The 144,179-nt window shown below is 37.1% G+C and overlaps 3 protein-coding genes across 6 annotated transcripts; all 3 read right to left on the bottom strand.

The window, feature by feature from the left end:
• Window positions 1-26,544: 26,544 nt before the first annotated feature.
• On the bottom strand, window positions 26,545-59,108 carry ZNF566 (zinc finger protein 566). 2 transcript variants are annotated; one of them, XM_079908028.1, is made up of 5 exons: window positions 58,308-59,108; window positions 48,886-48,958; window positions 45,544-45,670; window positions 45,145-45,243; window positions 26,545-28,619 (listed from the first exon to the last, which is right to left on the bottom strand). In XM_079908028.1, the coding sequence occupies exons 2-5, from the start codon at window positions 48,892-48,894 to the stop codon at window positions 27,595-27,597; spliced, it is 1,260 nt and encodes a 419-aa protein (XP_079764154.1). In that variant the 5' UTR covers window positions 48,895-48,958; window positions 58,308-59,108; the 3' UTR covers window positions 26,545-27,594. The 2 variants fall into 2 exon arrangements, with proteins under 2 accessions (XP_079764154.1, XP_079764155.1); XM_079908029.1 differs by having other exon boundaries at window positions 45,145-45,240.
• Window positions 59,109-79,273: 20,165 nt separating this feature from the next.
• ZNF260 (zinc finger protein 260) lies at window positions 79,274-97,242 on the bottom strand. 3 transcript variants are annotated; one of them, XR_013825352.1, is made up of 3 exons: window positions 94,526-94,709; window positions 85,273-87,291; window positions 79,274-82,343 (listed from the first exon to the last, which is right to left on the bottom strand). XR_013825352.1 is itself a non-coding variant. In XM_079908170.1 (2 exons), exon 2 carries the CDS (start codon window positions 86,820-86,822, stop codon window positions 85,584-85,586), a length of 1,239 nt encoding a protein of 412 aa, XP_079764296.1. In that variant the 5' UTR covers window positions 86,823-87,291; window positions 97,210-97,242; the 3' UTR covers window positions 83,949-85,583. The 3 variants fall into 3 exon arrangements, 2 of the variants coding, with proteins under 2 accessions (XP_079764296.1, XP_079764295.1); XM_079908170.1 differs by lacking the exons at window positions 79,274-82,343; window positions 94,526-94,709 and adding an exon at window positions 97,210-97,242 and having other exon boundaries at window positions 83,949-87,291; XM_079908169.1 differs by lacking the exon at window positions 79,274-82,343 and having other exon boundaries at window positions 83,949-87,291.
• Window positions 97,243-110,845: 13,603 nt separating this feature from the next.
• Window positions 110,846-140,264, bottom strand: ZNF529 (zinc finger protein 529). The gene is made up of 4 exons (XM_079907624.1): window positions 140,223-140,264; window positions 129,477-129,570; window positions 128,114-128,240; window positions 110,846-114,212 (listed from the first exon to the last, which is right to left on the bottom strand). The coding sequence occupies exons 1-4, from the start codon at window positions 140,234-140,236 to the stop codon at window positions 112,810-112,812; spliced, it is 1,638 nt and encodes a 545-aa protein (XP_079763750.1). The 5' UTR covers window positions 140,237-140,264; the 3' UTR covers window positions 110,846-112,809.
• Window positions 140,265-144,179: the final 3,915 nt, after the last annotated feature.

Genomic DNA, 144,179 nt, shown 5'->3' with positions numbered 1-144,179 from the left:
TTTCAGCACAGGATATTCCAAGGGTTTTAGGAGCTCTGGTGCCAGAAACAGGAAAAAGACCAAATATTTGTTTCTTATTATAAATCACAATATCACACTTACTCTCCAACATCATTGTTGCCATGAGCAGGTATGTTTCTGAGTGTGAAGTGCTACTCAGAACTGGCAGGACAAGGCATTCTCTTAGTGACTTCAAAGCCTATGAGAAATTCAGGGAATTCCCATTGCGGTCCAGTGGTTAGGACTCTGCACTTTCATGCCGAGGGCGCAGGTGGATCCCTGGTTGGGGAACTAAGATCCCTCAAGCCACAATGCGCAGCCAAAAAAAAAAAAGAGAGAGAAATTGCAAATGTATTCATATCTTTACTGCAAATTTTCACATATTATTTAATGCAATGAAAGAAAGCAATAACAAACAGTTGAACATAGCAATGGAAAACGGATATGAATAGGCAACTAATAAAAGAAAAAATGCTGCTAATAAACACACAAATTTAATCAAGTTAGTGAGAAGAAATATCTCAAAAGAAATAGTTAAAATGAATTTTTTTTAATTAGGAAGAGAAAATTTTAAAAGATGTAGAATACCAAGGTAGGCATAGAAGTGGAAAACAGCCATACTCATGAGCACTGTTTAGTAACATGTCTCAAAGGCCAGTGATTCAACTTTTAAGAAGTTATCCTAAGGAAAATTGGGACAAATGAACAAAAATATGTGTGAATGCTTGTTCACCACAGCATTGTTTATAATACTGGAAGTAATACCTGATCAGGGAAGTAGTTAACTTTGGGGGTCCCAATATAAACTATTAATCTAGACAAAAGATACTATATATAGATTTGTCTGGAGATGAATGATGTATAAGTATATATTATTTCCAGATTAAATTAGATTGTGCAAATCACCTAGACGAGAATGACCTTTATTTTGTTCTCAGGGAAAAATTTACTTCCTAGATATCCACAATAAAAGAAAAGAGTAATGAATCTATTTGGTATGTTATAAAATCTATTCATGTAATCAGTGTTTAAATGTCACTTGAAATTTTCTTATATATTATGAATAACACACTTAAAATAACATAATGAACATTTAATTTATTGGATACCCTTAATAAATACACAATTTAATGGATAAATAATTTTTTTGTACTGGATGTGGCTCTTTATTTTATACCTACATATTGATACATTTTCCCTTGATAGGGAAGTGGTGTCATTCTTTCTAATGTAAGGAAAAGTTAGATATTTGACATTGTTCATAGTCCCTGGAAAAGAAAATGTGACTCCATCTTCTGCTTGGTTTTTTTAGGTTTTGAATTATATCCTGGCCTGAAATTCATTTCATACAGAAAATGACTGCAAAGGTTCATTTTCCAAATAGATGATGCCTTCAGTGCATTCTTTCTCTAGCCTATGTGCTGGAAAAGGGACCAAGGAGGAGGTTACCAAAGCATAATTAAGGTATCGGGAAGATGAGCTTCCTAGCATTTTAGAATAAACCTGGGCTACAGGCAGAATTTTTGGCTTCTTGCAAGTAGAAAATACACTTGTGTTCTCTTGTGAGCTAGAAGATGAGTCCAACTTACCTTATTAGAGATTTTTCCCATTTCTCTGTTCAGGAAACCACCTGCTTTCTTGTCTGTATTTCTCCTCTAATGGAGATATACCAATATAAAGAAAAATTAAAGTGATTTGACTTGATGCCTCTGCTGCAATTTGGACATTATTTTTCCTCTGATACAACAGTTTTCTCAGCCTAAATACCATTTCAGGCCAAGTGATTCATAAACAAAAACATAATCTCAAACTACGTAGGAATATGAGTGCAGAGTAAAGTTGTACATACGCTGTTTAGGCCAAGGCAGTGAGATACAACAGAGAGAGAGAGAGAGAAAGCTCTTTGGTTTGAGACTGTGGATTTCAGGTTGGTGGTCCTGGTGGGAGATTTCAGCAATTGGTTTCTGAGCTAACATAGCATATTGTTCATCTATAGCTATTTGAGAATCCTTGGAGATTTGCTGGAGAGGGATGACAAGTGGCCATTCATTGTGTTCAAGTACAAATAATTGTTACCACTCTGCTTCCTTTAGATTTTAGTACTTAGAAAAGCAAACTGCATCTTTTATCTCGTAGACAAATGTATGACCAAAATTCCAGTGTCCCTCCTATGCATTGCGGAGCACTGGCTCTAGGCACTTGGGCTTCAGTAGTTGCAGCATGCAGGCTCAGTAGTTGCAGCACATGGGCTTAGTTGCTCCGCGGCATGTGGGATCTTCCCAGACCAGAGATCATACCCGTGTCCCCTCCATTGGCAGGTGGATTCTTAACCACTGTGTCACCAGGAAAGTCCCTTTTTTATTTTATTATTATATTTTATTTTGGCTGCACTGCACAGCTTGTGGGATCTTAGCTCCCTGACCATGAACTGAACCCCGGGCCTCAACAGTGAAAGAGCCACATCCTAACCACTGGACCGCCAGGGAAATCCCCGTTTTAACTATTTTTAAAGTGTACCATTAAGTGGCATTCACAATGTTGTGCTTCCATCACCAACATCTAGCTCCAGGACATTTCATCATCACCCCCACCCCACCCCCAAACAAAAAAGTCCCATATACCCATTACATAGTCACTTCCCATTCACTACTTCCCTCCAACCACTGGCAACCACTAATGTATATTCTGTGTCTATGGATTTCTTTTGATGGTGTTCCATTAAGTTCCAGACTGGATAATTTCAAATGAGGTGTCTTCTACAATAGTTCACTGATTCTTTCTTTTTATTGGTCTACTCTGCTATTGAAGATCTCTATTAAATTCTTAAGTTCAGACACTGTATGCTTTAGCTCTAGGATTTTTTTTTTTATGATTTCTGTTTCTTTGTTGAACTTCTCATTTTGTTCATACATTGTTTTCCTAATTTAGTTTAGTTGTCTGTCTGTTCTTGTAGTTTGCTGAACTTCTTTAAGACGATTATTTTGAATTCATTGTCAGAGTTCATAGATCTCCATTTCTTTAGGGTCAGTTATTGGAGCTTTATTAGTTTCCTTTAGTAGTGTTATGTTTACCTGATTTTTTGTGATCCTTGTATCCTTGAGTTGGTAACTGCACATTTGATTAAATGGTCTTCTCTTCCAGACTTTACATCTTTGCTTCAGCAAGGAAAGAACTTCACTAGTTTACTCAGCTTGGGGTACTGGATTGGTGAGCTGGTAGCACCCATGAGCAGCTGGGGCTTGCAATCAGGGTCTCTAGATGGGTGAGGCCACTGCCCATGCTCTGAGGTCAGGAGTTGCCACTGCCTAGGCTCTGCTGTTGGGTGGAGTCACTAGCTGGGCTCTGCAATCACTTCTGGTCACATGGGGGTATCAGGCTGTGTTCCCTGACAGGGCAGTGCCACTGGTTGGCTTCTGTGATTGGGCAGGGTGGCAGGCTGTGCTCTGTACTGATCTTGGTTGGCTGGGCCTCAGGCTGTGCTTCCTGACTAGATGCTGCCACTGGCTGGAGTCTAAGTTCAGGTAGGGCCATAGGCTGGGCTTCATGGTAGGTTGGGGCCTCAGGCTGTACTCTGCAATCAGCAGGAGCTGCAGGTTGTGCCCCAAAGTTGGGTGGGGCTTCAGGATGGGCTTTGTGACTAGGTACACCATTGGCTGTGCTCCACTATTGGGCATGGTCACTGGACAGGCTCTCTTGTCAGGCAGGGACTCCTGTTGTACCCCACAGTTGGGTGGGTCTGGAAACTGTGCTCCATGGTTAGGCTGGGTCATTGTTCAGGCTCTGTGACTGGGTGGGGCCACAGCCTATGCTGTACAATTGGGTGGCATCACTGGCTGAGCTCCCTGCCTAGGCAAGGACCCAGGCTGTTTTCAGTAATTGGGCAGGGTTGTGGTCCGGGATCTGCTACTGGGTGGAGATGTAGGCTGGGCTCTGTGGTTGGGCCATAGGATGTGCTCTGCAGCTGCTGAGCATCTGTGGCTATACTCCCCAGAGGAATGGAACTAGATGCTATGCTCAGCTGTTTGGTGGTACTGTTAGTTTGCAACCCTGCCTAGGTAGGCCAAAGAATATGCTCTGTGGGTCCTAGGTGTCTGCAGTCAGGCTTCCTGGTGGGGTGAGACTGGTAACTATGCTTAGCAGTTCCTCTCCTGCCTGAGTGGAGCCACAGAATGGGCTCCATGGCCAATACAGCTTATTGGCTGGGGATCCAAATCAGGTAGAACTGCCGACTGAGCTCCCTGGCCATGGGACCACTAGCTCAGTTTTACAGGTGGGCAAAGCTACTAGCTAGGATCTTTGCTTAGGCACTGCTGTAAGCAGGAATACAGTCTGTGAAGATCTACATGCTGGTTGCTTCTTTGTCCACCTCCCTTCTTCATCTCTATCTGATCACTTATGGTAGAACTCTATAGGCTTCCCCAGTGAATCCCATGAGGTAAGACCTGAGTGGGTTTCCTGGAAAGTGTCCCACAATGCTGGGGAAGCTACATGTCCACCTTGGGTCCTCTTTTTCCCAATGGAATAACTGTAGGCCTGGGGGGCCCTTCTTGGTACAGTGTTGTGCTGGCCTGGGGGAGGGGCAATGTGGTCAAAAGGAAGCCACTCTTCTTACCCTTCTATTGTGGTTCTTCTCATTCTTTGTGATCAAGCAGGGGTGCTTCAGCTCAACCCTGGGTTCTGGGATTTTCAAAATAGTGTCTTGTCTATGGATAGTTTCTCGTTGGTCTTCTTGTGAGGGGGATTGAAGTTGGGAATGATCGATGATGCCATCTTATGTGCCCAGTCTCTAAAATGTTCAGTTTCCAAGAAAAAATTGTGACACATGCAGAGAAACAAGAAAGTGTGACCCATACACAGGAAAAAAGCAAAAAACAGAAAATTTCACTAATAAGGTTCAGACAAAAACTTCAAAGTAGCCATTAGAAATATCTCAAAAGAACTAAGTTAAACCATACTTAAAGAAGTAAAGGAAGTTATGACGAAAATGTCTTACAAAAATAGACAACCCTCAGAACGCAGAAAATATTTGCAAATGAAGCAACTGACAAAGGATTAATCTCCAAAATTTACAAGCAGCACATGCAGCTCAATATCAAAAAAACAAACAACCCAATCCAAAAATGAGCAAAAGACCTAAATAGACATTTTCCCAAAGAAGATATACAGATTGCCAACAAACACATGAAAAGAATGCTCAACATCACTAATCATTAGAGAAATGCAAATCAAAACTACAATGAGGTATCACCTCACACCAGTCAGAATGGTCATCATCAAAAAATCTACAAACAATAAATGCTAGAGAGAGTGTGGAGAAAAGGGAACCCTCTTGCACTGTTGGTGGGAATGTAAATTGATACAGCCATTATGGAGAACAGTATGGAGGTTCCTTAAAATACCAAAAATAGAACTACAATACGACCCAGCAATCCCACTGCTGGGCATATACCCTGAGAAAACAATAATTCAAAAAGAGTCATATACCAGAATGTTCACTGCAGCTCTATTTACAATAGCCCGGAGATGGAAGCAACCTAAGTGTCCATTGACAGATGAATGGATAAAGAAGATGTGGCACATATACACAATGGAATATTACTCAGCCATAAAAAGAAATGAAATTGAGCTATTTGTAATGAGGTGGATGGACCTAGAGCCTGTCATACAGAATGAAGTAAGTCAGAAAGAGAAAGACAAATACCGTATGCTAACACATATATATGGAATTTAAGAAGGAAAAAAAATGTCATGAAGAACCTAGGGGTAAGACAGGAATAAAGACAGAGACCTACTAGAGAATGGACTTGAGGATATGGGGAGGGGGAAGGGTAAGCTGTGACAAAGTGAGAGAGTGGCATGGACATATATACACTACCTAATGTAAAATAGATAGCTAGTGGGAAGCAGCTGCATAGCACAGGGAGATCAGCTCGGTGCTTTGTGACCACCTAGAGGGGTGGGATAGGGAGGGTGGGAGGGAGGGAGATGCAAGAGGGAAGAGATATGGGAACATATGTATATGTATGTATAACTGACTGACCTTGTTATAAAGCAGAAACTAACACACCATTGTAAAGCAATTATACTCCAATAAAGATGTAAAAAAAAAAAGATGTGGCACATATATACAATGGAATATTACTCAGCCATAAAAAGGAACGAAGTTGAGTTATTTGTAGTGAGGTGGATGGACCTAGAGTCTGTCATACAGAGTGAAGTAAGTCAGAAAGAGAAAAATAAACACCATATGCTAACACACATATATGGAATCTAAAAAAAAACAGGTTCTGAAGAACCTAGGGGTAGAACAGGAATAAAGATGCAGATGTAGAGAATGGACTTGAGGACACAGGGAGGGTGAAGGGTAAGCTGGGACAAAGTGAGAGAGTGGCATGGACTTATATATACTGCCAAATGTGAAATAGATAGCTACTGGGAAGCAGCCGCATAGTACAGGGAGATCAGCTCGGTGCGCTGTGACCACCTAGAGGGGTGGGATAGGGAGGGTGGGAGGGAGATGCAAGAGGGAGGAGATATGGGGATATATGTATATGTATAGCTGATTCACTTTGTTATAAAGCAGAAACTACCACACCATTGTAAAGCAATTATACTCCAATAAAGTTGTTAAAAAATAGATAATATAAATAAAGAGAAAGAAATAAGAAAGCCAAATGGAAATTCTGGAGTTGAAAATAACAATAATCAAAATTAAAAATTTACTAGAGTGGCTCAGTAATAGATTTGAATTGGTGAAGAAGGAATTAGCAAACTTGTAGATTGAGAGAGATCTAACAATCCAAAGAACAGAGAGAGAAATGAAGAAAAGTAGACAGCACCTCAGAGAAATATGGGACACCAGTAAGAGCACCAAAATATGCATAATGTGAGTAACAGAAGGAAAGGAGAGAAGGAAAAGAGCAGAAAAATATTCAAAGAAATCACAGAAGAAAAATTCCTAAATTTGATGAAAAACATGAATTTACACAGCCAAGAAACTTAATGAACTGCAAGATGGTCAATCACAAAGATATCGACACATAGAAACATCATAATAGAAACACTGAAAGCTAAACACAAAGAAATCTATTGAAAGCAACAGAGCAAACCAATTTGTAATGTATAAGAGAACACCAGTAAGATGAATAGCTGACTTTTCAATAGAACAAATGGAGAAGAGCTAAAAACTGAGAGATTTATTTACTAGCATATACACCTTATAAGAAATACTACAGGGGGACTTCCCTTGTGATCCAGTGGTTAGGACTCCGTGCTCCCAATGCAAGGGGCCCGGGTTCGATCCCTTGTCAGGGAACTAGATCTCGCATGCTGCAACTAAGAGCCCACATGCCGCAACTAAAAGATCCTGTCCGCGTGCCACAACTAAAAAGATCCCACATGCTGCAACGAATATCCCACATGCACCAACTAAGACTCGGCACAGCCACATAAATAAATAAATATTTTTTAAAAGATAAGAAATACTACAGGAAGCTTTTCAGGTTAAAAGCAAGTGACCTCATACAGTAATTCAAATCCACATGAAAAAAACAAAGAGTACCAGTAAAGATAATTACATAATTATAAAAGTATATAAATGCATATTTCTTTTCTATTCTTCTCTTTACTCATTTAAAAAATAATTGAATAAAACAATATGTATATAATAGTATTTAGGACCTATAACATATAGAAATATATTTGCCAGTAACAGCACAAAGAAGGTGAATGGGAGCAAAGATGTACAAGGCTAAGGAAACAACACCCAATAAAGGGTGGAAACTCAAATCCACAGGAACAAATGAGACCCATAAATGGTCAACAAGGTTACTATAGCAAACTCTATAAATATATACTTCTCCTTTCTTACCTCAGCTTCTTTAATAACCATAAAATCATGTAAAGCAATAGTTAAAATAATGTATTGTGGGTTATGTAGCATATATAAGTATAATATGTATAACAATATAGCAAAAAAAGCGGGAGAGGGAGGGACTTCCCTGATGGCGCAGGGGTTAAGAATCCACCTGCCAGTGCAGGGGACACGGGTTCGATCCCTTGTCTGGGAAGATCCCACATGCTGTGGAGCAACTAAGCCTGTGTGCCACAACTGCTGAGCCTGTGCTCTAGAGCCCGTGAGCCACAACTTCTGAAGCCTGCACACCCTAGAGCCCATGCTCTGCAACAAGAGAGGCCACCACAATGAAAAGTCCATACACCAAACGAAGAGAAGTCCCCACTCGCCGCAACTAGAGAAAGCCCACTCGCAGCAACAAAGATCCAATGCAGCCAAAAATAAATAAAATAAAGTAAATAAATTTACACAAAAAAAGAGGGAGAGGGAATAGAGCTATATAGGAGTAACATAACTATATCTCTAAATATGAAATAGATTCTGATAATGTAAGATATGTATGGTAAGCCCTAGAGCGACCACCAAGAAAATAACTTTTAAAATACTGTAAAAAAAAAAAAAAAGATCATTAAAAGAGGGCTTCCCTGGTGGCGCAGTGGTTGAGAGTCCGCCTGCCGATGCAGGGAACATGGGCTTGTGCCCCGGTACAGGAAGATCCCACATGCCACGGAGCGGCTGGGCCTGTGAGCCACGGCCGCTGAGCCTGCGCGTCCAGAGCCTGTGCTCTGCAAAGGGAGAGGCCACAACAGTGAGAGGCCCACATACCGCAAAAAAAAAAAAAAAAAAGTCATTAAAAGAATTTAAATGTTATGTTAGAAAATATTCACTTAATGCAAAAGAAAGAATAATAATAGAGGAACAAAAAGGGCATAAGACATAGAAAACAAGGCAGCAGTAAATGCAACAATATCAATAACATTAGATGTGAATGAATTAAACAATCCAATCAAAAAGCTGAGATTGTCAGATGGTATTTATTTTTTAAAGATCCAACTATATGTTGTCTACCTGAGCTACACTTTTTATTTAAAGATACAAAAAAGTTAGTTGTAAACCAACCATAACAAAGCTAGATTGGCTATACTAATACCAGTCAAAGATAGAGTAAAACATGGGAATTCCCTGTTGGTCCAGTGGTTAAGACTCTGCGCTTTCACTGCCATGGGCCCAGGGTTTGATCCCTGGTCGGAGAACTAAGATCCCACAGGCCCCACGCATGGAAAAAAAAAAAAAAGTAAAACAAAAATGTTACTAGAGATAAAGAGGGACCATTTATTATGATGAAAGGGGGCTTCCCTGATGGCACAGTGGTTAAGAATCTGCCTGCCAATGCAGGGGACACAGGTTTGAGCCCTGGTCTGGGAAAATCCCACGTGCCGCAGAGCAACTAAGCCCGTGCACCACAACTACTGAGCCTGCGCTCTAGAGCCTGCGAGCCACAACTACTGAGCCTGCAAGCCACAACTACTGAAGCCTGTGGTGCTCTGCAACAAGAGAAGCCACCACAATGAGAAGCCCACGCACCGCAACGAACAGTAGCCCCCACTCACCGCAACTAGAGAAAGTCCGCGTGCAGCAACAAAGACCCAACGCAGCCAAAAATAAATAAAATAAATATTTAAAATTTTTTTATCTATGTTAAAAGGGTCAATCCATCAGGAAGATATAACAATTTGAAACGCATAAGCACCTAATAATAGAGTCCCTAAATACATGACTTAAAAATTAGAAAAAATGAAAAGAGAAATACACAATTCAACAATAACAGTTGGAGAATGCAATACCCCATTTTCAATAATGGATAGAAAAACTAAGTAGAAGATCAGCAAGGAAATGGAGAACTTGCACAACACTGTACACTGACTAGACCTAACAGACATCTATAGAATACACCATCCAACAATTCTGGAATACATATTCTCCCCAAGTACACATGGAATTTTCTACAGGGTAGACCACATGCTGGGTTATAAAATAAACCTCAATAAATTTAAAAGGATTGAAATTATTTGCATCATGTTCTCTGATTACAATGGAATGAAATTAAAAACGAATAACAGAAGAAAATTTGGGAAATTCACAAATATGTGGAAATTAAAGAACACACTCCTAAAGGATCAATGGACCAAAGAAAAAAACTCACAAGGGAAATAAGCAAGTACTTTGAAATAAATGAAAATGAAGACACAGCCTACCAAACTTACAGGAAGCAGCTAAAGCCAATAGCATTAAAATGCATATATTAAAAAAAAAGATCTGAAATCAGCAATCTAAAGTTCTGGACTTCCCTGGTGGTTAAGAATCCACCTGCCAATGCAGGGGAAACGGGTTCGAGTCCTGGTCCATGAAGATCCCACATGCCATGGAGCAACTAAGCCCATGCACCACAACTACTAGAGCCTGCTCTCTAGAACCTGTAAGCCACAACTCCTTAGCCCGTGTGCCACAACTACTGAAGCCCACGCACCTAGAGCCCCTGCTCCACAACAAGAGAAGCCATTGCAATGAGAAGCCTGAGCACCACAACGAAGAGAAGCCCCCGCTCGCCGCAACTAGAGAAAGCCCGTGCACAGAAACGAAGACCCAACACAGCCTAAATTAAAAAAAAAAAAAAACCTAAAGTTCTACCTTATGACACTGGAAAAAGAAGAGCAAACTAAATGTACAAGAAACAAAAGAAAGGAAATAAAGATTAGAGTGGAAATTAATGAAATAGAGAATAGAAAAACAAAAGTGAAAATCAACAAAAATAAAATGTTGGTGGGCTTCCCTGGTGGCACAGTGGTTGAGAGTCCGCCTGCCTATGCAGGGGACGCGGGTTCGTGCCCCGGTCCGAGAAGATCCCACATGCCGCGGAGCAGTTAGGCCCGTGAGCCATGGCCGCTGAGTCTGCGTGTCCGGAGCCTGTGCTCCGCAACGGGAGAGGCCACAACAGTGAGAGGCCTGTGTACCACAAAAATAAATAAATAATAAAAAATAAAATGTTGTTTCTTTGAAAAGATCAACCAAATTAATGAACTTTTACCTACATTGACTAAGAAAAAGGAAAGACTCAAATTACCAAAATCAGGAATGAAAAAGAGGACATCATTATTGACCATACAAAATTTTTTTTAAATTATAAAGGAATACTATGAACAATTATATACCAATATATTAAATAACTGAGGTGAAATGGGAACATACTTAGAAAGACATAAAGTACTGACTGAAGAAGAAACAGAAAGTCTGAATAGATTCATAAAAAATAAAGAGATTGAATTAGTAATTTAACCACTACCCAAAGAGAAAAGACTGGGCTGAGATGCCTTCACTGGTGAATTCTACCAAACTTGTAGAAAATTACAACCAATTCTTCACAAACTCTTCCAAAAAATAGAAGGGGAGGTTATACTTCCCAACTTTGCTTTAAGTCCAATATTAGCCTAATTTCAAACCAGAAAAAGACATCACAATGAACAAATTCTACAAATCAATATCTGTTATGAATATGATGCAAAACTCCTCAACAAAGTATTACCAAACCAAATCCAGCTATACATATACACCATGACCAAGTGGGATTTATCCTGGGAATGCAAGATTGGTTTAACATTCAAAAACCCATTAATGTAGTACACCATATCAATGAAATAAAGGACAAAAAAGTCCCAATCATCTCAATAGATGCACAAAAAGCATTTGACAAAATCCAGTTCCCCTTCATGACAAAACTACTAAACAAACCAGGAATAGAAGGGATTTTTTTTTCAACCTGATAATGTTCTTCTACAAAAAATTCACAGATAACATCATATTTAATGCCAAAATACTGGATGCTTTCCTCCTAAAATTAAGAACAAGATAAGGATGTCTATTCTCACCACTTCTGTTTGACATTGTACTGGAGGTTATAGGTACAGCAATTAGGCAAGAGAAAATAAAATAAAAAGCTTCAAGAATAAAAAGGAAGAAGTAAAACTATCTGTTTGAAGATGGCATGGTCTTGTGTGTAGAAAATCCTAAGGAATCCACTAAAAAACTGTTAGAACTAATAAATGAGTATAAAGAAGTTGCAGGGTACATGATCAATATACAAAGATTAATTGTATTTCCATAGACTTGCAATGAGTATCAGAATTGAAAATAAGAAAAAATTCCATTTGTAATAGCATCAAAAATTAAATATTTAGGAATAACTTCAACAAAATAAGTGTAAAACTTATACTGTTTAAACTATAAAGCATTGATGAAAGAAATTAAAGAAAATCTAAATAAATGGAAAGGCATTTCATGTTCATGGTCAGAACACTTAATATTGTTAAAGTGGCAATATTTCCTAAATTGATCTATAGGTTCAGTGCAATCCTTATAAAAATCCCACCTGGCTTCCTTGATAAGTTGACAAGCTGATCTGAACATTCATATTTGAATACAAGGGACCTAGAATAGTCAAAACAATCTTGAAAAAGAACAAAGATGGAGGACTCACATTTCCTAAATACAAAACAGTACACTACAGTAGTCAAGATAGTATGATAGTGGTATAAGGATCAATGGATCAATGGAATAGAACTGAGAATTCAGAAATAAACCCTCAGATTACAATCAATTGATTTTTTAAAAATACATTTATTTATTTTTGGCTGCACCGGGTCTTTGTAGCTGCACGTTCTTTCTCTAGCTACGGCAAGCGGGGGCTGCTCTTCGTTGCAGTGTGCGGTGTTCTCATTGTGGTGGCTTCTCTTGTTGCAGAGCATGTGCTCTAGGCATGCGGGGTTCAGTAGTTGTGGATGCAGGCTCAGTAGTTGTGGCTCACAGGTTCTAGAACGCAGGCTCAGTTGTGGCGCATGGGCTTAGTTGTTCCACGACATGTGGAATCTTCCCGGACCAGGGCTCAAACCCATGTGCCCTGCAGTGGCAGGTGGATTCTTAACCACTGCTCCACCAGGGAAGCCCTACAGTCAACTGATTTTTGAGAAGGGTGTCAAAACGATTCCATAGGGGAAGTAATAGTCTTTCAACAAATCATCTTGAGACCACATTTTCACATGGAAACGAATGAAGTTGGACCCCTACATCACACCATAAACATAAACTCAAAATTGATCAAATACTTAAATATAAGAGCTAAAAAGTATAGAACATCTAAAAGAAAACATGGCTGTAAATCTGTGAAACTTTGGATTAGGCAATGATTTAGATATGAAACTAAAAGCACAAGTAATAAAAGAAAAAATATATGAATTGTTCTTTATCAAATTTAAAAAACAATTTTGTGCTTCAAAAGACACTGGTGAAAGAAAGTGAAAAGAGGACTTCCCTGGTGGCGCAGTGGTTAAGAATCTGCCTGTCAATGCAGGGGACACGGGTTCGATCCCTGGTTTGGGAAGATCCCACATGCCGCAGAGTAACTAAGTCCATGTGCCACAACTACTGAGCCTGTGCTCTAGAGCCTGCAAGCCATAACTACTAAGCCTGTGCACCACAACTACTGAAGCCCACGTGCCCTAGAGCCCACGTGCCACAACTACTGAGCCCACATACCTAGAGCCCATGCTCTGCAATGAGAGAAGCCACCACAATGAGAAGCCCACGCACCACAACGAAGAGTAGCCCCCACTCACCACAACTAGAGAAAGCCCATGTGCAGCAACAAAGACCCAATGCAGCCAAAAAGTTTTTTAATTAAAAAAATAAAAATAAATAAACAAAAAATAGAAAGTGAAAAGACATCTCATGGAATGGGAAAAAATTTTGCAAGTCATATATCTGATAGGGAACTTTCATCTAGAATTATATAAAGACCTCTTACAACTTAACAGTAAAAAGACAACCCAACTTAAAAATGGACAATATATCTGAATAGACGTTTCTGCAAAGAAGATATATACAGGCCAATAAGCACATGAAAATATGCTCAACATCACTAGTCACCAGGGAAATGCAAGTCAAAACTATGAGATACCACTTCATGTATTAGGATAGTTGTAATAAAAAAGACAGATAATAACAATTGCTGACAAGGCTGTGAAGAAATCAGTACACTCATACACTCCTGGTGGAAATATAAAATGGTGCAGCCTCTTTGGAAAACAGTCTGGAAGTTCCTCGAACTGTTAAAGCCGTATAACCATACAACCCAGCAATTCCACTCTTAGATATATATACCCAAGAGAAATGAAACTATATGTCCACAGAAAAATTTCATGAATGTTCATAGCATTATTAATCATAACCAAAAAGTGAAAACAACCTAGATGTCCAGCAACTAATGAATGAAGGAATGAAATGTAGTATACATACAACAGGATACTATTCAGCCATAAAAAGAATGAAGTACTGACACAGCTACAACATGGATGAACCTTGAAAACATGCTCTGTGAAAGAATGCAGACAAAAAAGACAGCATATTATATGATTGCATTTACATTAAACATATTGAATAGGCAAATCTATAAAGACAGAAAATAGATTAGTGGTTGCCTAGTGTTGGAAGGTATGGGGGAAAAAACCCCAAGTAATTAAAGAATTGTGTTTGAAGTCTCAAAAAATGTGGGCAAATGAATTTTGATATGCTCATACCATAGACTATTATTATAGAGTAGTCTTCCCTGACTCCCATATTTTTATTATAATTGATATATTAATTAAACTTATGACTTGAGCTTCTTTTTTATTCACTGCCCAAACCTGAATTCTTTCAATCCATTTAAAAATAAAAGTGATAAATCTTAGTTACCCTGGTTTAGGAAATATTTCTTAGATAGGATGTAAAAAGCATGAACCATGAAAGAAAAAAAAATGATAAATTGATTTCATCAAAACTAAAAACTTTTTCTCTTCAAAATCCACTGTTAAGTAAATGAAAAAGCAAGCTACAGATTGACAGAAAATAGTTGCTGACCATATGTCTAATAAAGGACTTGTATCTTGAATATACAAATAATTCATGACACAATAAGAAGGCAAATAACCCAATAAGGACTGGTAAAAGATTTAACAGATACTACACCAAAAATTATATGTGAATGGCATAACAAAACAAAATAGAACAAAAACCCACATGAAGAGATGCTCAACATCACTAGTAGATTAAAACAGTGAGATGTAAATTAAAATATAAATAAAATGTAAATTAAAACAAGATGATACTACACACTTATTAAAATGGTTAAAATTTTTAACTGAAAATATTAAGTGTTGGCAAGTTTATGGAACAACTGGAACTCTCAAACATTGATGGTACATATCAATGTTCTTATAAAGTTAAAGATATACTCAGCATATGACCCAGATATGACTTTATTTACCCGAGAGAAATGAATACCTGCTTATACAAAGAGCTGCACTTGAATGTTCATAGTAGCTTTATTCATACTGCCAAAAAATGGAAACCACCCAATGTGCATCAATTGATGAAGGGATAAACAAATCAGAGTATTTCCATACAATGCTGTATTACTCAGAAAGAAAAAAAGAATTAGATAATCTACTGCTACACAGAACATCATGAATGAATCTCTAAAGAATTATGTTAAATACAAGAAGTCTTACATAATACATTATGTACTGTATGATTCCATTTATATTAAATTCTAGAAAAGTTGAAATTTTTGTGGACAGAAAGTAGATTAGTGGCTACCAGAGGCCAGGGCCAGGGATTGGGGAAGGGGTTGATGACAAAAAGGCATGAAGGAACTTTTTTTTTTTTGGCTGTGCCACACGGCATGTGGGATCTTAGTTCCCCAACCAGTGATCGAACCTGCATCCCCTACATTGGAAGCATGGAGTCTTAACAACTAGACCACCAGGGAAGTCCCTGAAGGAACTTTTTGAAGTGAAGGAAACATTCTAAATCAGCTTGTGGTAACAATCACATGATTGTATACATTTTCAAAAGTCATCAAATTGTACACTTAAAATTGGTGAATTTTACTGCATGTAAATTGTACCTCAATAAAGCTGATTAAACAATGCCAATAAAAATTTTACAAGATTCTAGAAAAATAGGAGTTACATTAGCAAAGTTTTTAAATCGTCCCAAATCCCCACATAAATATAGAGCAAGCAGCCAGTAAAACCAAAAACCTATTGGCAACATTTAAGTAAAACTGGATGAAACAATTTTATGGGCTCAATTGCACCTCCCCTCGAATTCATATGTTGAAACCCTAACTCCCAGTACCTCAGAATGTGACCATATTTGAAGACAGGGGCTTTAAAGAGATGATTAAATTAAGATGATTAGTGTGGGGCCTAATCCAGTCTCTTCTTATAAGAAGAGGAAATTTGGATACTCTGAGAAACACTAGGGAAGTACTGGCCCAGTGGAAAGGCTATGTGGGGACACAGTGAGAAGAGGTGGCCATCTGCAAGCCAAGGAGAGAGGCAGGAAAAGACTTCCTGACATCTTGATCTTGGACTAATAGTAACCAGAACTGTGAGAAAATAATTTTCTGTTGCTTAAGCCACCCAGCTTGTGGTAATTTGTTATGACAGCCCCAGCAAACTAATACAGATAACATACCCATTAATCCCCAAATAAAAGCAGATAGGGAAAAATCATAATGCAATACCTGCATGGTAAATCTGTGCATCTATGAAGAAGGAAGCCAAGCAAAGTAATTGGACATCTGAAGTAACCTGAAAGCAAGAGAACACCAAAACATACTCACTGGAAAGCAGAGTGGGCCAAGTTGAGAACAACAGCTGAAATGGGATGCAGCTTTGCACACACCAATGGGAGAGGAGTGCAAGTTGTCCACGACGGAAGATCTGAAGGGGCTTGTGAAGCTTTGTCTGTGAGAACTTTCAAAGTAGACAGCCCAAATTTCTTTCCAGGAGAAAGTTCCTCCCTGAGGAGAAAATGCAAAGAATGGGGAATCATAATTGAGCTGGACAGGGAAAACAGAATCGAAGTCAAGGTCCAGATAAAAGTGGGAGGGAAGAAGAGAGCAATTAAGTGTCAGAAAGGCCATATATGTGTGTGTGTGTGTGTGTGTGTGTGTATTTCTTTTTCAACACTGTGTGAAGCCTACAGAAACAGCTCTGTAGGTATAAATAATTATCCTGAATCAAGCCTCCTTCTAAAGTGGTTCAGGGAAACTACTATATAAAAATAAGTAACAGAAAGGTATCAGACCAACTCCATAAAAGTTACTATTTTAAAAGAGAGAGAGAGAATAAGGAATACAATAACATCCTTACAGACAATGAAAGCATATCAGAAAGATCAAAATTGGAACCGACTATTTCAAAATGAGCTAATACTGCATTTAGAAAATGATACAAAATATGAAAGAACAATATAAATTAGAATGAAAAAAATTCAGAAATGGGGTACTAACTCAGAAAAGAATTAGAAATAAAAGTCATTTCAGAAATAAAGACTCTCCTTAAAAAGCTAAAAATAGAACTACCATATGACCCAGCAATCCCACCCCTAGGCATATACCCAGAGAAAACCATAATTTGAAAAGATACATGCACCCCAATGTTCATTGCAGCACTATTTACTATTTACAATAGCCAGGACATGGAAGCAAACTAAATGTCCATCAATAGAAGAATGAGTAAAGAAGATGTGGTACATATATACAATGGAATATTACTCAGCTATAAAAAGAACAAAATAGTGCCATTTGCAGCAACATGTGGATGGACCTAGAGATTGCCATACTGAGTGAAGTAAGTCAGACAGAGAAAGACAAATATCATATAATATCACATATGTAGAATCTAAAAAAAAGGGTACAAATGAACTTATTTACAAAACAGAAGTAGAGTCACAGATGTATAAAGCAAAACTTATGGTTACCAGGGGATGGGGGGCGAGGGATAAACTGGGAAATTGGGATTGATATATCACACTACTATATATAAAATAGATAACTAATATGGACCTAGTGTATAGCACAGGGAGCTCAATACTCTGTAATGGCCTATATGGAAAAAGAATCTAAAAAAGAGTGGATTTATGCATATGTATAACTAATTCACTTTGCTCTACATCTGAAACTAACACAACATTGTAAATCAACTATACTCTAATAAAAATTTTTTTTTAAAAAGGAAAGAAAGACTCAACTAGAAGGAATACAACAATGACTAAACCAAGAAATGCCTAAGAGAAAAATAGAAGGTAAAAATTAGGAAAATTTCTAAAATTGGAAAGAAATGAAGAAAGAAATTTAAAACGACTTGAGAGACAGAGAAAAATATTGGAGACAGGCAAAGAAGATCAAATATATTAACAGAAGTTCCTGAAGAAGAAAACAAAAGCAAAGGAACAGAATACTAAAAACTTAGAATAATAATAATAATACTGATATAAAAAAGATTTGCAACTGCATATTGAAAAAGTAGATGGTGTACCTGAGAATATCAATTAAGAACAACAAACTACAAGTCATATTAGTAAAATTACTTTAAAGAAAAGAAAAAAATTATTTGGGCACCTAGGGAGAAATAAATATAAGTGACTTTTTTTTTGGCTGCACTGCTTGGCATGTGGAACTTCCCCAACCAGGGATCAAACCCATGCCCCCTGCATTGGAAGCATGGAGTCTTAACCACTGCACCATCAGGGAAGTCCATAAGTGACTTTTAAAGGGAAAAAAAAATGTCAGGTTATCATCAGACATTTTGACAGTAAATACAGTATATTTAGAAATATAAAATGAATTAGCATATTTTAAATACTCAATGAAAGAAAATATGAGCCAAATATTTTATACCCAGCAAAACTAAAAAACAGTTATTAACAGATGAGTATGGAGAAATATTGTAGGTTAAAAGAAACTTAAAAGACGTGTCACATTAAAAAAAGCAGTAAGGTAAAACATAGTGTTTAGAGATGTACAAATGGATAAATTATAAAGAAACACAAGGAAGAAATAACACAAGGAAGAAAAGTTAGGAGAGTGGTAGTGGTTACTTTTGGAGACAGGGCAAGGTAATGATTGGGACAGAACATGTGGAGGAATTTCTGACTTATCTGGTAAATTTCTATATTTTGACCTGAGTGATGGTTACAGGGGTATTTGTCTTATAACAATTCATTTGGGTATATTTTTGTGGTTTTTCTGTGTGTGTTTTATTTTTGCAATAAAAAAAGATTTAAAAAAACAACAACGATGAACAACAGAGTCTCAGGAATTATAACTTTTCTCCTCCTTCACAGCATGTAAACATGGAGGGGAAAAGTCAGTGCTGTTGAAAGCCACTCAAGCCTGAAAACATTTGTATTTGCTGGAAAACTGTTCCAGTTACACAGAGAATGAACAAACACTGGAATTCTAAAAGCATAAGATATCATGCCTACTAGCCCTCAAGCATATTTAGAGTCTGAGTAGACAAAGCCTGTATGGGACAGGAATTCAAGCCCTGAACATGGTTTAAGGTAATCTCCAACAGGTACCCCATCTTCCTGGCGGAAGTAATATTAATTGTTTCTTGATCTCAGGGAATCTTCACAAATAATTATTTTCAAGGTCAATGAGAAGCATGTGGTAAAAGAAACTAAGCCCTCAGTGAAACAAGGTATTATGAAAGAGAACCAGCAGAAACACAAGATAGTGACAATAGGCCTTCATTTGAATCATAGATACAAGTTACCAAAGAACTTTGCTTATGTTTAAACCTCGATTTTATTTCTTAAAATATGTGTAGGGATCTATAAAAATTACAGATTTGAAAAAGAACAAAGTAAAACTTTCATATGGGAAAAGTACAATAACCGAAATTAGATACTTATTGTACAGGTTGGGCACAAAATTGGACAAAACAGAAAAGAGAATTACTTAACTGGAAGAAAGATAAAAATACACAGAATCTATCACAGAGAGACAAAATGAGGCTATATATAAAAGAGAGTTTAAAGATATGCCAGATAGAGTTGGAGTTGCAACTAAACTTCAATATTAGAAGAAACAATAAATGAACAATTTCCAAAGATGATGACAGTCTCTAAACCATTGACTCAAATCCTTCAACCTAGACCCATTATGGAGAAACTGCATAAAATCAAAGACAATGAGAAAATCTTAAAACAGCAAACAAGAAAGGATAAATTACCTTCAAATTAACCATTAGACTGACAGCTGACTTTTCACAGTAGCAATGAAAGTTAGTAGAGTGGAATGTTAGCTGAAATAAAATACTATCCACTGAAATAAAATAATAATGAGACATAGGGAAAATGATCCCCAATGGAAGTGTTGAGAAACAAGAATAAATGAAAAGCAATATAGGAATTATGGGGGCAAATGTAAATGAACATTGACTATAAAAAATTATGTCTATGAGGTTAAAAAAAGATAATAAATATGCAAGAAAACAATAATCTACATTGGTATATGGGTGGATAAATGTAGCTAAAGTACTCTAAGTATGTTCTATTGTCATGGGAGTGAATAAAGATATGAACTGTTTTAGACCTTGATAGGTTTTAGTATTCATGATATTTTCTGAAGTAACCCTTAAAGCATAGAAATAGTATGTAGAATTTCCAATAATAGAGGTAAAAACAAAACGACAATTTTTAAAATCATGAAGAAAACAAAGAGGAAAAAAAGAATATAGAATTGGCAAAATAAACAAAAGATTAAAGGTGGTAGATTTAAAGCTAAATATATCAGTAATTACATTGAATAAATTAGATCTAATACTCTATTTAAAAGACAAAGAATGTCATATTGAATTTAAAAAATGCAACTATATTGTGTTTAGAAAACACATCTATAATTTAAGGATACAAAAAGTTGAAATTAAAAAAATTGAAATTTAATTAATTGAAATTAAATTATATCATACAAACAATAAGCAATTCATGTAACTATACTACTAGCAGACAACCTAAACTTTAAGCCAAGATGCATTAATAGAGATACCTGTTTGAAGATCTTGTCTGATGTAGTTATCTTGCAATAGTGTTACTTTTCTCATGCTCCCCTCCCCTTATATCGAGACCATAAATTATAATCAAATCTCAGCATATTCTGAAAGTCAAACCTAAGTATCAAAAACATTGTCTAAGGATAATGTAGAGAATATATGAAGAAATACTTTCACCAGTGGACTCAACAGTGATTCCAATACAATGTAAAGTGAGCCTATAACTTGGCTATTTAGAGTTCCTTGTGACCCTGGACAACAGACCAAAGGCTGGGGTGGAAGAAGAAGAAGGGTGTAAGCTGGTGTTTGCCAGGCTGATTGATCCTGGCTCTCAAGGGAAAGATAGATTTGAAATTTCCAAATGGAACATGGATAGAACACAAAGATTCCCCTGGGTCAACTCCTACTTCTAAATCATTTCCAGTAGTAAAAGTTAATAGAAAACTATAATAACCAACAAGGATTCAGATCCTTTTTTCATAAAGGCTTAGGTCACTTTACCTATAAAAACTCCCCAATCTACTAAATTAAAAGGGAGTGTGTCACAACTGTCATTTACAGAGAAGAAGACTGGAGCATCTATCTAATTTATATATACCTATATATTATGATTACATTTCTTTTTACTCGTTTTCTTCTATGTAGGTTGTTACCACTTAAGACAAAGTTTACGGAATGTCTACAAAGGATCCTGACAGAGAAGAGGTATAGACATTACCCAGCACATTTTCAGTTGAGTGGGGGAATGGCCATATTATTTTAAGTGAGGTTTTCATTTTCAGCTGTGGGAAGAATTATGTATGATTAATGGGATGCCATCTTATAAACGCTGGCCATTCATTTGGCTGCCCAGTTCATGCGTACACTTGCTATGATGGGAAACATCCGTCTTTAAGAAGCAGAGGCTGGGGGCTTTCCTGGTGGCGCAGTGGTTAAGAATCCACCTGCCAATGCAGGGGACACGGGTTCGAGCCCTGGTCCGGGAAGATCCCACATGCTGAGGAGCAACTAAGCCCGTGCACCACAACTACTGAGCCTGTGCTCTAGAGCCCGCGAACCACACGTACTGGAGCCCACCTGCCACAGCTACTGAAGCCCGCATACCTAGAGTCCGTGCTCTAGGACTCACAAGAGAAGCCACTGCAATGAGAAGCCCACGCACCGCAACAAAGAGTAGACGCCACTTGCCACAACTAGAGAAAGCCCACGCACAGCAACAAAGACCCAACGCAGCCAAAAAAAAAAAAAATTATATATATATATATATATATATATATATATATATATATATATATGTAAAAGCAGCAGAAGCTGATCCTCACTAATCTGAAAATGTATCTGTCTCCCCAGCAGCTAATGCACAGGGATGGAACCTAGGCTTCAGCACTCAAACACACTCCTCTCCAAACAGCAAGCTGATAGTACAAAGGAACAAGGACTGTGGAAATTCCATCTGGGTGATGGGTAACCCCAGGTACACAGGTGGCAGTAGCAGGAACATCCAGAGCCCAGCACCCATGGTGTCAGTAGTGTAAGTTGGGGATTCTGTGTACAGCAGCAGCAGTGGTGATCTCACCACACAAGCTCTATGTCATCATTTGGAGCATTGTTTCTGGTTCTGTATCTTTGTTCTTCAGCACATTAAGATTTTCCATGAGCAACTCAAAACCATTTGAATGAATTCTTTATCCACTCAAATTAATAAAATGTAAAACATATTGACTGTAACTAATGTGTTTTCATTAAAATTAGAAATAAAACAAAAATGGCTATAGAAAAATTTTTTGTGGGTGATAATTAGCTATAACTCTCTCATCCTGATTTCTGGACTGATTGACAAATAGGTCATTTTTTTGGTAATGCTTTATTGAAAGAGGCAGCTTGAACCTGGAGTTAAAATGCATAACCTAATACTTCACTCAAACTCTAGATATTGGGACATATACCAGCAGAGGAATGGGTCTGCAGAGTCAGCATAGAGAATCATAGCCTGCCCCAGGAAACATGAGAAATTCAGGGTCAAATAAAGGGAGGTAATTTATGTGTTTTAATACATTTCACCAAGGTAATAAATCATTTCTCTTATGACACACAAACAAGAGTAGGGATGAAAACAGGAAGCAGAAATTATCCTCAAAATCCAACTCTTCAGCCTGTAAAAATGGGGAAAATCTGTTAAAAAAGAAGTCCTGCTCAAAATCCACTGTCATCCGGTCTACAACATGAAATAAGACAAGAAAATAGGTGTAATACTGTGAGATGGGTATATCTTTTATCTGCACATTATAAAAGGTCAAAAGAATTTATCTCTTTATAATCAATACCCTAATAAAATATGTTAAACTTTCAATTATTACTAGCATATCTTAAGGACTATATATGTTATATTTTATGTACATTATAAAGATATTAGAGAGTAAGGAGGATGAAGAGCTCTCAAAGAAATTTCAAGACATACATATATATTAATGAATATCCAGTCAGTGTCAATGATGCATTCATTTGGGATACTCTATATTTAAACTTAATAATTCAAAATATAATCCCAATGAGGACTTTTACTGGAACTGGATTAAAAAACATTTTAATTCTAATGAAGACACATTTGTCTTTATTTTCAAATAAAAACTATGTAATTATATGTATTTTTATTTACAAGTAGTAAGTTACTGGAAAGTATAAATCAAAGATTGCTGGCAAATAGGTCTGAGGATATGAGCATTTAATATATGAAAGAGTATTTTAATTCAGTAGAAGATGAATAGTTTAATAGTTCAATACTTTAATAATTGTTTCTGGCATAATTGGCTTTATTTCTGGATGAGAACAAGCCAACATACTATATCACACCATATATAATAATCAATCCAGATGGATTAAGTGTTAAATCTGTGTGTGTACACACCCACATAAACACATATATGAAAACCTGCACTTTTTTCCTTTATCCTCTTGTCCTCTGAAATTTTCTATAAGCAATACTTTTCTAAGAAACATGGAAAACATTGGAAATGTTTTGGGAAACCTATTTTATAGAAATAAAGTAAATAGACAAGAATATAATATATGAATGTTTATTGCAGCACTAATTTTAAATGGCAAAGGAGATAATATGAAATATCACAACTGGGGAAATACTGTAGTTGAGTAGGTATTGGTATAAGCATACTGTGGAATATACTGTAAGCATTAAAACAACTAAGTTCAATCATCATTTACTGACTTGAAAGAAAATCCAAAATGTACTGTTGAATGTAAAAAAGCAAATTACAGAGAAATGTATAAAGTATCATCCATTTGGGGGGGTAAAAAATACTAAAATAATTTATTTGTGTTACTGTTTAAGCTTGAAGAAGTATATGGGGGAGATACACAAGGTTTAGACATTACTCAGAAGGAAATAGACAAAGGGGAAGGGAGTGAGGAATGGAGAGGAGCAGAGATAATGTTTTTTTCTTTTTACTGGCATTGTTTCATTGGTTCAAGTGCAAATGCATTACTTCTGTAATTTTAGATGAGGAACTCAATAAATGACTTTAAAATGACAAAAGAATATAAAATTTCACTTAGTTCTCATTTTAGTGTAATGCAGAATATTAGAATAAAACAGCCTCGTCTTTACTAATTCTACCATCTGCAGATATGTTGCTCACTCTACTTATCTCAAATTGATTATTAAATATTTTACTTCTTCATGCCTCGTAAAAAATAAAGTAGCTCAATGTTTTGTTTTGTTTTTTAAAGTCCTCTAATATGGGATCTAAGAAAAAAGAAAGTGGAGCATAGAAGGACAGATCTATAGTAACTTTGGATATATGGATTTTCCTTCCACAGAATGGTACCATTCAATGTAGGAAGCTGCTTGCTGAGCATGAAAATTGAGGCACAGTAAAGGCCCATCTCAAACACTAACCTAAACCTAAACAAAGCTAAGCTGTGGGACTTTTTTTTTAAACTTCAGGATTTCTTAAGAAATTTTAGTAGGCTTCCACACTATAATGGCAGAGGTGAGTAGTTGCAACAGAAATAGTATGACATACAGAGGGTAAAATATTTATTTTCTGGCCCTTTACAGAAAGTTTGCTGACCCTTGGTCTAAAACAGAATGCATAATTCCAGTGACATATATTCTGCTAGAGTGATGGTCTGGCTAACCTATTTTTCTCAATAGGTTAACTCTTTATTCTTATTTTCAGCTGCATGTGTATACAGTTATATAGCTCAAGAATGGGATTACAACATATAAAATATACCCTAGTTTTTAAATGACATGATGCTGAGAATAAAAAACTGCATGTAGAAAATATGGGACTGGATCAAGTCCTTAAAAAAAAACTGCATTTGGAGCTTAGCTACTTTATCTCTGAAAATACTTTTCACATCTAAGAAATTCCAGGTAAATTATCTTGTATTTCACTATTCCCCTGCCACCCTTAAGTCTCCTTGGGGCTAAGGGATTTGCACTATTAAAAACTCCTCCTGTGAGCCTTTTGCACACTCACTGCTCTAGTGTCCAGAACAAAAGTAAGCTATGGGTCACTTGCTACTTGCAGCGTCAATATATCTTTGGTCCATACCATGTTTAAAAAAGAACCAAACAAAACCCTAGCTGCCATTTAAAAAATCAAGGGCTATCACACACTGAAAAAAATGTAGATTTCTGGATTTTCCCAAAAGTCAGAAGAGCTGGCAAAAGAAGGCCTGCATTTTCTCATAGCACTCATTAGCTGGAACTGGGCACTGGGGATCCTCTTCAGTTACTGTCCCAATGCAGGTTCATTTCTGTTCATTTAATAGATACCTACAGTTTGCTATTTTCTTTAGTATGCTTGTATATATCTTCATGGATGACCCTGAAAAATAGCTTCCTGTTTGTGTTCTCCTAATCCTTATCTAACATCAGGATTATGTTAGAGTATGTTATGAGATGTCTACTTCTATATAACTAATAGTTCCTTGAATACTTGATAAAGTCTTTCCTGTTCTCATTACAAAAAAAAACATTCTGTAAGTATGCATGGTGGCGGATGTTAACTAGATTATTATGCTGGTCATTTTCCAATGTATACAAACATCAGATTATTATGTTGTGCACCTGAAACTAATATAATGTTGGTATCAATTATACCCCAATTTTTTAAAAAAAGAGTTCTGCCTGAAAAGAAATTGGGTTTGATGCTTCATTAGTAATAGCTACTATATCTCACGCTAAATTTCCCCTTTTACCTGTGTTTATGAGTCTCCCAAGAGTTTAATTCTCTTTGAGTCAATACTGTAATTTTTATTTTCCTACAAAATAATTTTGTTTAGGTTTTCAAATGTATTGGAAGTACTGTATTCAGTATAACATTTAAAATCAGTCACTATAAGGTTTCTCTTTATGTACATATGCATATTCATTTTCAAACATAATGCTGTTTGTCTTTTCATATTTTTTAATCAGTGTCACCAATGTCTTGTCTATATTATCATGTCTTTATATTAGGTATTATATGATGTAGTGAAAAGGATACCAATCTGAATACAGCCTTTCCTACTCATTACACACATTACTTTCCCCACCAACACCCAGGATTACTTCATGTTCCATAGGAGGTAAGTGATAATGGAAAATTTCTTAATTCATTACCTTCAATGGGTCTTTCTTCAATTATCTGTCCTGTCTGATGTTGAGTAAGGTCTGTAGAAACAGTTGCTTTTCAACAAATAATACTAATAATGACAACGATGAATACAATTAACATGACCAACATTCTGTGGGTATCTATTTATTATATGACAGGCACAATTCTAAGCACTTTGTGTCTCTTTATTTGATCCTCACACAAAATTATGAGGTAGGTATTATAATTATCCCCATTTTATAATTTCTACCAAAACATATATGTATAAAAACATAGAAAAATGCTCAGGAAGGATAAATACTAAACAAGGAGGGATATGGGTACAAGGATAGTTGTCAAAGACCTTACTTGTAATGTTTAAACCTATTATAAGGAAAATATATATTGAGGCATTATTTCTGCAATTAAAATAAAAGACATGACACAAAGATATACCTAGGGAGAATGCCCGTCAGGGCACTGTGTATAATGGCAAAAACACTGGAGGAAACTACAATGTCTATCAATAGGGATTTGATGAAATGATATTACAGCAACACAAGGAAAACACCATGAAGATAGTAAAGGATCTCTATTTACTGAGTGGTAAGTCATTACATGAACGTTTCTACAACAAGAAAGTCTAAATTTTGTAAAGAGCAAAAGGAATAAGCTATCTTCAAAAATAAAGAGGTCACTGCTCTTGGGTATTAAAGGTATCTTAAAAATAAAGATATTTTATAAACCATGATATACACAGATGGACTTTACAGTTATATAAATTTAAATGGATTAAAAGATTAAGAATATTACAACTATAGACAAATTGGGGGGAAAATAAAATGAAAATCACAGGATTACATTTCAGCATGTATTCTCTGATGTTTAAGATAAGGTTAGAAAGGTGCCAGAAGTGCTGTTGTCATTTTGAGTATTTACTAGACTGAATTACCTGATGGCAAGGGAAATAGGGGCTTTTATTAAATGGCTTCCAAAATGTATTCTACTCATAGGGTGTTTCTCCTACATGATTTTTCTTGGGCTGAACAAGCTGTAGTCAGCAAATAAGATGTTTCTACCTTATTCTATTTAGAGGGATTAATATAGAGATAAATTCTCTTTTGTTAAATAGTTGATGTTAATAGTTTTGAGCTGTAAATAAAAGCATTTGCACACATTTCATATATTCTATGTTTTATCACCAGTACAAATTTTGATGTTGAATCAGCTGTGAGTCATAATTAAAGGTCTTCCCACATTCCCTATATTCATAGGGTTTCTCACTAGTATGAATTCTATGATGACTAATAAGTTGTGAACTCTGAGAATAGGCTTTCCCACATATCTTACATTCATAGGGCTTCTCACCAGTATGAATTCTCTGATGTCGAGTAAGGTCTGAACCAGAACGAAAAGCCTTTTCACATTCCTTACATTCATAGGGTTTCTCACCTGTGTGGATTCTCTGATGTTTAATAAGTTGTGAGCTCTGACTAAAGGCATTGCCACATTCCTTACATTCATAGGGTTTCTCCCCTGTATGAATTCTCTGATGTTGAGTAAAGTTTGAGCCACTACTAAAGGCCTTCCCACATTCTTTACATTCATAGGGCTTTTCACCAGTGTGAATTCTCTGATGTCGAGTGAAGTTGGAGCCACTACTAAAGGCCTTTCCACATTCCTTACATTCATAGGGTTTCTCACCAGTGTGAATTCGGTGATGTCGAGTAAGGTCTGAGCCACAAATAAAGGTTTTTCCACATTCCTTACATTCAAAGGGTTTCTTGCCAGTATGAATTTTCTGATGATGACTGAGTCTTGAGGGATGTCTAAAGGCCTTTCCACATTCCTTACATTCATAGGGTTTCTCAACAGTATGAATTATCTGATGGGTGGTAAGCTGTGAGTCATGTCTAAAGGATTTCCTATATTCCTTAGTTGCACAGTATTTCTCTTTATTACTAATGATTTGCTGTAATGTAAAGGATGGATGTTGACTAAAAGTGGGCATGCCTTCATGGGTGAATATCAGTTGACTGAAATGTCCCTCCTGAGAGCCATGTTGTTTCTCAAACTGGCCATTACATTCCCAATCATCTCTGAAACTAGAGCACTGAAGGTCATGTCTTGTAAGTCTTTCCATTATCTCCCACTGGGCTGACTCTATTTCATAAATTTCCTTCTTCAGAAATAATTTCTTGGTCTCACATCTTGACTCCAGGACTGAAAGAAAATATGAAAGCAATCACTCACATTTTTCTTGTTTGGGAGAAGTAAAACTTCAATTAAAATGGGAGAATTAAACTGAAATTTTTAAAAATGGACAAGAAAAGAAGAGTGAAGAGAGATGACATAGTAAGGTGAGGACAGTAAGTAAGCCACTGGTTTCTAAACGTTGCTATAAATCAGAATTACTTATGGGAGCTTGCTAAATATACAGATGCCTTAGACTCCCTTGTTACAGGATGGCTCTAATCATACATACACACAACATCTCACATCATATGCAAACACACATATAAAAGCGGCGCACAGCATGAACTGTAAATAAGGGGAATGATCATACCACTTAATAGGGTGGTTGTCAGGATTAAATGAATATGTCTAAGGAAGAATGTTCAGGGGTTGGCAAACTATGTACTGCAGCCCTGCAGTCATTTTTATAAGTAAAGTTTTATTGGAACACAGCCACATTTATTCACTTATGTATTGTCTATGGCTGTTTTTGAGCTACAGTTGCAACAGAGACCACATTGACTGCAAGCCTAAAATATTTACTATCTGGCCTGTTGAAAAGTTTGCCAGGCCCTGGTTAGATCTGTATTGTCCATTACAGTAGCTACTAGCATATATGTCTATTTGAATTTAACATAATTAAGAGTAAATAAAAATTCAAATTCAGTTCCTCAGTGACAATATCCACATTTCTAGTGTTAGAAATAGCCAAATATGGCTAGTGTCTACCATACTGGAAATCACAAATATCAGACATTTCCATCATTGCTGAAAATTCTAGATTAAGTAACTAGAGGCTTAGGTTCTCTTCAACCAATGACAGAGAAATAGAAGGTGGTAATCCAGATGGGAGAGTACCTTAAGAAAAGTCAGGTGCTGAATGAACCTAGCATGAGTGTTATATAGGGAGGATTTTCTGTGGCTCGATATGGTATATGCTTGGGGTTTGATGAAAATACTATGCCTTGGAATTCTGTAATTCTGAACTTAGGAAAAAAGAGGAGAGGACTTAACAAGTGCACAAGCACTGTAGTAGTGATGACCAACTGACAGGAAGGGCATTTGTAGGTTCAAAGAGAAGTGAAAAGAATATAATGGGAGGCAGTGTATTGCTATTGAAAGATCAGAGGTACAAGATTCAGTTGTATGAGTTTTGAACTCAAACTCAGTTAATTACAAGCTTTGTTTCCTTGGGCAAATTAGTTCATCTTTCTGAGTCCCCAACTGTCTGTCTATATGACAGGAATGATAACTAACTCTTATAATCATTGTGAGGACTGGGAATACTATATGAAAAAATACTTGGTATTAAATAATTATTTAGTATTTGGGAGATAATATTATGGAAGAATTTCCATATAAAAATATGGATGTTAGGCAAGTGAAGTGTTTTGAAGACCACACTATGGACCCAGAGGAAAAACCTCAAGCCAAAAAAGTGAAGATCATTCTAGTACCATCTTATTCATCTTACTCTCATATAATTATTTAGCAAATACTGTTTAATATTGTTCCTAAATATATCCTGACACTCTTCCCTTTATGTTCAATATAATACCTAATATGAAATATCTCTCCCTTGGAATACTGGAATAGCCTCCAACCTAGTTTCTCCACTTGAGGTTTGTAGTCTTGAATCCATGTCACTAGAATGGCATTAGCCTGCCAATGCTCTGCTTAAAATCCATTGGTGGTTTCCTTTTATTGCTCTTACAATAAAAGCCAAACTCCTGAATGTGGTCTACAAAACTCTGAATGATCTTGTTCCTGCCTGCCTTTCAACCAAATCTCACACTATGCTCCATTTTGGTTTCTAAGCTCCATCCACGTTGGTCCTATTTTATAGTTCTTCAAATGCTCCTAATTATTAGTCCCTGTTTAGATCTTTCTAGGTACTTTTCCTTATGTATAGAAGGTATTTTCTTTTACTCTTTGCCTTGGTAACTATTACTCATTTTCCAAATCTCTACATAAAGATCATACTTTTTGAGGTCTTCTCTGATCCTATGACCAAATTACACCCTCCTTGTAATTATATTTTTAGCACTCTGTTCCCTTCCTTAACAGGATTTTCATAATTTGTAATTACATACTTATTTAGGTTCATTTACTATCTTTTCCTTCAATAGGTCTTAAGTTCTGTGAAGGCAAGGAAAATGTCTATTGTCTTCATCAATGTGTATCCAACTCTGAGCATGGTACATGGTACATATTGGAAGATCAAGTATTTACTGACTGACTCAATAAGAAAGTATTTAAATATATACTCCTTAATAAAAAATGTCTAAAAATTTCCTCTAGGGAAAAAGGACAGGGACTTCCCTGGTGGCGCAATGGTTAAGAATCCACCTGCCAATGCAGGGGACACAGGTTCAATCCCTGGTCCGGGAAGATCCCACATGCCACGGAGCAACTAAGCCCATGTGCAACAACTACTGAGCCTGTGCTCTAGAGCCCGTTGAGCCACAACTACTGAGCTCAGGTGCCACAACTATTGAAGCCCACACATCTAGACCCTGTGCTCTGCAACAACAGAAGCCACTGCAATGAGAAGCCCACACACCGCAACGAAGAGCAGCCCCCGCTCGCTGCAACTAGAGAAAGACTGCGCACACCAACAAAGACCCAACGCGGCCCAAAAATTAATTGATTAAAAATAAAAAGGACACACTTTTTGCAAATATGGCACATTGAATATATGCATTTATTACTGCTCTTTCATGAAGTGCCACTAAAGATAGTAATGAGATTCAACAAAAGAGGAAACTCCATGAGGACAATGAGAATGGGGAAAAAAGCATCAACAAAAATTTGGAAACTAGAGAATAGATGGAATAGTAATAAATGATGTATTAACCTTGAGCCTTGAAACCTAAGTCACAGATTAGTCTTACTGTAGAATACCAGATATTTTCAAGCATGCAAACACCAGGTACCCTTGAAACTAGGGTGCATAAGGGTTGCAAAAAGGATAATTACTTGAAAATCTGTAAGAAATAGACTTCATATTCTCAAACCTACTCCATATAGCAGGCTGATTCCACAGTCCACTATACCCAGTAAACTCTCAAGAATCAGGCAGCCACGCTTATTTTATTAATTCCAGAAAGAAAGTAGAGGATCCCATTCTGGAGAAAATCAGCCCAAGAGAAAAGACCTGATAGGTGGTGTCAGCCAATGAACTGTTCTAGGCAGATCACTCTGCAGTAACTACCACCAATAAATCTACAAATCTTGTCACAAACAAGCTCAAATCAGCTTTTTAATGCCACAGTTTTATATGAGCAAATAGCTTTGAGTCACTAGCTATTTCCGGAAAACATTAAATATAAGAGCTTAAGGGACTTCCCTGGTGGTGCAGTGGTTAAGAATCTGCCTGCCAATGCAGGGGACACAGGTTCGTGCCCTGGTCCAGAAAGATCCCACATGCCACGGAGCAACTAAGCCCATGTGTCACAACTACTGAGCCTGCACTCTAGAGCCCATGAGCCACACTACTGAGCCTGCATGCCACAACTACTGGAGCCCGTATGCCTAGAGCCTGTGCTCGGCAACAAGAGAAGCCACCGCAATGAGAAGCCTGTGCGCCACAACGAAGAGTAGCCCCCACTCGCCACAACTAGAAAAAGTCAGTGTGCAGCAACGAAGACCGAACACAGCCAAAAATAAATTAATTAATTAAAAACAAAAACAAAAAATAAGAGCTTAAAATACACAAACAGAAACAGGAGAGACAGTGGAGGGAAAAAAACAAAATTCAAAAGAATGCTTCTAAAAAAAAAAAAAGAAAATGCTTCTAAAAACAATGTTATATAGCAATTCCATAGAGAATGATGTCAGAAAAAGAAATACTGAGAATGTTTTTTTAAATAAAAATACGAAGATGAGAACTTAATAAAACCTCACAGAAAGTACAACATAAAAAGAGAGATGGAGGGCTTCCCTGATGGCGCAGTGGTTGAGAGTCTGCCTGACGATGCAGGGGACACAGGTTTGCGCCCCGGTCCGGCAAGATCCCACATGCTGCGGAGCGGCTGGACCCGTGAGCCATGGCCGCTGAGCCTGCGCGTCCGGAGCCTGTGCTCCGCAACGGGAGAGGCCACAACAGTGAGAGGCCGGCGAACTGCAAAAAAAAAAAAAAAGAGAGAGAGAGAGAGAGATGGAAACTAGAAAAAAGAAAAAAGAGCAGATACAAACTACTATATTTAAATAGATAAACAACAATAGATAAACAAGGTCCTACCGTATAACACAGAGAACTACATGAAAAAAAATATGTATATATACACGTATAACTGAATCACTTCACTATACACCAGAAACTAACACAACATTGTAAATCAACTATACTTCAATTTAAAAAAAAGAAAAAAATTCTAGAGGTAGCACAAAAAATTTAAGATCTGAATTACGAGTGTTCAATCATTCAAAAAATTTAATGAGCTCTTACTATGTGTCAGACATGGTGCCAAGCACTGGACATAAAAAATGATCAATAAACATTGAAACATAGAGAACAGAGAAAAAGAGAAAACAATGTGGAACAAATGATCAACAAAATTACAGAAGAAAATTTCAGAGATTTTTAGTTTCTGGAATAAGTGAGTGCCCTGGTACATGAAAGAATAAAATCAACATCATGATACCTCAACATGAAATATTAGAACATCATAAATAAATAACAAATGCTAAAAGCTTCCAAAGAGATTAAACAGGTCACTTAAAAGAATTAAGAACTGAATGGGTTTTGGACTTCTCTACAACACTAGATAACAGAAGATTTTAGAAATCCTCAGAGCAATGCCTTTAAAAAGTTGAACTAAGTTTTTCCACCTAAAATGATATCTCCAGTCAAATTATCAATCAAATTAGGAGAGTGAAATGGAAACATTTTTATTCATGAAAGGATTCACAAAATATACTTTCTATTTACTTCTTTTGCATCCTTCCCTTGGTTGCTTTTGAAAGATGTGCTTCAGAATAATAAGGAAACAAATCAAGAAAGAGGAAGGCAAGAGATCCAACAGTCTAGGTATACAAAAGTATCCAAGGCATGCAAATACAGAAGAGAATCAAAACAAATTCAAAGGGAAGGAGTTAAGGGAATCAAAGGGATGATCCTAAGGGAATCCACTGGATGATAATAAAGGAAAATTCTAAAATAAAGCTATGTTACAATCACACCTGGGGAGGAAGAACAGAGGGTTAGAGGAGGGATATCTCAGTTAAAAAACAAACCACAGAACAGGAGAAAATATTTGCAAATGAAGAAACTGACAAGGGATTAATCTCCAAAATATACAAACAGCTCATACAGCTCAATATCAAAAAAACAAACAACCCAATCAAAAACTGGGTACAAGATCTAAATAGACATTTCTCCAAAGAAGACATATAGATCGGCAAAAAACAAATGAAAAGACGCTCAATGTCACTAATTACTAGAGAAATGCAAATCAAAACTATAATGAGGTATCACCTCACACTGGTCAGAATGGCCATCATCAAAAAATCTACAAATGGTAAATGCTGGAGAGGGTGTGGAGAAAAAGGAACACCCCTACACTGTTGGTGGGGATGTAAATTGGTACAGCCACTATGGAGAACAGTATGGAGGTCCCTTAAAAAACTACAAATAGAGCTGCCATATGACCCAGCAATCCCACTCCTGGGCATATATCCGGAGAAAACCATAATTCAGAAGGATGCATGCACCCAATGTTCACTGCAGCACTATGTACAATAGCCAGGACATGGTAGCAACCTAAATATCCATCGACAGGAATGGATAAAGGAGATGTGGTACATATATACAATGGAATATTACTCAGCCATAAAAAGAAACCAAGTAATGCCATTTGCAGTGACATGGACGGACCTAGACATTGTCATATAAAGTAAGTCAGAAAGAGAAAGACAAATTTCATATAATATCACTTATATGTGGAGTCTAGAAAAATGGTACAGATGGACTTATTTGCAAAGCACAGTTATTTCTTGGCTCTCTTTTGTTCCATTGATCTATGTGTTTGTTTTTATGCCAATACCATACTATTTTTACTACAGCTTTGTAATCTAGTTTGAAATCAAGAGGCATGATGCCTCCAGCTTTATTCTTCTTTCTCAAGATTACTTTGACAATTTAGGGTCTTTTGTAGGTTTCATACAAATTTTAGAATTGTTTGTTCTATTTCTCTGAAAGATGCCTTGGAATTTTGATAGGGAGTGCATTGAATCTGTAGACTACTTTGGGTTGTATGAACATTTTAACAATATTAATTCTTCCAATCCATGAAAATGGAGTAGCCTTCCATTTATTTGTGAATTCTTCAATTTCTTTCATCAGTGTCTTATAGTTTTCAATGTACAGGTCTTTTCACCTCCTTAGTTAAATTTATTTCTAAGTATTTTATTCTTTTTTTTTTGATGCACTTGTAAATGAGATTTTTTTTTTTTAATTTCTCTGAGTGTTCATTACTAGTTATAGATATGCAACTGATTTTTGTATGTGGATTTTGTATCCTGCAACTTTACTGAATTCATTTATTAATTCTAACAGTTTTTCTAAAAACAGCATTACCATATGATCCAGCAATCCCACTCCTGGGCATTTGGATTAGACAAAACTCTAATCCAAAATGATACATGTACCCCTATGTTCACAGCAGCACTATTCACAACAGCCAAGACATGGAAACAATCTAAGTTTCCATTGACAGAGGAATGGATAAAGAAGATGTGGTAAATATATACAATGGGATACTACTCAGCCATAAAAAAGAATGAAATAATGCCATTTGCAGCAACATAGGTGAAACTAGAGATTATCATACTAAGTGAAATCAGAAAAGGAAAGACAAATACCACATGATATCACTTATATGTGGAATCTAAAATATGACACAAATGAACCTATCTATGAAACAGAAACACACTCACGGACATAGAGAACAGACTTGTGGTTGCCAAGGGGGAGGGGATTTGGGAAGGGATGGAGTGGGAGGTTGGGGTTAGCAGATGTAAGCTATTATATATGGAATGGATAAACAACAAGGTCCTGCTGTATAGCACAGAGAACTATATTCAGTATCCTATGATAAACCATAATGGAAAAGAATAGTAAAATAATGTATATATAGGACCTCCCTGGTTGCGCAGTGGTTAAGAATCTACCTGCCAATGCAGGGGACACAGGTTCAAGCCCTAGTCCAGGAAGATCCCATGTGCCGCGGAGCAACTAAGCCCATGTACCACAACTACTGAGCCTGTGCTCTAGAGCCCGTGAGCCGCAACAGCTGAGCCCGCGTGCCACAACTACTGAAGCCCACGTGCCTAGAGCCTGTGCTCCACAACGAGAAGCCACTGCAATGAGAAGCCTGCACACCACAACGAAGAGTAACCCCCACTTGGCGCAACTATAGAAAGCCCGCGCACAGCAATGAAGACCCAACGCAGCCAAACAAAATAAATAAGTGAAAGAAAATATTTAAAAAAAGAAAACATTAAGAAGAAATAGTGCTTTTAAAAATGTATATATGTATAACTGAACCACTTTGCTGTACAGCAGAAATTAACACCACATTGTAAATCAACTATACGTCAATAAAATTAAATAAATAATTCTAACTTTTTTTAGTGGAGTCTTTGGGATTTTCTATATATAATAATATCATGTTATCTGCAAATAGTGACAGTTTTACTTCTTCCTTTCTGATTTGGATGACTTATATTTCTTTTTCTTCCATAGTTGCTCTGGCTTAGACTTCCGGTACTATGTTGAATAAAAGTGGTGAGAGTGGGGATCCGTGTCTCATTCCTGATCTTAAAGGAAAAACTTTCAATTTTTTACCGCTGAGTATGATGCTAGCTGTGGGCTTGTCACAAATGGACTTTAGTATGTTGAGATATGTTCCCCCTTTGTTCAGAGTTTTTATCATGAATGGATGTTGACAAAAAAACAACATAAATGAAATTTTACTTAATGTAATTTTAAAATTTATATGGAAGACCAAAAAGACAAGTATAATCAAATACTTCTGAAGAAAAAGGTGGAGGGACCTGTCCCATCAGAGATCAGGACTTTTGATAAAAGCAAGAGTAATTAGGACAGGTACAGATAAAAAGGCCAATGGAATAAGAGTGACCTATGTATACATGGAATTTTAATATGTGACTGTGGATCAGTGGAAAACAAATGGACTCTTCATTCAGTGGGGCAAAAATAATTTGTTTTCTCTACGGGGAAAAAATTATAACTGATCTCATACCATTTGTGAAAATCAACTCCAGGTACCTTAACAGGGCTTTAATAAGAAAGTAAAAACATAAACATTCTTGGAAGAAAAAATAGGAGAAAATGGGGCTAGGAAAAGGTTTCTTATGACCCCAAAGGTGTGAAGCCTGGGAAGGAAAAAAGCAGAATTTTTAAATAAACTTATATAATTATAATTATGTATAATTATATAAAACTATATAATTATATATAATTTAACTATTAAATATATAATGTAACCATAATAACACAAAGGATTACTGTTCATCAAAAGATGTCATAAAGAAAATGAATAAATAAGCTACAACAGGAAAAGATGTCTATAAAACATGCTACTGACAAAAAATTAGTACCTAGAATATATAAAAGGAATTCCTATAAATTTTAGGAAAAAGACAAATAGTCTAATAAAAAAATGATCAAAATGGCATTATAGGGACTTCTGTAGTGGTCCAGTCATAGAGAATCCATCTTATAGTGCAGGGGACGTGGGTTCGACCCCTGGTTGGGGAACTGGGACCCCACATGCCACAGGGCAGCTGGGCCCGAACGCCACAACTGCTGAGCTCGCGTGCCACAACTGCAGAGCCCATGTGCCCTGGAGCCTGCATGCCACAACTAGAGAGGAGAAGGCCTGCACACCACAACTGGAGAAAAGCATGCATGCCACAGTGAGGAGACTGTGCACCACAGTGAAGGATGCTGCATGCCTCAACGAGGATCCGGTGTGCTGCACCTAAGACCCGACACAGCCAAAAATAAATAAAATAAATAATAAATAAATCTTAAAAAAAAGGAGTGCAGATTATCAAATCAGATGAAGTGGAGCATAGGGTCAGCTACTGCAATTAAGAGAAGGGAGAGATAGCAGTTTAAAAAAAAATGGTATTACACAGAAGAGACACTATTGGCCAAACATGTGGAAAAATAATCATCTTCAACAGTAACCAGGAAAACTCAATTTAAAACAATGAAATAAGATTTTTTTTTTTTGGCTGCGTTGGGTCTTCATTGCTGCACACGGCAAGCAGGGGCTACTCTTCGTTGCAGTGCACGGTCTTCTCATTGCGGTGGCTTTTCTTGCTGCGGAGCATGCACTCTAGGCGCGTGGGCCTTAGTAGTTGTGGCACATGGCCTTAGTTGCTCCGTGGCACGTGGGATGTTCCCGGACCAGGGCTCGAACCCATGTCCCCTGCATTGGCAGGCAGATTCTATTCTATTTATTTATTTATGGCTGCATTGTCTTTGTTGCTGTGCACGGGCTTCTCATTGCAGTGCCTTCTCTTGTTGTGGAGCATGGACTCTAGGCGTGCAGGCTTCAGCAGTTGTGGCACACAGGCTTAGTAGTTGTGGCACATGGGCTTAGTTGCTCCGCGGCGTGTGGGATCTTCCCAGACCAGGGATCGAACCCGTGTCCCCTGCATTGGCAGGCAGATTCTTAACCGCTGTGCTACCAGGGAAGTCCCAGCAGGCGGATGCTTTTTGTTTTACATCTTTATTGGAGTATAATTGCTTTACAATGGTGTGTTAGTTTCTGCTGTATAACAAAGTGAATCAGCTCTACATATACACATATCCCCATTCCCCTCCCTCTTGCGTCTCCCTTCCACCCTCCCTATCCCACCCCTCTAGGTGGTCACAGAGCACCGAGCTGATCTCCCTGTGCTATGCGGCTGCGGCAGGCAGATTCTTAACAACTGTGCCACCAGGGAAGCCCCAAAATGAGATTTTATACTCACCAATCAGATTGTTAAAAAATGAAAAAAATCTTACAATATCAGTTACAGGGAAAGATGGTGATACAGACACTTGGAAAACAGTTTGGTATTACCTGGTAAAGCTGAATAAGAAAGTATGCCTATTTAAAGTCAACTGGGTCACACAGCCTGTCTGGTGTGTTTTAATGTCCACTAAATTCCCTGACAAAGCCCCAGAAGACTTTACCCTCTTTTTTGGCTATATGTCTATACAAGCTAAGTGAAATAGAGACTTGAAGTGACTATCTAGAGATATCAGGATCCAACAGGTTAACTGATTTTTTAAAGCAAATTTAAGAAGTTTAATAAAAATCACTCTTTAAAGGTGGGGGGAAAAAAAAAAAAGAATGTATGCCAAGACCCAGCAATTATATTCCTAGGTGTATTTCCTAGCAAATCTCTTGTATATGCAAATCTAGAGATTTACATGTTATTATCTTATAATTTTATGTTAGTTAAATGTTATATATATCCTATTGTGCATGTACTATATTTTATAAATAACTATACTAATTTTAAAAAAATAGTGGATAAGCTGAAGAGCCAAAAGATCACACATAACTGAATATATTAGTGAATCAATACAAATCGAGGCAAGGAATTCTATGTAAAGGCAGTATAAATGGAAAAAGAGATGAAGAGTTTAAGCCATTGGAGGTGATCCAGATGTTCTAATGTCTGTTTAATAGGAGCTTAAGGGAGAAAAGAGGAAATGGTAGCAAGGTAATGTTTGAAGAGATGACTGCCAAGGATTTCCTATCACAAGAAACAGATATAACTCCTCAGATTTAAAAATACAACCAGAAGCAAAATATGGCAGAATAAAGGTAACCACACCTGAATATTACAGTAAAAATTTAGCCCCTTAGAAGAAAAGTTTATAAAGGAACAACAATCATACATCGAGAAGAAAACATTGGAGAAAATCTTTATGGTCTTATGGTAAGCAAAAGTTTCTTAAACAGGACTAAAAGTACAGATAGCATGATCTGTTTATATAAGATTCAAATATAGGCCAAGGAAGAATTTCTTACATAAGTCCTAATAAGTGTGAAGCACAAAAGGAAAGATTGATAAATTTGACCAAAATTAAGAACTTCTGTTCACAAAAAGAAACCATAAAGAGAGCTAAAAAACAATTCAGAGTAGAAGAAGATATTAGCAATTTTTAGAACATGGAATATACTCATAAGCAAAATATATAAAGAATTCTTACACATCACTAAGAAAAATACAGGCAATCTAACAGAAAAACAGGTAAAAAAGACGAACAGGCAATTGACTAAAGAAGAATTTCAAAAGACGAATAATGATATGAAAACGTGTTCAAACTCATCAGTAAAAAGGGAAATGCAAATTAAACCACACTGAAGTATCACTATATGCTCAGCAATTGGTAAAAATCTAAGTTTGACAATACCATACATTAGGAAGCATGTGCAACAATGGGAGCTCCTATATACTGCTGGTGGGATTGTAAACTAGTATACGCATTAAAGAAAAGTTGAAAAATGGACAGCTAAAGATATGATGTCTTATGATCCATTCATTTCTATCCTTTTCAAATAGCATAGAAAATGTTCATAGTAGTGATTTGTAACTGTCAAAAACTGGAAACAACATAACTGCCTATGAAAAGTAGAACTGAAAAATAAACTGTGGTATATTCATATAATCAAATGAATCAACTCTGACTATAAAAAATTGTGTGGCTCTCTTAGGTGGTAAAAGTATAAAGGGACACAAAGATACTATGGACAAAGAGAGATCTGTGCTGATAGTGTTGTAGTTCTTGACCTGGGTGATGGTTCCATGAGAATTCATTCTATAACTGTTTGAATATCTGCCTATAGTTTGTTACTTTTCTGTACTTGAGATAATTTCCAATAAAAAGAATTAAAATATATTAAACTGTCTCCTGGGCCTGTCTATCTCTGCAGGTACAAGTGGATAGATGGATAAAAGAAATAGAAAAAGAGGCCCTGAAATACAAACTAACATAAATCAGAACTTATAACTGAACAGGCAGATAAAACAATGATGATATAAGCAGCTGTTCAGTAAATGGTGCTAAAATAAGGTATGGGGACACGGGTGGGGGGATTGATTTGGACTCTCAATTTACAGCTTATTGTAAAAGAACTTTAAAATGGATTTAAATGCTATTGAAAATAGCAGAAAAATGTTTTAAAAAGAACAAAATATCTATGAAGTTTGTAGAAGTCAGTTAATTTTCTAAAATTAGAAACTGTAATAACCACAAAAGAGCTGACTACAGACACATTAAAGCATACACTTAAAGAAGCCAATCCAAATTAAAATTTAAGAAGTAAAAAGCACCCTGTGGAAATGGGTATATAATGTTTTTATTTCATAAAGTCCATAAAAATTGACTGAAAAAAATTAGGACAGTAATAGATAAAAAGTATAAAATACAGCACAAACAAGTTAAGAACAGTAGCACCATTATGGTGAAAATTTTCACTCTCACTAGTACTCAGTAGAATGACACTAAAACAATCCAGTGTACCAAGAAATCAGTGTAAAAGTTATTAGGGATGATAAAGCATTAAAGTTATATAAGGGAGAAAATTTCCATATTTTTTAGAATTACATATTGAGGTTATACAAGGGTGAAATGACATGAAGTCTTGGATTTGAAAATACTTTAATAATAACAACTGGGATAGATGAAGCACTGGCCCCCTGGCTGCTCCTCACACACAGCCAATGCATACCTGCCTCAGGCCCTTGAATGTTTGTTTGGCTTCCTCTCTCTGGAATGTTCTTCCTCCCAGTAATCACATACAATGATTTACAGCTATACTTCTTCAGGTCTGTGTCCCAATGTCATCTTATTGGAAAAAGTTTCTCGTACCATGTCACATAAAATAGCATCCCCAGAATAAAATATCTAGGAATAAACCTACCTAAGGAGACAAAAGACCTGTATGCAGAAAATTATAAGACACTGATGAAAGAAATTAAAGATGATATAAATCGATGGAGAGATATACCATGTTCTTGGATTGGAAGAATCAACATTGTGAAAATGACTCTACTACCCAAAGCAATCTATAGATTCAATGCAATCCCTATCAAACTACCACTGGCATTTTTCACAGAACTAGAACAAAAAATTTCACAATTTGTATGGAAACACAAAAGACCCCGAATAGCCAAAGCAATCTTGAGAACGAAAGAAGGAACTGGAGGAATCAGGCTCCCTGACTTCAGACTATACTACAAAGCTACAGTCATCAAGACGGTATGGTACTGGCACAAAAACAGAAAGATAGATCAATGGAACAGGATAGAAAGCCCAGAGATAAACCCATGCACATATGGACACCTTATCTTTGATAAAGGTGGCAGTAATGTACAATGGAGAAAGGACAGCCTCTTCAATAAGTGGTGCTGGGAAAACTGGACAGGTACATGTAAAAGTATGAGATTAGATCACTCCCTAACACCATACACAAAAATAAGCTCAAAATGGATTAAAGACCTAAATGTAAGGCCAGAAACTATCAAACTCTTAGAGGAAAACATAGGCAGAACACTCTATGACATAAATCAAAGCAAGATCCTTTCTGACCCACCTCCTAGAGTAATGGAAATAAAAACAAAAATAAACAAATGGGACCTAATGAAACTTCAAAGCTTTTGCACAGCAAAGGAAACCATAAACAAGACCAAAAGACAACCCTCAGAATGGGAGAAAATATTTGCAAATGAAGCAACCGACAAAGGATTAATCTCCAAAATTTACAAGCAGCTCATGCAGCTCAATAACAAGAAAACAAACAACCCAATCCAAAAATGGGCAGAAGACCTAAATAGACATTTCTCCAAAGAAGATATACAGACTGGCAACAAACACATGAAAGAATGCTCAACATCATTAATCATTAGAGAAATGCAAATCAAAACTACAATGAGATATCATCTCACACCGGTCAGAATGGCCATCATCAAAAAATCTAGAAACAATAAATGCTGGAAAGGGTGTGGAGAAAAGGGAACACTCTTGCACTGCTGGTGGGAATGTGAATTGGTTCAGCCACTATGGAGAACAGTATGGAGGTTCCTTAAAAAACTACAAATAGAACTACCATATGACCCAGCAATCCCACTACTGGGCATATACCCTGAGAAAACCAAAATTCAAAAAGAGTCATGTACCAAAATGTTCATTGCAGCTCTATTTACAATAGCCCGGAGATGGAAACAACCTAAGTGCCCGTCATCGGATGAATGGATAAAGAAGATGTGGCACATATATACAATGGAATATTACTCAGCCATAAAAAGAAACGAAATTGAGCTATTTGTAATGAGGTGGATAGACCTAGAGTCTGTCATACAGAGTGAAGTAAGTCAGAAAGAAAAAGACAAATACCGTATGCTAACACATATATATGGAATTTAAGAAAAAAAAGTCATGAAGAACCTAGGGGTAAAGCAGGAATAAAGACGCAGACCTCTTAGAGAACGGACTTGAGGTTATGGGGAGGGGGAAGGGTGAGCTGTGACAGGGCGAGAGAGAGTCATGGGCATATACACAGTAACAAACGCAGTAAGGTAGATAGCTAGTGGGAAGCAGCCGCATGGCACAGGGATATTGGCTCGGTGCTTTGTGACAGCCTGGAGGGGTGGGATGGGGAGGGTGGGAGGGAGGGAGACGCAACAGGGAAGACATATGGGAACATATGTTTATGTATGACTGATTCACTTTGTTATAAAGCAGAAACTAACACACCATTGTAAAGCAATTATACCCCAATAAAGATGTTAAAAAAAAAAAAAAGTAAAAAAAAAAAAAAAAAAAAAAAAAAAGTGAAAAAATAGCATCCCCCCCATCCCCTTTCTTCACCTTGTTTGACTTTTCAGCACTCACCATTATATATTATATATTCATTTATTTGTGTATCTCTCCCTGCACCAGAGGGTAAACTCGGAAATAGAGAGTCTGCACATTCTATTCACTGCTGTAACCTCAGGTTGACAGTAGTGCTGGGCATACAACAGGTAGTCAATAAACATATACTGATCTATCGACAGATGAATGGATAAAGAAGATGTGGTACATATATACAATGGAATATTACTCAGCCATTAAAAAGAATGAAATAATGCCATTTGCAGCAACATGGATGGACCTGAAGATTATCATACTAAGTGAAGTCAGACAAAGACAAATAACATATGCTATCGCTTATACGTGGAATTTAAAAAAATAATAATACAAATGAACTTATTTACAAAACAGAAACAGACTCACAGACTTAGAGAATGAACTTATGGTTACCAGGGGGAAGGGTGGGGGGAGGGATAAATTGGGAGTTTGGGAATGACACGTACACACTGCTATATTTAAAAGAGGTAACCAACAAGGACCTACTGTATAGCACAGGGAACTCTGCTCAATATTCTGTAATAACCTAAATGGGAAAAGAATTTGAAAAAGAATAGATACATGTATATGTATAAATGAATCAATTTGTTGTATACCTGAAACTAACACAACATTTTTAATCAACTGTTCTTCAATATAAAATAAAAATTAAAAAAAACATATACTGAATTAAGAAATGTGCTGTCCTGGTTTTTCCTTTTTTTAAAAAATTTATCTTTGCTAGCACTAAGCTCTCAATGGAGGCACAGAGCCTTTTTTCCTTTTTTCCATTAAAGTCAATGACATGCATGCTCAAATCTCCCTCTATGACATCTATGTGATCAACTCCTCTTCTACCTCTTTAGCCCTCACTTTCTGCTGGGCTCCCTATTTTAACCTCACTTATGGCGCTTCTACATTTTAGGAGTTATATATAATATCCCTATTAAGCTATAAATTCTGAAATTGCTTATTCATTTTTTGTTTTTCAGTTTTGGCTGCACCATGCGGCTTAAGGGATCTTAGTTCCCCGACCAGGGATCGAACCCGTGCCCCCTTCAGTGGAAGCATGGAGTCCTAACCACTGGACCACCAGGGAATTCCTGCTTATTTGTTTTTTAATCTCTTCAGTACCTAGTAGAGTACCTCACACACATTAGAAAAATCAGTAAATGAATGAATCAATGAGTGTATGAGCTACTGTATCTTAAAAATCCTAAAGGAAATAAGTCTTTGGTAATGTAGAAAAAAAAATATTTCAGGAGACAGTGATGCTTTTTAAAGACTAAATACGAAAGAGGATGAGAAGCTGATAAGGAAGTAGATCCAAATTTGGAAAGAAAGGAATATTATTGGAGAATGTGGAGGAGGGCACCAGCTGTTTAGAATTGGGACAGAAGTACACGAGGAGAAGAGCAGGTGGAGTGTGTTAAGGGAAAAAGGTAAGATCATTTGAAAGGTCATGCTGAAAAGGCTTACTTTTGCACAACAGGCCTAAAGTTTTTAAGGGGAGCTTCCCAGATTTCATCTCAAAGGTGCAGTCTCTCCACTGACCAATTGGGTCATTACCTGCCATGCCTCACTTACCTGGCCACTGGTCTCTTGTTAGTTCTCTGTCAACCAACCAGGGTTCCTTCCCTTGCTCCAAGAAGGAGATCACATCTGGTTTAGAAATAGAATGTCCTGCTTACAAAAGAAGTAATGAGATAAGTTTATGATGAGAATGTCCCAGAATTCAAATCCAGTCCCTTCATTATTAAGAAAGAGTCAAAGAAAGATACATAAGATTTATGAAACATAACAGAGGACTTGAAACTTCCCTCATAACTCAATGCAGCTTCCTCTTTCTAACTCTACAGTATTAAAATTATTCCTCCGGAAACAAGCTGTAGAAATCCAAATGGTTACTTGAAAGGTAGATGAGTATAACACCAGAAGAAGTAGACCTTCTCAAGGCAGAATTTGAATTATTATGGACATCCTTACCCATTGAAACCAGGTTGCTGTAATTCTCCAACATCACCTCTCTGTATAAATCTCTCTGATCATCATTCAGGTACTCCCACTCCTCCTGAGAGAAGTCTATGGACACATCACTGAACATCACTGACTCCTGGAACAACAACCATGTTAAATTGTTAAAAATTAGATTGGATTAATAAACATAAGTGTTTTTGTGATGGAAAGAGAGAAGAAAAAAATAAAGCTAGAAGAGGGAATTCCCTGGTGGCACAGTGGTTAAGAATCTGCCTGCCAATGCAGGGGACACAGGTTCGAGCCCTGGTCCGGGAAGATCACACATGCTGTGGAGCAACAAAGCCAGTGCACCACAACTACTGAGCCTGCGCCCTAGAGCCTGCGAGCCACAGTTACTGAGCCCACGTGCCACAACTACTGAAGCCCACGTGCCTAGAGCCTCTCCTCTGCAACAAGAGAAACCACCGCAGTGAGAAGCCCGGGCACTGCAAGGAAGAGTAGCCCCAGCTCACCGCAACTAAAGAAAGCCTGCGCGCAGAAACGAAGACCTAACACAGCCAAAAATAAATAAATTTATTTATTAAAATAAATTAATTAATTAAAATAAAGCTAGAAGAGGTGAAAACCAGCAAGCATACAGAGTGGGGCTGAATGTCTGGGATGCATCTGGAAGACTGTAAACAAATAAGCAGGACTGAATCACTGAGCTTCCATGTCATCTGTTTCCTCCAAGGAAATTGCCTGTGTATAATGGGACACTTCCATTATCCAAGTAAGTCTGGGAAGGTACAAAATCCAGCCAAGACGAGTTTCCTAATTAAATGAAATAGTATACACAAACAACTAGCAAATGCTTGTCGTGTAATATGTTATGAATATATGTGACTGTCTTTTCCAAAATAGCTATAAGTAAAATTTCAGAATAAGGGATAAAAAGAAGACATTAAAAGCAGGTTGGACAAAAGCCATCAAGAATCAGAGAGGTAGGGCTTCCCTGGTGGCGCAGTGGTTAAGAATCCTCCTGCCAAGGCAGGGGACACGGGTTTGAGCCCTGGGCCAGGAAGATCCCCCATGCCGCAGAGCAACTAAGCTTGTGAGCCACAACTACTGAGCCCATGTGCCACAACTACTGATGCCTGCACGCCTAGATCCCACGCTCTGCAACAGAGAAGCCACTGCAATAGAAGCCCCCGCACTGCAATGAAGAGTAGCCCCTGCTCGCCGCAACTACAGAAAGCCTGCGCACAGCAACGAAGACCCAACGCAGCCAAAAAAATAATTAAAAATAAATTAAAAAAAAAAAAAAGAACCAGAGAGGCAATGGGGTTCTTAAGAAAACCTCTAAAAACAAGAAATGGTAAGAACAATTCAATATGCTGATGAAGAAAAGAAATTCTGATCTAGAAATCTATAACCAAATTTTCATTCTGTTGTGACAATTGAAAAACGAAATTCCTAGATATGGAACGACTCAGCACAATTTCTTAGGAAATTACCAGAGGCTGTGCTCCACCAAAATCAGAGAGTAAACTAGAAAAGAGGAAGACATGGGATTCAAGAAATAAGTGAATTAACACGGGAGAACAGTGAAGGAAAATCCCGGGGAGGGGGGAAGGGAAATCTTTGGGAAACAGACCTAGAGAGCAACTAGATGGGAGTAGGGTGAAAAAGGGAATAGGGACGCATGTTCAAAAGGAATTGATGTGTTTGACCAGATGGAAAACATATTGATTGGCATGTGGCAGTGATTCTGGAGATTTTGGATATAAATACATGGACAACTAAGAAAATGGGGGGAAGAAAGCAGTTAACCCCAGGAAAAATGAAAGGTTGTAACAGAAAAAAGCCATGAGCTGGCTCAGCAGTGAGTGATATTTGCAGTCCTAAGAATATGTACACTATTGATTTAACCAAAAATTGTGATATAATAACAGAATCAGAGGAAATGAAGGGTGCAATATGTAAGTATAATGTCCTTTCCCCTCTGCAGTAAGTCAAGAGATAATGAGTAAAACTGATTATCAATATTCAAGAGTTGAGGGCAGCTACCTTCTGGGAGTGGAACTGGTAGTGGAGCCAAATTGAAATAGCACTACTTTACTTCTGAACATGTATAATATGACTTTAAAAAATATTTTAAATTTGCATATAATTCAAGACTGATCCATTCTAATGTCACACTACTGTATAATAAGTTATGCCTTGTTAAATTCTTTCCATAAGCATATTTTTTTTCACTGAATAATATTCTATAATATGGACATAAATGACAACTTCTCCTTTGCTTTCAGACGTTGAGGCTGAAGGTGATCTTTAAAGACCTTTCCCACATTGGCCCAATCTCACCTAAAACCGCCCATTGCTCAACTGTAAATTTCCTTTGTTCCTGAACTACAGGAGATTGGCAGAATGTGATCCAGTTTCACACAATGGCATTACTGATGTCTATCATGGATGATCTCGTGGGGTGTCAGAGCTTTGTACCAACCACCAGTCATACCTTCAAACCTGAAAGTCTCATACATAGGAGATATTTCTGTGTGTTAAGAATGAAATCAAACAAAACCATTCCACATACTTTCTTACTGGAAAACCTAGGTCTGTGGAGATGATCAGGGGTTTTCCGCATGAGGTGCCCCTAATTACCCATCTCCAGCCTATCAAATCACTGTCCAAAGCAAATTAGATTGACAAATGGAAAAAACATTTCTGTTCTACCAAGATTTCTGACACAACTCTGATAGAAGGTGCTGAAGGACTTACTAAATGGATTTGTAAACACTGTTTAAAAGAAGAAGGGGGGACTGTGGAGGGCACTGGGTTGTTTAGGAGGAAATAGGGGTCAGGTTCCTGAAGGGGGACCATGTTAACCAGTGAAAAAAACTTTCTTCCAAACCAGGTCTCAGTCAGACAGTTTTTACATTATGTAATTAACAATTTGTGGGAACAAATAAAGATACTTGATGAACTCCATAAGCAATTTTCTAATGGATTTTAATCTGATTAAGACCCCTTCAGAGAAACTTGTTAGCTACCCCTCAGCCCTCTAACAGTTATCTGTAATTTAAGAGTATAAAGATCTTTAACCAGACATTCCTTCTTTTTTTCCAACAATGATTATCTAACCACTTATTTTTTCTATAAATATTTCCACCAAGAGAGAAATTTTTGAATTGGCTTATTAGAGACTTTTCTGTAGAGCAAGAGGAAGAGAGCTTTGGCATTGCTTATAACTAAACTGTCTGAAAGTTGTTTTTTTAAAACACCTAAAAGCTCATGATGAGGAAAGCAAATATTTACACGTATTGGGTAAAAATGACTCTATTTGAGCAAAAAGAAACAGTATCTCACCTGAGCCATGGCTTTGATATTTGCAGAAAAGGACCAGTCTTCCTCTGGGTTCCTCTTCTGGAAAAAGGCAGAGCTGGAGGAGATGAAAAGAAGCTATATAAGATCCCACTTGCCTCATAGCTCCCAGAATGATCATTTCCCCTCTGTTCACTCCACACAAACAGTTGAGGGGTATCAGTGAGAAGAATGGGCAAATCTCTCATTATCCCCTACTCCAGAAACCTCAAGCTTTGACTAGAGCCAGATAGATCTGGACAACTTGACATGGCTTAGAGAACATAGCTTGTATATATACACATATGCACACAAAGATGTACTTTTTAAAAGTACAAATTATAGCATATTATACACACCGTTACTATTTTTACTTAATATATCTTGGACCAGATCCCAACTAGTACATTCAGAGGTACATAATTCTCTTAGCTACATTGGATTATACTAAATGGATACACGTTAATTTATTCAACCAATTTGCTGTCAATGATCATTTGGGTTGTTTCCAGTCTTTCACTATAACAAACAATGCTGTGATATATATTCTTGTACATATATCATTTTACCTGTATATAAATTCTGAATGATTAATTCCTAAAAGTTGATCATATGCATTTTAATTTGGATATACATTGGTCAAACCAATTTTCAATGATCTTGGATTGTACAATCAGGTCCCAAGTCCTGACCAAGAAACAGCTAGTTGATAAACCAGATCCTCTAATCTTGCCTAGTTGAGAAGACTTTTGGGGTTAATGAGCCTTGACTTAAGAAAACTGAAATCCAGAAAAGCAAACAAAGTAATTTTACAGAATTTACAGTAATTTGGGGAAGATATTAAAATTAGCATAACAATATAAAGGAGTTTAAAACTACAGAAATAACATAGAAATGGACTAAACCCACACCACTGATGCTTTAGAATAGCTTTTGACTATAAGCATAGTAATAAAATTCATAATAATTGTGTATATTCTGTGTGCTTCTATACTGATAGAAGTCTAAAACTGTTTAAGGGGAGTAACTGAATTTGTCATCGATGTTTAAATGTTCAAGAAAATCTGTGGTTTTTTGTTTATTGGATATAGGAATGTAATAAACTGAGCATTATAAAACTGTAAAGGGCAGTGAGCATCCTCTATATATACCAAGCTCCTTGATCATCAAACAATTTATCAATAATTTCATGTAAAACCACTCAGGAAGTAACACCATGGTACCATGTTATGAATTATTTAATGGCTACTTCTACCCCTAGTTACTCACTGCATTCCCCCACAGGTAAACACATTCCAGGAAATGAAAACCAAAGTAATCCACAAATGCCTCTTCCTTAAAACCTGAAAGCATTCCTTTAAATAACTATTATTACTACTTACTAAGTTCTTAGTATTTTTAAAAACCACATAGCCTCTTACATGCCAGGTATTGTGCTAAAACAAGAAAGGGGGACTGTGGAGGGCACTGTTGATACTAAAGAATCAACAGTAATCCTGAAAGACTTGAAAAGAGTTCCTTCTGCTATACGCCTCACTTTTTTTTTTTTTTTTTTTTTTTTTGCGTTACGCGGGCCTCTCACTGTTGTGGCCTCTCCCGTTGCGGAGCACAGGCTCCGGACGCTCAGGCCTAGCGGCCATGGCTCACGGGCCCAGCCGCTCCGCGGCATGTGGGATCTTCCCGGACCGGGGCACGAACCCGTGTCCCCTGCATCGGCAGGCGGACTCTCAACCACTGCGCCACCAGGGAAGCCCACGCCTCACTTTTAAGTCCCCCTTTCTGGTCTCTCTTCCTGGCCTTTCCCTGATTTTAAAGGGACTTCCTCAAGTGCTGTACCTTCCAAGCAGAATGGGCAGGAAACATCTCACTTCAATAACTCCATACTATGTTTGTCACATTCCCAACCCTCTTCATCTTTGCCCCAGATGGTATCCTCCCAGGCTGAATTCTTGCATCTGGAGGATCTGCTCCTCCCTTTTAAAGCCAACCATCTCTGTGGCCAAGACCATCGTATATTTGCAACGTGACCACACCTGGGGCATGGAGCACTGCCAAAAGATACCACTACACAGAAGAGAGTCTTACAATCTAATAAGTGATTTAAAATTTTTGAGAATTTTGCACTCTTCTAAATAACACACCTCTTTTAATTTAAAAAGAATGTAATGTATTAAATAATTCCAGTATTACCCTGAAAATTTCCTGTATGCTAGGAACTGTAGTTGTCTGTTAGTAATAGAGACCTGAAAAGCAGTTTAATTTTTCTTATATAATGAGAAGGCTATAAGTAGGTAGTGGCTGGCTTTGGTCCCCATGGTTGTTTTAGACACAATATCTATCATACAATTAAAGATTACTAGACATGCAAGGAGATAAAAACAGAAAACAGCAGCAGAACCAAAGACAATTTAGATACTGGAGTTGGCAAACAAATAATTTTAAATGGCTATAATTAAAATGTTAAAGGCAACCAAGGAAAAGATAGGTAAATGGATGATAAGACAAAGAAACTAAACAGAATTGAAATCCATAAAATTTTGGCAAATTAAGAAACAAAGAAGTCATTGCATGGTTTTGAGATCAGACAAGCAGAAGACAGGATCACTGAACTCAAAGACAAGCCAACAAAAAATATCCACATGAAGTGCAGGAGAAAAAAAAATAACAGGAGTATAAAAGACACACAAGACACAGTTAAAAGATCTACCATAAACGTTAAGTGGAGTCTCAGAAGGAGAAGAGATTGGAGAGGAATTAATATTTGAATAGAAGTATACACTGATGTATATAAAATTGATGACTAATAAGAACCTGCTGTATAAAAAAAAATAAAATTAAAATAAAAAATTAAACAACAACAAAAGAGCCTATGGGGGAGACTGATCTGAAAAAAATTTTTTTAATTTAAAAAACATTTTTTAAAAATTTGAATAGATTAATTGATTAAAAGTCTCAACAAGCGTTTCAAGAAGCTCAGCAAACCTGAAGAATAATAGATAAGAAGGTAAACAAAACAAACACACAAAACAAAAGCAAAACCACAACCAAGTATATCAGAGTCAAACTGCTGAAAACCAAAGAGAAAGGAAAAAATTATTGATAGTACCCAGAGGAATGAAAGATCTATTACCAACAGCACTGATAAAAAAGAAAGGGTTAACATGAACAAACTCAGGAATGAAAAAGGAAACATTATTAAAGATAGTATTGACGTTAAAAAGATAATAAGAGAATACTAATAACTTTATGTTCTTAAGTTTGAAAGCTTAGATGAAATGGACAAATTCCTGGAAAAAATGTCAAAACTGACAAAACAATCAGAAAAAACAGAATAGCTGAAAAGTTAAATTGATTCCATAATTTAAAATTTACCTATCAAGAAAATTTCAGGCCCAGATAGCTTCATCAGTGAATTGTTCCAAAGTTAAGGATTAACTGTAGTCTTACAATGTAGTGAAAAGAGAACATAAGGAATTCTTCCCAACTCATATGAGGCTAATGTAAGCCTGACACCAAAACTTAATGAAGACATTAGAAGAAAAGAAAATTATAGGCCAATATTTCTCATGAAATATTAGAAGAAAAGAAAATTATAGGCCAATATTTCTCATTTCTCTCTTTTGTAGAATTTCTTAGAAATTCTACAAAAAGTATTAGCAAATCTAACCCACTGGGGGAAAAATGTAATACATTATGGCTAAGTAGGGTTTATTTCAGGAATAAAAGGTTGGTTCAACTTTTGAAAATCAACATAATTTACCAGATTAATAATAAACAATACCACATTTGATCCTTTCATAGACACAGGAAACGCATTTAACTAAATTCAGCCCTCATTAATGTAAAAATGTCTTAGCAAATGAGAAAGAGAACTCCCTCAACCTGATAAATAGCATCTACAATAGGTGTTTTTGTAGATGCTAAATACAAGGACAAATACAAAAAGCAACTGTACTTTTAGCAGCAATTGGAAATTTTTCAAAATTTAAATGCTGTTTACAATTTCAACAATAAATGTCAAATACCCAGGTATAAATCTACAAAAGATGTGCACTGAAAACCATAGCTAACTGATGAGAGAAACTAAAGACCTTAACAAATGTAGATATAAGCCATATTTAATAGTTGGAAGATGCAATATTGATGTCAATTCTTCCCATATTAACAAATAGATACACAAACAAATCCCAGCAACGATTTTTCTTTTTTGGTGAGAATTAACAAGTTGATTCTAACATCTACAGGAAATTGATTTCTTGAAAAAGAAAAAAAGTCAGAGGATTAATACTACAGATTTCAAGACAGTGGTACTGCCAAAAGACAAAAAGTAAAAAAGAATACAGTTCAGAAAGAGAGCCACATATATAATACCACCTGATTTATGATAAAAGCTCCTTTCAATTCAGATGGGTAAGGATGGTATGTTCAACAAAATAGTGGTGGAACAACTGGGTACTTGAATGGAAAAAAAAATAACCTTTATCCTTACCTCTCACCATACAAAAATTAATTCAATATGAATCATAGTCTTAAATGTGAATGATAAATTTATAAAGCTTCTAAAAGAAAACATAGGAGTGTATCTTCAAGACCTTGGGAATAATAGAAGATTTCTTTTCAAGATATAAAAAAAACACTAACCCTAAAAGACAAAGCACTAAAAAACTGCTAGAAAAATGGGGAAAGATATAAATAGGCAATCACAAAAAAAGATTTTAAAATGTTCAAGCACATTCATAATTAAAGAAATTAGAAAACAACACTGAGATACTATGTTTCATGTATTAGATTGGTAAAAACAAAAGGCATGCATGAGGACACATTCTGCTCCTAGGCTGTGGGGAGAAAGAGGCACTCTTACACACTGCAAGTGGGAATGAAAACTGGTACAACAGCTCTAAAGGAGAATTTAGCAATACCTAACAAAACTGCATACACACCTACCTTTTGACCCAGCAATCCCACTTCTAGGACTCTACTCTGAAGATACACCTCCAGCAATACAAAAATACATATATACAAAGTATGCATTGCAGCACTATTTCTAGTAGTAAAATATTGACCTAAATGCCCATAATAGGAAAGTGGTTGAATAAACTATGATTAAATCCATATACTGGAATATTATGTAGCTGTAAAAAAGAATTATTAGTATCTCTTTGAATCGCAGTAGAATAATGTCCAGGATATGTCATTAAGTGAAAGAAGCAATGTTCAAAAGAGTGCCTAGAATATGTTATCTTTAATGCAAAAAAAAAAAAAGAGGTCATTCAAAAGAGTACCTGTATCTGCTCATTTGTGCAAAGGAAATACCAGAAGGATAAAAACAGAAACTAACGAGACTGATTATGTACAAGAAGTGGGCAGGAACCATGCTAATGTTTTCATACTCAAAATATTATGACATGTTACAATCAACCAGGATGTGAAGGAACCCAAAGTGTAACACACAAAGCTAAATGTAGGAAAAATGAGTAACAAAACTATGCTGAAGAGGGTAGTGAAGAAAACTAAATTGAGTAACTTTGGAAACAGTTTTGACTATATAAGTTTAAGTTAAAGAACAAAAAAGTTGCACACAAATACTTTACTGTACTTAGTACATTTATTTTTTACACAAGTATGGGTTAGCAATTCTGCAACTACTTTATATACATTCTAGGATATGTGTAAAAAAATTATTGATACTAAGAAGCAGATTTCTCACTGTTGGAGAAAAGAGTTACAAATAAGGAAATGGCCATACCTCAAGGAAGACAATTCTCCATGAGTCTTGCATGTTTCTGCACATGTTGCCAGATCAGAGACTAAGTGCTATCATTCTGGATAATTTCTGCAAGATGTTTACATAATGAACAGCCTTGGAGGACAGAGATAGTCTCTCTCTAGAGCAAAAGCCAGGCATGCTTATTACCCATTATAAAAGATTCAGGTTCCCTAAATTCAAGGGAACACATAAATACCTGTGTATTGTGCATCACCCTATGGGTGCAAGTGAACCAGTGCAAGGAAAATACTGATACTTTGGCTACTTCTACCACAATGAGCAGCAAACTTTCATCTCTGACTCAAAATCTCATGTCTTCTACCAGCATCCATGAAGCTGCCCAAGCTAACTTTTAACTTATAAGTAGGGTAAAATCTCAGATACATCACAGTTCTTGACAGAATCCCATGGTATTGAACTGGAATTGAAAGTATGAGTATGAACTGGTGGTTTTTAAATATATACAAATAAAGATAGATAGATAGAGATGTGTGTATATACGTTTGCTTATTTTCTAGCACTGTCTGTTGCCAGGAACTAGAGGAATTACACCCAGGTAGAAATGAGCACACCAAGTGCCCAGAGCTTGGTTTATAAATCCACTCTCCAATAAAAGAAACCAGGGCTCCTTGGAGAAATTGCTGATTCCAGGGCTAGAGGAGAGAAAAATACAAGCCTGGAACATATTGGTGCAAGAAAGTAAGACAGTGCTCAAGAAAATAATGGCATGTTGAAAGGACACAGAAGTCAAACTGAAGGAGCTCCTAGTGGCCAAATCTGGGACAATTTGAGCAACAAAATGTGTAACAATAATAGATTATGAACTCATAGAATAATATATATATATACATATATATGAGTTCATAAATAAATAACAAACATATGAGGAATAAGGGACAACTCTTCTTTACACTAGAATTTAAATTAATAAATGTAGAAGGAATGATGGAAAGGGAAAATCACCACTAGGCAAACATCACAGTAATAATTGTTACAGATAAGAATTATCAGTGGGGCTTCCCTGGTGGCGCAGTGGTTGAGAATCCGCCTGCCGATGCGGGGTACGCGGGTTCGTGCCCCGGTCCGGGAAGATCCCACATGCCGCGGAGCGAATGGGCCCGTGAGCCATGGCCGCTGAGCCTGCGCGTCCGGAGCCTGTGCTCCGCAACGGGAGAGGCCACAGCAGTGAGAGGCCCGCGTACCGCAAAAAAAAAAAAAGAATTCTTTTTTTTTTTTTCACTCATCAATTAAAATTGATGAGTGAAAGTATAATGAGAAACAGTAGTTTTGCATAGTCCCAAAGCACCTCCCCACAAGATACTTATTAATTAAAAAGAGGAATACAGTAATTTTACAAAGGAGGAACCAGGCAGACACCACCTTTAACAAAGTGATCAAAGTTAACATTACCAGTAATGAGATATACTGATATAACTCCTGATATGACACATTGAGAAGAACACAACATCATTTCTGTGATCTTTTTGCCAAAAATGCATAGTCTAAATTTAGTCACGAGGAAACAGCAGACAAATCCAAATGAAAGACATTCTACAAAATAACTGGCCGGTGCTCCTCAAAAGTGTCAAGGTCATAAAAGAGAAAAAGGACTAAAGAACTATGTCAGATGGGAGGAGACTAACAAAACAAGACAACTAAATCAATCTGGGAACTTAGATTGGATTCTGGAACAGAACAAGGCACTGATAAGACAATTAGCAAAATTTAAATAAGGTTTGTAAATTAGCAAACGTCTTGTATCAGGGTAAATTTCCTGGTTTTCATAATTGTACTGTGGACACCTGAATGAAGAGTATATTGGAATTCTTTGCACTATGTTTACAATATGAAAATAAAAAGTTTTTTTTAATGAAAAAAATTAAAAGGACAAGAGAACTCTTTTAAAAATTGGATATTCAAATGGCCAATAAAGATATGAAAAGGTGCTGAACATAATTACACACCAGGGAAATGCAAATTAAAACTGTGATGAAATTCCACTACACATCCACCAGAATAGTTAAAAGATTGATCATTTCAAATAATGGAGACGATGGGGAACACCTGAAACTCTCATACATTGGAATGTAAATTGGTACAACATGAGATATTGGTAGTATCCATTAAACATGCCTGCCCAATGATCTAGCAATTCCACTCCTAAATATTTACTCAAGAGAAGAGCATTTACGTGTTCACCAAAACCACAGTAGAATGTTCATAGCAGCAACACAATTCGTAATAGCCCCAAATTAGAAAATATCAAATGTCCCTGAACAGTGTAATCAATTAATAAATTGCAGTACACCCCGAAATGTAATGAGAACTAAGTACAATTACACTCAACAACATAGATGAATCTCATAGACATAATGTGGAACAAAAGAAGCCAGGCATAAAAGAACACATGCCATATAATTCCATTTATATATGAAATTCAGGAATGGGTAAAATTAATTAATGGTTATAGAATTCTGAATACTGATTCTGGGAGAGGAATAACTGGGAAGGGGCATGAGGGAAACTTCTGGGGTGCTGGCAAAGTTCTTTATGTTGATCTAGGAAACTGTTTTATTGCTGTATACTGAAGATGTGTGTACTTTACTGTATATGTGCTATATGTCATAAAAATGTTTTAAAAAACTATCAGAACCATGTTTTGGTAGGGACATGGAGCAATGAGATTTTTCAAACACTGCTGTGCAAATATAAATCTGGCACCCTCTTTTGTAAATATTTTGGCACTATTTGGTTAAGTGGAAGATATATGACCTAGCAACTCGATTGGTAGGTAAACTCATGCATGTGTACCCTATGTAAAGAATGCTCCTGGCAGCATAGCCTATAAAGCCAAAAACTAGAAATAACTCAAATGTCCATCGTTACTAGAAGGGATGAATAATAGTAGTATACTTTAAAGGATGGAATACAATATAGCAAGGAAAACAAATGAACCACTATTAGATCTAATATGCATAATTCTCAAAAACATAGTTGTACAAATAAGCAAAGTAAGAGATAAAAGACAGTATGGCAGCATTCATATAAAGTTTAAAAACGGGGGGAAACTACAGTATAATGCTTAAAGAGGTAAACATAAGCGAAAAAACTTCATACATTTAGCCAGTCACACAAACATAATCACACACAAACTTAAATCACCATGGTGACATACAGCTAGAGATAACCCACAACCCAACAACAGGGTCGCATACTCAGGGCCTCAAATGGTCACATAAGCACAATCACACATTTACCAAGAGGACAGTCATTCACAACCGGCACTGTCACAGGCACTGCACATCTGCACATGGTCGCACAGTCACAATCACACTAACCACAGATTAAAACCACACAGTATCCACAGGTATCGCCACGTGTACTCTGCAGTCCACAGTCACACCCCTCTACGGGGACAAACGCTATCACATCCACCGAGTCACAAGCTCCTCACACCCCCACATACAATGCCGCACGTGATTACACGCACATCACTGGGTCGCATCCCATCACACCAGCACAGTCACAGGCTCTCAGATTGTGCTGCACACGATTATCACTGGAATCACACACACGCTCACTACAGGAACAGCTAGACACAATCACGCGTTCATTCATCACATACCACTACACAGACACAATCACACAATTTCAAACTCACCCCCTCAGCGGTACAAAGCCGAGGCTCCTGTCCCGCCCTCTCCTCTGGTTCCGCCCTTCAGGTCTTCCAAGCTTCCAAAGCAGCACAACCTTCCACAGGACTGGAACAGTCACCCGTGCAGACCTGAGGGTCCCGCCAGCGCGTGACTATGAGGCTGAATTCAAGCGAGAATAACGTTCTTGCCGAGAAGTCCTCTGGGAAGTGTAGTCAGAGACGTCCCAGTGGTGAGCAAGATGACCGCCGGCCGCCCGGATTCCTGTCAGAGCTCAGCTGCGACCCAGCCGAAAGGATTGCATTCCGTCATCAAACCGCGCATCGGAGGCCTCACGGAGCCTGGCTCAGCCTCGGGCTGTGACTCCCAAAGAAGCTCACTCTGAAGCGTTTGAAAATGGACTTTCCGGGCCCGCCCTACTATCCCCTGGAGTTGAACAGGCTCTGGAAGAAAAGAAGTAGTCCGCAAAGGGAGATAATTTGCACAGGCGAGCCTTCTGGGAAATGTAGTTAGGGAGCAGGAAAAGCGGTGGATGGGTCGTTTGAAATTCGTCTTGATTCTTCAAAGCCTGCGCTTGGTCACACCCCGGAGACTTCTGGGAGTGTCACTGCGCCCAAGGAGTGCGCAGGCATCCTGGGTCGCCGTTTTGGCTTTTCGGGCATGAGTTTGGTTTGTGGGTTCCTCAGTGCAGAGGGGACCTGAGCTTCTGAGACCCAAATCTAGTCAGGGAGGACAAAGGGGAGGAAACCAGGAACCTGCAAAGATATTGGGGAGGTTGAAGGGGGAGGAATCGCTAAACGTGAAACAGGGAGGGGTAAACAAAACGGGATGCGTTTCCGATGCTGCGAAGGGGGTTGATGCTGTTCTGTGCTACTTACTGATTTCTCTGTGGTAGTCGGGGAGTGAGGAGAATGAGGGGGCGGTGAGGCAGGTTGTGCAGGAGGCAAGTAACGAAAGCCCGGATGTGTGTGACTTAGGGTGTTGGGGGTAGTAGAGAGGGGCAGGAAAAGAATTGTATGTGTGTGTCTGTGTCATTGATAATTTAAATGAGTATCACCGTATGTATGACTGGGATTGTATATTGGAAAATAATCCCTGAGACTCATTGTAAAACAATAACAAGAAGGATAGATCTGGAAGCATTTTCTTTCTCTCTCTTTTTTTTTAGATTCGATGGGAGAAAGGTTACGTAGTAGTAGTAGTGTCTGGTGAATGGAGCATCTCAAATCAGTTGGAAAAAATGAACTTTTCAATAATGGTAATAGGAACAATTGGTAGCCTTTCTGGAAAAAAGAAAATAGATTATGCCATGTACTGAATCCAGAGTTAACTCCAAATGGGTCAAAACTTAAAACTTAAACAAAAAAATAAATAAATTACAAAGACTGAAAACTTAAATTAATTTATAACCATGGAATGAGGAAGGCCTTCCCAACTTCAAAATCCCAAAACCAAGATGTAAAAGATTGATCATTGCTACTACATGAAAAAAAAAAAAAAAGTTAAAGTGACAAGCTGGAAAAAATTTGCATTTTTTGTTACAAATAGCTAATCTCCCTAGTATATAAGGAGCACTCAAAAAATTGATTAAACAAAAAAGACTAACAACCCAATAAAAACAGAACGAGATTAACAAAAAATACTCAGAACAGAGTCTACATATTGTTCTCAAGTATACAAAAATACACTCAACCTCATTCATAAGAAGATAAATGCCATTAAAACTATGTAGAGATACTGTTTCTTACAGACTTGAATGGCAAATATTCCCAAAATTTGAAAACTTACCTTGTTAGAGGGACTGCCGATTGGTGCAAACTATTTGGAAGGCAATTTGGCAGCATCTTTCAAAATTCCATTTGCATTTATCCTTTGACTGAGCAATCCCACCTCTGGGATTTTATCCTACAGATCTAGTTATGATGATGCATATCCAAGATCTTTGTGTTCATCACATTTCTTTTCAGAAAGGTATCACAACCCCATTCTTGACAATTACCTTGACTTCCTTCAAAATTCTCTTTCATTTTTCTAATTCTAATCCTCTGATCACTAAAACAAATAATAACAGCAACAAAAACATTAGTGAATTGTTTTCCACTTGCCTTCTTAAAGTCAGGATTCTGTTATTGACCATCTTCTCTTAATCTGTAATATTTTTCTTTTTGAGCAACTATATCCCACTACGATGGCTTCAGCAACATTTACTGACTCATGACCAACAGATTTGTTTCCATGCTAGGCCTATCTTTTTTGTGTATGTGATAAATTATGCATAAGATAAAATTTACCATTTTAATCATTTTTAAATGTATAGTTTAGTGGCATTAGTACATTCACATTGTTGTCCAACCACCACCACTATCCATCTCCAGAACTTTTTCATCATCCTAACCTGAAACTCTGTACACACGAAACAATAATTAGTGATCACCCCTCCCTTCTGGTAACCACTATACTACTTTCTGTCTCTATGAATCTGACTATTCTAGGTACCTCATGTAAGTAGAACCACACAATATTTGTTCTTTTGTGCCTGGCTTATTTAACTTAGTATATAATGCTTTCATGGTTCACCCATGTTGTAGCCTGTATCAGAATTTCATTCCTTTTGAAGGCTGAATAATATTTCATTGTATGTTTATACCATATTTTGTTTATCCGTTTATCTCTTGAAGGACATGTGGGTTGTTTCCATCTTCTGGTTGTTGTGAGTAATACTGCTGTGAACATGGTATACAAACATCTCTTTGAAACCCTGCTTTCAATTAATTGGTGGATATACCTAGAAGTGGAATTACTGGATCATATGGTAATTAAATGTTTAAGTTTTTTGATGAACCACCATACTGTGTTCCACAGTATGCTGCTTCTGTTTCTGCTGCTTCTTCTCCTTCTCCTTCTTCATATTGTTATCATTGTTGTTATTATTATCATTATTATTATTATTGGAGTATAATTCCTTGACAATGTTGTGTTAGTTTCTGTTGTACAATGAAGTGAATCAGCTATATATATGCATATATCCCCTCCCTCTTGGACCTCTGTCTCACCCCCCATCCCACCCATCTAGGTCATCACAGAGCACCGAATTGAGCTTCCTGTGCTTTATAGCAAGTTCCCACTAGCTATCTATTTACACATGGTAGTGTATATATGTCAATCCTAATCTCCCAATTCGTCCCACCCTCCCTTTCCCCCCTGTGTCCACATGTCCATTCTCTACTTCTGCGTCTCTATTCCTGCCCTGAAAGTAGGTTCATCTGTACCATGTTTCTAGATTCCACATATATGTGTTAATATACAATATTTGTTTTTCTCTTTCTGGCTTACTTCACTCTGTATGACAGACTCTCGGTCCACCCACATCTCTACAAATGACCCAATTTTGTTCCTTTTTGTGGCTGAGTAATATTCCATTGTATATATGTATCACATCATCTTTATCCATTCCTCTGTTGATGGACATCTAGGTTGTTTCCATGTCCTGGCTATTGTAAATAGTGCTGCAGTGAACAGTGGGGTATTAGTATTATTTCACTGGCTAGGACATCCAGTATGATGTTGAATAGGAGCAATGAGAGTGGACATCATTGTCTTATCCCTGATCTGGGAGAGAAGGCATTCAATCTTTAACCACTAGTGTTAGGTCCTCTATTAGGTTAAGAAAAGTCATTTCTACTCCTAGGTTGCTGAGAGTTTCTATTATGAATAGACCTTAAATTTTGTCAAATGCTTTTTCTGCATAAGTTGATATGATCATATGGTTTTTCTTTTTTTTTAGTTTAATATGGTGGATTACATTAATTGATTTCTAAATATTAAACCAGCTTTGCATTCCTGGGATAAACCCAACTTGCTTGTGATACATACTGTATTGCTGGTTGTGATTTGCTAACTTTTTGTTGAGCAGATTTGTGTCTATGTTAACAAGGGTATTGGTCTGTACTTTTACTGTTTTTTTTTTGGTGCTGTCTTTGTCTGGTTTTGGTATCAGAGTAATGCTAGCCTCATAAAATGAGTTAGGACATTTTCCCTTCTGTTTTTTTGGAAGAGATTATGCAGAATTCCCATTATGTATTCTTTAACTATTTGATGGACTTCAATAGCAAAACCATCTGGGTTGGAATTTTCTCTTTTTGGAATTTTTAAACTATGCATTTAATTTCTTTTTTACATTGAATTATATTTGATAGATAACATTGTGTAAGTTTAAGGTACACAACATGATGATTTGATACATTCATATATTGCAATATGATTGCCATTGTTGCATTAGCTAGCACCTCTATCATGTCACATAATTATCATTTCGTTTTTGTGGTGGGAATTATTAAGAGCTAGTCTGTTAGCTGGTGTGATGTTTATAATACAAATTTGTTGCAATATAATCACTGTACTGTGCTATGTACTGTGCTAATGGTGATCCAGTGATCACCAGGACTTATTTATCTACTAGTTGTCTCTCCTATGCCCCCAGCCCCTGGTAACCACCATTTTACTCTTTGTTCTTATGAATTTGGCTTTTTTTAGATTCCATATATAAGTGATAACATACAGTATTTGTCTTTTTCTCTCTGATTTTTCTCGCTTAGCATAAAGTCCTCAAGGTCCATCCATGTTGTGAAAATGGTAGGATTTCCTTCTTTCTCATGGCTGAATAATATTCCACTGCGTGTGTGTGTTTATGTATGTATATATACATATATATATATACATACATACATACATACATACATATATCACATCTTTCTTATCCATTCACTGTTGAAGAGAAATTAGGTTGTTTCTGTACCTTGGCTATTGTGAATAATGACGCAATAAACATGGGAGTGTATATATCTCTTCAGTATCCTGTTTCCATTATCTTTGGGTATATACCCAGAAGTGGGATTGTTGGATCATATAGTAGTTCTATTTTTAACTTTTTGTTGTTGTTGTTGCGGTTCGTGGGCCTCTCACTGTTGTGGCCTCTCCCGCTGCGGAGCACAGGCTCCGGATGCACAGGCTCAGCGGCCATGGCTCACGGGCCCAGCCGCTCCGCGGCATGTGGGATCTTCCCGGACCGGGGCACAAACCTGTGTCCCCTGCGTCGGCAGGCGGACTCTCAACCACTGCGCCACAAGGGAAGCCCTATTTTTAACTTTTTGAGGAACTTCCATATTGTTTTCCTTAGTGGCTGAACAAATTTACATTCCTACCAACAGTGTGTAAGAGGTTCCTTTCTCCACATCCTTGTCAACACTTGTTATCTCTTGTCTTCTTTATGATAGCCATTGTAACAGGTGTGAGGTGATGTGTCAATGTGGTTTTCATTTGCATTTTCCTGATGTTTAGTAGTGTTGAGCATCTTTTCAGGTACCTGTTAACCATTTGGATTCCTTCTTTAGAAAAATATCTATGTAGTTCCTCTGCCCATTTCTTTAATCAGATGGTTTGTTTTATTTGCTATTGAGTAGTATGAATTCCTTATATATTTTGGATATTAACCCTTTATCAGATATATGATTTGCAGATATTTTCTCCCATTCTTTAGGTTGCTGTTCATTTTGTTTGTTTCTTTTGCTATGCAGAAGCTTTTAAATTTGATGTGGTCCCACCTGTTGGTTTTTGCTTGTTGCCTTTGCTTTTGGTGTCCTATCCAAAATACTGATTACCAAGACCAGTGTTGAGGAGACTCTTCTACATGTTTTCTTCTAGGCACTTTATTGTATCAAGTCTTATGTTTAAGTCTTCCATTCATTTCTAGTTAATTTTTGTTAGTAATGTATGACAGAGATCCAATTTCATTTTTCCACATGTGGTTATCTAGTTTTCCCGATACCATCTGTTGAAGACACTATCCTTTTCCCCATTCCAAACCAAGGGTGCTTGGCTCCCTTGTTGAATATTAGTTGACCATATATGTTGGGGTTTAATTCTGTGCTCTCTATTCTGTTCCACTGGGCTATGTATCTCTCTTTATGTCACTAGCATAACTGTTTTATACTATAGCTTTGTAGTATAGTTTGAAATCAGGGGGTATGATGCCTCTGGATTTGTTCTTCTTTCTTGTATTGTGTTGACAATTTGGGGTCTTTTGTGATTCCCTACAAAATTTAGGATTGTTTTTTCTATTTCTGTGAAAGATGCCACTGGAATTTTGATATGGATTGCATTGAATCTATATATGGCTTTGGGTAGTATGGACATTTTAACAATATTAATTTTTCAAATCTATGAACACAAGATGTCTTTCCATTTGTTTGTATCTTCTTCAATTTCTTTCAACAAAGTCTTATAGTTTTTATTGTAGAGATCTTTCACTTCCTTGGTTAAATTTACTTCTAGGTATTTATTGGTTTTGATACTATTGTGAATGGGATATTTCTTTTTCAAATGTTTCATGGATATTGTATAGAAATGCAACTGATTTCTGTTTGTTGATTTTATACCCTGCAACTTTATTGAATTTGTTGATTAGTACCAACAGTTTTTTTGGTTGAGTCTGGGATTTTCTATATATAGAAATCATATAATCTACAAATAAACCCTTTTACTACTTTTTTTCTGAATTGTATGCCTTTTATTTCTTTGTCTTACCTAATTGCTCTAGCTAGGACTTCCAGTACTGTATTGAATAGAAGTCGTGAGAGTGGGCATCCTTGTCTTGTTTCTGATCATAGGGGAAAACTTTGAATTTTTCACTGTGTAGTATGATGTTAGCTGTGGTTTTGTCATATATGTCCTTTATTATGTTGAGGTATAGTCCCTCTATACCCAATCTCTTGAGGGTTTTAACATATTTTTAAAATTTTATTTATTTATTTATTTTTGGCTGCGTTGGGTCTTCATTGCTGCCCGTGGGCGTTCTCTAGTTGTGGCGAGTGGGGGCTACTCTTTGGTGCTGTGAGAGGGCTTTTCATTGTGGTGGCTTCTCGTTGCAGAGTACAGGGTCTAGGCATGCAGGCTTCAGTAGTTGTGGCACGCAGGCTTCAGTAGTTGTGACTTATGGGCTCTAGAGCCCAGGCTCAGTAGTTGTGGCACACGGGCTTAGTTGCTCTGCGGCATGTGGGATCTTCCTGGACCAGAACCTGTGTCCCCTGCATTGGCAGGCGGATTCTTAACCACTGCGCAACTAGGGAAGCCCCCCAGTACAGTCTGGGTAGGTTGTGTGTTTCTAGGAATTTGTTCACTTCTTCTAGATTATCTCACTTGTTGGCATATTCATAGCAGTCTCTTATGATCCTATGTATTTCTGTAGTATCAGTTGTAACATCTCTATTATTATTTATTTATTTGAGTCTTCTCTCTTTTTTTCTTTGTATAGCTAAAGTTTTGTCAATTTTGGTTATGTTTTTGAAAAATCAGCTATTGGTTTTGTTGATATTTCCTATTGTTTTTCTGGTCTTTATTTATTTACTCTGATCTTTATTATTTCCTTCTTTCTGTTAACTTTGGGCTTAATTTGTTCTTCTTCTTCTGGTTTCTTGAGATGTGAAGTTAGGTTGTTTATTTGAAACTCCAGTCTTTCAGTGAAAGAGGTTTATTTGCTCATCTTAAAAGCTGCGGCCTGAGGGGTATGCTTCTAATTTAACACATATATAGGGACTAACTGCAATTCTCCCCAGAGACCAGGACACCAGTTGGCCCCATCTTTATGCTCTCCCTCTGTGCCTGCATGCTGGAGTCTTCATGAAAGGAGCTTGTGCACAAGTCTGGCACCCCGGTTATGGTGGCTGCTGTCCAGAGGACACATTCCTTATAGCCTGACTCTGGTGGCCAGTGGTACTTGTGTTCATGGGTTCAATGGGATGGTAGCAAAAAACCAAAACAAAACTAAGCAGTTCTTAACTGGCTATTCCTCCAGGGGCTAATACAGAGGGAGCAGACAGAAACAGACATCTCCTAGTCTTCCCCAGAAGAGATATATCTGCATACGTTTTTTTTTTTTAATTTTAATTTTTTGGCCATACCACGGGGCATGCGGGGTCTTTAGTTCCCTGACCAGGGATTGAACCCATGCCCCCTGCAATGGAAGCACAGAGTCTTAACCAGTGGCCACCAGGGAAGTTTATATTTGTATACTTTAAAAACTGCTGTCTGACCAACTTCTTTAAGATGAAAGAAAGGGTGCTAATTAGTAACAGGAAAACATATGAAAGTATAAATCTCACTGGTAAAGGTAACTATTTAGTTAAGTCCAGAATAATCTAGTGTTGTAATGGTGGTGGGTTAATCACTTATAAATCTAGTATGAAGGTTAAAAGACAAAATTAGTCTGCTGCTTCTGCGCCAAGCCCTGGGAGAATAGCCACAGTGATTCTTCACAAGACTGTTAAGAACTGTTTCTTAGTTCACTATAGCCTTGTGAGTCTTGTGGACACATCTCATTGGCTTACAGAGCTAGATATTTTGAGGGTCTGTCTCTCAGGTGGAATTCTTAAAAGTTAGGGTGCCAGATATGTGGTCCAAACCTTTTACCCCTCAGGGAGAAGCTGGGAGTTGGGTTCTCTCTTGACTGTGTGTCACTGTGCCAGCAGTGGGTTTTATGGCGAGTTTGTGTCTCAGACTTTTCTACCTGTTTCACTGTGGATTTTTTCTCATTTACCTGATATGTAGAAGTCACTCAGCTCGTTTCTGGATTTCTTTCAGAGGGAATTATTCCATAGGTGGCTGTAGATTTGGTGTGTCTGTGGGAGGTGGTATATTAAGGAGCCTCATGTCAACATCTTGAACTCAAACCTCCACTGGCTTCTTAATCTGAATCTACCTTTTGAGGGGGCTGAGTGAGTGAGCAAAATGTGGGTGTGACAACCGGACTGGAGGCTTGAGTATAGTAGGAAATGCTCACTAATCATTTTCAGTCCTCTCTCTTAACACTTCCAGTTCTGTCCATCCCACTGCTGCCTAATAGAAATTTTTCTTCCATGGTTTCAACTATCTTGGGTCCAAGTATTAAGTCACCTTGGTCTGGAAAGTGAGCATGGGGCTTTCTCATTCATTCTTATAGATCATGTGGCAAGTCTGGATTTTTCTCCTCCCAAAAGCTATTTATGGAAATTACTATAAGCAAGATCATAAAAGCATGGGATAGTCTGTAACATTTTTATATCATGTGACATTGTGTGCTGGGGCTTCTGAAGAGGCCAAGTATATATCACCCCATTTCCTCCCATGAATTTTATTCAACTGAGATTTGGGACAAAGTGTTAAGACATATGGAAGCTAAATATTGCCTTTATTGTAGATAAAGGCAAATTGGAGGATGGTTTATGTGGGAGTCCAATGAGATTCATGACTGGACTCCAGAAATAAATAAACTAGCTTAGTAAATCATGGCAGTGGAAAAAACAGACTCTTAATACCCAGTCCCAAGGCGTGGCCTAGGGAATGCATGCTTTGTGCTCTATGCAGACAGGCAGATTCCACAGCAGAAGAGAAAAGAAGTAGGGCCAGGGCAGTCTAGGTTTAATCAGAAGACAGGAAACTACACAGTAACTGAAACAGGGAAGTTTAATATAAAGAATTATTAAGCAATAATAATAATTATATAGAGCTCTTTTTATATACTGTTGAGATGGAAAGGGACTCAAGGGTCTCTGGGGCTGAGGCAGTGTACCTAAGGAAGGACCAACTTGGAAGGAGAGGGGTTCATACTTCATGAAAGACCAACTATAACAGAGAAGTTTGCTGAGTCGCTCAGACCCCAGATATGATTTACACCAGGCAGTGAGATGAGCAGAAGCTGATAGATAGACATGTAGAGGGAGTTGGGGTATCACTATGGACACTACTGGAATGTGGAGCTATAGAGGCCTCCCTTTGTAGGTACCTAGCATATATCCACGAAAGGCTTGGGCCAGGACAGCTCCTGGTGGCTGTCAGCTGGTAAAGGCCAGGTACTGGCTTGCTAGATGGCTGGGTGCATGAGGTCCCCCAAGTGTGCATTTGTAGGGCTTTAGAAAGGGTATAGGGATAGAGCCCTGGCTGGGACACAGACACATTTGTTTGAAGAGCTCTGCTATGATGTCTGTGACTGAGTAAAGAAAACATGGTGGCCAAATGCTGGAGAAAGCTGTGCCAGAAAGGCACTTTGTACTGGAGAAAACTATGGAACCAAGCAGTAGAGAAGAGAGCCTATTTTCAGGAACTTGGAGAGAGAGCCACACTCGAACCAAGAACTCCTTCCTGCTGCATTGTTTCTCCAACACTCTCTAATGACGAAACTAAACATCATGCTAGCTGGTGAAAGAAAAAATGTTTAAAAAGAAAGATCTCTTCTCACAGATCAGGCAACAAAGGGTTAATTTGGAGCTAAGCAGCAATAAATTCTCTAATCAGCTATTTTGCTCCACGTTTCCAGGAGAGAAATAAGAGGTAAGGCAAGAAGCCAAGAATATTTAGGGAAAATCTCTCCTCTTGAAAAATGGATTAGTGGGAAAGAAGCATTATTCACTAACGTTCCCCAGGTTTTGTTCTGTTAACTCAACGGATATGGCCAAAACCCTCTGGAGTCAATAATTTATTAGTATAGCCTTGCTTGCATCTTCATGAGACCACTGCCCCACTACCAACCCTTGTTACTTGGGGCATCCTTTTGGACTGCTAATGAAAATGTATAATTTGCCTCCAGAAGTCTCTGAATTGGGTCATTCATAGCACATTAGTTTAATTAACCCCAAGGTCTTGCTTTGCCCAAATGCCAACAATCCTGTGACAAAGATTCTTTGCCTGACCAAACGTTAGTCAGATTCTTGAACCATCTCCTAGGTCTATCTGTGCACTTATTATGAAATCTAGATGTAGCAAGAACTCTGCTAAGTCAGTTGAACTAGAACCGTCCACCCTTGACATCTGATCACCCTTGATATCTGATCAGGTTCCTCATCATCCACCACCCCCCAAGTGATGACAGATCATGCTGGCCTGCCTTCAACAAGAATCCTGTTAGGTTGATTTAGCCAGAACCACCCTTACCCCTGATGTTTCCTCTGAGAATTTTTCATCCACTGACCCTGGCTATAAATTTCCACTTGTCCATGCTGTATTCAGAATTGAGCCTGAGGTCTCTTTTCCCCTATTGATATAGTCCTGAATAAAATGTATTTTTACTATCTTAGCTACTGTTCAGCTCTGGTTTTTCACATCAGTCTATAATTTTTTTCCATCCCAAATTATGCTTAGTTCTACTGTCTAATAAAGCCTATCACAGAGATTCTGCAATAAGGAATAATGAAATACCCAACGTAAGATGTACCAAATTTGAGAAAATTTTCCTTCCACTCATATTTCCTGTTTAAAGTCTAAAAACTAAAACCACTCAAAAGTTAAAGTCCAAAGTAGTGAACATTCAAAAGAGTTGAATCTGAAAACTAATCCTGTTGCTCCTTTGAAATAAAGTCCCATGGCTGAAAAATATTCCATTGTATATACACCACGTCTTTTTATTCCATTCATCCACTGACAGACACTTAAGTTGTTTTCATATCTTGGCTATTGTGAATAATTCTGCAATGAACATGGGAGTGCGGATATCTCTTTGAAATCCTGTTTTCATTTCCTTTGGATATACAGTTGACCCTTGAACAATGCAGGGGTTAGGGGCACAAATTCCCAATGCAGTTGAAAACCGAGTATAATTTTACAGCCAGCCCTCTGGATCTGCGGTTCTGCATCTGAGGATTCAACTAACTATGGATCTTGTAGTACTGTAGTATGTATTTACTGAAAACATCCATATATAAATGGACCCAAGCAGTTCAAACCCATGTTGTTCAGGGTCAACTGTATACCAGAAGTGGGATTGCTGGATTATATGGTAGTTCTATTTTTAATATTTTGAGAAACCTCCAAACTGTTTTCTAGTGTGGCTCCACCAACTTACATTCCCACCAGCGGTGCACAAGGGTTCCCTTTTCTCCACATCTTCACCAACATTTGTTATCTCTTGTCTTTTTGATGACAGCCATTCTAACAGGTGTGAGGGGATAGCTCATGGTTTTGATTTTCATTTCCCTGATGATTAATGATGTTTAGCACCTTTTCATATACCTGTTGGCCATCTGTATATCTTCTATATACAATGGAATATTATTCAGCTACAAAAAGGAAGGAAATCTCATTTGTGACAAAACTAATGGACCTTGAGGGCATTATGCTAAGTGAAATGAGTCATACAGAAGACAAATGCCATATGATCTCACCTATATGTGGAAAGAAAAAAAAATCCAAAAACTAAACTCACAGATACAGAGGACAGATTGGTCGTTGCCAGAGGTGTGGAGTGAGTGGGGGTGGGTGGGTGAAATGGATGAACGTTATTAAGAGGTACAGACTTCCAGTTATAAAATAAATAAATCCTGGGGATGTAATGTACAGCATGGTGACTATAGTTAATAATATTGTATTGTATATCTGAAAGTCTCAAAGAAAGTAAATCTTAAAAGTTCTCATCACAAGAAAAGAAAAATTGTAACTGTGTGGTGATGGATGTTAGAGTTATTATGATCATTTCACACTATATACAAATTTCAAATGATTATGTTGCATTCCTGAAATTAATATAATGTTACATATCAATTATAGGGGGAAAAGAGAAAGAACTATGAAAAGCAAATCTGTTAAACTCTTGAAAGAAAATATAGTACAATAGCTTTGATACCATGGAGTAGGAAATAATTCATAAGCAAGATCCCAAATGCAAACATAAAAGAGTAAGGTGATTATATTAAAATTTAAAACTGTTGGGCATCCAAAAATATCATAAAGTGAATAAAGAAGTTGTAGTCTGAGAGTAGATATTTGCAACATGTATAACCGACAAAAGATTAGTATTCAGATTATATACACAATTCATACATAATTATTTGTAAATGCAAAAAAAAAAGTGGGTGAAGGGTATACATGAACAGAAAATCCACAGAAGAGGAAACTAGATGGACAAGAAACATTTGAAAAGAAGCTTATCCTCACAAATAACCAAAGAAATGCCAATTATAGCCATAGTGAGCTACCATTCCACAATCAATATGTTTGGGAAAATTAGTGTGAAAACAGGGGTTGGTGAGGATGTGGATCAGTGGGGATTCTCATACATTGTTAAGCGACTATAAATTGGTACAACAATTTTAATGCAATTTGGAAATATTTAATAAATATAGAAATATAGATACCATTTGTCCTAGTATTCCATTCGCAAATCACCATGAATCACTTGTGTGAAGAGAGTAAAAAAGCACAGTAGAAGTCATTCCCATTTTATCCAGGGCAGATAATGGAAATATTTGTCAAATCTGAGATCTCATCTCACAGTTCCCTGAGAGGTGGAATAATGTGAATATCAGTACCCAAAAGAGAAAGAAATCACTGCTTCCAAAGTCTGTGACCTTTCAAGGTCATTTGAGAGCCCTTGGAGATGACCACAAAAAAGAATGGTACAGCGGTTTAAGAAGAATATAACTTTGTCTTTATATTGATGGAAAATGCTGAATTTCAAAATATCTACAAAATGTTTCCCTAACCCAGGGCTTTTTGTTATTGAAAAGAGCCCTGGCCAGAAATCAGGAATCCTGGGGATTTGTCTTTGTCTTCTATTTATCAGTCATAGGCAACTCACTTGTCATGTCTTGAGGGGGTTTATTCACTTCATTCATTCATTAATTCCTCAGATATTTATTGAGCACCTTCTGTGGTCCAGAAACTGTGCTAAGACTGTGCCTGAGTCTTGCAGCATAGATAGGGAGACAGATATTTATCAGTCATAAAAAAATGGAAATTCTCAGCAGTTTTAAGTGTTACAACAAGGATTTATATTGTTTGATGACCAGTAAAAATAGCAGTTTTGCCCTAATCAGGTATCTCAGAGGCTACTTGCCTGAGAAACTAACCACTGAGCTGATGAGTCAGAACCAGTCAGGTAAAGTGGGTGGGAAGCTGCTTCTAGCTTGGGGACAGCATATTTACAATTTCTGTAATATAGCTCTTGACCAATTGTACATAGGTTATCCTTTGCCTAGGAATGATCTTTTCTCCCTTCTCTGCCCAGTGATGTCACTCTCACCCTTCAAGACTCAGTTTAAATGTTACCTTCTCTGAGAAGCCTCCCCAGACCCAGCTTCAAAATTTGTCACAGGCTCTTCTTTACTCTTGCATATCTTTCACATGCTTCTATTCCACAACATTTATGATTATTTAACCCTATATCTGTTTCCTGTACTACACTATGTGAGCCTCAGGGAGCAAACTGTGTATTACATATCCATTAGCCAACAGCAGGACCTGATTCAATGATGGGATCAATAAATAACTGAATGAAAAATAGATTTGACTTTTTGCACTTCATACTTAGGACATTTGGTAAAGTATATGACTGAGGCTTTTCTAGAAACACATAGCTCCTCAATGGCCTGGGCTATAGTAGATGTTCAACAAATGTCTCTATGTTTACAAGATGGGAAAAATGTTGCCTGACATACCCTTCCTTTTCACATTTGAGGGATCACTTCAAATAGTTTCCGTTCATGACCCAGGTTGTCTATGGAGACTATGCCAAATGATTGCATTTTGGGTCACAGAATCTGGATTCAAAATCTTCAAGGGCTTGAGGTACTAGAGAGGAAAATCAATTATACTGGAGTTGGCAAGATTTACTCTTCCTGTACTCCATTTCAAGTTTTTCACATTGTATTCTTCCCTACATCTGCCTATTTTATTATATGCTCTATCCATATAAAAACCTCCTCTGATGTTAATTTTGCATTCCTACCTGAGATGAAAAAACTCTTTCAATTAGCATTGGTCTCTACCTTCTCTGAACAAATATTATTCTTTTAATCATAGCTTAGACCAATATTGTAGATTTATTATTTTTTAACTTACTGATGTGAGACTACTCATTTAAATACTAGATAATAATTATGATTAACATTTACTCATTGCATACTTATTACCAGGAAAGAGATTTTTTATTGTAGTAAAGTATACATAACACAACATTTACCATTTTAACAATTTTAAAAATTGAAGTATAGTTGATTTATAATATTGTTTAGTTTCAGGTGTACAGCAAGTGATTCAGTTATATATATATATATATTTTTTTTCAGATTATTTTTCATTATAGGTTATTATAAGATACTGAATATAATTCCCTGTACTGTAGAGTAAATCTTTGTAATTTATCTATTTTGTGTATAATAGGTTGTATCTGTTAATCCCATTTTTTACCCCCCTTCCCTCTCCCCTTTGGTAATCATAAGTTTGTTTTCTATGTCTGTGAGTCTCTTTCTGTTTTGTATATAGACTCATTTGTATTATTTTTTTAGATATAAGTGATATAAAGCATTTGTCTTTCCTCTGTCTGACTTACATCAATAACTATAACATTTTCCAAGTCCATCCATGTTGCCTCAAATTGCGATATTTCATTCTTTTTTATGGCTGAGTAATATTCCATTGTATATATATACCACATCTTCTTAGGCCACTTATCTTGTTGATGGGCACTTGGGATATTTTGATGTCTTGGCTATTGTAAACAGTGCTGCTATGAACATTGGGGTGCATGCATCTTTTTGAATTAGAGTTTTCATTTTTCCTGGATATACACCCAGGAGTGGAATTGCTGGATCATATGGTAGCTCTATTTTTAGTTTTTTAAGGAACCTCCATACAGTTTTCCATAGTGGCTGCACCAATTTACATTCCCACCAACAGTGTAGGAGGATTCCCTTTTCTCCATACCCTCTCGAGCATTTATTATTTATAGACCTTACAGATGGCCATTTACAGATGGCCATTCTGACTGGTGTGAGGTGGTACTCATTGTGGTTTTGATTTACATTTCTCTAATAATTAGCAATGTTGAGCATCTTCCCATGTCCCTTTTCATGTGGCCTTTAATTAGGCCATCTGTATGTCTTCTTTAGGGAAATGTCTATTTAAGTCTTCTCCCCATTTTTTGTTTGGGTTGTTTGTTTTTTCAATATTGGGTTGTATAAGCTCTTTATATAATTTGGATATCAACCCCTTATCAGTCTCATTGTCTGCAAATATTTTCTCCCAGTCCATCGGTTGTCTTTTCATTTTGTTGATAGTTTCCTTTGCTGTGCAAAAGCTTTTAAGTTTGATTAGGTCCCATTTGTTTATTTTGCCTTTATTTCTTTTACTTTGGAAGACTGATCTAAGAAAATATTGCTATGATTTAGGTCAGAGAATGTTTTGCCTATGTTTTCTTCTAGGAGTTTTATGGTATCACATCTTATGTTTAGGTCTTTAAACCATTTTGAGTTTATTTTTATATGTGCTGTGAGGGAGTGTTCTAATTTCATTGATTTACATGTAGCTGTCCAGCTTTCCTAGCACCACTTGTTGAAGAGACTGTCTTTTCTCCATTATATATTTTTGCCTTCTTTGTCATAGATTGACTGTAGGTGTGTGGGTTTATTTCTGGGCTCTCTATTCTGTTCCATTTACCTATGTGTCTCTTTCTGTGCCAGTACCATGCTGTTTTGATTACCATAGTTGAGTAGTATTGTCTGAAGTCTGGCAGGGTTATGCCTCCAGCTTTGTTCTTTTTACCTCAGGATTGCTTTGGCAATTCTGGGTCTTTTGTGGTTCCATATAAATTTTAGAATTATTTCCTCTAGATATGTGGAAAATGTCATGGGTATTTTGATAGGGATCACATTAAATCTGTAGATTGCTTTGGGTAGTATGGCCACTTTAACAATATTAATTCTTCCAATCCAAGAGCATGGGATATTATTTCCATTTCTTTGAATCATCTCCAATTTCCTTTATCAAAGTTTTATAGTTTTCAGTGTATAGGTCTTTCACTTCCTTGATTATGTTTATTCCTAGGTATTTTTTTATGTGATTTTAAACGGAATTTTTTTTAACTTTCTCCTTCTGATATTTCACTATTAGTGTAAAGAAACGCAACAGATTTCTGTATGTTAATCTTGTGTCCTGCTGCCTTGCTGAATTCATTTATTAGTTCTAATAGTTTTTGTGTGGAGACTTTAGGGTTCTCTATATAGAGTATCAAGTCATCTGCAAATAGTGACAGTTTTACCTCTTCCTTTCTAATTTGGATAACTTTTATTTCTTTTTCTTATCTGATTGCTGTAGCATCCTTGTATTGTTCCTGAATTTAGCAGGAAGGCTTTCAGTTTTCATTGTTGAGTATTATACTTGCTGTGGGTTTGTCATAAATGGCTTTTATTATATTGAGATATGTTCCCTCTATACCCACTTTAGTGAGAGTTTTTATTGTGAATGGATGTTTAATTTTGTCAAATGCTTTTTCTTTGTCTACTGAGATGATCAGGTGGTTTTTGTCTTTCCTTTTGTTAATGCAGTATATCACACTGATTGATTTGCATATGTTGAACCAGCCTTGTGACCATGGAGTGAATCCAACTTGATCATGGTGTATGATCCTTTTTATATATTGTTGGATTCAGTTTACTAATATTTTGTTGAGGATTTTTGCAACTATATTCAACAAAGATATTGGCCTGTAATTTTCTTTTTTGATAGTGTCTTTATATGGTTTGGGTATCAGGTTGATGGTGGCTTCATAGAATGACTTAGGAGTGTTCCCTCCTCTTCAATCTTTTGGAATAGTTTGAGGATAGGCATAAATTCTTCTTTGTATGTTTGTTTTTGTTGTTGAGTTGTAGGAATTCTTTATATATTGTGGATACTAATGTGTGTGTTGCAAATATTTTCTCCAATTCTTTTCTTTTCACTCTCTCTCTCTCTCTTGTTTTTTTTTTTTTTTTTTTTTTTTGGCTGTATCAGGTCTTAGTTACGGCATGCGGGATCTTCATTGTGGCATGTGGGATCTTTTGTTGTGGTGCATGGGCTTGTCTTTAGTTGTGGCATGCAGGCTCTAGAGTGCGTGGGCTTAGTTGCCCTGCAGCATGTGGGATCTTAGTTCCTCGACCAGGGATCAAACCTGCGTCCTCTGCATTGGAAGGCAGATTCTTAACCACTGGACCACCAAGGAAGTCCCTCTTTTCACCCTCTTGATAGTGACCTTTAATAAACAAGTTTTAAATTTTGATTTAGTCCAATTTATCTATTTTTTCTTTTGTTTGCCTGTGCTTTTGGTATCATATCCAATAACCTATCACCAAATCTATTGTCACGAAGCTTTCCCCCTATGTTTTCTTGTAAGAGTTTTATGGTTTTAGGTCTTAAGTTTAGGTCTTTTTTCCATTTTGAGTTAATTTTTGTATATGGTTTTTGATAAGGGCTCAACTTCATTACAACTTGAGCCAGTTTTCCTAGCAACATCTGTTGAAAAGATTGTCTTTTCCCCATTAAATGGTCTTGGCACTTTTGTTAAAAATCAGTTGACAATATACACAAAGGTTTGTTTCTGGGGTTGCTATTATATTCTGTTTGCTATTTGTCTGTCCAGTGCTGCACTGTTTTGATTACTGTAGCTTTGTAGTAAGTTTTGAAATCAAGATCAGCAAACCCTCTAACTTTGTTCTCTTTTTCAAGATTTCTTTGACTGTTCAGGCCACTGAAATTTCATATGAATTTTAGGATACGTTTTTCTATTTCCACCAAAGCACCCCTGGGATTTTGATAGGGATTGTATTTAATCTGTATATCACTTGGAGTGGTACTGTCATCTTAACATTATCATCTTCTATTGATGAACATGAGATGTCTTTCCATTTGTTTATGTTTAATTTCTTTCAGAAATATTATGTAGCTTTCACCATACAAACCTTTGATCTCCTTGGTTAATTTATTCCTAAGTAGTTTATTCTTTTTGATGCAAAATAGTTGCAAGTGGAATGGATGCTATTGTAAATGGAATTGTTTTTATAATTTGCATGGGGAGGGGTTTTCTCATTGTTAATGTATAGGAATGAAATTGATTTTTTGCATGTTGATTTTGTATCCAGCAACTTTGCTGAATTCATTTATTAGCTCTAATATTTTTTGTGGAATCCTTAGGGTTTTCTATGTAAAAGAGTGTGTCAGAGAATAGAGATAACCTTACTTCTTCCTTTCCAATTTAAATGCATTTTCTTTTTCTTGCCTAAGTGGTCTGGGTAGACCTTCCAATACTATGTTGAACAGAAATGGTGAATGCAGACTTCCTTCTCTTGTTGCTGATCTTAAGGGAAAAATTTTCAGTCTTTCAACATTGTATCATGTTATCTATGGGTTTTTCATATATGGCTTTATCATGTTGAGGAGGTTTCTTCTATTATTAATTTGTTGAGTGTTTTTTTTATCATGAGTGGGTGTTGGATTTTGTTAAATGCAGTGTGTTACATTAATTGATGTGTGCTGAACTATCCTTGAACATGCTGAATCATCCAGGAATACATCCCACTTGGTCATGGTGTATAATCCTTTTCATATGTTGTTGATTTAATATGTTATAGATATATCCTTATGGTTACCATGAGTATTACATATAACATCCTAAATGTTATAACAATCTAACTTGAATTAATACCAACTTATTTACAGCCACATAACAAAATTCTTCTCCTATACAGTTCTGTTCTCCCTTTGTTATTAATGTCAAAATGTGGCATCTGGGGGCTTCCCTGGTGGCGCAGTTGTTGGGAGTCTGCCTGCCAATGCAGGGGACATGGGCTCACACCCTGGTCTGGGAAGATCCCACATGCCGCGGAACAATTGGGTCCGTGAGCCACAATTACTGAGCCTGCGCATCTGGAGCCTGTGCTCCGCAACAAGAGAGGCCGCGATAGTGAGAAGCCCGTGCCCTGCGATGAAGAGTGGACCCCAATTGTCACAACTAGAGAAAGCCCTCGCACAGAAACAAAGACCCAACACAGCCATAAATTAATTAATTAATTTTAAAAAATGTTGCATCTGTATATAATGTGTGCCCAATAACATAGATTTGTAAATATTTTTATCTATTTGTCTTGTAAATTCTGTAGAAAATAAAAAGTGGAGTTACAAACGAAAATTATGAAAATATTTGCCCATGTATTTTACTCTACTGGAGTAGAGTTTCTTCATATACTGTATATCTTCAACCTGAAGGACTCCCTTTAGCATTTATCATAGGCCATCTGGCCTCTAAGGTTTTGGTGAGAAATTGAGTGACAGTCTTATTCAGGATCTGATGTATTCAATGAGTCACTTTTCTCTTGTTGCTTTCAAGTGTCTCTGTCTTTGGCTTTTGAAAATTTGACTACATTATGTCTCAGTCTGGGTCTCTTTGGGTTTATCCTACCTGGGGATTGTTAAGCTTCTTGTAAATTCATGTCTTTTTAAAAAAATATTTATTTATTTATTTATTTATTTATGGCTGCATTGGGTCTTCGTTGCTGTGCGTGGCTCTGAGGCATGTGGGATCTTCCTGGACCATGGCTTGAACCCATGTCCCCTTCATTGGCAGGTGGATTCTTAACCACTATGCCACCAGGGAAGCCCCAGATTCATATCTTTTATCAAATTTTTAAAGTCTGGGGCCACTATTCATTCAAATAACCTCTCTACCCCTTCTCTATCTCTTCTGTTTCTGGGACTCCGTAATGCATATGTTGATCTGCTGCAAGTCCCTTATGCACTTTTCTTCACTTGGGTTTCTATTTGCCTCTTACACTGAATATAAAATAATATATTATTTAATATATTCAAGTTTGCTGATTTTTTTTTTGTCTAATCATGTCCACTGTTGAACCCCTCTAGTAAATTTTTCACATCAATTATTGTATATTGTAGCTCCAGAATTTGTTTGGTTCCATTTTATAATTTCTGATTGTTGATATTCTCATTTTATTCATGTGATTTTCCTGGTTTCCTTTAGTTATTTGTCCATATTGTCACTTAGCTCTTTGACCATATTTAAGACAATTGTTTAAAAATCTTCGTCTAGTAAGTCCATGACTGGGCTTCCTCAAGGACAGTTCCTGTCAATTAACTTTGTTCCTTTTCATGAGTTATGTTTCCTGTTTCTTCATGTGCTTTATGTTTTGTATTGTAAATTGGACACTATTAAAAAGTGTTAATTCTGGAAATCAGATTTTCCCCCTTCCCCAGTTTCAATGTTTTTGATTGTTAAAGGCTGTGGTAATCTGATACTTTTTCTAATTATTTTTGCATAGACTGTTTCTTACATGCATGATAACTTAAAAGTCATTTTCTGTTTTTTAAAAATATTTATTTATTTATTTATTTGCCTGTGCTGAGTCTTTGTTGTGGCATGTGGGATCTTTAGTTGTGGCATGTGGAATCATTTTTTTTAAGTTGCGGCATGCGGACTCTTAGAGTCTTAACCACTAGACCACCAGGCAAATCCCTAAAAGCCTTTTTCTTTAGTTCATTTTGTGTATATCTGCTTTTAACTGTTTTGACAGAGATTTTCTTGAATGCCAGAAGCTGAAACAAACAACACACGAACACACACACACAAGAGAACAGCCACCTTCCCTAGTCTTTGCAGGTTGGTTCTGTGCTGGGGCATTCCTTCACCATTTAGCTAGAATTGCTCTGAGCCTAGGTATCACTCCAAGGTGAAATCTTGACTTCTCAAGATTAAGTAAGACTTCTTGGCATGCTTCTTGTGTGGACATGTATATATCTTTTTTTTTTTTTTTTTTTTTTGCTGCACCATGTGGCATATGGGGACATAGTTCCCTGAACAGGGAGCAAACCCACACCCCCTGCAGTGGAAGCGGAGTCTTAACCACTGGATCACCAGGGAAGTCCCTGTGTGGACATGTGTATGTCTTAGTAAAGTCCCCCCTATATACATCTGCTTTTGAATGTCTTAATTTCCGAGAGTTTTACCCTAGCTTTTCCTCCAGGCCATAGTTTGTGTCCCCACCAATATCTCTTGCCCCAGGCATTCCACCTTGAAGGTTTTATGAGCAGTGCATGCTCACTTCCCCACCTGCATTCTGAGTAATGTGAAACAGTAATGTGCCTTGCATCAGTCCTTCAAGTATCCTCAAGATAGGTTAGAACAGAGATACACAATAATTTGCAAACATGGTCTGCTCTGCTCCCTCAAGTTTGAGGAGAAACTGGGTTGCCACCAGGTCAAGACCGAGATCACTGTTGTGCTGGGGAGGGGTGGGGAAAGAGTAAACATGCCACAAAACATTACTAACATTTTGAAGATGGCTTTTCTTAATTGAGCATTTTCTTGTTTCAAAAAACCTTTGACCGTTTCTCAGAGGTACTACAAAGTTGGTTCAGAAAGCTTCTGGGATTTTTTTGTTGTTGTTTTTCAGTTTCTATGGGAAAACAATAGCTTGGAGCTTCCTAGTTCAACATTTTGGTAACGTCATTTGCAGGAACTGTATTTTTCACATATTTCCCATTCCAACAATTTTTATTTTAAAATGAAGAAATTGGGACTCAGGAAGTTTTACAAATTGCCAAAAATTACAGAGCTTTTTAATGGAGTTGGGATTATACTCTTCTAATGAGAAGTGGCTTTGTCTTATTTACCATATATCGGGAGCTCATAGCATCTGACAAGATGTTTACCTATTTAACTGGCTGGGGTAGAATTAAGCAGGAAGGGGACTGTCTTAGCTTGAGCTACTATAACAAAATACCATAGACTGAGTGGCTTAAACAACAGAGATTTATTTCTCACAGTTCTAGAGGCTAAGAAGTCCCAATAGCAAAGTGCTGGCAGATTTGGTGAAGGTCCATTTCCTGGGTTGTAGACAGCTGCTGTCTCACTGTGTGCTTGGTGCATACACGAGGCATTCCTTATAAGGGCAATACTCCCATCGTAAGTGTGCCACCTAATCTAAAACTAATTAATCTCCTTAAGGCCCCATCTCCAAATACCATCACATTGCAGATTAGGGCTTCCACACATGAATTCTGGGCTGGGGTGGAGGGGGAATTTCCTTATTCACCAAAAAGAAACTTTAATATAATGGTATTAAGCAGTTATGGGCTTCAAATTACTTTGTTCAGAATCCTCATGCTGAAGGACGTGAATGACAATTTGAACAAATGCAAAGGCATACTATGTTTTGGGACAGAAAGACAGTATCATAAATGTCATTTCTCCCAAAGTAAGTGTATAAATTCAGTGTAATTCCAATTAGAATATCAAAGCGTTTTTGTAATTTGAGAAAACTGTCTTAATTTATATAGAAAGAAAATTAACTTAGATTAGCCAATAAAACTGAAAAACAGTGAGTGGGGGACTTGTTGTAATACTCAGTATCAAAATACAATAAGGCTAATATGTTATCAATTAATATGGTGTTAGTATAGGAATAGAAAAACAGATTAATGAAGCAAGAGAATATAGAAATAGGTCTTGGTATAAATCAAAATATAAGGCAGTTTAAGTTGAATGAAAAAAAGATCATATGGTTAAAGGATTATATAGCAAAGTTTTAGTTGAGTAGGAAAAGTGTGGTTATCAGTAAAGGATTAAGAACAGGTCTTTCCCACTGATTCATCTCTGGAAAAATGACTTTAGATTTGCCTTTCTACCAGTTTCCTTGAAGAAAACACCACTGTAAATCTCTCATCTGTAGCCTGTATCTGGATGGGGCGAACTGTTAACTGGCATGTAGACATTGACAGCCTATATAAGTAAGGCATCACAAGTCCTGGGAAACCAAGGCAGTGGCTTCTCTGTGCTTAAATGATTATCATTGTTACAAGTGAGTGTGCCCCATGTGATGGTGGCACACTGTGCAGATGCCCTGGTTGATTATTATAAAATATGCTGGATGAGAATGTTAATGTTTCCCAGTGCTGAGGTGAACCACGCCCATTTTGATCTTTTCTCCTCTGTGCAGTGCTGAAGCAGTGGAAGCTGTGCTTGCTTGGATAGTTGCAGGACTGTCGATGAACATGCTGTGAAGACATTTTTTTGTCAGGACAAATCTAATAATAAACTTAATGCCAGGTTAAAGCTTATTCTGTTCTCCCTCTCTCTTTTTGATTGCTAGTTCAAATCTGTGATTGCTTCTGGTGGACATGCAGGTGTCAGAGCTGTGTGACTTGCTGATAAACTGGCTGCTGGATTATTTTAACAAATTGTGCTTGTATAACTGGCAACCCATCTGGAAGAAAAGAAAATGAACCCTCATATATGACATTAAAAATTCAATTCTAGATGGATTAAATATTAATATATTGCAAAAAGGAAATAGACAATTTATAAGAAAACCTAAGAAATAACATATATAATCTAGAGATTAAAATATCTCTATAACCAATCCATAAACTTCCTAATGTCTAATACATGTAGAAGTCTTCAAAACTGACAAAAAGATAAATAATCCTATAGGAAAATAGGCTAATATGAAAATTTACAAAGAAGCAAATCTAGGAAAAGATGAAGTTTATACTCATCAAACATGAATTTTAGTATAATACCACCTATTGCATGGCTGGAGGAAACTTGTCTTTTTGAAAATAACTGATTGCATCTTAAAATTTTAAAATAACACATATCCTTTGATCTAGCAGTCTGTTGCCTATAAACTATCCCCCAGAAATAAAAATAAAAGGTAAGGGCCAATATAAGGGTGTTTACTATAGTGTTGTTTGTGATGGCAAATAACTAGCAACAAGTTGAATTAGTAGGGGGGATGGCTGAATAAATTTATAGCACACAATATCACTGAATACTGTGCAGCAACTGCTTATCTTACTCTATCTGACCATTATAATCATTATTGTTGCTAGGCCTTGGCACTGACCAGCTATAGGCACCAAAAGGTAATCCTCCTTATTTGGTCTGGATTAGAGTTCCTAGTTGCTCTGGTGATTTCAAAGCTGCACCAGCACAAAGGGATAACACTTAAAGAATATGAGAGAATGCTTAATGAGAAATGGAAGAAAAGAGAGGATAATTTAGATTCACATAGATATACATGTATCTTATTTGGATACATTACCTCACAAAGTCAACCTATGGCATTTATAATTTTATCTCAAGACCAACCTTCAAATATGCTAATAATAAGCCATGCAGTGCTATAGTTATAGTAGCATAGTATTATTCTGGGTTTAAAAGAAATTGATATATTTGAAAGCAGCCTAAGTTTTGTGTTACATACTCATTTTTTATCACTATTCAAAAAGAGCACTAAATGCTTTCTATATGTCAAGTTATTGTGGAAAGGAATCAAAAATACTCATAAAGATTTGCTTTTAATAAAAGAATTCTGTTTAGGTCTGAGATCTCCCTTTTCAGTGCCATTTTCCTGAAGGAAACAAACAAACTAGAGGTGGGGGAAATTGATTGACTGTGGCAGGTTAGAGAAAAAGAATAGTCTGAGTTTAAAACTCAAGCTGAAATGCAAGAGTTGATGTTTTACTCAATGGCATACAAAAAAATGTAAGAGTGACATGTTTTCCTCATTTAAAAAATGTCAAATTTCTAATGCCAATATTGGTTATGTGGACTATTAAAATTTCTGATAAATGTTTCTGAAAAACTAATTATCTCCAACAAGTTTGTGCATGTATTACTAAGTGATATGATCCTTAAATGTATGTGATTCAATCACCTGTTGCAAAATCATGCTATAATCTACTGTGGTCTCAGTAGAGACCACACAGAGATTAATGATATGACATTTGAGAGTAAATTTAAATAACTAGATTTGTTACCATTCCAATTTTTAAAATTCATATTTTATAGTAAAGTTATGATTGTAGAAATATCTTCTGTAAAATATCTGCATCTAACTGGGAATGTGAATCCACTATAACATGTACTCCATATAGTTTCCCTACTCCTATCCCTATCTTTTTTAATTTTCAGAAGTTTAAAAGAAACAGCATAAACAACAGAATAAACTCATATACTATTACAATTCAGATTTAACTAATATTTTGTTTTATTTACTTGGAATCTTTATTTCTTTTTAATGAGATAGATATTTAGATACAAAACTGAAGTATCCTTTAACTACCATGTTTGGCCCCATTTCCCTTCTACTGCCTTTCTTTTTAGAGACAACCACTTTTGGGAATTGAGTGTGTATTCTTCCAATCCATTCTTCATAGTTTTACATAAAAATGTTCACCATAACCAATGCTTTAATACTAGTGTTGGCTAGTGTTGATTTAATTCAAATTCATACAGGTATAATTATAATATATTCACTTCATTTGTTTTCACTCTACATGATTTTCATATCTTTCTCTATTAATACATATAGATTTAATTTGTTAAACTTAACTACTAGAGAATATTATACAGTGTGACTGTATCACATTTTATTCATCATTTCAAAAGTGACAGACATTTGTTTCCAATATTTTGCTAATATAACTCATGCTGCAATGAACATAAAGGTACAGGACTCCCTGGGTACATGTATCAGTTTCTTCACTATATGTGTGTATACTCAAGAGTGGGTATTCTGGAATCTGTTTTCGAAATTCTTTCCTACCCTGAGGTTTGAAAAAATTCTCCTATAAAATTCTTATATTACTAAGTTTTGCTCTTTGCATTCTAATCTTCGCAACACTTTTGGATTTTTAAATAAATACTTTAATGTATAACAACAGCAAAGATCTAATATTTTTCCATATGAAGAGTCAATTACCCTGAGACCATTTTTTAAATCATCCAGATTTTCCTACCAACTTGTGATTACCACCTCTATCAATTGCTAATTCCCCATAAAGATATGCATATGTTTCTGGATATAATATTCTGTCACAATCTTTGTTTTCTATTACTGCATCAAGAGCAAATAATTTTGATGACTATACATGTAGCAAAACATGTAACAAAAAAATGACAATTTTGGGCTTCCCTGGTGGCACAGTGGTTGAGAGTCCGCCTGCCGAGGCAGGGGACACGGGTTCGTGCCCCGGTCTGGGGAGATCCCACATGCCGCGGAGCGGCTAGGCCCGTGAGCCATGGCCGTTGAGCCTGCGCGTCCAGAGCCTGTGTTCTGCAACAGGAGAGGCCCACATACCGGAAAAAAAAAAAAGACAATTTTGTCTCTTAATTTCACATCTTAATACCTCGCATATCTTTGTCTGAATGCATCAAGTAGGCCTTCCAGAACCATGTTGATTAGTGTCCATGACTGGATCCTTACTTTAATGAGAATGCTCCTAAAAGTACAGCAGGAACAATGTTTGTTGTGGGGGTCTTGGGGTGTAGGTTTTCATGATACTGTGATAGTTATTAAATTCTCAGTATATTACATTTTGAGCTGTTGCTGAAGGATTTTCCACATTCATGTGACTTTACTGTAAAATGAATTTTCTGATATACTGTTTAATACGAATTCTCTTGAAGGTGTTCCCAAATTCAAGGCATTCATAGAGTTTTAATGAGTATGAATTCTCTGGTGTCTAATATGATGTGACTTCTGGCTAAAAGCTTTTCCACATTCATTACACTGATAAGGTTTTTCTCCAGTGTGGATTCTCATATGCAGAGCAAGAGTTGAGAACTGAGAGAAGGCTTTCCCACATTCATTACAACCATAGGGCTTCTCACCTGTATGGCTTCTCATATGCACAGTAAGAGATGAGCTTTGACAGAAGGCTTTCCCGCATATTTTACATTCATAAGGCTTATCACCTGTATGAATTCTCACATGTACAATGAGAGATGTGATTCGAGAGAAGGCTTTTCCACATTTATTACATTCATAGGGTTTCTCTCCTGTATGAATATTGTGATGTTTAATGAGGTACTGCTTCTGCCTAAAGATTGTTCCACATTCATTACATTTATAGGGTTTCTCTCCAATATGAATTTTCTCATGCTCAGTGAGGTTTGATTTCCCACTGAAGGCTTTTCCACATTCCTTACATATATAAGGTTTCTCTCCTGTATGACTTCTCTGGTGTCTAATGAGGCTTGACTTCTGAATGAAAGCTTTCCCACACCCTTTACATTCATAAGGTTTCTCGCCAGTATGAATTCTTTGATGGATAATGAGGTTTTCCTTCTGGCTAAAGGCTTTTCCACACTCATTACATTTAAAGGGTTTCTTTCCACTATGGATATTCTGATGTTTAACGAGGTATTGCTTCTGGCTGAAGGCTCTTCCACATTGATTACATTCAAATGGTTTCTCTCCTGTATGAATTTTCTCATGCTCAGAGAGATATGATTTTCCATTGAAGGCTTTGCCACATTCCTTACATACATAGGGTTTGTTTCCAATATGATTTCTCTGGTGTTTAATAAGGCTTGGCATCTGAATAGAAGCTTTCCCACATTCATAAGTTTTCTCTCCAGTATGATGTTTTTGATGAGTAAGCAAGTTTCCCTTCTGGCTGAAGGCTTTTCCACATTTATTACATTTATATGGTTTCTTTCCTGTATGACTTCTCAAATGTAGAGTAAGGGATGAGACTCGAGAGAATTCTTTACCACATTCATTACATTCATGTGATTTCTCTCCAGTATGCATTTTCTTATGCTCTATGAGGTTTTGCTTCAGGTTAAATGTTTTTCCACAGTCATTACATTCATAAGGTTTCTCTCCAGCATGAATTTGATCATGCTGAAGGAGATCTGATTCAGGCTGAAGGCTTTCCAACATTCTTATCATGCACAGATACCTTCTCCAACAAGAATTCCTTAGTATCTCTTGACATGTGACATGGATGAAAGCTTTTCCACATTCAGTAAATTCATATGGTTTCTCTCCAATAGTAATTCTCAGCTATCTAACAAAGTTGAATATATGATGAAAAACTTTTCACATTGGTTATCCTGTGATTAGCTGATTACAAATTGGGATGAAATATAGCATCCTCATTATATTCTTAATGGTTCTTGCTTAGACAGCTTCTCTCATATTTAAGTGTAAATTAAATGTTCCAAACTCGTTTAAACTGAGTCCCATACACAGAGGAGTTGTCTTAAAGAATCAATGTCTGTGCTCAGAAGAAATACTTTTCTGCTACCTAGGTTTTCTGAGTTTTTCTTTAGCTGTGCTTTCACGGAGAAGGATGAGACTTAACCCACAAGTCTTTCCTGTTGTGTCTTTATTTACTTATAAATTTCCCAGGCCTTTTCTAAAAAGGAGTACAAAAAAATCATCATTGAAAAGAGTTAATAACCGTAAAATATTTAATGCCTGGCATGTAGTAAACATTCAATAAAGTAGCTATCATCATCATCAATATCACACTTGTAAATTTTCCCACTATTTTTAATAAAATTTCAAAAATATGCAATTTAAAAATAGACTTTATTTCAAACCTAACCTACCAGTATAAAAGAAAGCTCAAATGCAAATAACATCCATGGGTGCATGTAGCTTAAACTGCTTTTAAATGAAACAATGTATACTTTATAAATCAGTAAAGTAAGGGAAAACATAAAGAACAGGTGACAAACAGGACGAAAGACAAACACGTAACATTTGGAAAGCCTAGGATGAAGGGATAAAAAATAAAATGAATAGGAGTATTAATAAGGGCTATGTGGTTAAATAAGACATTTATTTCTACATTTTCCTGAAACTCCATTAAAATGACAATAGGGGATGAAGGGCATTACTCATAAAATCTAAAATGTTGAGGAGACAACAGTGAATGAAAGTATTAGGAAATTTTGAAAGGAAAGCAAATAAAGGACTGTAAATTAACAGCAGAACTGAGTGACTTAAATAAAATGCTAGCAGATAAGGATGCCACTTAGAAGCAAGGTAATCTGTGACACAGCTGTCAACAGAAAGGCACTATAACTGGAGACATTGCATGAGAGTGGAAGGTGGGGCTTATAAAATGAAAGGAGCAGCTGATACACCCAATTCTCCTAACTGGAAAGAAATAGGAATTTATTATCCAGACAAAGTACAACTGCGAAACTCCAAATTTAGTTATGACAGGGAAAGTAGATGAGAGTACCATACTGAAAGAAGTGGATGAGTAAACGTTTATATATAGTATAGGCTCCCAACTTCTTTCTTCTGCTAGACTCTAAGAGTGCTGGTAGTTGTTAGATAATGGAAGCGTTCTTGTTTGAAAAAATGAGAAGATCATGAGAACACCTACAGATACTGACATTTGGAGTCATATAAAAGAAAGACTTAAATATCTGACTGAATGCTGCACAGTGAAGCCCACCATTTTACAAGACCCACCCATGGACACAGAGATTACAATAATCTTTCTGGTACCTCAATGTATTAATGTAGAGTTAAAGATCACAAAAATTGGACAAAAGCCATAATGTGAAAGATCAAACAAATAGGAAAAAACAAGGCAAGGAACAGAAGAGCACATACATACAACATATAATTAGTATCACAGAAAGCTAAGAGATTATATAGCAATGAAATATTAACAGGATTCTATAAATAAGTGCTTTTGGAAATAAACAGTATGATGCTAACCTTAAAAATTCAATAGGTTGGGAAACAAAATACAGAATATCTCCCAGGATAAAAAAATTAAAAAAAAAAAAAGGAAGGAAGGGAGAAAGGAATAAAGAAAGAGAGTAATGACTGGGAAATTAGTAGTTTAGTGGAGGAATCCAGGAGGTTCAAGAGAAAATATGAAGCACCAGAGAAAGGAGTTTCAGAGAAAATATGAAGAAAAATGAATGCAGGAAATTTTCTGAACCCCATCTTTCATATTAACATGTTGATAATGATTAAATTGATTACATTTAAAATAGGTAAAATAGCTGTATAAAATATGGGAATAAACACCAACAGACACAAGTCAAATGAGTTGAAAGTGGCTGTCTATGTGGAACAAAAACTGTGGGTGAGGAAGAATGGAGCAAGCATAGTTATAATCCTATTTGACTTTTAAAAGCCTCTATTTGTTATACTTACAGAGATCTTGAAGACTTGAGCCTTTTAACTTGACTCAGTCTATAATTGTATAATAACTATAGACAGTGCTCTTTTTATCTTCTTAAAACTGAGTTTCACATGGGCTAAACAGCAAAGTACACATATATTTAATGGGAAAGAAAATATGCCAGAAAATAGCCATTTTTACTTCCAAATCTGATTTTGATTTCTATTTTGATTATTGACACTATCGTTTCTTGATACAGAAACTGTCATTGCCATCAAATTCAATTTTCATTTATTTTTCTCCTTTCATTATGCCTGATATACTGGCACCCAAGCCCTTTTCTTGTCAAGAGCCCTTTCCTTGGCCTCTCTCTAAATCCTTTCTTTTATAACTGTTTTCCATCCACTCACTGCAAACCTTGGACATTATCCTGATCTATCTGTCTTAAAATTATATCCTCATTTTCTTATAAATCATTTCAAGAACTGATTAGTAATACGCTGCCACTCATATCAGTGCTATAATTTCCATAACTAGAAAAAAATACCTCAACCTTCACTGCATACCATAAGCAAAAATTCACTCAAAATCAATTATAGACCTCAGCATAAGCATTAAAACTATTAATAAAAAAACTATTAATATAAAAGAAAAAGTGGTAGACTTCATCAAAATTTAAAACTAATTAATGCCCTTCAAAAAACACAGTTAAGGACTTCCCTGGTGGCACACTGGTTAAGAATCCACTTCCCAATGCAGGGGACACGGGTTCAAGCCCTAGTCCAGGAAGCTCCCACATGCCATGGAGCAACTAAGCCCGTGCACCACAACTACTGAGCCTGCGTGCCACAACTACTGAAGTCTGCGCACCTAGAGCCTGTGCTCTGCAATGAGAAGCTACCGCATTGAGAAGCCCGCACACTGTGATGAAGAGTAGCCCCTGCTCGATGCAACTAAAGAAAGCCTGCATACAGCAAGGAAGACCCAACGCAGCCAAAAAATTTTAATTAATTAATTAATTAAAGAAAAGAAAAAAAAACACAGTTAAGAAAACAAAAAGGAAAGCCATAGACTGGGAGAAACTAATAAAGGGCTTGTATCCAGAATATATAGAACTCTTGAAACACAATAATAAAAAGATAAACAATTTAGTTTTTTAAATGGGAGAAAGACTAGGGTAGACATTTCACAAAATAAAACATTTGTGCTCAAGAATGCAGACCAGAAGGATAGAAAACTGGCCTTTCTGCCAATAAGCTTCAATGTATGTCTCAGACATCAAAGCAAAAAATACAAATCTAACAGAGTATATACTTAAGATCCAAGTTGCTCTGGAAGCTACAATATAAGATGGAGATACAGAGATTAGAGAGATTGGGCTAGAAGTGAGAGACAGTTTAATAAAAATGAAGTTCAAAGTTGAACAGTGGATAGGATTTTGATAGATGGATCACTGCACAATCAACGGCAAAGATGCAAAGAATTTCATACTATGAAGGGGGAGGTGAGAACAGTGCAACTGTTACTATTTAAAGCTAGAATAACAATCATAATCACCAACTGTGCAGTGAAGGGAAGAGGGAGACTGAAAATATTTATTGTAAAATGTATAAAATATACATCACTCCTGGTAACAGACAGTAAATAGATATTATCTCAAATCAAAGATGAAGACTAAGAAAATTATGAATATAAAGGCAACCATAAGAAAAAAATATAAACTTTCCAAATTTTCGGGAAAAAAGACATATATTCAAAACAAAGTAAGATCCTATAGCAAAAGATACAAAAGATAAAAGATGAGGCAGAATTTAAAACAGTTGGGAATTCCCTGGAGGTCCAGTGGTTAGGACTCCGTGCTTTCACTGCCAAGGGCATGGGTTCAATCCCTGGTCAGGGAACTAAGATCCCACAAGCTGTGCCACATGACCCCCAAAAAAAAAAAAAAATTAAAACAGTATATAAAATAAAATCAGAGAATCAATACCAACCATATTGTTCCTGTCAATAAGTGCAACTAGAATAAAAATAACTATTAAAAGAGCTACGATAGGATCATACAGAAAATTCTCAGGCCTCAAACCAGACCTCCAGAATCAAAAAACCTGTGGGTAGGGCCCAGCAATCTGTATTTCACAAGCCCTTCAGGTGATTTTGATTCATGCTAAAGTTTAACAACTGATATAGCAAAACCCCCCTAAACTATATATATATATATATATATATATATATATATATATATATACAAGATATGCATGTAAAACAATATATAAGAAATGGTGAAAATAAAGACTAAAGATAAAATAAAGAAGATAATCATGAATATATAAAATACAGAAATCCAAGATACAAAAACACATTAGCAACTGAGAAGACTACCTCTCAACCTAGGAGATCAAATCCATGAAATATGCAAACATATAAAAAATGGGAACATGAAATCAAAATATGCACTTATTTATAATATAGCGCTAACTAGTTTATTCTGCATCTTGAAAATAGATAGTGAACCATCTTTTAAAATGCTCAGAGAACATTCTCAAAATCAGTCCACATAGTAGGCCTATAAAATCTCAAATATTCCACAAAGTAGAAAAGGACAGATAAAATTCTGACTAAAAAAAAAAAAAGTCATATATTAGAAAAATGAAAATCTTTCACGTGTAAATTCCAAAATCTACTGGCTTGAACAAACTCTTTGGTCAAAGAGGAAATTAAAATAAATTGTGTAATGTTCAGAATGTTATTCAGAACACATTGTATATCAGAACCCAGAACCCATAGAACACATTTGAAAATAATGCGTGGAGAAGTTTTAGCATAAATGTTTACATTATTTTTAAAAGAAATAATCATAATAAACATTCCAACTAAGGAATTACAATAATGAAAAGTAAATAAAAGAAAAACAGAAAAATTAGTAAAGATAAGAAAAGAAATTAATTATTACAAACAAAAATAGAAGTAATAATAGATTCATGAGTTGATTCCTAGGGAAAAACTAAAAGGGAATAAAAGCAAAATTACAAAAATAAAAAATGATTATTTGGGAATAAGGATTGTAGAGATTATTTTGCTCAACCCTATGCAAATAAATTTGAAAACCTAGCAAATATAACCTCTGAAAACTGAGACCAGAAAAGACAGAAAATCTAAACAGAAAAATAAACATAGGAAAAAAAGAGATAATCATTCAGACATTTTATCACCCCAAAGTCCCAGGTATACATGGCTTAAGATGTGAATTTTACTAAACTTTTAATAAAGTACAGTAATACTATATATTTAAAATTTTCCAATTCTTAAATTCATTAAATTTGCAAAAGCATGATGCTCAACAGATCAGGACTAAGTTCTGTATTACTAATAAGCCAAAAGAAAACACAGAAATTATATCTCCTTGGTAATTAAAGCCCCTTGTATTTTTACAGGGATTATATCAACATCCTTCACACATACTTATCAAAACTGAATTTTTTAATACATCTTTAATGGAGTATAATTGCTTCACAATGCTGTGTTACTTTCTGTTGCACAACAAAGTGAATCAGCCATATGCATACATATATCCCCCAATCCCCTCCCTCATGAGCCTCCCTCCCCCCTCCCAAAACTGAATTTTTTATACTGTGAAATGACAGTCCTGAACTGAACTAGGCAACATTGTCTGAATACCAGGCAAAATGGTCCTTTCAACAGCATTTATCTTGTGGTTTAAAAAGTATTTTCAAAGTATAAATCAAAATGCTCTAATGCCAAGCAAACTAACTGTGCTATAATGCCTGAGTTGAGTAGTTGCAACAGAGATCCTATGGCTTACAAAGCCTAAAAAACTTACTACCTGGCCCTTTACAAAATAATTTATTGACCCCCCCCCCGACCAAACACACACACCCTAGAGTGGTGATTCCTCTCTCCTCTACCAGGCTGGAACAAGGATGCATTGCTGATCCAGCTTCAACCACAACTAAATGATAAAGAGACACCTGGAAGAAATCGGGATCTTAAAGTACCACAAAGACCAAAGCTACCACGCAAATTTTGACTACTCAACACATAACTGATATGTGACCAAGAAATGAATTCCTACATTCCTTAAACCAGCACATTTTGGGGTTTATTATAGTCACTTAGCTTTACCATGATTGATAACAGTTTTTAGTCCAGTTTCATTGCTTTACATATCACGTATCTGCAGATGCCAACTCAACTCAGGCATTATAGTTTGAAAGTAGTCTCAGACCCTAAGAAAATGAATGAACTTTTTACAAAAACACATAGCAGGGTATAGTTGCCAACCTCTGCTCTTAACAGGTCACCATTTAAACAGAATACATTGAGTTTGCTTAACATTTGAGCATTTTGATATATGTTACAACTCTTCTCAACATAGCAATCACAGTAATCTTGTCACAGTCAAATCATGTCACTGCTCTGCCTGAAAGTCTCCTTGTATACTCATAAAACATTTAGAAGCATACAATGTTAATAATTGCTGCTTCCAGGGAGCAGAAATGGAGAACTGAGAGCCAGGAATAAGGAGACATATCTATTCTTTTAATTTCTATCAAGTATATGTATTAGAGTTTAAAAATAATAGTACTATTTCTCTTTAAAGTAACAGGGAATTAAACTAGTAGGAAGTCAGCACTCATTTCCAAGCCTGCATTATTGTTAAAAAGCAGGAGGTGGAGAAGAGTTATACTATGATATCTGGAGGTAAGAAGACAATAAGGAATAAGGATAAAGGGGTAAAATTCAACTCTGAGGTATATAACGATAGAAGGAGGGAGAAATGATAGTTAAATTTTAAAGAAAAGAATCTACGTGCTAGTTTTTGAAAGATTACAGATCTATAATCCTTGGCAAGAAGGACTGAATGAGGAGTCTAGGCATATAGGAGTCTATAAAGGCATAAAGGAGTCTAGGCATATAGGGAGAAGTAAAAAATGGAGAATGTTAGTGAGAGGGAGAAGCACGAAATTTAGGCTGTAGAAGTCATAAAATTGAGACTGCAAATGAGGTAGAGAGGCTGGCGTCCGGAATAGAGGTTAGAGAGGCACCCAGTCCTCCAGAATCTGAGAAAAGAGCACCAATCCAGGAAGAACAGGTGGAAATGTTACCTAGGTATCTAAAGAATTCCTAGCAATTTTCACTCCAAAGGATGGGGGCTGATAAGAAAATCTCCTCAAAAAAAGTTTCAGGGAATTCCCTGGTGGCGCAGTGGCTGAGAGTATGCCTGCCGATGTAGGGGACACGAGTTCGTGCCCCGGTTCGGGAAGATCCCACATGCCGCGGAGCAGCTGGGCCCATGAGCCATGGCCGCTGAGCCTGCGCGTCCGGAGCCTGTGCTCCGCAACGGGGGAGGCCACAACAGTGAGAGGCCTGCGTACCGCAAAGAAAAAAAAAAAAAAGTTTCAGATGTTGTAAACTCACTAAATAACTGTAATGAGCTTTTATTCCATTCATACCTGCTGGGTTCTTCCTAACTCACCTGGAGAACACCTCCTTTACATTTCTTCCTCAATCATCCATTGCTCTTCTTGTTTGAACTGGTGACTTTAAAATTCGAAATACTAACATAGGACTTGGATGTTACTGCTGAAGGTCAAAGCAGCATCCCAGAATTCAGGCTGAGCCCTTAGACCCTCAAAGGAGTTGAAGGATAAGGAAAGTTCAGCTCCTGGGGATACAAAAGGAAGCTGGCTTGTGAAAAAGAATAAAGTAACGCTGACCCTTTGGCTTAAAAACTGGAGCACATACATACATGTGAGCACATGGAAAAAAAAGTATTTGTAATTTGCATCTCAGGCCAAACTCATTAAGTCATTTAAAGGCTCCATACATTTCAAAAAATGGGAAACAGAAGCTATCGTATTTTCAGAATTCAGGTTATACAGAGAAACTACAAGACTGAGTTGCTAGAGTTCTTTCTCTAGAATCACAACCTGTACGGGTACCTTTGAGCAGGTGTCACTTGTAGCCTTGCTCCTGATTGAACAGTCACAGTCACACTTTTGAGTATCATAATGACACTTTTCTCATAACTGTGAAGTCACCAACCTTGAGTGATATGGATAAAATATAAAGGGAATGACTCTGAAATAATTCATGAATCAGAGCTCTTAAAATTTTTAGAAGCCTAATATTTTACCTAGGTTATGTTACTCTAGGAGAAATTAAATATTTTAAGCGTCCTATAATTATATGGTCATTCAATTCATTGGTTCAGCAAACATATATATATATATATTTCTCACTTATTATATGTATTGAAAAGACCATGGTCTCCAATTTGTAATGGGGTATGACAGCTAAAAGGATCATCTTCCTCACAAGCTTGATCCAATGTAGTATGCTTAGAATCTGCCTGGACAGTGCTATTAATTGATGAAAACAGGTAATACAGAAGTGGGAAAGGATGGAGGCAAACTGCAGGAGGAAAGACATAAGTATGACATTCTGGACATAAAGAGTTTGAAGTTCCTATGCAACCTCCAGATAGTGCTGTCTATTAGGCAGTTGGATATATGCATGAGGAGCTCAGGACAAGCCTAAAAGAGGAATGATCATTTGTTAGTCCTGTGTCAGGTGAAGCCATAGCAGTGGAATTTTGTTGCTCATAGAGTTCTTAGAGGTGAAAAAAAATGATCGAAGTCAGAAACTTAAGAACACTAATATTTAAGGGAAAAACAGAAACGTTAAGTCACTAATGGAGGGTTTTTCTTTTTTTTTTTTCTTGGGGGGGTTGTTGCTCCTTGGTTTTGACCGGAATTATAAAAATGAGAGAAGTATTATGGAAATCAAGGAAACGTTCAAGAATGAGGCAGTGATAAACACCTGAAAAGGAATGGAGTGAACACAGAAATCTAATTCCTCCATCCCAATTAAAAACGGAAGTGTACAAAACATGCAAGCAAAAATGTGATTCTTATCCGTGCCCTAGCTGCTGCATCCCCTCACAGCTATTTTTGTTTTCTGTGTAACTACAAATATACATTTCTATCCCCACTATACACCAAATATACACTTTACTTTCTTCATGTAACAAAATACATTGCAGACTTTTAAAATCTATCTAACATATTGTATATATTTCCATTTGCTCAAGTCTTCTTTTGGGTCTTTCATTAACATTTAAAAATAATCTTCATAAAGGTCTTATACATTTACTGTTTATCCCTAGGTGTTTTATCTGACTTGTTGCTATTGTAAATAAAGTAGTCTTCTTTATAACTATTACTGATTATTTTCTGTACGTATCAAAGCTATTATTTCTACACATGAATTTTTGTACTGTGGTACTTTTCTTTTTCGTTTTATTGAAAAATATGTTAAGTGTGATAAAATACTGGAAGAAATTCTCTTTGTAGATAAAAGAAAAATTTGTTTCTTTACATTTATAAAGGCCATTTCGTTTGGGGAAAACCTGGTCAAATTAGGAGTCAGACTGCCATGCTCACTGACAAACCAGGGAGTCTTAAATCCGTTACTTGATTTCTGCACCAAAGACAGGACAACTTGCTTCCCAATTCCGTCTGTGCTGTGTGCACTAGTGGAAGCTACCTCTTAGAGCTATTCCTTAGTCCAGAACTTCTCAAAGCAGCCTTACCAAAATTCCTTCAAAGAATTAAGAAAATTCAATACCTACAGGGAGTCTAGACAACCAATAACAAGTTTCCCGGAAATCTTTCCTCTTTAAAAAGAAACAAAAAAACGAATGCTGATTTTGTTTTCTACTCTACAATGAGTCTGCTTTTAGCCTTCTCCCTTTTTCATCTTTCACAGATACGGATGCTCCAGAGAGATGCATCCTTATCATTATTTTAGAAACTAGAAAAGTGAGGTTTACATGGTACTACCCCACTAAGTTCACAATGCCACCCAAACTCACAAACCTGGAACCATACAGGTTGCAACTCTATAACCCTCTCACACTCCCTCACAACCTTTGTCACCCCCCGGAGAACCCGCCCGTTTCCTTCTGTACCCCTGCCCCCATCCACAGAAGCTTTGAACACTGCACGTCACAGGAGGCGATTCCTCCCCTTCAGTTTCCCCAGCCCGGTAGTAGGCTCCACAAAACATTCCCTTACAGCCTCCCCGACGGGATTCTAAACCCAGAAACCCAGGTCCCGCAACAAGATCTGCGCTTCGCAGAGCCAAAATCAAACTCACCAGCAGACAAAGACGACGAAGGCGAGCCGGAAAGCCTGCGCCTGCGCTTGCGCCTGCGCACTCCAGGCTGGTGAGCATTCCCAGAGGTCTCCTGGGTTCCACCAAGCCTGGGCTCAGTACCGGACAGAAGCAGTTGATGTCGGCCGGTTGTCCATTTTTTTTTTTGACTGTGGACTACATTTCCCAGAAGTTTCAGTGGTTCGAGTCGGCTTTTCGAGTCAGCTTTCGTGCTTTCTCAGCTCCACCATAGTTTGTGGGACTGTCTTCCTGGTTGGGGGAGTAGTGTACGTAGGCCGAGCCTCAGGACTTAGGTAACACTCTACCTTTGCTAACTACATCTGGAAGAGGGCAGTGATGTGCCTTGGGTTATAATAAGCCCAGTTGAAGCACGCCAGGGTGACTCCAACTAGGAGCCACGGTGCAAGGCTACGCCAGGAGCGCCAGAAGACTCCAGGGCGCGAGTCGAGGCTGGGGTGGAGTAGGGGTGAGGCAGGGAGTGATTGTGGGGATTTCTTTGGCAGGGCTCAAGCCCAGCGCCATCTTGTCCCTCGCGAGTGCGGCTCTGAACTACATTTCCCAGAGGCCGCCGCGTTCTGCGGCCGGCGGCTCTGAGCAGAGCTGTACGCGAGCCGGGTGTTAGTCTCTGAACTGTTGGCAGACGCCGCGCACGGCAGATTGGAGGTGAAACGTCCAGAGCTCGGGGCGGGGTGGAGACTGAGTATTAAGTCTGTTCAGGCGGAACGGACGGGGTTGGGGAGGGGAGTGTCGGTTACGAAATTGTGTGTGGCTATGTGTCCCAGTGATGTGTGTGTTATTCTGACTGTGTGTAATACCGTGTGTGTGTAGCTTTCTGTGGATGAATCTCCGTGGTATGATTGTTAATATGTGACCGTGTGTAATACTGTGTGCTGGTGTGGGCTACCTGTGACTGTGTGTCCCTGTGGTGGGTGTGTGGATTGTTTCTGTGGGATCGTGTATTCCTCTTCTGTGCAGGCATAGGGAGCTTTGTTATTGTGCCTCTGTGACTGCGCCCTAGTGGGGATTGTGACTGTGTAGCACTGTGTGCGGAAGGAAGGGGGAGTCTGAGGCTGAGGCTGTTAACTTTGTGTCTACTGGTGGGTGTGTGACTATGCAGCACTGGATGTGTGAATTTGGGGAGACTGTGTCAGGTACTGTGTCACATGTAGTCATGTATGAGATACAAGATGGCTCTGCCCCTGTAAAAATCCTGATTACTCTCTATGACGTTGAGGTTGAGATGGAAGACCGGGTCTCCTCTGATAGCCTTCCCCTGGTCAGGGAGGGACAAGTGAGCAAGGTGACCTTGTCATCTGGACCTCAAGAAAGGTTTGTTGTCTCCTTGCCCCATCTCTGTTACCGGGCTCAATGGGTCTGTCCCTTGTGGTGCATAGCCAGTGCACACACCAAGTACTTTTGAGTAAAGCAGAAGCATTTATTACTTGTGAGAAGTAAGGAGACAGAGAGCTAGCTCTCAAAGTACTGTCTCTCCAAAGCTGGACGGGGAAGTTTTAAACCTGGGGGGCATGCATAGTCCTGAAAGGGCAGGCATGGTAAAGAGATAGAGGTTACTCTAGGTTGCCAAAAACTGCAAGCAAGCAGGTGTTTTGGTTGTTTGTTTGCACTCTAACTTTTTTGAAACATCTGGCGTTTGGAACTTTCTGCAATTTAACAGTTTCTGCAAAACAAAGCACACTTTGGTGTGCTTTAACCCCATCCTTTCCCTACTGCTGCTTAGCTAACATATCCTTCTCCAAGAGAGATCTCCAAGGAGGAGAAAATAATGGTTGTGACATCTAAAAGTCGTACATAAGGTGGCTTGGTATTTTCTCTTTGTTTGTAAAATGCTTTATTTTTTCAGGAGGTGATTTTTTTTCTTTCTTGGCTAACTCCTAACAAAGACCCATGAAGTAAACCGGAACCTACTGTTTCTCTTTGGAAATATCTTCCTTGCATTTGTAATTTTAAAAATTAATATGTATGCTGAGTATTCTGATTTTACATATGTACATATATGGAACCATGTAGATACATATATGTACACACGTATATATACACACATGTGTATACATATATATTTTTAAAATACTTTCATTTAAATGATGTTGTAACTTCCCACATAATTGAAAGTTATTTGAGAATATTTTTAATATTAGACAGTGTTGTTTTTTCATGTGTGACTAACCCAATATCCATTCTCTCCTTTATTGCTATAAAAATCCGGATTTTTGTTTGAAGGGGCAGTGTGCTCAGCTTAACAAAAAACAAATAGGAAGGGAATTCCCTGGTGGTCCAGTGGTTAGGACTCCCACGCTTCCACTGCAGGGGGCATGGGTTCGATCCCTGGTCAGGGAACTAAGATCCTGCAAGCTGCACAGCATGGCCAAAAACAAACAAACAAAAAACATGTTTTAGTTTCCCTTATAGTTGTAAACAAAAGCTGTTAGATTGGATTTCTTAGTTCTTTAAAGGGGTGGGGATGCGGCAGGCTCAGTGGGTATGTATTCTTTTGGCCTTCCTCCTTTCTCCTTCCTGCCTGGAAAGTGGATATAGAGCTGCATATGGAGCAGCCATCTTATAACCATGTACTTACTAGGAAAGGAAGCATAAGAAAATTTACGGTATTATATTAAATGAAAATAGGATTTTAAATGGTATATATTGTATGAAAGTTTTTGGTAAACAAAACAAAATTTACCTATAGGTGCATGAAATGTATAGTAGCATTTTAATTCTTTTCATTGTAATGTGGACTGAAATAAAAACACACGTGAGAACTGTGAGTTTCAGTTTTATTTGGGGACTTACTGAGCACTATACCTTGGGAGACAACCTCTCAGATAGCTCTGAGAAATTACTCTGAAGAGGTGAAGGGGTACCCGCAGTTAAGGATACATCTCGGTAGAAGGTTACTGCTAGTCATGAGGAACAAATATCTCAAGTAATGATTTTAGTGCTTTTCTAAGTTTAGGAAGATGCAAGAATCCAAGTTCATTTAAAAATTCTCCTGAAATAATTCTAAATATCTAAGGGCCCATTTTTGCAGAGCACAGAGTGACTCATCCTGAATTCCTTTCAGGATGTAAGTCAGTGAGTATAGTGGCTAAAGGCTTGATTCTTGTAGAACTGGATGGTGTACAACACTTTTTGTTTTACAGTTTCCCCCTTTTGGTCATAAGTTCAACCAAGGTTTGGGAGACATTTTGTGACCAATTTGTCCCATGGTGCTAGGAAGGCTCATTCCTAGGTATGGCGAGGATTTCATTGATGGGCCACTCAGTGTGCTGTTACTGGACTAGGCATTGTTAATGGTAGTCATAAAAGTTTCTGTACCATCTGTCTTACTAATCTGTTATGGTCTAGGAAATGATTCCCTCTTGCTGCTTCTTCCCATATCTAGGGTTACACTACTACAATCATTTTGATCTTATGTGTATATTTAAAACTATATTTAGTTAATTGTTTCAGGTTGCTTAGTCATCATTATCTTTATTGGAGGCTCAGTCACATTTGGTAATGCAAAAAACAATAATTTTATAAAATAGGCAGAGTATAAGTAATACAGCTAGTAGCATTGATAAGATCATAAGTAAGAATTTAAAGCAAGAGCTTCCATTAGGTGTGGCCCAGTATATCCCCAGTCATCTGACCCAGTCTGTTCCTTACCAATCGCTATCTTTAAAGGTAATGATATATAAGCATTGTTCATAAGGCACTCAGCCCAATTTCCTAGTGTTATTAGGATGGTTACCTTTAGTATGATTTAATTGTTCCCAGCAAACAAATTGTTCCCTTAAACTTAAACAACCATAGCCTGGTATTAGCCATATAAATCCATCCCATGACTGAGGGAGGGTCCCTCCTAATAATCAGGAGTATATATTCTTTCACTGAAATTAGCTCATTTCTCTGAGCTTGAGTAACTTTAAAATTCGTATTTATGTCCAGGGTCAGAGCAAGTATGATTGGTTGGCCAACTGAGGGGGTCCCATCTAGTAATATCAATAGTGGCCCAAAGAGAACTATAACTTCTTTCTTCTATAATAAATTTCCTAAGGACTATCCAATCATTGTCTTGGAGAGGAGAAATCCACCAAGGTAACCCAAAAGTACTGGACATAGGTAAGTGACCATAAGCCCAACAATTAGATTAAGTTTTAAACTCTGTGTAGAATTTTGCCTGTAATAGAAAACATTTGATTCATATGCAGAAGTCCAAGAGATCACTATAAATAATCATACAAGTCAGGTCTAGCATCTTGGGATAGCTATTTCTGATGTTGTCTTCTTGTCCTGGTGTGTCATTTCCTCTCTGTTTGAGCATTGCTTTAAGGTGAGTTTGAGGTCAGCAGTCCTCTATATAGACCAGTACAGTGTAGGGGCCCATTTTAAGTGGGAAATATGATTCTAAGAGTGAATTTCTTCACTTTTGCTGCACATCAACTAGTTTAAGGGTCCTTTCATCTAGGTTGGAGACAGTCCTTTACATCAGGGGCCCCCAACCCCTGGGCTGCGGACCTGTACTGGTCCGTGGCCTGTTAGGAACTGGGCCGCACAGCAGGAGGTGAGCGGCTGGCAGGTGAGTGAAGCTTCATCTGCTGCTCCCCATTGCTCCCCACTGCTCTCATTACTGCCTGAACCATCCCCCTCCCCCTTCCCACCCCATCCGTGGAAAAACTGTCTTCCACAAAACCAGTCCCTGGTGCCAAAAGTGTTAGGGACTGCTGCTTTAAATGATGCTTCTTCATATGTATATAATCTCCTGGTTGTAGGTCACAGGGCACCTGATCTTCATCTAAAGATAGACTACTGTGATAAGCTTCAGAAACAAACCTAGAATGTCTTTTAATAATTCAATTAAACTTTTGTAATAACACAACGTAGTAACAAGGAGTCATCCAGGAAGTGAGTCTTAGGTAGTAAACACAAACCCTCAGAAGCAATTAACAACACTAGAACTTAACATACATAAAGTAATATCACTAAACCATAATATTTCTCTCTAAAATTATGCTGATTTCTACCAAAGATAGTCAAATTAAGACTAATTGTTTGCAAAATAAGTTTGGTTTCAATAAACTTAGCCTGATTATTCACATAAGTGTAATTCATCCTACAGGCTCTTTTAAATTGGCTGTGCTGGAACTTTTTATAAGGAATCTCAGATTGAACTTTTAAAAGGCCTCTTAAGGCCAGGAAAGCCCTGCCAAGGACTTGCCACCTGTGATGGGTATAGATTTGGATGAATTCCTCCCTTCTCAGGGTCCCCAAAATAACTCAAAATTCCTGTACCCGTCAGGAGGTGGCCTTCCTTATTTACCTGGTAAGGCTGCTGGGAACCTAGGAGTTTCCAATTTCTGGAGGGATCAGGTAGAAAAGATAAATGTTTCTACTCTGCTTACAAAAGTATAGTTTACCAAATTGCTGTCAGTTATAATTAGCTTAAGGGGGAGTGTTTCCTTATATCTGGAAAACAAAGATTAAAAGCCAGTAATATTTCAGACAAAAAAGTCATAAAAACTATCATTCAGCCCTATGTAGCTAATTCTTTTTGATCTTGCTCTTTTGTTAACAGTTTTATGAAGCCATCAGGGTTTCCATTAGAATTCTTTAATTTCTTACCCAGTTCAGTGGTATGATGTAAAAATTATCAGAAACCTGTACTGGTCAAAAGGTCCTTTCTATGGATCTTCTTGAAGATGAAGCATTTTTATAAAAGCATCAGAGTACAATAACTGCCTATAAATGACAAAAGACTTAAAAACGCACGGTCAAAGATCTGATTACAATGCAATTGGCAAAGAAACTTGGTTACTTCTGTGACATAGAACAATTAAAGATAATAACTAGAATTATGACTGATAACATTATACTAGAACATACCAGACTTTTAGGAATTCCATGTAATTTCTAGAATAGCTATATTAATAACATTTATCCATACAGTATATCCTAAGAGGGTTTATCACCATTCATTTGATAATGCTTCCCATGTTCTTTAATATACCAAATAAGCCTAATTAGTTTAATATCTTTCTCTGGTAAGGAGAGAAAACAAATCTCTTGAGATGTTCCAGGGGACCTCTGGAAAATGTCAAGTTTATTTCAGGTCAATAACACTTCATTTAGAGGTTGATTTTTGGAAAGTTTGTCAAAAACATCAAATAGGATTATAGGTGCTGTGAAACAATACTTTTTCACTTAACTAAAGCGAAAATAAAAGACTTCAAAGGCAAATACAGATAGTTACAACAGATTACTTAAAAGGTAAAGAAACTTTTATAATCTGTTATTAAAGCAGATCATTATTCCAGGAAAACTTTGTCCTCTTAACAGAGAGGGAAACAAATTCTAGTTTTGCACCACCTTACCTTTAATATTAAAATTCACTTACTCAATTAAATTTATTCTAATCTTAGTCCTGATCACACATTAAACTCTTTGCCCAGGGTTTCTTTTCCATTACCTTCTATAATTTCCTTTTTATCTCCAGATTTTTTCCATTTCTCTTCTATCTGACCTCTCTTTCAGACAAAATTACTTTCTTTTCCCTTAACAAAATGTATTTCAATTGCTTATACCTTCTTTTTCCTTGCTTACAAGGATATTTCCTAATTAATTTTTTTTTAATTTATTTTTGGCTGTTGGGTCTTCGTTGCTGCGTGTGGGCTTTCTCTAGTTGTGGCGAGTGGGGGCAACTCTTTGGTGCGATGTGCGGGCTTCTCATTGTGGTGGCTTTTCTTGTTGCAGAGCACGGGCTCTAGGCGCATGGGCTTCAGTAGTTGCAGCACGTGGGCTCAGTAGTTGTGGCATGCGGGCTCTAGAGCGCAGGCTCAGTAGTTGTGGCTCATGGAATTAGTTGCTCCGTGGCATGTGGGATCTTCCCGGACCAGGGTTCGAACCCATGTCCCCAGCATTGGCAGGCGGATTCTTAACCACTGTGCCACCAGGGAAGCCCCAGAAGTTTTTAATTTTAATGACATCTGACTTATCAAGTTTTATTTTTCAGGGACCATACTTTTGGTGTTTCTAGGAAAAATCATTGCCAAACCCAAAGTCACCTAGATTTTCTCCCATGTTATCTTCTAGAAGTTTTTGTGTTTTTGTTTTTTTTAGTTTTACACTGTAAAGTTAGGCCCATGATTTATTTTGAATTTTTTTTAAGTCGTAAATCCTGGTCCAGATTCATTTTCTTAATGTGGCTATCAAGTTGTTCCAGCAGTATTTGTTGATTGTTACATTTCTCTGTTGATTTGTCTTTGCTGTCTTGTCAAAAATCAGTTGGCTCTATTAGTTTGGATCTATTTCTGAGCTCTCTATTCTATTCCATTTGTCTACTTGTCTGTTCTTTTGCCAGTACACACTGTCTTGATTACTGTGTCTTTATAGTAAATCTTGAAGTTGATAGTGTTAGTCCTCCAACTTCTTCATCTTCAGTATTGTTTGACTATTCTGGGTCCTTTGTCTTTTCATATAATCTTTAGAATCAGTTTGTCAATATCTACAAAATAACTTGTAATTTTAATATAGCATTGACTCTATAGGTCAAGTTTGGAATACCTGTCATATTAACAATATTGGGTTATGAACATAGAATTTTTTAATATTTATGAATATAGAATATTAATTTATTTAGTTCTTTGATTTCTTTCATCAGAGTTTTCTAGTTCTTCTCATATATCTCTTGTACATATTTTGTTAGATTATTCCTCAGTACTTTTTTGGTTCTAATTAAATAATTATGTTTTTAATTTCAAATTCCTATTTTTCATTGCTGGTGTATAGGAAAGTACTTGACTTTTGTACATTAACCTTATGTTTTGCAACCTTGGCTATAATCACTTATTAGTCCCATGAGTTTTTTGAGCATCCTTCAGGATTTTTACACATTCAACCATGTCATCTGCAAATAGGTTTATTTCTTACTTCCCAATCTGTATACGGTTTCTTTTTCTTGTTGCATTAGATAGGACTTCCAGTACAATACTGAATATGAGTGGTGAGAGAAGATATCCTTCCCTTGTTCCTGCTCTTAGAGGGAAAGTCTTTAGTTCCTCACCATTAAATATGATGTTACCTGTTAGTTTTTGGTAGATGTTCTTATCAAATTGAAGAAGTTTCTTCTATTTCCAGTTTCCTGAGAGGGTTTTAATAATGAATGAGTATGGAATCTTTTCATATGCTTTTTCTGCATCTATTGATATGATCATATGATTTTTCTTCTTTAGCCTGTTGATATGATAGATTAATTGCTTGATTTTGAAATATTGAGCCAGTCTTGCATGCATGGGAGAAATCCCACTTGACTGTGGTATGTAATTACTTTTCTACATTTGTTGGATTTGATTTTCTAATAATTTGTTGAGGATGTTTGCTTTTATATTCATGAGAGATATTGGTATGTAATTTTCCTTCCTTACAATGTCTTTATCTGATTTTGGTATTAGGGTAATGACAACATCATAGAATGAGTTAGGACATCATTCTATTTTCTGGAATAGATCACAGATAATTAGTATTTCTACCTTAGACATTTGGTAGAATTCACCAGTGAAATCATCTGTGCCCGATGCTTTCTGTTTTGAAGGTTGTTATTCATTTCCTCTAACAAATATGGACATATTCAGATTATCCATTTTTGTGTGTGTGTTTTGGTAGATTTTGTCTTTTTTGGAATTTGTTTTGTAACTCATCTAATTTGCTGGGATACAGGTATTCATAGCATTTCCTTATTATACTTTGTATTTCTGTGAGGTTGGTAGTTAAGCCCTCTTTTTCATTCTGGATTTTAGTACCTTCTCCCTTTTTATTTTCATGGTGGTTTTAGCCAAATATTTGTCATTTTGTTGATCTTTTACTTGATCTTTAAAAATTTTTTGACTGTGCTATGCGGCATGTGGGATCTTAGTTCCCCAACCAGGGATCAAACCCACGCCCCCTGCACAGAGTCTAAACAACTGGATCACCAGGGAAGTCCCTTGTTGATCTTTTAAAGAAACAAATTTTGGTTTCATTTATATATTTTTTCTATTATCTCTTCCATTTATTTCTCATCTATTCCTTATTATTTCCTTCCTCTTCTTGTTTTAGGTTTTTCCCCCTAGCTTCTTAAGCTGCAAAGTTAGGTTACTGATTTGAGATTTTTTTTTCTTTTTTAAAATATAAGCATTTACAGCTATAAATTTACCTCTATGTGCTGCTTTATATGCATCTCATTAGGTTCACTTTCATCTGAAAATATTTTTTTAATTTTCCTTATTTTTTGTTTGACCCTTAGGGTTAATTAGTAATGTGTTTAATTTCCAAATATCTGTGAATTTTTCAAATTTCTTGGATTTCTAATTTAATATCATGTGACTGAAGGATATACTTTGTATGACTTTAATCCTTTTAAATTTATTAAGATTTGTTTCATGTCTCAGTGTGTTTTATCCTGGAGAATGTTTTATATGTATATGCTTGAGAACAATGTGTATTTTGCTCTTATGGGGTGGAGTTTCTATTGATGCCTATTATCTAAGTGATTCATAGTTTGTCCAAGTCTTCTATTTTCTTGTTGACCATCTACCTAGTTGTTCTAGCTGATATTGAAACTGACTTTGAAGGCTCTACCTATTGTGAAATTGTCAATTTTTGCTTCATGTATTTTGGAGCTCTGTTTTTATGTGCATTCCATGTTTATTTGGGCATTTTTATATAGTAACTTTAAAATCCTTATAATTCCAACATCTTTGTCATCTTGGTTGGTTTTGGTCTTTTTTCATTCAAGTTGAATATTCCTTGTTCTTGCTAGGATGAGTAAGTTTTGACTGTACCCCAATGATTTGGGTTATAATCTTATGACACTCTGGTTTCTGTGTAAATCTTGCTACTTGTTGATAAGCAGGAATTTAGTCATGGCTCTGTTTACACACATAGTATTTGGAGCCCCCACTGGCTGGAAAGGGAAAGGACCTTTGTTACTGCTTCATTGGAGTGATAATTCACATATTGCCCCTGTAAATGCCTGTCAGTGCCAAGTCGCAACAGTAGTCAATGCCCCAGTTGTACTTACACCCTCCCAATGCATCTGCCAGCCAGGAAATGAGGTGTGCTTCATGGTTCTTGGGCTAGGTTGGCAGTCAATGCTCTAATCACATACATGATCTTTATAGATGCCCATTATTGATGGGCCAGGATGGCAGTCAGGTCTCTGCTCACACACACAGCGCCTGCATATGCCCATTGCTTGGGAGAAGAGGCATTACTGCTGGGCTGGGATCTTAGGCTGTGCACACACAAGGCCTCTGCAGATGCTTACTGGCAAGAAGGGAGGATGGTGCTGCTAACTGTTTGCATAATAGTGTGAAAGATTGGCATTTTTAAAGTATTCAGCTAATGCAGAGTTGGCATTGTCAATAGAGTATTGTTCTGCAGGGCAGCAACCTTCTCAGCCCTTTGGATAGGAAAAGCAAGCATACCTTGTGTGTTTTATTTTTTTGTTAGTGTTTGGTGTTTTGGTAGTTGTTTGCACCTGCTGGTATTTCTAATTTCAAGTCTCTGGTGCTCAGATAGGAATATATGGGGAGATAAAAACAACAAAACACCCAGTCTTCTGCCAGGGAACTCACCACTGGGCTGGGTTGTTATTCGAATCCCAAGGTCAATAGAGTTGGCCTTCATTACTCCAACTTTCAGATTCTTAAGTTTATTTCATGTATTTTTTCCATGGATTTTAAGTCTAATAAGTGGAGAGTAATAGGGCAAAATGTGTTTACTCCATCATGTCCAGAAGTATGGTTTCTTATCTTTGCTCTTTTGCACATACAGGATATTTCTCCCCCTCCCTGCTTCTAAGATTTTCTCTTTGGCATGGATTTTAATCAATTTCGTTATGATTCCCTTGGAGTAATACCCCCTGTCCCCCATGTTTCTTGTGATTGGGATAGGTTGAACTTCATGGACCTGTGGGTTTATAATTTTCATGAAATTTGGAAAGTTTTCAGCCATTATTTTAATTAATTAATTGATTGATTGATTGATTTTTGGCTGCATTGGGTCTTTGTTGCTGTGCGTGGGCTTTCTCTAGTTGTGGTGACTGGGGGCTGCTCTTCATTGTGGTGCACGGACTTCTCATTGCAGTGGCTTCTCGTTTCAGAGCATGGGCTCTAGGGTGCATGAGCTTCAGTAGTTATGGCATGCAGACTCAGTAGTTGTGGCTCACAAGTTCCGAAGCACAGACTCAGTAGTTCTGGTGCATGGGCTTAGTTGCTCCACAGCATGTGGGATCTTCCCAGACCAGGGCTTGAACCCGTCTCTCCTGCATTGGCAGGTGGATTCTTAACCACTGCACCACCAGGGAAGTCCCTCAGCCATTATTTCTTCAATTATTTTTTCGTCCCCTGCCCATTCTTTTTCCTCTCTTCTAGGGATCTCAATTACACATAATTAGGCTAGCTGAAGTTGTCGTACAGCTCTCTGATACTCTTATTTTCTCAGTCTGTTTTTCTGTTTCAATTTATATAGTTTTTATTGCTATGCCTTCCAGTTTACTAATGCTTGCTTTTGCAATGTTTAATCTATTAATCCTAGCAACTGTATTTTTATGTCTCAGACATTGTTGTTTTTACCTCTAGATTTGTTTGGGTCTTTTAAATATTTTCCACATTGGTACTTAACATGATCAATCTCTCTTCCTTGTTGGATATATAGAATATAGTTATGACTTTTGTATTGTCAGTATCTATTATTAAATACAAAATCTATTTTTGTCATTTCTAGTTCTGGTTGTGGTTCTATTGATTTTTTGCATTATAGTCATGTATGCCTGCTTATTTATACTTCTGGTAAAATTTATTTACTACAGACATTATGAAAGTTACCTTCAATGTGCTTGGTATTTTTGCATTTCTATAAATATACTCAAACTTTGTTCTGTAATATACTTATGTTACCTGGAAACAATTTGTTCAAGATTTGCTTTAAGCTCTGCTAGGTGGGACTAGGAAAGCCTTAATCTAGTGCTAACTCGCCTATCTACTGAGGCAATAGCTTTTTGAGTAATCTAACCAGTGCCCTATAAATTATGAGGTTTACCACTCTTGCTGATGGGGACACAAACTATTCCTGGCTCTGTGTGAGCTCCAAGGATTACCTGTGCTCTTAAGCATTTCTTTTGCTGGCCTCAGGTGGTTTCCTTGATCCCATGCACTGATGAGAACTTGGCTCAATACTCTGCCCTGCAGACTCTAGCCATCACTGCCTCCCTGGACTCTCAGCTCCATCTTGTCTACTTAGGGAGATTACAAAGCGCCCCTTGTATTCCCCCTCACAGTGCTGAGGTGTGGAAATGCTCTCTAGGCAGTAGGCTGGGTCAAATGTGTGGATCACATTTGTTTATACTTTCTTAGGCATTACCATTGTGTTGCCTGGTGTCCAATGTCTGAAAACCTTTATTTCTCATATTTTATCTAGTGTTTTGTTATTTTAGGCAGGAAGGTAAATCCTGCCTCTATTATTCCCATTTTGACTGGAAACAGAGTATTAAAAAAATAAATTCTGTTCTTAAGAATTGAAAGAAGAAAAAAAAAAAAAGAATTGCAAGAGGACTACAGAGTTTCCATATGCCCTTCTCCCAGTTTGCCTAATACTAACATTTTACACTACTGTAGTATAATGATCAAAACCAGGACATTAACATTGGGAACAATACTATCATCAAATGACAGGTTTGATTGAATTTCCTCAAGTTTTCTCTGCTAATGTTCCAAAAATTGAATCCACAATCCAGCATTGTATTTAGTTCCCTTGCCTTTTATGACCTAGAAAAGTTATGAACTTTTGGAGTATTGGGCAAGTTATTTTACAAAAGGCTATTCATTTTGGGTCTACCTGCAGTTCCTTCATTATTAGAACATAGTTACGCATGTTTTGGTGAGAATACTACCCAAGTGTTTGCCCTTCTTAGTGCATCACCTTGATGCCAGTGTCTCATTGTTGGTGATTATTCAGTTAAAGGTGTGTGTGCAATGTTTTATCTTTGTAATTAAATACTTGGGAGAGATACTTTGAAACAATTCTAATATCCCAATTTTTCCTTATACTTTCACCTTCAAATCTTACCATCCATCAATGGATTTTGTATATAATTACCACTATTATTATGGTGATTTCCTATTTCCCTCATTCCCTTTACATTTATTAATTAGAATTCTTCACCATTAAATTGAACCAGAATCCTTTCCTTGCAGTAGCTAATTTTATGGTTCAGGACAGCAATAAACAGGATAGGTCTGGAACATCCCCTTGTATTTGGGGAAAGAACCCAAAGCTTCCAAGTAGGCTAGGGAAAATGTGGAAAGGATAAAGGAACAAATGAAAATGGAAAGGAATAAATTTTATCAATTTGAGCACCAAGAAAAAGAAGTACCAAATGTTACATTTTGGTTTATCATATTAGCAGTCTGTGAAATGACAGGAGTTCATAACAAAATTCAAAGGAAAATGTTAATGTAATGTGACCAAAATATTAATGTAATGTGAACAAAATGTAGCTGTAATTACAAATAAGGGAGACAATAAGGATGTGTTGTATTTTTTTTTCATTTATTCATTAATGATTCAAAAAATAAGTGTCAAGCCACATGGTTATTTTATTTCTGTCATTAATTTTAAGTCCGTATATAAGGTTTGGATAGCTCACTGTTTTAGTTTGTTCGAGCAAGCAAAAAATATTAAAAACACACAAAGAAGAGTAGGGCAAGTAGCTCTGGAGTACTGTGCAAGAAGAGGGAAATTAATCAGCATTGATGGTAACTCAGAATAACCAGGTAGAGTAGGATATAAGAGCAAATCAGCAGTGTGGTCACATGACAGCTCAGTAAATAGAGTGAGCTATTAATAACAACATTAATAATTATAATACAATTGAACTATTTCAAAGATATGAAATAGCAAGTATCCTAATAAGGGTAACAACAGAGACCCATTCTTTTACTCTGTAGGACATGAATGATCTAGCTGTTACATACTTTTAATAACTGCTAACTTAAGTAAATTACTAATAAGGAATATGTAAAGAAAACATAGCGCAGTATACCCAATGAGAAAACCTTACTTACTATTGCTGATCATGCAAAACTGGGCAAGATACCAATCTCAAAAGTTAAAATCTAATGAATGACAGTGATGTAAATGTATGTAAATATAACAGGTAAATTTTCTTATAAAAATCAATAACCAGTGGCTTTTGATCACTTTGATTATATAACCAGGTCAACTGTCATAAGAAAGAGGTGATGAGTAGCTAAGATTTGCAACCTTATTAACTGTCTCATTTTTTTGTTGTTGTCTTTTCGTTTTTCCTGAGTCAGGGGAGATTGCTAAAATCAAAGGTCTACTGATTTTCCAACTGCCAAAACACAGTAAGACAACCCTGAACGGAATAAAAAGGAAAATTATAAATAGATACAAAACCCAATTGAAGCCATGGTAAATAGCAGCGTTGTAAACCCTCTTGATTTTAGTGACCAGTTTATAATCATTGCAATAGCTGTAGGTTTTCTCCTACTTTTAAAGCTGCCTAACAAATTTAAGAGATGTAAGATTGGGTTAGAATATTTTATGAAATATTTTAAATGCTCATTTCATTTGGATGCCTACTGGTACTGCCTAGAGGTGAAAAGACTCCTTAAAGGAATTGTGTTGCAAAAGGTATTTAGGGAAGTCTGTTGTGTCAAAACAAAATAGAAATTCAGAAAGAATTCAAACATTTGATGACAATGGAAAAGTTAAAACATCTACCATTAAAACAAAATCAAGAGAAAACAAAACAAATCTACACAAACACCTTGCAGGACCACAAAACTTTAAAACCACATAGTGTCTGGGGGTTCTAACTCCCTGGAGAAGATAAGTATGCCATATAAAACAGGCAAAAAATTAGAATGCAAAAGATATATTTGAGCAATATTACAAATCACTAAGCCAAAAACAATAAATAGCCAAAAACACAAACACCAAAAGTAACTGTAAGCAAAAGATCCTTGGACAAGAAACTCGTATGAGGGCTTCCCTGGTGGCGCAGTGGTTGACAGTCCACCTGCTGATGCAAGGGACACGGGTTTGTGCCCCGGTCCAGGAGGATCCCACATGCCATGGAGCGGCTGGGCCCGTGAGCCATGGCCACTGAGCCTGCGCATCTGGAGCCTGTGCTTCACAACAGTGAGAGGCCCGCGTACCGCAAAAAAAAAAAAACTCATATGAAAATAACTCAAATAATTAATAATTAGGGAAATACATTTCCCATTTAAGAAACGGATTGATAGGCATCATCCTACATAAACGGATATTCAGAATGTTAATTGATATAAAAAGGAGAAATATTTGGTGATATTGAACAAAGTTGAAAGTATATCTCACTTATGAATGAATAATTCTAGTTCTAGAGTGGCCATAAAGTCTGGAAATAGATTTAATTGAGGTAGAATCTCTGCGATAACTTCTACTTAAATACACATATTTTTCCAATGAAACTCAGAAACAAATGGGCTTTATATATGTCTTTCATTCAAAAATCTTCTCACCAGTACAACTTGTTTAATGTCAAGTAAGTTGCCTGCCCACTCTAAAGGCATTCCCACATTCCTTACATTCATAGGGTTTCTTACTATTATGAATTCTCTGATGTTTTGTAAAGGATGAACTATGTCTAAAGGCCTTCCCACATGCCTTGCATTCGTAAGGTTTCTCTCCAGTATGAATTCTCTGATGTTCAGTAAGGGCTGAACTGTGTCTAAAGGCCTTCCCACATACCTTACATTCATAAGGTTTCTCACCACTATGAATTCTCTGATGTTGAATAAGGGCTGAAGTAAGTCTAAAGAACTTTCCACACACTTTACATTCATAAGGTTTCTGACCACTGTGAATTCTCTGATGTCGAGTAAGTTCACTACCTACTCCAAAAGCTTTCCCACATTCCTTACATTTATATGGTTTCTCACCAGTATGAATTCTCTGATGTCTAGTCAGGGATGAACTGTTTCTAAAGACCTTTCCACATGCTTTGCATTCATAGGGTTTCTTACCACTATGAATTCTCTGATGTCGAGCAAGTTCTCGACAGACTCCAAAAGTCTTCCCACATTCTTTACATGCATAAGGTTTCTCACCAGTATGAATTCTCTGATGTTCAATAAGCTGTGAACGAATTCTAAAGACCTTCTCACATTGTATACATTTGTATGGCTTCTCACCAGTATGAATTCTCTGATGTTCAGTTAGTTGTGAATGAAATCTAAAGTCCTTGCCACATTCCATACATTTGTAAGGTTTCTCATCAGTATGGATTTTCTGATGTCTAGTAAGTTGTGCATGCACTCTAAACGATTTCCTACAGGAAGTGCATTCATAGGGTTTCTCACCATCATGAATTCTTTGAAGTGCAGTGATTTTTTCAATTCTCCTAAAAGTCCTTCCATATTGCTTACATTTATAGCAGTTCTGATCATCACAGTGTACACTATGGTCTTCACAAAAACCAAATGCATTCCCACATTCCATACATTTACAAGGTTTCACACCAGTATGAATATTCAGTTGTAGGGTATGTGGGTCATCTACTCCAAAGGTTTTCCAATATCTACTACGTTCAGAGGTTTTCTCAGTATATATTTTCTCATATTCATCAAAGTTTAAGTCACAACTAAGGACCTTCCCATATTCCTTACAGGGCTTCTCACTATCATGAATTCTCTGATGTAATGTAAGAGATTTATGATTTTTGTAATTGGGTACTTTTTCAGAGATGATTTTCATTTGACTGAAATATCCCACTTCAGGTCTTTGCACTTCAGTCTTCCTTTTGCTTTGCCAATCATTTCTGACAATGGAGTTCTCAAGGCCAACTAATTTACTACTTTCTATTACTTCCCACTGAGAATCATTTTTTTCAATAATGTCCTTCTCTGTAGATAAAGTCTTTTTGTCACACTTGGATTCCAAGTCTGAAAGAAAGGGAAAAAACAATTTCTTTTTTCATGTGTAACAAAGATAAAATAGTTATAAAATGCACAGGAAAAAAACTGAAAATAATTCACAGTATAAGTGAATGATTAAAATACTGTTATGAAGTTTGAGGAAAGGTAAAGAGAACTCAGAGAATGTTAAGAGTATAACATAAGGTTGTGAGGTTTGTGCTAAGAGAAATGGATTAAGTCAGTGGGTCTGAAATTTTGGTGTTGATCATCACCTAGTAAGCTTGTCAAGTACTGATGTTCATGAACTAATCCAGATAAACTGAATCAACACCTATAGATGTGGAATTTAGTCATCAGTATCTTGTAGAGATACTGCAAATACAGATCACAATTTGATTACTGATACATACTAACAATTTTCTGATACTTTTCTTCTTTTACAATATAATCCCAATACTTTATCATCGATAACAGGGTGCTGCTTGTAAAACAACATTTTAATCCATTATCCCCTTTCACCTAATCATTTTCACCTTCTGCATCAAACCACATTTCCTATCATTTAGAGATACCCACAAGATATTTCATTTCTCAGAAATGGAATCCTTATATACTACTTCCTTTTCATTGTCTGGGTCTAAAAGTTACTACCCTCTGAAATTATGTACTAGCTGACTCTAAGTAAGTTCATATCTATGTCTCTATTCCAATATCTAGTTCCTTGCCCTCATACCCATTTTTCCAATTGTGTAATCTGTAATTTTCTCTGTTATCATACTGTTTATTTCCTTATTAAACTCCAAAAGGACAAATAAAGTCATTCTATGTGCCACTGAATAGCAAGCCCCAAGGTCATAGTAATTTATAATTACAGGAAAAGCAAATCACTGGTTGAAAGCAATGTGAGAATAAAAGCCAATATTACAAAAAGAAGTCACTTTTTGGTAACACAATTCTGGTAACACAATTACCAGAATAATTATATAACTATAAGAATCTCCATGCCTTTAAAACCTCACACTACACTACAGTGATTTTATATATATAAATTTATATACATGAAAATTATAATATAGTAAGATACATTCATATATATAATAGTGTTTATAAATGATTGTTTTCCAATTGCCTCTCCACCTATGCATACTGTCTCGATCACTGCTGTTAATTTCCTCCTATGCAAAACCATGAGTTTCTTCATCCCAATAAAGATGGTGTTTTATTTACCTCTCTTCAGTAACATTTTCACTATTATTCATCTATCCTCCTGAAATCCTAGCCTATATTTAAATGTTTTCCTTCATGCTCTTTCCCAGGTATTCCTTTCCATTTTCTTATTCTCAAAGCTATACTGCCTAAAATAGTATCAGAATGTTTTAGATATTATAATAGGTATTTCCCATATTGTAAAGCTTATGCAATTCTGAGTAAACCTGCGGCTGAAAAGGAGAATTTGGTAACAGAATGATATGTAAAATGTGGTGGAGGTGGGCAAGAGTGTAAGGCACTTTGTAACAAAAGATCTCTTGGACCTAGCTGGAGATTGGCAATCAGATGAGGGAACAACCTAAGGAAAATCCAAAGTGACTGATATACATTGCATGATAAAAGGCAAAAATAATTTCTTGTGACTGAATTATGTATAATTAAGGTGAAATAATGCAAACACCATTATTTGACTGAAACAATAAAATCATAAATGAATGCCAATATCAGTAAATTAAAAGTACTTCCACTTAGAAATGAAGACACTTTCTATCAAATAACTGTTTAGTTATCGTGGAAATGTAACTGAAATTACAAAACTTTCAGGGAATGGTGGCGTTGAAAATATTGCACATTAAAAATCTATGAAACTCAGTATTAGTCACATAGAAAGTAAGAATTTAGACACTTATATTGATAAAACTGAAAGAATGAAAACCAATGTATACATTCCATTCAAGAAGACAGAAAAGAACAAAGTGACCTAAAGAAAAGGTGAGAGGAGAATTCAATAAATATAGAATCAGAATGTGATGAGTTAGAGAACATATAAAGAATATAATCAACAAATATAAAAAGTGAAAGAAATCAAAGATGACATAAACAGATGGAGAAATATACCATGTCCTTGGATTGGAAGAATCAATACTGTGAAAATGACTATACTACCCAAAGCAATCTACAGATTTAATGCAATCCCCATCAAACTCCTAGTGGTATTCCTCACAGAATTAGAACAAAAAATTTTACAATTCGTATGGAAACACAAAAGACCCAAATAGCCAAAGCAATCTTGAGAAAGAAAAACGGAGACGGAGGAATCAGGCTCCCTGACTTCAAACTATACCACAAAGCTTCAGTAATCAAGACAGTATGGTACTGGCACAAAAACAGAAAAGTAGATCAATGGAACAGGATAGAATGCCCAGAGATAAACCCACGCACATATTGTCATCTAATTTATGAGAAGGGAGGCAAGAACATACAATGGAGAAAGGAGAGCCTCTTCAATAAGTGGTGCTGGGAAAACTGGACAGCTACATGTAAAAGAATGAAATTAGAACACTCCCTAACACCATACACAAAAATAAACTCCAAATGGATTAAAGACCTAAATGTAAGACCAGACACTATAAAACTCTTAGAGGAAAACATAGGAAAAACACTCTGACACAAACCACAGGAAGATCTTTTTTGACCCACCTCCTAGAGTAAAGGAAATAAAAATAAAAATAAACAAATGGAACTTAAAGAAAAAATCCAATTAAAAATGGATAAAAAAAAAAAAAAGGTGGAAGGGGCTTCCCTGGTGGCACAGTGGTTGGGAGTCTGCCTGCCGATGCAGGAGACACGGGTTTGTGCCCCAGTCTGGGAGGATCCCACATGCTGTGGAGCAGCTAGGCCCGTGAGCCATGGCCACTGAGCCTGCGTGTCTGGAGCATTTGCTCCACAGCAGCAGAGGCCACAATGGTGAGAGGCCCGTGTAACGCAAAAAAAAAAAAAAAAAAAAATGGATGGAAGACCTAAATAGACATTTCACCAAGGAAGACATACAGATGGCCAAGAAGCACATGAAAAGATGCTCAACATCACTAATTATTAGAGGAATGCGAATCAAAACTACAATGAGGTATCACCTCATGCCAGTCAGAATGGCTATTATCAAACAGTCTAGAAACAATAAATGCTGGAAAGGGTTTGGTGAAAAGAGAACCCTGCTGCACTGTTGGTGGGAATGTAAATTGAAACAACCACTATGGAAAACAGTATGGAGGTTCCTTAAAAAACTAAAAATAGAACTACCATATGACCCAGCAATCCCACTACTAGGCATATACCCTGAGAAAAGTATAATTCAAAAAGAGACATGTACCACAGTGTTCACTGCAGCACTATTTACAATAGCCAGGACATGGAACCAACCTAAATGTCCATCGACAAACAAATGGATAAAGAAGATGTGGCACACATATACAATGGAATATTACTCAACCATAAAAAGAAACGAAATTGAGTTATTTGTAGTGAGGTTGATGGACCTAGAGTCTGTTATACAGAGTGAAGTAAGTCAGAAAGAGAAAAACAAATACCATATTCTAACACATATACATGGAATCTAAAAAAAAAAAAAAGGTATTGATGAACCTAGTTGCAGGGCAGGAATAAAGATGCAGACATAGAGAATGGACTTGAGGACATGGGGTGGGAGGGGTAAGCTGGGGCGAAGTGAGAGAGTAGCGTCGACATATATACACGACCGAATGTAAAGTAGTTAGCTAGTGGGAAGCAGCAGCATAGCACAGAGAGATCAGCTCTGTGCTTTGCAATGACCTAGAGGGGTGGGATAGGAGGATGGGAAGGAGGCTCATGAGGGAGGGGATATAGGGACATATGTATGCATACGGCTGATTCACTTTGGTGTACAACAGAAACTAACACAGTATTGTGAAGCAATTATACTCCAATAAAGATCTATTAAAAAAAAAAGTAAATGACAAATGAAAGAACCATCACAGAGGGTATTTTTAAATGTTATAAGGCTCATATGCCAACCAATTTGAAAATGTTGACTTATGAATTATTTTCTAGGTAAATAAATACTGAAAACCCTAGAAGCCATAAAAGTTGAAAAATGAACAATTTGCTAGAAAGAGATAAAATTGTCAAAGACTTACCTCCCATGAAACAAAAAATCATAAGAATGCCTATTGCCCAGGTTGTGGCAATAAACCAGGTAATGAACCATGGCTCCTAAAATAAAGATCTGAGTCACGAACCTGGAGCAGGTAAGGTAGAAAATGTGCCCTTGACTGTTGTGACAGAAGCAAGAATGTTTTATAATATTAATGAACTATAACAAAAAGACACAAATCATCAAAGGAGACCACCATTTTGACAATACAATAATCAAAAGAGGGTAAAAAGTACTTTGTGTACCTAAACATGTTAACTAAACAACTAAAAATTTATAGCTAGAATTAATTTTTTAAAAAGGAACAAAACACATAAAACATGGAAGACCAGAAGAACTCACTTTTAACCAATTCAGGTGTTTGGTCTGGGATAGGGAAGGTATAGGGTGAGCCTGGGAAAGCTTCAGAAAGCAATAGTAAATTCAAAGAATAAAGAATCAAGTCAAAGGTACACAAAAATCCATAAGGAATTAGTATTTATACAGCTAGGCATCAACAAAGACTGTGATGGGCTAAAGTACACTAAACCAATGAAAATCAACAAATCCATAATGATATGTAAATAAGAGGTCAGAAAATTTCAAGTGCACCATTTGAGGTGGCTAATTAGTTACAATCATATAAAGAGTATAATCAAACACTTGCTGCCTTTTCCATTAGATTTCAAGTTTATCAAGTAGCATGAGGGTAACTAATTAAATGTATTAGAAGGAATGACGGACTTAGTACAACACTGATTTAAATGAAGGTTTTCAATTGTAAAAAGCATTAAGTGAATTGTTGATGAGGAACTGTGTATTCATAGAATGCTAAAGTAGGACCAGAGAGATCCCTTTCTGACCATAATATCTGAATTAGTTCCATTATTCTTCATCCCTTTATTTTGCTTACTTTTCTTCATAGCCCATATCACTATCCATGATATATTTTCTAATTATTTATTTACCTATTTATTATATATCTCACTTACTAGTATGTTAGTTCCATGACATTAAGATCTGTATTGATCTTTCTTACCATTGTACTTATAGGGCTAACACAATATCTGTCTTACTGTACACACTGATTAAGTGTTGATTATAAAAATGACCAAGATTTTTTTGTCAGTGAAGACATTTATGTAAGTCTAAATACAAGAGGAACTAGGGGAAATGTTGGTTGAATTGGGGAAGATCTTAATTTGCTTCCCCAAGTATCAGGCTCTTTTCCCATAGGGGTTTAAAGGGAGTTTCCCCAAAACATCACAGGGGCCAACCTCCTCTTGGACAGGCTGGGCTTTTTACTCTGGTGATGGCTTTCCTTGCTTCATCAAGTCCTCACTCACCTAGCCCCGTTTACTTGTCACATTCCTCGTAACCCTCCAGGACAACTTCCCTTCCACTAATAAGGCAGTCAAAACTGGCTTAGAAATGGAACACTCTGTTTACAACAAAGAAATGTAACATAATATATAGAAATATATAAGAATCATAACCAATTCTAAAAAACACTTTTGAGAATTGGTTAAGTTTTTAATAAATGAGGTTGAAATGAAAGACTTCAGAGAAGATAAATATGAGAAGATTGAAAGAACATTCACCTTAGAGTGACCATAGAATTACAAAGTATAAAGAGAGTAAAAATTTTCTGACCTCTTATTTATGTATCATTATGGATTTGTTGATTTTCATTGGTTTAGTATACTTTAGCCCATCATAGTTTTTGATTGTTAATGGCTAGCTGTATAAATACTTTACCAGACAGGTAAAGAAATGTCTTCTTTTATTTAAACCCATGCTATCTCTTTGCCTTGAGAGGCAGTATGTTGTAACAGCTAAGAATATCAACTTTGGCATCAGACTGCTTGGGTAAGAAAACCTGCGTCTGACACTAACTAGCTAAGTAACCCTGGAGGGGTAGCCTAAATACTCTTTGTCTTAGCAATCTCTTCAAAGAACAATAATGCAAGTAGTATTTATGCCATAAGGTTGTAGAATTAGATAACTCAGTATATTAAAAGGGCTTAAATCGGGGCCTGGTACAAGGCAAGAACTATGTGAGCTGAGAGGAAAACAAGGAGTTTTCTAAAACATTAAAAGGTCCTTGCTGGAATACTGACTTAACGTTAAATGCAAAGTTCTTTAACCCCATAGCAGGTGTAAGACAACACTTGTGTCAGGCAATGAATATGACTTCTATTTGCCAATGTAACAATATAAATTATACAAATTCTTTTAATAATCATAACAACTCAGGACACAGTATCTCAGCTGTTCTCCCAGAAGGTGGGTAAGAAAATAATAAAGAAATTTTAGCAATTCTGGGCTCAAAAAAATATAATAGATATCTCAAAGGATACAGTGTATGTATCCTACAAGTCAAATCCAAGGACTTCCCTGGTGGCACAGTGGTTAAGAATCCACCTACCAATGCAGGAGACATGGGTTCAAGCCCTGGTTTGGGAAGATCCCACATGCCATGGAGCAAATAAACCCATGCACTGGGGAGAAGGAGGGGAAATTGGCAGAAGAGTAAGACGTGGAGATCACCTTCCTCCCCACAGATATACCAGAAATACATCTACATGGGGAACAACTCCTACAGAACTCCTACTGAACGCTGGCAGAAGACCCCAGGCCTGCCAAAAGGCAAGAAACTACCCCCGTACCTGGGTAGGGCAAAAGAAAAAATAATAAACAGAGACAAAAGGATAGGGACGGGACCTGCACCACTGGGAGGGAGCTGTGAAGGAGGAAAGGTTTCCACACACTAGGAAGCCCCTTCGCGGGCGGAGACTGTGGGTGGCAGAGGGGGAAAGCTTTGGAGCTGCAGAGGAGAGCAGAGCAACAGGGGTGTGGAGGGCAAAGCAGAGAGATTCCCGCACAGAGGATTGGTGCCAACCGGCACTCACCAGCCCGAGAGGCCTGTCTGCTCACCCGCCGCGGCAGGCGGGGCTGGGAGCTGAGGCTTGGGCTTCAGTCGGAGCGCAGGGAGAGGACCGGGGTTGGCGGCATGAACACAGCCTGCAGAGGATTAGTGCACCATGGCTAGCTGGGAAGGAGTCGGGGGAAAAGTCTGGAGCTGCCGAAGAGGCAAGAAACTTTTTCTTCCCTCTTTGTTTCGTGGTGCATGAGGTGAGGGGATTAAGAGCACTGCTTAAAGGTGCTCCAGAGATGGGCGCGAGCCACGGCTAAAAGCGCGGACCCCAGAGACGTGCATGAGATGCTAAGGCTGCTGCTGCCGCCACCAAGAAGCCTGTGTGCGAGCACAGGTCACTATCCACACCCCGCTTCCGGGGAGCCTGTGCAGCCCGCCACTGCCAGGGTCCCGGGATCCAGGGACAACTTCCCTGGGAGAACGAACAGCACGCCTCAGGCTGGTGCAAGTCACGTCGGCCTCTGCCGCTGCAGGCTCACCCCACACTCCGTACCCCTCCCTCCCCCCAGCCTGAGTGAGCCAGAGCCCCCAAAGCAGCTGCTCCTTTAACCCCATCCTATCTGAGCGAAGAACAGACGCCCTCCGGCGACCTACACGCAGAGGCGGGGCCAAATCCAAAGCTGAACCCCGGGAGCTGTGCAAACAAAGAAGAGAAAGGGAAATCTCTCCCAGCAGACTCAGAAGCAGCGGATTAAAGCTCCACAATCAACTTGATGTACCTGCATCTGTGGAATACATGAATACACAACGAATCATCCCAAATTGAGGAGGTGGACTTTGAGAGCAAGATTTATGATTTTTTTCCCCTTTTCCTCTTTATCCGTGTGGATGAAAGGCTCTTGGTGCTGCAGCCAGGAGTCAGTGCTGTGCCTCTGAGGTGGGAGAGCCAAGTTCAGGACACTGGTCCACAAGAGACCTCCCAGCTCCAAATAATATCAAGCAGCGAAAATCTCCCAGAGCTCTCCATCTCAACACCAGCACCCAGCTTCACTCAACGACCAGCAAGCTACAGTGCAGGACAACCTATACCAAACAGCTAGCAACACAGGAACACAACCCCACCCATTAGCAGAGAGGCTGCCTAAAATCATAATAAGTCCACAGGCACCCCAAAACACACCACCAGACGTGGACCTGCCCACCAGAAAGACAAGATCCAGCCTCAACCACCAGAACACAGGCACTAGTCCCCTCCACCAGGAAGCCTACAAAACCCACTGAACCAACCTTAGCCACTGGGGACAGACAACAAAAACAACGGGAACTACGAACCTGCAGCCTGCAAAAAGGAGACCCCAAACACAGTAAGATAAGCAAAATGAGAAGACAGAAAAACACACAGCAGATGAAGGAGCAAGATAAAAACCCACCAGACCTAACAAATGAAGAGGAAATAGGCAGTCTACCTGAAAAAAATTCAGAATAATGATAGTAAAGATGATCCCAAATCTTGGAAATAGAATAGACAAAATGCAAGAAACATTAAACAAGGACTTAGAAGAACTAAAGATGAAACAAGCAAGGATGAACAACACAATAAATGAAATTTAAAATACTCTAGAAGGGATCAATAGCAGAATAACTGAGGCAGAAGAACGGATAAGTGACCTGGAAGATAAAATAGTGGAAATAACTACTACAGAGCAGAATAAAGAAAAAAGAGTGAAAAGAACTGAGGACAGTCTCAGAGACCTCTGGGACAACATTAAACGCACCAACATTCGAATTATAGGGGTTCCAGAAGAAGAAGAGAAAAAGAAAGGGACTGAGAAAATATTTGAAGAGATTATAGTTGAAAACTTCCCTAATATGGGAAAGGAAATAGTTAATCAAGTCCAGGAAGCACAGAGAGTCCCATACAGGATAAATTCAAGGAGAAATATGCCAAGACACACAGTAATCAAACTGTCAAAAATTAAATACAAAGAAAACATATTAAAAGCAGCAAGGGATAAACAACAAATAACACACAAGGGAATACCCATAAGCTTAACAGCTAATCTTTCAGCAGAAACTCTGCAAGCCAGAAGGGAGTGGCAGGACATATTTAAAGTGATGAAGGAGAAAAACCTGCAACCAAGATTACTCTACCCAGCAAGGATCTCATTCAGATTTGATGGAGAAATTAAAATCTTTACAGACAAGCAAAAGCTGAGAGAGTTCAGCACCACCAAACCAGCTTTACAACAAATGCTAAAGGAACTTCTCTAGGCAAGAAACACAAGAGAAGGAAAAGATCTACAATAACGAACCCAAAACAATTAAGAAAATGGGAATAGGAACATACATATCGATAATTACCTTAAATGTAAATGGACTAAATGCTCCCACCAAAAGACACAGACTGGCTGAATGGATACAAAAACAAGACCCATATATATGCTGTCTACAAGAGACCCAGTTCAGACCTAGAGGCACATACAGACTGAAAGTAAGGGGATGAAAAAAGATATTCCATGCAAATGGAAACCAAAAGAAAGCTGGAGTAGCAATTCTCATATGACACAAAATAGACTTTAAAATAAAGTCTATTAGAAGACACAAAGAAGGACACTACCTAATGATCAAGGGGTCGATCCAAGACGAAGATATAACAATTGTAAATATTTATGCACCCAACATAGGAGCACCTCAATACATAAGGCAAATACTAACAGCCATAAAAGGGGAAATCGACAGTAACACATTCATAGTAGGGGACTTTAACACCCCACTTTCCCCAATGGACAGATCATCCAAAATGAAAATAAATAAGGAAACACAAGCTTTAACTGATACATTAAACAAGATGGACTTAATTGATATTTATAGGACAGTCCATCCAAAAACAACAGAATACACATTTTTCTCTAGTGCTCATGGAACATTCTCCAGGATAGATCATATCTTGGGTCACAAATCAAGCCCTGGTAAATTTTAGAAAATTGAAATTGTATCAAGTATCTTTTCTGACCACAACACTATGAGACTAGACATCAATTACAGGAAAAGATCTGTAAAAAATACAAACACATGGAGGCTAAACAATACACTACTTAATAACGAAATGATCACTGAAGAAATCAAAGAGGAAATCAAAAAATACCTAGAAACAAATGACAATGGAGACACGACAACACAAAACCTATGGGATGCAGCAAAAGCAGTTCTAAGAGGGAAGTTTATAGCAGTACAATCCTACCTTAAGAAACAGGAAACATCTCAAATAAACAATCTAACCTTGCACCTAAAACAATTAGGGAAAGAAGAATAAAAAAACCCCAAAGTTAGCAGAAGGAAAGAAATCATAAAAATCAGATCAGAAATAAATGAAAAAGAAATGAAGGAAACGATAGCAAAGATCAATAAAACTAAAAGCTGGTTCTTTGAGAAGACAAACAAAATTGATAAACCACTAGCCAGACTCATCAAGAAAAAAAGGGAGCAGACTCAAATCAATAGAATTAGAAATGAAAAAGGAGAAGTAACAACTGACACCGCAGAAATACAAAAGATCATGAGGGATTACTACAAGCAACTCTATGCCAATAAAATGGACAACCTGGAAGAAATGGACAAATTCTTAGAAATGCACAATGTGCCAAGACTGAATCAGGAAGAAATAGGAAATATGAACAGACCAATCACAAGCACTGAAATTGAAACTGTGATTAAAAATCTTCCAACAAACAAAAGCCCAGGACCAGATGGCTTCACAGGTGAATTCTATCAAACATTTAGAGAAGAGCTAACACCTATCCTTCTCAAACTCTTCCAAAATATAGCAGAGGGAGGAACACTCCCAAACTCATTCTATGAGGCCACCATCACCTTGATACCAAAACCAGACAAGGATGCCACAAAGAAAGAAAACTACAGGCCAATATCACTGATGAACATAGATGCAAACATCCTCAAAAAAATACTAGCAAACAGAATCCAACAGCACATTAAAAGGATGATACACCATGATCAAGTGGGGTTTATTCCAGGAATGCAAGGATTCTTCAATATATGCAAATCAATCAATGTGATAAACCATATTAACAAATTGAAGGAGAAAAACCATATGATCATCTCAATAGATGCAGAGAAAGCTTTCGACAAAATTCAACACCCATTTATGATAAAAACCCTGCAGAAAGTAGGCATAGAGGGAACTTTTCTCAACATAATAAAAGCCATATATGACAAACCCACAGCCAACAGCATCCTCAATGGTGAAAAACTGAAACCATTTCCACTAAGATCAGGAAAAAGACAAGGTTGCCCACTCTCACCACTCTTATTCAACATAGTTTTGTAAGTTTTAGCCACAGCAATCAGAGAAAAAAAGGAAATAAAAGGAATCCAAATTGGAAAAGGAGAAGTAAAGCTGTCACTGTTTGCAAATGACATGATACTATACATAGAGAATCCTAAAGATGCTACCAGAAAACTACTAGAGCTAATCAATGAATTTGGTAAAGTAGCAGGATACAAAATTAATGCACAGAAATCTCTGGCATTCCTATACACTAATGATGAAAAATCTTAAAGTGAAATCAACAAATCACTCCCATTTACCACTGCAACAAAAAGAATAAAATACCTAGGAATAAACCTACCTAAGGAGACAAAAGACCTGTATGCAGAAAATTATAAGACACTGATGAAAGAAATTAAGGATGATACAAAGAGATGGAGAGATATACCATGTTCTTAGATTGGAAGAATCAACATTGTGAAAATGACTCTACTACCCAAAGCAATCTACAGATTCAATGCAATCCCCATCAAACTACCACTGGCATTTTTCACAGAACTAGAACAAAAAATTTCACAATTTGTATGGAAACACTAAAGATCCTGCATAGCCAAAGCAATCTTGAGAACGAAAAATGGAGCTGGAGGAATCAGGCTCCCTGACTTCAGTCTATACTACAAAGCTACAGTAATCAAGAGAGTATGGTACTGGCACAAAAACAGAAAGATAGATGAATGGAACAGGATAGAAAGCCCAGAGATAAACCCACGCACATATGGTCACCTTATCTTTGATAAAGGAGGCAGGAATGTACAGTGGAGAAAGGACAGCATCTTCAATAACTGGTGCTGGGAAAACTGGACAGGTACATGTAAAAGTAGGAGATTAGATCACTCCCTAACACCATACACAAAAACAAGCTCAAAATGGATTAAAGACCTAAATGTAAGGCCAGAAACTATCAAACTCTTAGATGAAAACATAGGCAAAACCCTCTATGACATAAATCACAGCAAGACCCTTTTTTACCCACCTCCTAGAGAAATGGAAATAAAAACAAAAATAAACAAATGGGACCTAATGAAACTTACAAGCTTTTGCACAGCAAAGGAAACCATAAACAAGACCAAAAGACAACCCTCAGAATGGGAGAAAATATTTGCAAATGAAGCAACCGACAAAGGATTAATCTCCAAAATTTATAAGCAGCTCACGCAGCTCAAACACAATAAAACAAACAACCCAATCCAAAAATGGGCAGAAGACCTAAATAGACATTTCTCCAAAGAAGAAATACAGACTGCCAACAAACACATGAAAGCACGCTCAACATCATTAATCATTAGAGAAATGCAAATCAAAACTACAATGAGATATCATCTCACACCGGTCAGAATGGCCATCATCAAAAAATCTGCAAACAATAAATGCTGGAGATGGTATGGAGAAAAGGGAACACTCTTGCACTGTTGGTGGAATTGTGAATTGGTACAGCCACTACGGAGAACAGTATGGAGGTTCCTTAAAAAACTAAAAATAGAACTACCATACGACCCAGCAATCCCACTACTGGGCATATACCCTGAGAAAACCATAATTCAAAAAGAGTCATGTACCAAAATGTTCATTGCAGCTCTATTTACAATAGCCCGAGATGGAAACAACCTAAGTGTCCATCATCAGATGAATGGATAAAGAAGATGTGGCACATATATACAATGAAATATTACTGAGCCATAAAAAGAAACGAAATTGAGCTATTTGTAATGAGGTGGATGGACCTAGAGTCTGTCATACAGAGTGAAGTAAGTCAGAAAGAGAAAGACAAATACCGTATGCTAACACATATATATGGAAGTGAAGAAAAAGAAAATGTCATGAAGAACCTAGGGGTAAGACAGGAATAAAGATACAGACCTACTAGAGAATGGACTTGAGGATATGGGGAGGGGGAAGGGTGAGCTGTGACAAAGCGAGAGAGAGGAATGGACATATATATACTACCAAATGTAAGGCAGATAGCTAGTGGAAAGCAGCCGCATAGCACAGGGAGATCAGCTTGGTGCTTTGTGACCACCTAGAGGGGTGGGATAGGGAGGGTGGGAGGGAGGGAGACACAAGAGGGAAGAGATATGGGAACATATGTATGTGTATAACTGTTTCACTTTGTTATAAAGCAGAAACTAACACACCATTTTAAAGCAATCATACTAATAAAGATGTAAAAAAAAAAACCAAAAAACCCGTGTGCCACAACTACTGAGCCTGTGCTCTACAGCCTGCAAGCCACAACTACTGAGCCCTCGTGCCACAACTACTGAAGCCTGCGTGCCTAGAGCCCATGCTCCACAATAAGAGAAGCCACAGCAATGGGAAGCATGCGCACTGCACTGAAAAGTAGTTCCCCACTCAATGTAACTAGAGAAAGCCTACACGCAGCAACAAAGTCCCAACACAGCCAAAAATAAATGAAGGTAGAAATTATAAGAGACTGAGAAGGGACTTCATAGAAATTACATGAAGTTTCTTAAAAGATAGCTTTGAGTTCACTGAATGTCAACTGATATTCTATAGAACATATTCTAAATTATGTAAACAGCTAAATTTACCCAGTGAGACCAAGTTGCTGTAATTTTCCATCATCACGTCCCAGTACAAGTCCCTCTGAGCAGAATCCAGATACTCCCATTCCTCCTGAGAGAAGCTGATGACCACATCCCTGAATGTCACCAATTCCTGAAACAACAAACCACATAAGTAAAATTGAAGGAAACATTTTTGAGTAAAAGATAAGAAATAAAGAATTGAATTAAACTATTTTATATAGAATGGATAAACAATAAGGGACTACTGTATAGCACAGGGAACTATATTCAATATCCTGTAATAAACCATAATGGAAAAGAATATGAAAAAGAATATATATCTATATAACTGAATCACTTTGCTGTACAACAGAAATTAACACAACATTGTAAATCAACTATACTTCAATAATATAAATTTAAAAAAAAAGAAAAAGAATTGCATTACAGGAAGGGGTCTAATAGTAAGTACATCGGCCAGGGGTAGAAGCCTATGGTATGGGAAGTAAGGAAATTAATGCTTCCAAACCAGACTATCTACAGGTCTTTAAAGAATCCTTTTGATTCAGAGAAATCTTCCTGCATGCTATGGGATTTCTTAGCTAAGCACGTCTGGAAATAAACAAAATAATCAATTTACAAATTAAAAGAAATAGTGTATACATGAACGCTGCATGCTACATGCCTGCTGAATGTATTATCAATAATAGTGAATTTCTACATCCTCATTCCTCTGTAAAGGAAAAATATCTAGCTTAGAAAATGGGATATGAACAATATTTAAAATTTTCTTACAACCCCAAGTTCATCACTGTTAATCACCATTTCACATTATATAAAAATTATAACTTCTAATGAAAAATTATTTATTAAATGCTTTTTAGTGGCTACAGAGTAGTCTGCTTGGTGGAAATATATCAACCTTAATTATATTTAGACATATAATTTGGATAAGATCTCCTCCAATTCTGAAATCTATAGTAATCTATTTATGTCTGACTGAGACTAGTCAACATCAAATCCAGTCTACCTGGAAAAATAGGTCTGTTCAGAAGTACAGACTTTGCCCATATGTCATCAAATGGATCCATTTGCTCTTTCTCTCTACCCAAGAGTATGAAAAAGGCTGGTAAATGCCTCCATCTAGGGATTCCATTTCTACCCTATAGCTGCTCTGAACAAAACACTGAACACACATAGGAATGTTGAACATTATTTGGAGAATAGATAGGCACATAGGAGGTACTGTGTGCTGTTTGAATCCAACTCTCACTAGAAAGTGAAAATGGGGATTTTTATGGGGATGTGGGGTAGGCTCTTAGGGCTGCTTTCTGGGAAGATTCAGACAAATGAAATGTTCACAAAGGAGAGAGAAATAGCAACTTACATGGTCCATGGTTAGAACTGTAAAGAATTGATCAGGGAATTCCACTTCTGGTATGACAGCATGAGGAGCTCCACCGACGTGCTCCCCATTGAAACTGGTAAAAATTATATATAAAAACATAGAGCAAATGAAGAAACATTTGTAAATCTACTAAAACTTATTAAGAACTGTGAAAGTCTGCAGTATCTTAATCTAACCTGCACCCTTCCTTGTCCATCCCATCCTAGTGAGAAAAAGATTCCACTGCAAACTAGTACAGTCAAGGACACAAACTTCCTCACCACTCATGCCCTGTTCCCAGTCAGATAACTATCTTCCTGGGAGGAGTAGAACATCAGTATTTCTCATTCTGCCCCCAGCTACCTGTTGCTCAGGCAAATGCAACAAAGGAATGGAGATTTTCTTCTGCCTAGTAGCCACACAAGAATTGTATGTTGTACCATGGGTGTGGCACTGCTGAGAATACTGGGGTTCCAACTGTCTTTGCCTTGGCTCATAGGGCAGGAGTTCCATGCCACGAGAGGCAAGTTGAGACCTAGGACTGCTGCCCAATCCCCTCCAGAGCCCTCTCCAAAGGAACTGCCTTCATTTGCAACAGAGTGTGAAGAAGTTCAAGGGTAAGGACATTCTCAAAAACACTGGAAATTTTGGTGAAAGGCTATTGCAAGAAGATTGAAAAATTCATTGGAGTTAAATGCTAAACTGTAGGCTGGCTAGTTTGTCAGAAAGGATCAGAGAAAGATACTTGGGGAGCCCTTCCTATTGTCAGAACAAATCTCAGACACTGACTTTATTTCATTAGTCTGCGAAGCAGTGTAACCCCACAGCATTACTGAAGACAATAGTGCTATCAGTCACAATCAGTGGATCCTAACAGCTTGGTGTGGTCAGGTAAAGAGACACTGGAAGACAGCCCTGTCAAAACCACTGTCATCCAAGGGTAACTGTGGTAATAGCAAAGTCTATACCCCAAGGAGCAACATCAGAGATTTACACTATGGGTGAGATAGATTTCACTTCATTAATCTAGCCAGTCACTAAATAAGAAAGCAAATAACAATAACAGGCCTGGGGAGAAGAAGTAGACAAAAGTACCAGAGTTACAACTATCTAAAATATCTACTTTCCACAAACAAGAGACAGGTGAAGAAATAGGAAAATATAACCCATAAACCAAAAACACTAAAGCCAAAACCAAACAGACAACAGAAACTGCCTGTGAGAAAGCAACCAGATTTAACAAAAACTTCAAAGTAGCCATTATAAATATGTTCAATAAACAAAGGAACCCATGCTTAAAGTAAATGAAGGTATGATCACAATGTCATATCAAATAAAGAATCAGTGAAGAGATAGAAGTTATTTAATATCACCAGATGGAAATTCTGGAGTTGAAAAGTATTAACTGAAATGAAAATTTCACTAGAGTAACTCAACTGTAGATGTGAACTGGGCAGAAAAAAAAGTACTAGAAAACTTAAAGATAACATGATAGAGATCATGCAATCTGAAGAACAAAGGAAGAAAACACAAGGAAGAAAAATGAAAAGAGCATCAGAGAAATGTTGGACACCATTAAGCATACACATGTAATAAGTGTAACAGAAAAGAGGAAAGGCGCATTTTAATATATTCAAATAAATAATGGATGAAAAGTTTCCAGGACTTCTCTGGTGGTCCAGTGGTAAAGAATCTGCCTTCCAATACAGGGGACACGGGTGTGAGCCCTGGTCTGGGAAGATCTCACATGCCGTGGAGCAACTAAGCCCGTACGCCACAACAACTGAGCCTGTGCTCTAGAGCCCGCGAGCCACAACTACTGAAGCCCGCACACCTAGAACTCGTGCTCTGCAACAAGAGAAGCCACTGCAATGAGAAGGCTGCGCACTGCAACGAAGAGTAGCCCCTGCTCGCCGCAACTAGAGAAAGCCTGCACGCAGCAACAAAAGACCAAGTGCAGCCAAAAATAAATTTAAAAATTTTTAAAAATCAACTGTATAAAGTAATTCATATATATGTATACACATACATAAATATTATATACATGGGCTTCCCTGGTGGCGCAGTGGTTGAGAGTCCGCCTGCTGATGCAGGGGACACGGATTCGTGCCCCGGTCTGGGAAGATTCCACGTGCCGCGGAGAGGCTGGGCCCGTAAGCCATGGCCACTGAGCCTGTGCGTCCGGATCCTGTGCTCCGCAGCGGGAGAGGCCACAACAGTGAGAGCCCCGCGTACCGCAAAAAATATATATATATATATTATATACATATATATACACACACATAACAGGTATTATTGGGCCTGCAACATATATAAATGTAGTATGTTCGACAATAATAACACAAAGGAGATAGGTAGAAGAAAAGCTTCATTGGGCAAAGGAAACGAATCCAGATGGTAATCTGAATCCACAGGTTCAAATAAACAGAATGAAAAGTGATAAACAGGATTAATATAACAAAGCTACATATCATCTATAGCTGTTTATGTGCTACAATGGTAGAGTTGAGTAGGTGTGACAGAGACTGTGTAATCCACAAAGCCTAAAATATTTAATATCTGTCCTTTACAGAAAAAAAAAAACTTGTTAACCCCTACTGTAGAAGTTAGTTTATGCATTTTTCACCTGTTACAACTGTAAACCCCTTGTTGTTGAGTGTAAACTATTTCAATTACTTTGGGCAACTATTTGACACAATCTACTAAAAAAAACATATATACTGTGACTTAGCAATTCCACTCTTGTGTATATGCCCAACAGAAATTAGTTTTTCCATCCAAAAAGTATGTAAAAGAATTATTTTAGCTGCATTTCTTTATACTGTCCTGAAACTGTTAACAACCCAAACATCCATCAACAGAAGTAGGGAAAAATTAAATGAGATACATTCCTATAGTGGAAGATTACTTAAGAATAAAACTGAACAAACAGCAGATGATTTTCATAAACATGAGGTTGAGCAAAAGAGGGCAGAAAAAAATGTACATAATGGGGGACTTCCCTGGCTGTCCAGTAGTTAAGACTCTGTGCTTCCACTGCAGGGGGTGCAGGTTCGATCCCTAGTTGGGAAACCAAGATCCCACATGCCACACAGCACGGCAAAAAAAAAAAAAAAAAAAAAGTACATAATGTACGATTCTATTTATATGAACTTCCAAATTAGTTAAAACTTATCTATTGTAATAGTGAAAAGAATATTGGTTACCTTTGTTGGGGGTAAAGGCAAGTTGGTAATGACTGGCAGGAAACAGAAGGGAGCATCCTGGAGTGTTGGAAATATGCTGTATCTTAGCTGTGTAATGGCTTCATAGATATACATAAATGTTAAAAACAATCCAGTTTTAGAATATGGTTTGTATAGTTTACACTAAGTTACATCTCAGAAAAAAACCAAACCCACAAAGTGGCACAGCTGAGTTTTGAACTCATATTCCTCTTACTACAAAGCCAGTTCTAACTCTCATTCTTGTCTCTTTAGTTCAGAATTTCTTCTTTATGGATTGAAATCTGAGCATGGGTAGTAGTTCACTGGCAAGTTAGAAACAATCTATAACCTACCAAAATTTACTAAAGCATGAAAGTTATTAAATAAATCCATTCATGTTCATGGATATCTCATGGGTGCAGTAAACAGTGAACTCAATGGGTCTGGAGTACCCAAACCCTGCTCTTTCCAAAGAAAGGAATGGCCCTTGAACAGCTCCTGGGAGACAACCTCTGAGCCCTTACAATATCCTGCTTGATAAGAGCATACCTGGGCTATGCCAGAGAGATAATTTATGCTATAAATGCGATTTATGGTAAACACCTATTTTTGTTGGCCAGGGGTCCTGGGATGCACTGTATCAATTTGACCTCTGTAGCAGCTAAGCCTAGTCACACAGTTACTCCATGACTGTGTGACTCACTCTCAATAAAGAGTCTGGACATCAAGGCTCAGGTGAGTTTCCCTGACCTACTTCACATGTGTTGTTACAAAATGGTGCTGGCAGAATTTAGTGCTGTCTATATGACTCCACTGGAAGCTCACATCTAGTTTCTCCTGGATTTTTCTCTTTGCTGATCTTAATCTGTATCCTTTGACTGTAATAAACCATGAACACAAGCACAACAGTTTTTCTGGATTTTGTGAGTCCTAGCAAATCGTCAATCTGAGGATGGTTTTGGTAAACCCTGACAATCCATGGCTTTAGTATATGTTGGTAAAAACCTAACAGCCTTGGGTTTGTCTCCATGACATCTCTCCTCATCAACTTCAAATGCATGTCATCCAATTTCTTTAATGATCATTATCATACCCTACTATAGTTTTAGTCCTATTCGCAGTTTATATTATGTGATCAGTTATAAACAAGTTAAGGGACAGCAACTATGTCTCTTTAATGCTAATATCCACACCAATAACATGAATAAAATTGGCATATTATAGGCATTTAATAAATATTTAATCTGTAAATGCAACTTCTGGAAATTTTTCCTTAAGTAACATAAAAAAGTAGACAAAATTCTATTACAATGACCTACATCAGTGTAGTTTATGATAATTCTAAATATCTATGGATAGACAACAGGTTAAAGTGTGGTGAGCTATATGTTAGCAATATCTATGCAGTATTTAACAATGATAACATTGATTCATATTAAATGTTGGGGGAAAATATTTTGATGAATTACTCATCAAACAATCAGATTTTTAAAATCATTGGAGGTTGTGTACTATCATGATAAAGAACATAAAATCTATCATCCAAAATTCAGTTTGCAAATCTTATCTTTGGCTGTTACTGTGTAACCTTTTACTAAGTTACTTAACTGCCTTAATTTCCTCATCAGTAAAATGGAAATAACAATATGACCTACCTCAAAGTGTTGCTGTCTGGACCAAATTAAATAAAAGACATAAAGCATTTTCAGTGCCATATAAAAAGCACCTAATGATACCTAATAAAAGCTGTCTGCTAATTTATGAAATGGTAAAGAATATTTCACATCCCTTGTTTCATTATTTTTTAAAAATTCCCTCTATGCTTCACCTTTGTGCTACAGTGAAATTTGAGATTTTCAGGTCTGTTCTTTCCTATAATGTTAACTCATTTCAGAGTCCAGCCTTGAGATTACAATTTTTCCTCAATAATATTTGTCACAAAGATTCTCAAAAATGAAAGGACACATCTCCTTGACCTCTACACAAAGCTGCAGACATATAACTAGAATCTATCTAATATGTGACAATTTGAGCATAAAGGCTTAATCTTGTTCCCCTGTCCAACACAGAGAGTTACATGCATATTTATTTCTGTTTCTACAAAACTGTCCTTTCAAGTGTAATTTGTATAATGAGGTCTTGTATGATACCTGGATTTCCCAGATCATTCCTATGTCCTCTGAAAGAAACCACCACTTCTTAAAAAACCATGAATCTCTGATCAGCAGTCTTGATTCATGATTTGTTCTCCTGGTAATTGTTTATTTGATATCTATGTAATCTCCAAAGCTTTGAAAAGTTAGATATGTCAAATCACATGGTGACCACTGGCACTCTCTACTTATGCCTACATGCCTAGAAGTGTGATAAAACTGTGACTTTGTCTCACTTATGTAGCAAATTTATGTAATTCTTTTTGCAGAAACAAAAGAAGAAATACATACACAGGTTCAAAAATTCTCAACAAAATATTAGCAAACTGAATTCAACAATACATTAAAAGGATCATACACCATGACCAAGTGGGATTTATTCCATGGATGCAAGAATGGTTCACCATCCCCAAAACAATTAATGTGATACATCATATTAACAAAATGAGGGATAAAACACATATGATCATCTCAATAGATGCATAAAAAGCATCTGACAAAATTACACATCCATTTATGATAAAAATTCTCAGTAAACTGGATATAGAGGGAACATACCTCAGCATAATAAAGGTCATATATAACAAGTCCACAGCAAATATCATACTTAATGGTGAAAAGCTGAAAGCTTTTCCTCCAAGAACAGGAACAAGACAAGGATACCCACTCTTGCCACTTTCATTCAACACAGTATTAGAAGTCTTAGCCAGAGCAATTACATGTTAAAAAAAAAAAAAAAGAGAGAGAACAGAAAAAAGAAATAAAAGACATCTAAATGAGAAAAGAAGCAAAACTGTCACTATTTGCAGATGTGATATTAGATACAAGAAAAGCCTAATGATTCCACCAAAAAACTATTATAAGTAATAAACAAATATAATAAAGTTGCAGGATACAAAATCAATATACAAAAAATCAGTTGTATTTCTATGGACTAATAATGAACACTCAGAAAGAAAAATTATGAGAACAATCCCGTTTACAAGTGCATCAAAAAGAATAAAATACCTAGGAATAAATTGAGCCAAGGAGGTGAAAGACCTGTACACCAAAAAATATAAGACACTGATGAAAGAAAGTGAAGACGAAATAAATAAATGGAAAGGTAATTCCATGTTCATGGATTGGAAGAATGCTACCCAAAACAACCTACAGATTCAGGGTAATCCCTATCAAAATTCCCATCCAATGGCATCTTTCAGAGAAATAGAAAAAATCAATCCTAAAATTTGTATGGAATCACAAAAGGCCCCAAATAGCCAAAGAAATTTTGAGAGAGAAAAATAAAGCTGGAGGCATCATGCTTCCTGATTCCAAATTATATTACAAAGCTATAGTAATTGAACCAATGTGGTATTGGTTTTTTAAAAAACACACACACAGAGAAAGGAACAGAATAGACAGCCCAGAAATAAACTCAAGTACTTATGGTCAATTTATGACAATGGAGCCAAGAATATACAATGTAGTAAGGACAGTCTCTTCAATAGATAGTGTTGGGAAAATGGACAGCCACATGCAAAAGCATGAAACTAGACCACTATTTTGCACCATACACAAAACTCAAAATGGATTAAAGACTTGAACATAAAACCTGAAAACATAAAACTCCTAGAAGATAATACAGTGGGTAAGCAACTTGATATCCTTCTTGGCAGTGATTTTTTTTTTTGGATTTAGCACAAAAAAGCAAAAGCAACAAAAGCAGAAAACAAAACAAAACAAACAAGTGGGACTACATCAAACAAAAAAACCATCAGCAAAATGAAAAGGCAACCTTCTAATGGAGAAAATGTTTGCAAATCATATTACTGATAAGGGGTTAATATCCAAAACATACAAAGAACTCATACAACTCAATAGCAAAAAAACAAACAATTCGATTTTAAAAATGGGCAGAGGGTTTGAATAGACATTTTTCCAAGGAAAACATAGATTTCCACCAGATACATGAAAAGGTGCTCAACATCATTAATCATCAGGGAAATGCAAATCAAAACCACAATGAAGGGCTTCTCTGGTGGCGCAGTGGTTGAGAGTCTGCCTGCCGTTGCAGGGGACACGGGTTCGTGCCTCGGCCCGGGAGGATCCCATGTGCTGCAGAGCGGCTGGGCCCGTGAGCCATGGCCGCTGGGCCTGCGCGTCCGGAGCCTGTGCTCCGCGACGGGAGAGGCCACAACAGTGAGAGGCCCGCGTACCGCAAAAAAAAAAAACAAAAAAAAAACCCACAATGGAACATCACCTCAACTGTTAGAATTGCTATCATCAAAAAGACAGATAACAAATGCTGGTGAGGATGTGGAGAAAAAGAAATCCTGTGCACTGTTTGTGGGAATGTAAATTGGTACAGCCACTACAGAAAACAGAATGGAGATTCCTTAAAAAAATTAAAAACAGAAATACCATATGATCCTGCAATTCCACTTCTGGGTATTTATCTTAAGGAAACTAAAACACTAACTCAGAAAGACTTATGTACCCCCCATGCTCATGCAGCATTATTTACAATAGCAGGCATGGAAACAACCTAAGTGTCCACAGATGGATGAATGGGTAAAGAAAATGTCACACACACACACACACACACACACACACACACACACACATACACACACACACACGGAATATTATTCAGCCACTAAAAAAAGAATGAAATCTTGTCGTTTGTGACAACATGGATGAACCCTGAAGGCATTATGCTAAGTAAAATAAGTAAGAGCAAGACAAATACTGTATGATATTACTTATATGTGGAATCGAAAAAACCAAAAACCAAAAGACAAACTCCTAGACACTGAAAACAGATAGATGGTTGCCAGAGATGGTGGGTAAGGGGTGGACAAAATGGGTGAAGGTGGTCAAAAGGTACAAACTTTTAGTTATAAAATAAATAAATCATGGGGATCAATGTACAGCACGATGACTATAGTTAATAATACTGTACTGTATATTTGAATGTTGCTAAGAGTGTATCTTAAAAGTTCTTATCACAAGGATAAAAACAACTCATAATTATGTATAATGATGAATGTTAACTAGATTTATTGTGGTATTTTTGCAATATACACAAATAGCGAATCATTATGTTATTCACTTGAAACTAATACAATGTTATATGTCAATTGTATCTCCAAAAAAATAAAACAAAACAACAACAAAAAGCCCCACATACCTAGAGAGAAAAATTTTGGAAGAATGTACATTATGTTATTACAAGTGATTATTCTGGATGGTGGGACTATGAGTAATTATTGACTTTATACTTTCCAAGTTCCTTAAACACTGAATAGTTTACAACAAACCTGCATTAATTCCATCATCAGAAATATATGAGAGGTATTTCTGCATAACAGATTTAACAGAGTTGGAGGCAAGTTTTCCTTCTGTTTAATAACATTATGAATAAAAAGATCTTCAAAATGAGTGGGAACATGAAGGAAATCTGTGACTGAAATAAATTACTTCTACAAACTTATGAACATCATTTAGTTGTATCACACCAGTGCAGTAGGGTACATTCACTATTCACGTACTTGAATTAACAAAATTCAAGATGGTAGCATTTTCAGACTAAATAAGAAAATGTGTGTAAAGAAGGCAGAAATGTGTTTGGTACAGCATACACGCTTATTACATATGGCTTAATTTTTAACTTCATTATTCAAAAACTAATATTTTAGATATATAAAATTGCTTACAAATGCAATCTTAGTAAAACAGATTCATATACAATACTGACAATTTGGAATGTTCTTTTTCCTATGTAAAAATACTGTATAATATTACATATTAATCATTTTTCTTTTTATGACTAACTCCATAGTTTCTCTTATCTGCATGGTATTATCATCACATTTACGTAATGTGATTAACTTAGTTTTTAAGATTATATACACTTATATAACCCCATGAAGTTACAGACATTCTGCAAACAAAACCAAACATACCAAAAAAAACCAGTTAGGAACTATATAATAGAATAATTTTGAACATAATTTCAACAGATTTGTGGTCCTTTGTGAGCACCAAAATGGAATCAAATTGCCTTAGGTTAAGAATTTCTATTTTAGGACTTTTGCAATTCTGGCTGTTAAAAATTCCTTTTAAGTGCTCATCAAAATTAACTTTATATTTTCATTACTCTTCATTTATAGAAATTTATAAGGAATATTTAGAATCTTCACATAATAACAACTATTTTTTTTCTTGAGGACTTATTAAGTACAAGGTACTCATTAAGTGGTCTAGGGCTATGCTCAGATTAATGTATCCAATTCTCATAAAATCCATAAAGCACTGATGTGATTATTATGTACATTTTATAAAAAGAAATTATAAAACATAGACTAATAAATATTGACCTCATTGAAATATGACTAGTGTGAACAAAGAACTTAATTTTCAATTTAGTTTTAATTAAAATACAAAAGCAATATAAAATGTTTTTCAATTAAACACAATTTTATTGTTTTGGTGTGAATATATTTCACCTTAACCACTGAAAATTTAGCATCCAAATTGAGAAGTGCTATAACAATAAAATATGCACGAAATTTTGAAAACTTAGTATGAAGATATGAATGTAAAATACTTCAATTTATTTGTTATTATATGTTGAAATAATATTTTAGAGATATTGGTTCAAATAAGATGCATTATCAAAATTAATTTCAACTATTTCTTCCTACTTTTTAAAATGTGTTCAATAGAAATTGTAAAATTATCTAAGTGGCTTTCATTATATTTCCATTAGTATTGCTTTAGACTCAAATACCACTATACCACACTGCCTATCACAGTCTACACCAATATGTGGTCTGAAACAAAGTCTACTGCCAAATCTCAAACAAGACTTGGTTGTCACCACTCAAAACTCCCCATGGATTCTCTGGAAAAACTCCCTGCCCTTGTACACACATACCTCTCTTCACGAAACTCCAATCATATACCCACTCTTAAATGTCAAAGTCAACTTTGTCACTTACTGATTGAAATCAAACCACTTCCTATCTTGCCTTGTTTGGAAACCAAAGGTATCTGCTATGTTATTCTACCTAACCTTAACAAAGCATATTCTAAAACAAGCCCTTAATTTATCCTCCATGAGTTGTATTTCTGTGCTATCCTTTGGAAAGAAGAGCATGTGCGGTAATTGAATGATTTACCCAATGGGTAAATTAACTGGAAGGGAAAAGGGTATTTGGAAAGGCACTGGGAGAGAAGGGGACCCATCTCTATGGCCCTGTTATTAACTGGGAAGGGAAGTCCTATGAACCAGGAAAATTGATAAGTCACAATTAGGTAGGGAAATTTAAAAGAAGGAAAGCAAATATTCTATGCTCTGTAAAACAAAAATGTATGATAACAAAAAGCAAACACGAACTGACCTTGTATGGGCCATTAAGTTAGTAGCAATGCTCTCCACTTCAGAACTTGCAGAGCTACAGGACCAAGAAGAAGGGACTTGTGAGACTCAGGACTGGCTAAGAGTCGTGGTGAACACACTGTCCACCATCAGACATGACCCATCACCCACCACAAATACAAGCGGATGGAAGTAAGAGTGAAACTAGAATGCTGACTTTTACCAGTATCAGAGAAAAAGGTAAGCATCACCTATGCCCAGAGCTGGAATCTAAGTTCACAGCAGTTTCTACAGGACACAGCTCAGGGAATGCTGTGGTTGTGAAAGGTGTAAATGGCCTCCATAATGCATCCAAGGGAGTTTAACCCACGAAGGGATTCTACACCTGTGCCCTCCTCCTCATGTCTTCCCAGAAGCCTGTCTTGAAGGCAAGTGCAGGCCTAAATGCTAATCCAAGGATTCAGTATGTACTTTTCTATTGGGAACTTTCATTATAGGAGTGAAATTCATGACTTTCACTCTGATGGCCATCCCTCTACAGCTAGACCCAACTGGCTACATGGTGTGAGGACAGAAGAGAATCCAGGGAAACACATTCCAAGAAGCGATGGAACCTACAATTGTACCTGGATGGGCAACACTCACTTCACCAATGCCCCCTCTGTGTAAAGTACGAGGCTGGGTACTGGGGACATGGTGTTAATAGCTTATACACACACACGTACAAAAAAAATTTACACACTCCTAGATGAAAAAAACAAAACTCCAAACTTCAACAAGCTCATTGAAAACAAAATTTTAAAACTCCACTTCGTGCACACTTATAGTCAGTCACAACAGAGATGTTACAGGATCACTCGGTCACTGTGTCAGTCAGACACCGTCGTCGCCACGTCCATGTTAACCATGATCACACAGTAGGCTCCGCCCCCGCTGACAGTCTCACCAACCCAATCAGATACCAGTAACGCCAACCCAGGGCCCCGTCACACGCACTCTAGCCCTCGCTCTCACGCACGCACAGGCGCGAACTAACACTCAACAAGGACGCCGTCACAAACAGTAGCACCCGCAACCATGGTCGTCCGCGGCTCACGCATACACAAGCTCCTGGCTCCACAAGCCCCATCCACGCTCTCCGAGCTTCAGGCCTCCTCACCGCCAGCCCCTCCCGCAGCTTAACCTGCGTCACCTCAACTCTCCAGGTATAACCCAATAATGACCACGACACCGGAAGGTGAACCAAAGGTCGAAGGTCATTGGCGGCTCTGGGGCCTGTGGGAAACGTAGTCCAACACCGAAAAAGTCCAGACTTTCGAGCGGAGCGTGGAGCCCATCAGCTGCAGAGACACTCCCCTCCCCGCCCCGAGACTACCGGGAATTCCAGGGCGCAATGGTCGCACGACTTTGGCGCAATGGTCGCACGACTTTGGGGTTGCATCTGGTTGTCCTTCCAGATGCCGAAGAGCCGGGTGATGGTTCTCTGAGAGCGAGGTGAGGTCGCGGAAGGAAGGAGAGCCCAAGCTGAGGAAGTAATCGCAAACCTGGGCCGGGGAGGGCAGAAAAGGGAACTGGAAGCCGGGTGCGGGCCGAGGAGGCAAACGGAAGAATCCTGGCTCGGGTAGGGCTGGCTGAGAATTGGAAGCTCCGGGCCTAGGAGGGAAGAGGGAGTTGGGAACCCGGCAGAGGAGGGCCGGGGCGGGAATCGTGAATCTCTCCCGAGGGAGGCCGGGCTAAGAAGGGCTGAAGCCGTGCGGAGGGACTTCGGGCAGGAGAGAGACCAGGCGAGAAGTTCACTCAGGCCTGTACGTGCGGGACCCCAGGTCCGTGATCGTGAACCAGAGGGTCAAGGGTTTTGTTGTTTTTGTCAGTTTTGGCCCTTGAGAAAGCCCCAACACCCATGGCACATAGCAGACGCGCAGTGAGTGTATGCACGCCCTTGGAGCGTTTAATATCGTCACCGCCAGGAAGTTCGCTGGTGTCCTTTTCCTTTAGTTTCATAGCAGAGACAGCCATGGTTCTGATACATGTCATCGTAGTTTAGCTTTGTCAGTTCTACAATTCCAATTGTCTCCTTTAGCTCATCCTAGTATTGTAAGATTTATTAATGTTGTTTAGTTCATTCCTTTTGTTTCTGGACAGCATTCCATTGTGCAAATGTGCCACAATTTGTGTTTCCATTTTTCTCTGTATGAACATTTAGTGTATTTCCAGGTTTTATGTATTTTGATAACGCTGGCATGTTTCCATTTCTCCTGGGGAGATACCTAGTGGAAGAAAATGCTGATAATAGGTTAAGTTTCTATTTAACTTTCTAAGAAGCTGACAAACCTTGTAGGATGATTAGTTACGATTTCTGTTTGAGACTGTATGTGACTGTGAAGTAAGTGGTTTCTGAGTTTGATTTGGTATTCTTCTATGGAATTAGGAGATGGGCTCAGTGGAGTTAGGAATATCACGTAGAGTCCATGGAATTGTGGTTTTGTGAAGTGGGTGAGATTATAGGAAACAAGGTGTCTGTACCAACTCTTATCATGATTTTGTGTGTTCATTATAATGTGACTGTGAAAGTGGATCACTACATAGGTAATATTAATGAATGACTGCGAAACTGTGTGTGTCTAGTTAGGTGTGTTTCATTTTGGTTCTGCTTGCAGAATTATGACTGTTTCTAATCAAGTAAAATAGCAGTATAAGATTATCCAAAGGAAATGAAAACAGGATATTAAAGAGATACCTGACTCCTTCCTATCTTCACTGCAGCAATATTCACAATAGCCAAGACATGGAAATAGCCTAAGTGTCCACTGACAGATGAATGGATAAAGAAAATGTGTGTTTACACCCATGCACTCACTCACACACACAGTCATTCACACACATACACACACACACACACACACTGGAGTATTATTTGGCCTTAAAGAAGGAAATCCCGCCATTTGTGACAACATGGAAGGACACTGAGGGCATTATGCTAAGTGAAATAAGTCAGACAGAGAAAGGCAAATACTATGTTCTCACTGTATGTGGAATCTAAAAAAACCCAAACTCATTGAAATACAGAGTAGAATAATAGAGGTTGCCTGAGGGTGGGAGAAAGGGAGAGATGTTGGTCAAAGGTTATAAGATGAATAAGTTCTGGGGATCTAATGTACAGCATGGTGACTATTATTAATAATACTCTGTATTATATACTTGGAGGTTGTTAAGTGATTAGATCTTAAATGTTATCACCACACAAAAAAAAGCATAATTATATGAGGTAACTAACCTTATCGTGGTGATCTTTTCCCAGTATATACATGTATCAAATCATCACATTGTACACCTTGAATTTAAGTATGTTACTTTAAAAAAAAAAAGAATTGGAAAGTAGGAGGTAAAATCAATTTCTAGATGACTGGATTGTATACATGGAACATCATCTGAACTAATTCTAATATGTTGAAATGACTAGGGTTCAATAAGTAGTTCACAAGAAAATACTTTTTTTACCTCTATGTACTACTTTTAACAGATTTGAGTGAGTTTTTTTTCCCCTGTTCCTGGATGAAATTATGGGTAATTTAATAACTTTTTCAGTCGCTCTAAGCTAAGGAAAAGTATCTGAAATACTTTGAATCACAAGGTCAGTCTCATAGCAATTAAATTAGTCATTTTCTAATAAAAACGTTTACTGTAAAAATCAATATTTAAACTTCATTTAAAGGAAAAATTTCTTCCATCTGACTGAAACCTGCAGTGTGGAAAAGTATATAATCGGTTTCTTCTCTATTTCCCTAACCTGTATTACTGAATAGTTAATATTTAGCATAATGAATATTAATATTTAATAGTAACTGTTTACTATGTAAGTAGGCAGATTTAATCAAGTTGTTGTGGAAACTCTAAGGTAAGTGCAGTTTCACATGGTTTCTTATGCCTCCCTTCTCTCTTCCTTGTTCATTTTTCTAAAAAAGAATCGAAAAGAGCAAAG

Source organism: Stenella coeruleoalba, assembly GCF_951394435.1.
Source record: "Stenella coeruleoalba genome assembly, chromosome: 20".
Lineage (NCBI taxonomy): Eukaryota > Metazoa > Chordata > Mammalia > Artiodactyla > Delphinidae > Stenella > Stenella coeruleoalba.
This window is presented reverse-complemented; position numbering and strand designations above follow the sequence as displayed.

What these genes read in the sequence shown, in the direction of transcription:
- ZNF566 (XM_079908028.1), bottom strand. An exon ending in CAGCAACCTGGTTTCAATGG is followed by an intron (nt 45,244 to 45,543) that starts GTAAGGATGTCC and finishes TTCTTTTGTAAG; the next exon opens with CAGGACATTCTATTTCTAAA. An exon ending in AACAAGAGACCAGTGGCCAG is followed by an intron (nt 28,620 to 45,144) that starts GTAAGTGAGGCA and finishes ATTTTCTTTCAG; the next exon opens with TCCTGGAGTCAAGATGTGAG.
- ZNF260 (XM_079908170.1), bottom strand. Translation starts at nt 86,822, where the DNA reads ATGATAAGAATGTTGGAAAGCCTTCAGCCTGAATCAGATCTCCTTCAG.
- ZNF529 (XM_079907624.1), bottom strand. An exon ending in CAGTTCTAACCATGGACCAT is followed by an intron (nt 128,241 to 129,476) that starts GTAAGTTGCTAT and finishes TTGTTGTTTCAG; the next exon opens with GAATTGGTGACATTCAGGGA. An exon ending in CAGCAACTTGGTCTCACTGG is followed by an intron (nt 114,213 to 128,113) that starts GTAAATTTAGCT and finishes CCTTTCTTTCAG; the next exon opens with ACTTGGAATCCAAGTGTGAC.